Raw genomic sequence first — 144,179 nt, forward strand, 5'->3', positions numbered from 1 at the left:
TTGAGATGATCATATGGTTTTTATCCATCAGTTTGTTAAGATGGTGTATCACATTGACTAATTTGCATATATTGTAGAATCTTTGCATTCCTGGAATAAACCCCACTTGATCATGGTGTAAGATCCTTTAAATGTGCTGTTGGCTTCTGTTTGCTAGTATTTTGTTGAGGATTTTTGCAGTTATGTTCATCAGTGATACTGGCCTGTAGTTTTCTTTTTTTGTGACATCTTTGTCTGGTTTTGGTATCAGGGTGATGGTGGACTCAGAATGAGTTTGGGAGTGTTCCTCCCTCTGCTGTATTTTGAAAGAGTTTGAGAAGGTTAGGTGTTAGCTCTTCTCTGAATGTTTGATAGAATTAGCCTGTGAAGCCATCTGGTCCTGGGCTTTTGTTTGTTGAAAGATTTTTTTTTTTTTTTTTTTTTAAAGAAGATGTTGGGGGTAGGAGTTTATTAATTTATTTATTTTTGCTGTGTTGGGTCTTCGTTTCTGTGCGAGGGCTTTCTCTAGCTGTGGCAAGCGGGGGCCACTCTTCATCGCAGTGCGCGGGCCTCTCACTATCGCGGCCTCTCGCTGCGGAGCACAGGCTCCAGACGCGCAGGCTCAGTAGTTGTGGCTCACAGGCCTAGCCGCTCCGCGGCATGTGGGATCCTCCCAGCCCAGGGCTCGAACCCACGTCCCCCACATTAGCAGGCAGACTCTCAACCACTGCGCCACCAGGGAAGCCCTGTTGAAAGATTTTTAATCACAGTCTCAATTTTACTGCTTGTGATTGGTCTGTTTATATTTTCTATTTCTTCCTGCATGAGTCTTGGAAGGTTGTGCTTTTCTAAGCATTTGTCCATTTCTTCCAGGTTGTCCATTTTACTGGCATATAGTTGCTTGTAGTAATCTCTCATGATCCTCTGTATTTCTGCAGTGTCAGTTGTTACTTCTCCTTTTTCATTCCTAATTCTATTGATTTGAGTCTTCTCCCTTTGTTTCTTGATGAGTCTGGCTAATGGTTTAACAATTTTGTTTATCTTCTGAAAGAACCAGCTTTTAGTTTTATTAATCTTTGCTATTGTTTCCTTCATTTCTTTTTCATTTATTTCTGATCTGATCTTTATGATTTCTTTCCTTCTGCTAACTTTGCTAACTTTGGGGTTTTTTTGTTCTCCTTTCTTTAATTGCTTTAGATGTGAAGGTTGTTTATTTGAGATGTTCCTTGTTTCTTTTTTTAAAAAAATATGTATTTATTTATTTATCTTTGGCTGCATTGGGTCTTCGTTGCTGTGCGCGGGCTTTCTCTATTTGCAGCGAGAGGGAGCTACTCTTCGTTGCAGTGGCTTCTCTTGTTGTGGAGCACGGGCTCTAGGCATGCGGGCTTCAGTAGTTATGGCATGTGGGCTCAGTAATTGTGGCTCTCGCGGCTCTAGAGCGCAGACTCAGTAGTTGTGGCACACGGGCTTAGTTGCTCCGCGGCATGTGGGATCTTCCCAGACCAGGGATCGAACCCATATCCCCTGCATTGGAAGGCAGATTCTTAACCACTGTGCCACCAGGGAAGCCCCTGTTTCTTGTTTCTTTTTTTTTTTTTTTTCTTTTCTTTTTGCGGTATGCGGGCCTCTCACTGTTGTGGCCTCCCCCGTTGCGGAGCACAGGCTCCGGACGCGCAGGCCCAGCGGCCATGGCTCACGGGCCCAGCCGCTCCGCGGCATATGGGATCCTCCCAGACCGGGGCACGAACCCGTATCCCCTGCATCGGCAGGCGGACTCTCAACCACTTGCGCCACCAGGGAGGCCCTTTTGTTTCTTAAGGTAGGCTTGTATAGCTATAAACTTCCCTCTTATAACTGCTTTTTCTATATCCCATAGGTTTGGGTTGCTGTGTTTTCATTGTCATTTGTTTCTAGGTATTTTTTGATTTCCTCTTTGATTTCTTCAGTGATCTTTGGTTATTAAGTAGTGTGTTGTTTAGCCTCCATGTGTTTGTATCTCTTACAGATTTTTTCCTGTAATTGATACCTACTCTCATAGCATTGTGGTTGGAAAAGATACTTGATATGATTTCAGTTTTTAAAAATTTACCAAGGCTTGATTTGTGACCCAAGATATGATCTGAATATTCCATGAGCACTTGAGAAGAATGTGTATACTGTTGTTTTTGGATGGAGTGTCCTATAAATATCAATTAAGTCCATCTTGTTTAATGTATCATTTAAAGCTTGTGTTTCCTTATTTATTTTCATTTTGGATGATCTGTCCATTGGTGAAAGTGGGGTGTTAAAGTCCCCTACTATGATTGTGTTACTGTCGATTTCCCCTTTTATGGCTGTTAGTATTTGCCTTATGTATTGAGGTTCTCCTATGTTGGGTACATAAATATTTATAATTGTTATATCTTCTTCTTGGATCGATCCCTTGATCATTATGTAGTGTCCTTTTTTGTCTCTTGTAATAGTCTTTATTTTAAAGTCTATTTAGTCTGATATGAGAATTGCTACTCCAGCTTACATTTGATTTCCAGCTGACTAGATACAGATAAAGACAGAGGTTTGTTTTGCGTCTATACTGGAAGAAACTACAGTATCCTAACAACATCAGGGGAGAGAGTGATGGAATGTATGAGCAGATACGGGACATAGAGGGTAAAATGTACATAGCCTGTGGGGATGGGCATCGTGGCTAGCCTGGCAGAGCATCAGTTGTCCCAGTTTACTGTTTCCTTTGGCTTTATAACAAAATACCACTGTTTCCTAGGTCTGTTTGTTCATCATTGCATCAACATCACACTGTAACTTTGTAATAAATCTTGTAGTATAGAATCTCCAACTTTGTCCTTCAAATTTGCTTTGACTATTCCAGGTTCTTTCCTTCTCCACATAAATTTAGAACCAGCTTACCGATGTTCACAAAATACCTGCTGGATAGTTGGAATTACATAGACTATATAAATAGATTTGGGAGAACTGACATCTTAACCATTTGAGTCTTCCAGTTCCTCTTTTCTTTAGTCATTCTCCGATATCTTTCAGCAGTGTTTTAAAGTTTTCTTCTTTTCTTTTTTTTTTAACATCTTTATTGGAGTATAAATGCTTTACAATGGTGTGTTAGTTTCTGCTTTATAACAAAGTGAATCAGTTATACATATACATATGTTCCCATATCTCTTCCCTCTTGCATCTCCCTCCCTCCCACCCTCCCTATCCCACCCCTCTAGGTGGTCACAAAACACCGAGCTGATCTCCCTGTGCTATGTGGCTGCTTCCCACTAGCTATCTATTTTACGTTTGGTAGTGTATATATGTCCATGCCTCTCTCTCGCTTTGTCACAGCTTACCCTTCCCCCTCCCCATATCCTCAAGTCCATTCCCTAGAAGGTCTGTATCTTTATTCCTGTCTTATCCCTATGTTCTTCATGACACTTTTTTTCATGTCAGTTCAATAACTTATTCTTATGTATTTGATATTATTTGATGCTATTGTATATGGTATTGATTTTAATTTTATTCTCCAATAGTTTTTTTTATTAGTATGTGGAAATATACTATATCGAGCTTATAACCAGCAACTTTGCTAAATTCTCTTTTTAATTTTGATAGTTTGGGTTCTTTTAGCTTTTCTAGGTATGCAGTCATGCCATCTGTGAATGACAGGCTTACTTCTTTCTCTTTCCATTATACCATTTATATATTTTTTGCCTTATTGCATTGGCTAGGATCTCCTCTATGATGTAATTAGAAGTGGTTGTGGTGAATATCCAGGTATTGTTTCTAATCTCAGGAAGAAAATTTGCAATAATTTTCTACTACATGTGATATTAGCAATAGTTTTTTATAAATAACTTTTTAAAGGATAGTCCCTTCTACACTTCGTTTGCTGAGAATTATTTTTAACCATGATATGTTGTTGATAAAAAATGCATTTTCTGCATATAATTTCTCTTATTCTATCAATTTGGTAGAATTAAAGCTACAAAGGACAATATTGGGACAATTGAGGAAATTTGAATATGGACTATGTATTAGAAAACATAAATCAATCAAATTTGTTCATTTTGGTAATAGAATTATGTTTATATAATTAGTTTTTAGAAGGTATATGCTAAAGTTTTTATATCTAAAACTTATTTTTTAAATTATTCTGTGAAAATAGTATCTATCTCTATATTAAGAACATAAAAACATACACAATTGTACTTATCTATATACAAATATGGTAAAATGCTAACAGTTGGTGAATTTAGGTGAAGGGTATATGGGATATTCTTTTTCTTTTACTATAGGTTTGGAATTTTTCAAATAAAATTTGAAGAAAAATAAGCAGGATTCAAATATCATAATCAATTGATTTAATATTGAACATTTTACCTTTTCCATGTCACTGTAACATTTACAAAACCACTCATATATTAAACCCAGAGGAAACTCAATAAATGTCAAAACTGAATTCAAACAGACATCATTCTCTTTTCATATGAAAGGAACTGTAAGTAAAAACAATCTCAAATGGTTAAGTAAAATCTGATCATTTTTGGATTAAAGTTTAGATGAAAACTTTAATTATTCAGAAATTTAATTATTTGAAATTCATATTATATCTAGATATGAAAGACAGTCGTATAAAATTATACCAATTCTGACAAGCCAGTATTAAGAAAAAAATTCGCATTTGAAATACTTTGTTTTATTGTTAGATAAGAAAGAATAAATAATGAGCTAAGCAAAATGTTCTAGGAAAGTAACAACAAACAACCTTTTTGCTTTTGCTACTTTAAATTGCTGTTTTCCTAACTATTATCATGCTGCATGATATTCTGTAGCAGATCCTCTAACAATGGACTTCTTGTGTTTCACATTTTTACTATTACAAACAATGCAGAGCAAGAATATTGGCTAAAAATTAATTAGAAATAAAAGGTCAAAGTATAGATAAAAATTTTGACACTGTATGTGAAATTTAATGTTAAAGGATATATACATGTAGTAGCACCATCCCTTTTGGCACACCCTAACTACCAATAATGGAAAAGAAAGAAAGCATGACAAAGATAATCATGTTAAATCAAATGTTTAATAAAATGGTCCTGTTGATTAGTTTTTGATCAGATTGTTTTCTGATAGGTTGAGGCAGGGGAGATAGTGTGCTACCAAAACAAAAGCAGATTACAAAACAGTACATATGTCTTCATATTTTATATCACATTTTTTTTTCCCCCTGGTACGCTGGCCTCTCACTGTTGTGGCTTCTCCCGTTGTGGAGCACAGGCTCCAGACGTGCAGGCTCAGCGGCCGTGGCTCACGGGCCCAGCTGCTCCACGGCATGTGGGATCTTCCCGGACTGGGGCACGAGCCCGTGTCCGCTGCATCAGCAGGCGGACTCTCAACCACTGCACCACCAGGGAAGCCCCACATTTTAAGAGTGGCTGTAATTGTCATTTTTAAGAGTTTTAATGAAGTATCATTGACATACCATAAATTGCATATATTAACATAATACAATTTGGTAAGTTTTGACATATTTATATACCCTTGAAACCATCACCACAATTTCTTTGTGCTCCTTTGCAATCTCTCTTTTCTGTCTTTCCCTGCCCTCCCCTCCTTCTCTAGGCAAGCACTAGTCATCTGCTTTTTCTCTTTTTCTCTAGAATTGTATACAAATGGAGTCATACAGTATGTATTCTTTTCATTATTTGCCTTTTTTCATTCAGTACAACCATTTTGAGATTAAGCCATGTTGTTGCTTGCAACAATAGTTCATTAGTTCATTTCTTTTTAGTGCTGAGTAGTGTTCCATTGCCTGGATGTTTACCTGTTCACCAGCTGATGGACATTTGGGTTGTTTCCAGTTTTAACTTATGAATAATACTACTATGAACACTGGGAATACGGTTTCTTCTTTTTCCCCCTCCTTTTTTTTTTGCGGTACGCGGGCCTCTCACAGCTGTGGCCTCTCCCGTTGCGGAGCACAGGCTCCGGACGCGCAGGCTCAGCGGCCTTGGCTCACGGGCCCAGTCACTCCATGGTATGTGGGATCTTCCCGGACCGGGGCACGAACCCGTGTCCCCTGCATCGGCAGGCGGGCTCCCAACCACTGCGCCACCAGGGAAGCCTCTCCCCATCCTTTTTCTTCCTCCTTCTTCCTCCTCCCCCTCCTGCTCCCCTCTCCTCCTTTGTAAATACAGAGGTGTGGAATGGCTATGTCATAAGGTAGGTATATATAACTTTTAAAGAAACCATCAAACTGTATTCAAGTGGTTTACCTTGTTTGCATTCCACCGTCAGAGTATAAGACGTCCAGTTGCTTCACGTCCTCACCAACAATTGGTAGGGTCACAGTGTAGTCATTCTAATAGGTGTGTAATGATGTCTTACTATAGTTTTAACTTGTATTTGCTTACTGACTAATGATGTTGAATACTGGTCATTTGCCTATATACCACCCTCCAACAACAGGAGAGGACAGAACCCCTGGGAGCTGTAGACACAGGAGAATTCATATCCCCTTGCAGGCCTTACTGAGTGATCTTGAGAAAGCCTGGGGCAGGGAGAGATCCTGGAAAAAGCCTCCATCATGGTGCTGGTCCATCTGTGGCTATCAGGGTTTCTGTACACTCCTGCTATCCCACTGTGGGACTGTAGTAACTTGTTAAGAATTTCAGCTGAACACTTCTTACCAGCTTGAATGGTTTCCAGTATACACCCCACATACACAAATGCTCGTGTCCTGTCTTTTATTGGACATATATGCCTTTCTTTGGATTTGGGTGAGTTAGTAGTCTGGTGGTCAGCTTTTTGGTGGGGTTTTAACAGCTGTGATTTTGCAAATTATCTAGCTTTTTTAAAAAGAAGGAGCACAATCTTTCCATCTTTTTACATCCTAATCAGAAGCCAGAAGTCAATAAATATCATTTGGATGAACGTGCGTGTGAAATGAGGAGAGGATGAGAGATGTTTTAAAGTCGTATTTCATTACCAATGTTACTCTCCAAAGTTACAAATATGTTAGAAAAAAATCACTTAAGTGGGAGTCTAAATACTTCACACACCCAAACATTGGAATTTTTATAAAAGACCACTTTATCAAACAATCAGCACTGATTTTATAAAATTCTATGGCAATAATTGAGGCAGGATCTTTCACAGTGGCAGTATTTGGTGATGGAATAATCAACCCACATGAAAGTGACTTTTAGTGATGTTAGATTAATTCAATTAATTAGTCTGACAAAGTGCTGCTTTCTTGCTAGTGATGTGGAGTTTTAAAACTCTGTTAAAATAATTGCATTGTAATTATGTGCACATGGTAATTCTCTCAATTCCTTATGCTCTTCTGTTTTTATTGAAGTATAGTTGATTTACAATGTAAATTGTATAATTTACAATGTAAATTGTAAATGTAATTCACAATGTAATTTCTGCTGTATAGCAAAGTGACTCAGTTATATACATATATATATATTCTTTTTCAGATTCTTTTCCATTATAGATTATTATAAGATATTGAATATAGTTCCCTGTGCTATACAGTAAGTCCTTGTTTATTTATTTTATATAGTGTGTATCTGTTAATCGCAAATTCCTAATTTATCCCTCCACCCCCCACCCCTTTCCCCTTTGGTAACCATAGGTTTGTTTTCTATGCCTGTGACTCTATTTCTGTTTCATAAATAAGCTCATTTGTATAAGTTTTTTTTAGATTTCTCATATTAGTGATATCATATGATATTTGTCTTTCTCTGTCTGACTGACTTCAGTTGGTATGATAATCTCCAGGTCCATCCATGTTGCTGCAAATGGCATTATTTCATTCTTTTTTAAGGTGTATATATATGTATGTATGTATATATATGTGTATATATATATATATATATATATATATATCACCTCTCCTTTATCCATTCATCTGTTGATTAACACTTAGGTTGCTTCCATGTCTTGAGTGTTGTAAATACTGCTGCTACGAACACTGGGGTGCATGTACCTTTTTGAATTAGAGTTTTTGTCTTCTCTGGATATACGCCCAGGAGTGGGATTGCTGGATCATATGGTAACTTTATTTTTAGTTTTTTAAGGAACCTCCATACTGTTCTCCATAGTGGCTGTACCAATTTACATTCCCACCATCAGTGTAGGAGGGTTCCTTTTTCTCCACACCCTCTCCAGCATTTGTTATTTGTAGACATTTTCATGATGACCATTTTGAACTGTGTGAGATGATATCTCATTGTAGTTTTGATTTGCATTTCTCTAATAATTAACAATGTTAAGCATCTTTTCATGTGCCTGTTGGCCATCTGTATGTCTTCTTCAGAGAAATGTCTATTTAGGTCTTCTGCACGTTTTTTTTTTTTTTTTTTTTTTTTTTTTTCTTTTTGCGGTATGCGGGCCTCTCACTGTTGTGGCCTCTCCCGTTGCGGAGCACAGGCTCCGGATGCGCAGGCCCAGCGGCCATGGCTCACGGGCCCAGCCGCTCCGCGGCATATGGGATCCTCCCAGACCGGGGCACGAACCCGTATCCCCTGCATCGGCAGGCGGACTCTTAACCACTGCGCCACCAGGGAGGCCTTCTGCACGTTTTTTGATTGGGTTTTTTTTTTTTGATATTGAGCTGTATAAGTTTGTATATTTTGGAAATTAATCCCTTGTCGCTCACATCATTTGCAAATATTTTCTCCCATTCTGTAGGTTGTCTTTTCATTTTGTTTATGGTTTCCTTTGCTGTGCAAAAGTTTATAAGTTTGATTAGGTCCCATTTGTTTATTTTTGCTTTTGTTTCCATTACTCTAGGAGATGGATCCAAAAAAATATTGCTGTGATTTAAGTCAAAGAGTGTTCTGCCTGTTTTCCCCTAGGAGTTTTATAGTATCTGGTCTTACATTTAGGTCTTTAATCCAGTTTAGTTTAATGAGTTTAGTTTTGTGTATGGTGTTAGATTATGTTCTAATTTCATTCTTTTACATGTAGTTGTCCAGTTTTCTAAGCACCATTTATTGAAGAGACTGTCTTTTCTTTATTGTATATTCTTGCCTCCTTTGTTGTAGATTAATTGACCATATGTGTGTTGGTCTTCTGGTTTTAAGAGACAAACTTTAGGTACAGTTTAATCTAGAACAGTTCAGGTCTCATATTATGAGTAAATAATATTGTGTGTTACAGGGCTCACAAATATATAAATGAAAGTACTACTTAAGTTTTAAAACTCTGTACAAATATAAGAGTTTAGCATAATGATGACTGCCTAAACATAGAGGCTTTTTAGTTAGAAAGTTAACCATTCCTTAGCAAAATAGTAGGAAAACTGACTGAAATCTATTTCAGCTTCCAAATAAAACACCACCACAGGAAGATTTCTCAGATCCTCCAATGACTGTTACATAGCACATAGAGAAATTTTAGGAAGCGCATCTTCCTTCTGAGATTACTTTTCTTTGTTGAATTATGTATACCTCTCTGTTACATGTTGGCACAATTTCTTATCATAGGTAGGTTTGGAGCCCAGCATATAAACATTTTATTTTGGTGGGAGGAATTGCAACTGGCAGAATACGGGTAGGGCTAACAAGATATGTCTTTTTAAAGAAATTAAAATGTCACTGCTGAAACTATAAACTGAATATAGTTTGCCAATCATTGGAATTAATTCCTCTCTCTCATCTGAACTGGCACCTGCTATTAGGTGCAAGGCATGAGAAATGTTACACATTACAACTGACCTTAAGCTAATCCACATTGACTGCTGTGCTAGGCTTAATAGAAAATTTAGCAAATCCATTAAATATTAAGTTTGGGACTAATCCTCATGTTTTGGGTGGCTAAAATCATTGAATTAGCCAAATATGAATATAAAGTTTGTAGTTATTAATAATATTTATGAGACAGCTTTTACACAGTAGCAGAGTTTTAGGGAAGGTCATTCATAGCCTTCCCCAAAAATAAGAAGGAAGGATCCAGGACAAAGCATCCTGTTTGGCTTGCCCTCAACTGTACCCAGTTAAAATTGTCACTGAGTTCAGCACAGAAAGTGAAATAACAAAACGTGAAGACTGAGAGAAACTTGGGTGACATTTGTGAGAGACAAACCTAATCTTTCCTTCAATATATATTCCTTGAGCATCTCCTTTGCAGAGGTAGTGAATCGTAGAATCCTTTCCTCCTTTACCTAGTAAGGTCGCCCCGCCCCTTTCTTCTGTTAAGCCCTTTCCTCCTTGTTGCCATCCTAGGCTTGTGTATCACGGTGCTCCCTCCTCCCAACTTTGTTAACAGAGTTGATTGTATGTAGCAGACTCTTCCTTAAGTTTACTCCAGCCCTCTAAATACAGATATTGATTTAGAGGTAGAAAATGACCCTAAACTTGACCTATGAGAACTCTAAGATTTAAGGGACTTTCACTTGGAGACGATGGAGAGACTCTGAGCCCTGACAACATTATTTCTGACCCTGGATTCATTCATCTCTGGAACCAGATGCACTTCTGGATTTCCCTGTTACTTAGGCCAAACTTTCCCCTTGATTCTAAATCTGGTTTCAATTGGGTTTCTGTCTCTTGCAACAAATAGACTGCTGATAAGTAAACTTCTTATGAGTCAGGCACTGTTCTAGGTAGGTACTGGAGAAACAATGGTGAACAGGACCCAGAGCTTGTATTGATGGAGCTTCCAGTCGTGGTGTGTGTCTCTCTGTGTGTGTGTGTGTATGGAAGATGCTGCAGAGATTGCTAGAAAGAATGGCCAGAGATCATAATCTACCGATGGCACTTTTCATGGTTCTGACTCTTCCCCAATTTACTTGGGCTGCTGAATCTGAATCTGTGAGGTATTTGAACTACATACGTATGTTTCCAATGCTTGTTTGATTAAGGCAAGTTCTCACAGGTTTTTCATAGGTTTGATCACAAGCCTCTGCTGGGAAATTCTTGTTCTCCTGCTGGAAGGATGAGTCCAACAGAGAAAAATATCTGCATCTATATAATAATATAAGACTGTGTGACCAAGAATCTGTGATCAGGAACTATGGTGGGATGATGGAAAATATAATCACCAAATGTAAAATCAGGATGGAGATGGTGAATGGCTATAAAGAAAAATCACCCCTTTTCCTGTGTTTCTGTGGTCTTACTACTCAGAGGGTCCTCTGTACTCCAAATATGTGTGGACTTTCCTACATCAAGCAATGCTGGGACACCCGCTGGGTACCCTGCAATTTAACTCAATTCTGACACTATCTACCTGGTGATAGTGTCAGATTCCAGAGGTTAAGGGCTCAGTTCCACAGTCTGCCCATCCCTCCCCCTCCTCCACTCCAGATGCCAATCTTAAGTGCAGGTGGTCACCTGTGCTCCTGAAAACCACTATAAACTGAAGATTCCCACAACCCCCTCCTCTGTTTTGTCTTTTTTTTCAGGTTGGTGAATGATTTTTTTTTTAATCTGTATTGGGGTATAATTGCTTTACCTCTCCCCTGGTTTGATTAATATGCTAGAGTGGCTCACAGAACTCAGGAAAACATTTTACTCCCTAGAGTACCAGGTTATTGTAAAAGAATGTAACTCAAGAACAGGCAGATGGAAGAGATGCATAAGGCAAGGGATGGGGAAATGGGCATGGAGGTTCCATGCCCTCTCCAGGTCACTGGTTTCTTCACATTTCCACCTGTTCAGCAACCTGGAAGCTCTCTGACCCCATACTTTTGAATTTTCATGGAAGCTTCATTAAACAGCCAGGGTTGATTAAGTCACTGGCCATCAGTGATTAATGAAACCTCCCCAGAGGTAGGATGTGTGTTAGGAGAGGGATGGAGTAGAGATGGGGCTGAAAGTTCCAAACCTCTAATCACAAGGTTGATTTCTTTGGCAAACAGCCTCCATCCTTACGGGCTTTCCAAAAGTTACTGCATTAACATGAACTAAGGTGTGTTTGAAAGGGGTTTATTATGAATAATGAAAGACATCTTTCAGGAAATTTTGAGGGTTTTAGGAGCTCTGTGGCAGAAACAAGGTTGAAGACCAAATGTATACATTTCTTATTATAAATAAAAATATCACAATGGTAAATTGGATGCTAATGGAAAACATTAATAGAATTTAGGAGAAAAGAATGGGAAAAGTTGAAAGAAAAGAGGACAGAGAAAACTCATATTTAGAGATTTCAATCTAAATTATAATCAGAATCCCAGAAGGAAAAATAGAGCAGATGGAAAAATCAGTAGCAATAATCATAGAAATAAGAGAAATTGACCTGAACTTGACCTGAAACACATACTAATCTACTAATGAAAAAGTGGTCACCAAGCGTTCAACAAAATTAATACATATGCACCAACACCTAGAACTGTGTTTCTTCAAGTGTGTTCCACAGAACAATATTTTTATTTGATGCTTGTTGACCTGAAACAAACAGACAGCCAGATACTTCTCCAGCAAAGATGGGTTTATTCGGGGTTGGCAGAGAATTGGAATTCAGGGTCTACAACCAAGGCGAGCCCCACACAGGAAGGGAAGAAGACCCCCCTTTATAGGGAGGAAAAGGAAGTTGGGAGGGCTATAGTAAACAAAGAGTCCATGGCTTTTCACTGGCTGAATCCTTGCCAGGAGAGAAGAGGGGTCTTTCTTGTTCCTGTTGGGCTTGGTCAATGTTGCAGCGTGTGAGGGCTCCCCCTTCTGGTCTCCCAGCTCTCTTTAACTGGGGTTTCTGTTTATTAGTTTTTTACATGTTCATTTGGAAAATGGTTTCATGGCCTGAAAAGTGTGAGATTTGCATCATATAATGGCTTCTGAAAGAGTCACATTGTATATTTGCTAGTTAAATGAAGTAATCAGAAAAAACAAATTTATAAAAATTCAGAAAAAGTCCAATTTATTTTAACCCAGTATGTCTCTAATTTATATGACCACTTTCTGGGGGTAACACTATCAACAAGTATTGTAATAGTGTTGCATAGAACTTATTTTGATGAAACAGTGATGTAGACATTTCCTGGCTACACTGTTAACTTTCCATATATCTATATATCTCTATCATCTTGATCTCTACCATCTCTATTTCTGTCTCCATCTATCTATACCTTTTACACAAGCATCCAGGAAGGGTTTTTAAAAAAATATAGATGAGTTCAAACATATTTATTGAAGCTGAATAAATGAAATGCCAGAGACAGGGACATTTTATCTACAGTTTTTAAAGACAAAAAGTTGACTAAAGAGAGAGTTATTCTTAAAGATGCAAAGGCTTAGCCTGTGTGCTATCCATATAGTCGTTCTGAAAACGACTATGGCATAAGAACTTAGACAACGTTAGAATTGGGTCTAAATTATTATTGCAATTATGGTTATAAAATAATGCAACAATTAAAATGTAACTTTTTAAAAAAAGTTTTATTGGGGTATAATTCCTTTACAATGGTGTGTTAGTTTCTGCTTTATAACAAAGTGAATCAGCTATACATATACATATATCCCCATATCTCCTCCCTCTTGCATCTCCCTCCCACCCTCTCTATCCCACCCCTCTAGGTGGTCACAAAGCACAAAGCTGATCTCCCTGTGCTTTGTGGCTGCTTCCCACTAGCTATCTATTTTACATTTGGTAGTGTATATATGTCCATGCCACTCTCTCACTTCATCCCAGCTTACCCTTCCCCCTCCCCGTGTCCTCAAGTCCATTCTCTATGTCTGCATCTTTATTTCTGTCCTGCCCTTACGTTCTTCAGAACCATTAAAAAGTAACTCTTAACTCTTAAATGATTAGAAATAATTTAAGAATCTCCAGATTTAAATGGAGAGTAGGAAGTTGTGGGAAGGGAAGTGCAAGGGATAAAAATGTGCTAACTTATAATTTTACAAGATGAAAGTCAATAGATAATTTTTCTTGATATGATTTGGGAAAATAAACTAAAGTGTTTAGAATTTCAAAATATAAATATTCATAAAATAAGAAAATGGAATGACTATCTTCTAAACCTATGCATTAAAAAAAAGACAAAACAGGGGACTTCCCTGGCAGTCCAGTGGTTAAGACTCCACACTTCCAATGCAGGGGTCACGGGTTCGATCCCTGGTTGGGGAACTAAGATCCCACATGCCAGGTGGCACAGCTGGAAAAAAAAAAAAAGACAAAAAACACAGAGAAAAGAGTGAAGTGGAGATACCGAGTAGTTATTTCTAGTTATTTCTGAGATTGAGTGATTTTTTTCCCTTTTCTGTCATTAAAACTTGTTGTATTTTCCTTATACTTGACACAAAATTTATATTACTTCAATAATTGCAAAAGAAGTAGATAAGTGTATGTATAATACAAAAATATGTTTGAGCGTTAAAGTCAACGAATTTTGGCAATATATATCAAGTCTTAAAGTTTTTCATACCCTTTAAGCCAGTAATTCCACTCTAAAAATCTATTCTAATGATTACATCTGAAGCATGGACAAAGAATATAGAAGTCAGTTTATTTCATCTTTTTAAATGAAGATATAAGTTATACAAAATGTTTTTAAAATTGCCTATTTATATTTCACCATTTTATTGACTGAATTTGTGGTGGAATTTGGAAGAAAGTATTCTTGCAAATGAAGTTATTTTTTTTAAATGTTTTTCTTCCCATTTTTATGACAATAATACATGTCCATTGAATAAAATTACAAAACATCATAAAAACAGAAAGATGTGTCAATGCAGTTATAGCAAAGGACACTACAGAGTGGTTAGGTACTATGCATATGGCAGGAAATGTTTTTCAAATGAGTGAGTCAGTACATCAGAGAATAGGTTCTGGCTGACTCATAGGTTTAGTGAACTCCTCATGGCTTGGATTTATGATATTTCAATGAAAATGAACATTTAGCAGTTATTATCAATAGTTATCCAATATTTCAATAGTTATCCTCTTACAAGCAGTTTCCGTGCAAACATTGTGATATAAATAGGCCTCCCCATAAAGCATATAAATAGCCTTTAATAAGGAAATGAATATTTTATAGCTCAGAAAATTTTATGTTAGTAGTTTTATAATAGAGTGAAGTTAAAATGGATAATGGGGGGACTAGTACCATTCTGTTCCTACATTTTAAAGAACTGCTCTACAGCTGCTGAACAGCTCAAAGTGTCTCAAGACATTTGTCATTTAGTGTGCTGTGTAAATGAACCCTGGCACAAGCAATAACCGGGAAACTTGAGAATGTCCCGCGGGAGGCAGGACAGGCTTCCTGGTACCAGATGGAAGCCCAGGAAACAGGGGAATAGCAGGAAGCGGCTAGAAACCTGGAACAATCAAAGACATTGGCAGGGGCTCCCGGGGCGTCTGTTGCTATTACTTCAGAAGGATAGGGTGGAGACAGGAGGGTGTCAGTCAAGGTAAATTCCTCTTAGGAATTCAGCTAGAAATTTAGATCAGGGAGAATAGGAACAAGAACAGCCAGCTGATGGAAGCTACTAGAGGGAGTGTGTTAGTCATGAAACGAGAGGATGTAATACCTGAACTTTCCAGGTTTCCAGAGATGTTGGTGGGGCCACTTTAATAAGAAGAGTCCTGGGGTTAAGGTCTCAATGCTAGGTGGTCACTTAAAGCAACATGGATGCTGAGACTTGCTAGGAGCCACAGGATGAAGGAGTGGGGTTTTGGCTGTGAGATCAGGCAGGAAGCCTAGGCATGAAAAAATGAGAGCAGTTATCCTTCCTCCTTACTTCTATACCATAACAAACACGGATGGCCTGAAAGGTTTGTTAAAACAGATGGTTGGGCCTCACCCTGAGCTTCTGATTCTAGGGTGGAGTGGGGACCGAGAATTTGCATTTCTAACAAATTCTCAAGTGATATTGATGATGCCTGTCTGGGACCCACAACTTGAGACCAGCTGCACAGCAGATGCCATGTTATGCAGGAGACTGTGAGGAAAAAGCAAGGATATCAGTCACGAAGTAGATAGAAATGGAGTGAAATGCAAACACATTGGAACCGCCCTGGAGGACACTGAATTCTCATTGGTATCTCTTGTAAAAAAAAAAAAAAAAAAAAAAAGGTGCTGATTTCCGAAGAATTTATGTAGATACTCTACTTCAGGGAGATGGAGCATAACTCCTCCACTTCTTAAGTGTGGGACGTGCATAGCAACTTCCTTCCAAAAGGTACAGAATGGAAAGAGGCTGTCTTAGTCCTTTTGGGCTGCCATAATAGAACACCATAGAGTGGGTGGTGTATAAACAACAGACATTTATTTCTCACAGTCCTGGAAAATGGGAAATCCAAGACCAAGGGCCAGCAGGTTTGGTGTCTGGAGAGGGTTTCCTGGATGTCTTTTCCCTGTAATCTGTAAGTAACAGTAGTAATAATAATAATAAAAATTACGGAAACCTCAGTTAAATAGAGTTGGGAGGCCAGAAGGGGGAGCTCTCATACCAATGAGGATAGCAGAACCAACAGGAAGAAAAAGCTCTCTCCTTGCCTGGCAAGGACTCAGCCAGTGAAAAGCCATGGACTCTTTGCTATAGCCCTCCCAACTTCCCTTTCCCCTCTGTAAAAGCGCTCTCCTTCCCTGTGTGGGCACGTGTGCATACATGGGGTTTCAGACCCGGACTAACAATTTTCTACTGATCCTGAATAAACACATCTTTGTTGGAAAAAATATCTGGCAGTCTATTTGTTTCAGGCCAAGGAGTCTTGCAGGGTAGAAGAGGTGAGGGATCTCTCTGGGGTCTCTTTTATAAGGACACTAATCCCATTCATGAGGCTTCCACCCTCATGACCTAATCACTCCTAAAGGCTCCACTTCCTAATACCTTGGGGGTTAGATTTTTAACATATGAATTTTTCTGAGGGGGGAACATAAATATTCACTCTCTAGCAGAGGGGAAAAAGAGTTACTTTACTGTGGAGAAACTGGATAACTGTTCAGCCAGGTGCTTGTGGTCAATGTCATCAGTGAGAAGTCATGTTGATAGGCACAGACCTTTATGTGGTAGGTTGACGTCCAAAATAGATGCTGAGCACATGAAAGATGAGGATGTGAGGAGAGCAGTGAAATTCCCTTTTAAATTTTTTCAATACCCTTAACATGTGATGACAGCATATTTATTTCTGTGGTCTTCTTTTCCCAAACACATAATCACAGTCTAGGCATGAGAAAAAAAATCACATTGTAAAGATCCCAACTGAGGAACATTCTGCAATATATCTGACACATACTCCTCAAAACTGTCAAAGTCATCAAAAATCAATAAAGTCTGAGAACTTGTCGCAGCCAAGAGGAGTCTTAGGAGACATGATGACTAAAGGTAATGTGGTGTCCTGAATGGGAGCCTGGAAGAGAAAAAGGACGGAGGCAAAAACTGAGGAAATCTGAATGAAGCATGGACTTTAGTTAATAATAATGTATCAATATTGGTTCATTAACTGTAACAAATTTACCATGCTAATCTCAGATGATAATAATAGGGGTAACTGAGTATGAAGTACATTGAAACTTTCTGTACTACCTATGTAACTTTTTTTTTAACATCTTTATTGGCGTATAATTGCTTTACAATGTGTTAGTTTCTGCTGTATAGCAAAGTGAGTCAGCTATATGTGTACATATATCCCCATATCTCCTCCCTCTTGTGTCTCCCTCCCACCCTCCCTATCTCACCCCTCTAAGTGGTCACAAAGCACCAAGCTGATCTCCCTGTGCTATGCGGCTGCTTCCCACTAGCTATCTATTTTACATGTGGTAATGTATGTATGTCAATGCTACTCTCTCACTTCGTCCCAGCTTACACTTCCCCCTCCCCGTGTCCTCAAGTCCATTCTCTATGTCTGTGTCTTTATTCCTGTCCTGCCCCTAGGTTTATTATGTAACTTTTTTGTTCTGAAAAATGTATGTTAAAAATATATATATCCGAAACTTGGAAATGAGGCAATAGAAAGTGGTACACCATATTCCTCCTTGAAAGGGCACAGACCTTCACCTGGCAGGTTGATGTATAAAATAGACTCTGAGCTCATAAGAAGTGATAATAGGAGGAGGGCAGTGAAATTCTCTTTTAAATGTGTTCAGTACATTACATTTCACGATGTGCTATTTATCATCATCCTTGGAGAACTTTCTCTAATCATCTTATGAGGGATGGTTGTGTGTTTCCTGAGTCACTGATTTTATTTTTAAAAAGTTTATGGATAGTATGAATCATGCAACAGATGTGTGATCCACCCCAAGCAAATAAGCAGGGCTTTTCAGCATGCACACTGTACTCCAATAATAATCCTTGTTTTATGATACCCTTTTTCTCACATTTTCTTTGAATTTATGTAAGCCACATTTACTCTGTAAGTCAGTGAGTAAATAAATATTTGGTTTGCCTTTCTATTCTTCTGCTTTTCAAATTTTCCATTTAATAAATACAACTGATAAATATTTCTTTTTTGATCCATTTTGAATTACATTCAAAGGAAACAACTTTTACAAGACCAATTTCTATTTTTTCTCTTCTAAAAGATAGTACTTCCCTCAACACTGCTAGTTCCTTAAATTACTTATTTCTGCCTTTCTACCTCTCCAAAAATTCTCCAGAGGATTATTTTATTCATCACACAACTAGTGTGATCTCCTTTTCACTCATTAAAATACTTTTAATGAAATATTTCAACGACCAAAAAAACCCTCATTAAATGCCTTTGGAGGATGGTAGGAAACCAACTAATTCTTAAGTAAAGGGTAAGAATTAAGCATTTACTTTTCCTTCCCGTGCGAAATGTGCCTAAGGGTAACCAAATAGTTGATGAGAAGTTTTTCTTTAAATAAGAGTTTCAGTTAATAAATGAAAAAGGAGTGATAGCATTATAGAATCACAATTTTATAACCTCTAATTAATTAAAGGATTAGAAAACAATAATCAAGTACTGCTAACATCACAAAAATAGAGAAAAATAGAAATTATGTACTTCTTATGGAAACATACAAAGCCACTGATGGAGTATTCTTGTCAAACATCAAACTGAATCTGATCAGTTCTCTAGATGTAATAACCAATTAGAGCAAATACAGGGGACAGAAGAACAAGTAAAATTGGATGGGATCAGAAAAATTGACTGGGGAACCCTACAGGATAGATGATCACAGTTCCTCAATATAGAAATTGCAAGGGAAAAATAAGTGGAGGGAAACCTATGGATTAAAAGAGATTTAAGATATTTTTGTCTTTCTGACTTACTTCACTCTGTATGATAGACTCTAGGTCCATCCACCTCACTACAAATAACTCAATTTCATTCCTTTTTATGGCTGAGTAATATTCCATTGTATATATGTGCCACATCGTTATCCATTCATCTGTTGATGGACACTTAGGTTGCTTCCATGTCCTGGCTATTGTAAATAGAGCTGCAATGAACATTGTGGTACATGACTCTTTTTGAATTATGGTTTTCTCAGGGTATAGGCCCAGTAGTGGGATTGCTGGGTCATATGGTAGTTCTATGTTTAGTTTTTTAAGGAACCTCCATACTGTTCTCCATAGTGACTGTATCAATTTACATTCCCACCAACAGTGCAAGAGGGTTCCCTTTTCTCCACATCCTCTCCAGCATTTATTGTTTGTAGATTTTTGGATGATGGCTATTCTGACTGGTGTGAGGTGATCCCTCATTGTAGTTTTGATTTGCATTTCTCTAATAATTAGTGATGTTGAGCATCCTTTCATGTGTGTTTTCTTTCTGTTTCTCTCTGCCATTTTGGTTTGGTGGCTTTCTCTGATATTTTGTTTCCTCCTTTTTATGTTTTGTGTCTCTGCTCTAGATTTACATTTTGTGGTTACCATGAGGTTTGTACAAAACGTCTTATAAACAAAATAGTCCTTTTTCTGCTGATAGCGTCTAATCTTCATTTACCTATATGGGTTCCATTCTTTTCCTCTTCCCCTCTTGTTTCCTTGTTGTCTCAAATTATCCCTTTTTATATTGTGAGTTTTTTACTAAATGGAAGTAGCTCTTTTTCTGCTCCCTCCCTTTAACCTTTATGACTTGAGAAAGTGTTTAAAAACCTATCCTGATAAAGAGTTTCAATTTTCAGATTCTGTCTATCTGTTTATCACATTACTCACAGTTTCATGTACTTTTGCCTTTTTGTTTCTGGTAGCGGAGCTCTTTTAAACATCTCTTGTAAGGCAGGTCTAGTGTTGATGAACTCCCTCAGCTTTCGTTTGTCTGGGAAAATCTTTATTTCTCCTTCATATCTGGATGACAACTTTGCTGGATAGAGTATTCTTGGGTGACAGTTTTAATCTTTCAGTATTTTGAGAATGTCATTTCACTCCCTCATGGCCTATAGAATTTCAGCTGAGAAATCTACTGATAGCCTAATGGGGGTTCTTTTGTAGGTCACCATTCTTTTTCCCCTAGTTGGCTTTAAAATTCTTTGTTATTGACTTCTGACATTTAATACAGTGTGTCTTGGAGAAGGTCTTTTTGCATTGAGGTATAGGTGTTCTCTTAGCTTTTAATTCTTTCCCTAAGTCTAGGAATTTCTCAGCTATTCTTTCTTTCTTTTTTTTTTTTAATTGAAGTATAGTTGATGTACAATGTTGTGTTAGTTTCTCCTTAAATGAACTCTCTGCTCCCTTCTCCCTCTCTTCTCCTGCTGGGATGCCCATTACCCTAATGTTGCTCGAAATTTCTGTAAGAGTTGGATAGCTCTTGTCGGATTTACTCAATTTTTTGTACCTTATTTCTCTTTCTTCTTCTACTTGTATCATTTCTAGTTTTCTATCTTCAATCTCACTCTTTTATATGGCCTGCTCCATTTCCAGTGCTTTCTAATGCATTTTTCATCTGGTCTGTTGAGTTTTTCAGCTCCAGAATTTCTGTTTGCTTCTTTTTTAGAGTTCCAATCTCTTTGGTAAAGTATTCTTTCTGTTCATTAATTTTATTCCTGAGCTCATTAAACTGCCTTTCTGAGTGTTCTTGTAGCTTGTTGAGTTTCTTCACGACAGCTCTTTTGAAGTCTCTGTCAGTTAGATTACAATGTTCTGTGACTCAAGTTTGGTTTCTGTAGGATTGTCATTTTCTTTTCATGGTACTGTATTACTGTGGTTCTTCATGGTGCTTGATGTGTTGCTCCTCTGCTGGTCCATTTAAAGTAGCAAACACCGTTCTACTTGATTGTAATGATTCAGTAGGTAAGAAATGAAACACCTTTCTTTTGTTTCCTAGTAAGGGATGCTATAGCCCAGGCCTTTGGTTTCTCTTACCTCAGCTGCCTCTGGTTATATTTGAGACTTAGCACTTTTCACTCTCCATTGCCTCTGTCAGAGGTGTCTCCCCGTGCCCTTGTTATCCCTTATCGTGCTCCATGGGTGCCTGGTTACTGCCAGTGCCGCTGGTGTTGCCTCCTGGGGCACCAGCATGGTGGGCTCTTCTGTCATATCCAGGATCCCTTGAGTTGCAGCCTCTGCTTCTTGCAGGAGGTGGGCAGGTTCGCATGAGTGCTTCTGCTGTGTCCGTTATTGTAAGGTTCATGGGCTCTGCCACTGCAGGTGGTGGGGGACAAGGGGCTGGAGTCATGGGTACCTCAACAGCTGGAGGGATGGAGTCCCAGGCCCCACTGCCACTGCTGCCCAGCTACCTGTGGCTATGGGTACCACTGTGGCCAGGAGGCCAGGGTCACGTGCACCACCTCCCCTGCTACCACCAGGTTCTCTAGGGCTGTGGGCTCAGCTGCCATGGCTGGAAGGCTGGAATTGCAGGCAGCTGTCCTCCGGATTCTGCCTCACTTAGGTGTTCCAATCCACCCAACTTTAGATGTACAAGTGTGTGAAATTCTCCAGCATCTTGCTGTTTTGGGCAATAGCACCTTTGCTGAGTTGTGGATGTTTTACTAGTTGTAGGTTGAAGGGGACAAAGGGAGCAGTTCTTTCCACCACGCTGCTGACGTCACTCCCAGAAGCTTTAATGTTAGTTAAAATTTATCTATCCTTTCTTTTTTTTTTTCTTTTTGGCGGTACACGGGCCTCTCACTGTTGTGGCCTCTCCTGTTGCGGAGCACAGGCTCCGGACGCGCAGGCTCAGCGGCCATGGCTCACAGGCCCAGCCGCTCCGCGGCATGTGGGATCTTCCCAGACTGGGGCACGAACCTGTGTCCCCTGCATCGGCAGGCGGACTCTCAACCACTGCGCCACCAGGGAAGCCCTATCTATCCTTTTTAAATGATTTGTTCTTTTATAGATTTAATGAATTTAAAGAAAATTCTAAAAGGGGATTGAGACAATTTATATTTGTCTTTCCAGACTAGAAAAATCCAAAATAAGTTTTTTTGGTTTTGGTATTTTGCTGTTTTAATTTTGCAATTATAGCGCAAACGCTCTTATTCTTCATCATATGAGAGAATTAATCAAGTAAAGTTTTGGATTTATTTTTGGCTATGAATTTCTCTATCAATAGCAAGTAGTATCAATATATCTAGTATTTGTTCAGCACTGATTATCTCAAAAGAGATAGACTATAGAGATTTGTCTTCAGTGGCTTTCCAATCCAATTGAAGGGGGAGGATAAGATTATTAACACAAAATAACTATGGAACGATGTAAGGATTAATTTGTGTGCTATGATGAGAAAAGCAGATATGCTGTGGATAAGAAAGGAGAGATACATAGAACTGAAGCATTTATGGTATCCTTCATAATATTGCTGGGATTTGATCATATAGATGGATTTGCTATGAATCAACAGAGAAAGGTGAACACATGGTGGGGTAAAAGCCGGTGACAATGATGTACAGGGTCTCTTGGTGTATAAATTGGGACACCAGATACCATGAAGTAGAACATTTGAGACAGAAACCAAGCCTGGATTAATACTATAAACTCGCACCTAGCACAGTGTGGGCACATAGTGACAACTACATACGTACCGTATTAGTTGAATCATTAAAATAATCCATTATGGGGAGAAAGAGCTGACCTTGGATTTTGACTGCCAGGCCAAAAATGTTAGATTTTGTGTTGTATGTGATGGGAAGACTTTTTTTTTCTCCTACACTTACTAGTAGCTAACACATTGGTCATATCCTAGGTTAGAAACATGGGAACAGTTGGGTTTGCATCTTGATTTTTCATATGTAATCAACTTTTATCTTTTCCTACTTTGAAGCAACTTAAAAATTTTTCTTTCTTTTCTGTCTTCTCACTGCCAGTACTCCAAGTAAGACCACTATCCAGTCACAGCTGTAGTACTGTTGAAGGTTCCTGGTGATCCTCCATATCTGTCCTATATACACTTCCTAGGCTAAAATACTGCCGGCATAGCTTCACTATTGCTCGACAATATACAAAAGCTCTATACTGCCTTTAAGGTACATTTCAATCTTCTTGCTTCTAAAGTCTATATTGTCTATTCCTTATTTCTATTAGTTTTCCACATCTCCCTGCAGAACCTCTTCTTTCAGTCATTATGTTTATTCTCAATGTCCCCAGATCATAGGAAAATTTATTCTAGACTAAGTTAATTTAGTCATCATAATATCTCAGTGTAGAATGCTGTTCTCCTTTTCTTCTAGTTAGTTACACTTATCTCACCATTTATTAGTTTTTTCAGCTGGTGCTGCTTCAGTCAAGAAAACAAAAATAATTTCAGAAGGCTTTATCCCATTTCCCTAAACCTAAGTCGTAGGTTTGACATAATTATAGAGTGCTGTTCACAAGATAATTCTTTTTTCAGTTTCATTGTGGCACTTTATCTTCGTCCTTTTTATTCACTATTAAAAATAACATTATTTTTTCCCCTACTGATTACATATGTTCATTGTATGAAAGTTTGAAGTTACAGAAATGCATAATGAAGAAAATAATCACCTATAATTCTGCAACACACTGACTTCCATGGAAATCACTTTTTTGCTTTTCTGTATATTTTAAGTATGTAAGTATGCATCCCTAAATGTGAGTTTAGTTTTTGCCCATTTTGAACTGTATATAAATGGAAAGTCACAATATATAGTCTTTTCTAATTTCTTTCCCTCAATACTGTGAAATTCATCTATGTTGTTGTATATAAGTGTAGTTTATTCTGTTTTCGTTGCTGTTAAATATACCAGTGGATGAATATACCACAATTTTTGTTGATGGATATTTGGGTTGTTTCCAGTACTATTATGAATGTATGGAAATTATGGCTAATATAGCTAATTATGAATAGTATTGGTATGAAATTCTTATACATGTCCCTTGGGTGTAAAGTCCTAGGAGTACAGTTGCTGAGTATCCTAATTCTTAAGTTTAAGAGGAGGGGATGGGGCAATGAAGGAGAAAATGAGAAATAGATCAATTTTGAACTTTTGCTTATTGACAAAATAGATTAAGAGGAATAATACAATTTTATTTCACACGTAAAAAAATTTTTTTGAATACTTTATCCCATTTCCCGAACTCCCTGATCTAATTAATATGCAGATTTAAGATATGTAAGGAATGAGGTTCTTTTCCATGTCTTTGTATCAATCATATACATAAAGAAATAAGTAGTGAGTGGGTGAACAGAGCTGGATTCATCACAGGAGCTTAATATGTTGATTTATGACTGAGCAGAGGGCAGAAAACAAGTCAGCCCCACAGAATTGAGGAAGGGGAGACTTGCACCCACTATTACGCACTGCAGTTAACATTCTATAATAATGACTATTCCACTGCATGAATGGAAAATTCCCATTTAAATATTTATTATATTCTCTAAGAGCAATACCGTAATTGTCTTGCATCTTTCACTCCAGTAATTTTCCCCACTAAGTTTACCATCCCTTTTTCCTTCCTCCTCCCTGATATCTGGAACAGCTTATTGTCATTCTCATTTGATGTCACCTTTCCTTTATTCCTTTCATTGGTTTAAACTCCATAACTTTTATATTACCTATGATAATCTTCTATCTTTGTTTTTTCTTAATATTGAATATCAGTTTAGCCTGGGTGGTAAAATGTTTCCAAGGGATTAAAAAAAAAAGTTTTGCAATTTTCTTTTTTCAAAGTTTTAACTCATTTTCCTTGTTTTGGGAAGGCAAACACTGTAATAACTCAAAGTGAAAAAAATGCCAGCCTGTAATTTACAGACTGTGACTGAGAGTGCTGATGAGTCATGCTGAATAAGGACAATGCTCCTGTCTCAGCTGATACCATTTCCTGTCAGTCCTCACAACTCTCTCAGTAAAGGTTTGCCTAACCCAGCATACTGTAAAATGTCATCCTAGGTGCAGCCTAATCGCAAATTTCCTTTCTGCATAGGAAACAAATGGAGTTTCAACTTAAGCCCTCATCTTATGGGCAGATTCTTGATAACTAAATGTTCACTTATAAATTTGTTTTCAAAACTCACCTGCTCACTCTTGTGGAGGTATCTAACTCAGTAAAGCATTACTCAGTGAATATTTATAAATATGCAGGAATGCTGTTTACCACTCATTTCTTGGCACCTCCCTGGAGAATAATAAAAATGGTCAGCTATTGAGACCATGCAGAGTGCGATGGTAAATACCGTGTGTGGTTGTGAAGCTTTGACACTTAGCTAATAAGCTCTCATATCCTTTTGCAGACATCTTTACTCAACAGGGCAACTCTGGAGCATCTAATATCTGAGGAAAAAAACAAGTATTTTAACATTGTTTTTCTAATTATTCAAAAACACATACATATTTTATTTTATTTTATTTTTTACATCTTTATTGGAGTATAATTGCTTTACAATGCTGTGTTAATTTCTGCTTTATAACAAAGTGAATCAGTTATACATATGTTCTCATATCTCTTCCCTCTTGCGTCTCCCTCCCTCCCACCCTCCCTATCCCACCCCTCTAGGTGGTCACAAAGCACTGAGCTGATCTCCCTGTGCTATGTGGCTGCTTCCCACTAGCTATCTATTTTACATTTGGTAGTGTATATATGTCCATGCCACTCTCTCACTTTGTCACAGCTTACCCTTCCCCCCTCCCCATATCCTCAAGTCCATTCTCTAGTAGGTCTGTGTCTTTATTCCTGTCTTACCCCTAGGTTCTTCATGACATTTTTTACCCTTAAATTCCATGTATATGTGTTAGCATACGGTATTTGTCTTTCTCTTTCTGACTTACTTCACTCTGTATGACAGACTCTGAGTCCATCCACCTCATTACAAATAGCTCAATTTCATTTCTTTTTATGGATGAGTAATATTCCATTGTATATATGTGACGCATCTTCTTTATCCATTCATCTGATGATGGACACTTAGGTTGTTTCCATCTCCTGGCTATTGTAAATAGAGCTGCAATGAACATTTTGGTACATAACTCTTTTTGAATTATGGTTTTCTCAGGGTATATGCCCAGTAGTGGGATTCCTGGGTCGTATGATAGTTCTATTTGTAGTTTTTAAAGGAACCTCCATACTGTTCTCCATAGTGGCTGCACCAATTCACATTCCCACCAGCAGTGCAAGAGTGTTCCCTTTTCTCCACACCCTCTCCAGCGTTTATTGTTTCTAGATTTTTTGATAATGGCCATTCTGAGTGGTGTGAGATGATATCTCATTGTAGTTTTGATTTGCATTTCTCTAATGATTAATCATGTTGAGAACTCTTTCATGTGTTTGTTGGCAATCTGTATATCTTCTTTGGAGAAATGTCTATTTAGGTCTTCTGCCCATTTTTGGATTGGGTTGTTTGTTTTTTTGTTATTGAGCTGCATGAGCTGCTTATAAATTTTGGAGATTAATCCTTTGTCAGTTGTTTCATTTGCAAATATTTTCTCCCATTCTGAGGGTTGTCTTTCGGTCTTGTTTATGGTTTCCTTTGCTGTGCAAAAGCTTTGAATTTTCATTAGGTCCCATTTGTTTATTTTAGTTTTTATTTCCATTTCTCTAGGAGGTGGGTCAAAAAGGATCTTGCTGTGATTTATGTCATAGAGTGTTCTGTCTATATTTTCCTCTAAGAGTTTGATAGTTTCTGGCCTTACATTTAGCTCTTTAATCCATTTTGAGCTTATTTTTGTGTATGGTGTTAGGGAGTGATCTAATCTCATACTTTTACATGTACCTGTCCAGTTTTCCCAGCACCACTTATTGAAGAGGCTGTCCTTTCTCCACTGTACCTTTCTGCCTCCTTTATCAAAGATAAGTTGACCATATGTGCGTGGGTTTATCTCTGGGCTTTCTATCCTGTTCCATTGATCTATCTTTGTTTTTGTGCCAGTACCACACTGTCTTGATTACTGTAGCTTTGTAGTATAGTCTGAAGTCAGGGAGCCTGATTCCTCCAGCTCCGTTTTTCGTTCTCAAGATTGCTTTGGCTATTCGGGGTCTTTTGTGTTTCCATACAAACACACATACATATTTTACAAAAGAAATGATTAAGAAAATGTGCCCTGCTAGCTTCCAGAGCTTCTATTCTTCTTTGCTCTGTGGCTCAGTCTGACTTTTGGCAACTGAGTGCCTGGAAGGAGGCCCTGGATGCCAAGAGATGAGTGGGGAACAATGGATAAAATAGTCCTCATTTACTTACATTAAGAAGTGGGCATACTTATCTTGATCTTTTTTTTTTTTTTCTGATGTATAGGTTATCTTCTCCATCCTTTTAGGACTTTCCTGGTCAAACAAACAGAAATATGCACCCACCCTCCCCAAAGCAAACCAAATTTCAGTAATAATAGTTTTAGTAAAAAAGTGTGTAGCATATTCACATATCTGTCTTCCTCGACTTAATGATGGGTTATAAACCCACAATAAGTTGAAAATGCTGTTAAGTCAAAAATGTATTTAGGGACTTCCCTGGCATTCTAGGGGTTAGGACTCTGCGCTCTCACTGCCCAGGGCCTGGGTTCAATTCCTGGTCGGGGAACTAAGGTCCCACAAGCTGTTCAGTGTGGCCAAAAAAATTAAAAATTAAGATAACCCCCCGCAAAACATTAAAGGCCTTTGAATTAAAAAAAAATGCACTTGATAAACCTAACCTACCAAACACCACAGTTTAGCTTTGCCCACTTTAAACGTGCTCAGAACACTTCCCTAAACCTGCAGTTGGACAAAATCATCTAGTGGAAAACCTATTTCATAATAAAGTGTTGAAGATCTCCTGTAATTTATTGAATACTGTACTGAAAGTGAAAAACAGAATGGTTTTATGGGTACAGAATGGTTGTATGTGTATCGGTTGTTCGCACTTGTGATTTTGTGGCTGACTGGGAGCTGTGGCTGCCTGCCTGCTGCCCAGCATCACAAGAAAGCATTGGACAAGTCTATCACCAGGAAAACATCAGAATTCAAAATTCGAAGTATGATTTCTACATAATGTGTATCACTCTCACACCATTGTTTTTTGTTTTTTTTTTGCGGTACGCGGGCCTCTCACTGTTGTGGCCTCTCCCGTTGCGGAGCACAGGCTCTGGATGCACAAGCTCAGCGGCCATGGCTCACGGGCCCAGCCGCTCCGTGGCATGTGGGATCTTCCTGGACCGGGGCACGAACCCGCGTCCCCTGCATCGGCAGGCGGGCTCTCAACCACTGCACCACCAGGGAAGCCCTCACACCATTGTAAAGTCAAAAAATTGTTAAGTCAGGGAACACCTGTAGTGAAGTCTTTTGCAGCCATTAATAATCACATTTCCCAGGTATATTTAATGATGTTCAAAAATGTTTAACTTGAGTAAAAGAAGCAGTATCTCAATTTTGTAAATATATATGTTAAATCCTACCTTTTGTTCATATGCATGCATAGAAAAAAATTATGAAAGATATCCAATGTTGACAAGAGTTAATTCCATGTGGTGGGATTGATTATAGGGGATTTAAATTTTTTTTCTCATGCATTTCTTTCTTTTCTAAGATAAGTGTGTTTTTGAATAATTGGAAAAACAATGTTAAAATATTTGTTCTTCCTCAGATGTTAGATGCTCCAGAGTTACCCTGTTAAGTAAAGATATCCCCAAAGGACAAGTGAGCTTATTAGCTAAATGGCAGAGCTTTATAGCCATGTGAGGCAGCTACCATCAAAAACAGAGCTCTTGTAAGTCCACATGTGAATCCTTGAATCAGTTTTGGGAACCACTGCGTTACGTGTGTAACTTTATTAAACTTTTGAGAGGGCCAAGTCCCAGATTCATGGAGATGTTCAAAGGGGGGTTTGGAGAAGAAAAAGAAACCCTAATTGCTCCACAGCTTCATCCACGTTGCCTAGTTTGTTGAGAAATTGGTATAAGACAATGTAACTATCCAACTGGGGGCTACTCCGAGACTAGAAAACATTTTTTTTCCATGAAAGCAATACACAGTTCTACACAATCTTGCTACACACACTTACTACCTTAAAGATGGTGACAATTCATATGAGTCTGTTGTGTCCCAGCTGAAGCTTAGAGCTTCACTGATTGCTCAGTCTCAGAAACTACCCTTAATGAAAATTTTTGGGTAACATTATCTTTACCTTTTCATCAGTGGCTTTTGTTTGTTTTTCTAAATTATTTTAATGCTTCTCTTTTATAGTTGTCTTCTACTGTCAGCTTCTTCTAACTCTTTTTGGAAGTTAAGAGAGATACAAGCAACAAATATACAAGCATATGCTCAGTATTACTTGTTTTGTTTCTTGTATATAGGATGTATTTTTATATAATGATAGCCTATTCCATAAGAATGAAATAAGTATAAAATATAATATTTTAATTTTTCCAATTTGGCTTTGGGTATTCAATTTTTGCATTAAAATGTTATCACCATTTTAAGTTCTTTTGATCCTTTAATTCACTGCTGTTTTATAATTTAAGGTGTACATAAATTAGTTTCTCTAGTTTGCCAAGAACATTTGGAGCATTAATTTGCATTTTTATTGGTTAAATAAAAGCAGAAATTAAATTCTGCTAATGAGTTCTTGATTTATAGAAATGAGCTGTGCTATAAGAAACACAGATTTGTGTTTGGAGCTTAATGTAGAGAAGGTAAAAATATAAAGAAAAATTTATAGCTTTTATATTATTGAAATATACATATTATTGTATGTTTTTATGCACTCTATTTGCTGAAATTTGTGACATCCTAAAGTATAATTAAAGAGTTGTTAATTTAGATATTTAGGTATGTCTTAGTCATCTCAGGCTACCATAACAAAATACCATAGACTGGGTGGTTTAAACAGTAAACATTTATTTCTCACAGTCTGGAGGCTGGGAAGGTTAAGATCAAGGTGCTGGCAGATTCAGTTCCTGGTAAAGGCACTCTTCTTGGCTTGCAGATGGCTGTGTTCTTGGTGTGTCCTAACATGGTGGGTGGAGGTGGGGAGTGGAGAGACAGAAAGAGAACTTGGTCTCTTTACTTCTTCTTATAGGGACACTAATACCATCATGGGGGATCCATTCTCATGACCTCACCTAATTACCTCCTAAAGCCCCACCTGCTGGTACCATCACATTGAGCGGGTGGATAGAGCTTCAACTGAAGAAGTCTGGGAGGACCCCAACATTCAGTCTGTAACAAGGTACTTATGCTCTAGCGTGGGGACTCTAGTCTTTTTGACAAGTCTACATAGCACATATCTAAGTGAAAGAATCATTGTGTTTGTGGGAGTTAGAGTGATGAGAGTTGTTTTTTTGACATAGTGTGGACAAAACCCTTTTTCTTTCAGAAATACCCTTGAAGAGAGAAGGGTCAGTAGATTTTAAGGGGCAATTGACCATAATGAGCTTCAAGATCAAGGTGAGAGAGAGAAATCCCCTTGACACTATCACTGAGCAACTGAATTAGCCATTGAACAACTTAATATTGCCCAATTGAAACTCTCTCCACATGGATGAGATAAGAAATGGTCTTATCTAATCCTCTATGAATTTGTTATTCTGTTGTGTGTAGCCCAAAACATCTTAAATATTACACAACCACACAGTCTGTCTTTCTCTCATTTAATAAATTAATTTTTTCTAAAACCAAAATCCTAACAAACATAGTATTTCAGGTTTTGTCAACCCAACAGTGGATCATGGACAGATTTCTGCATGAATAAGTTTATTCCTACCCATTATTTAAACGGTTATATAATATTCTATCGACTTAATGTGTGTATAATCAATCCCCTAACTTTGTGTATATAGGTCACATTATATTTTTCACTAATATAAACAGCATGTAAAACGTGATTCAAGTGGCTACCTGCTGGCATGAATACATGCTTATTTACTTTGCATCTATTTCAATAAGTAGAAATGCTAAGGCATATAATTGTGATGTTAAAGTAATGATTCTTGAAAGGATTATCTATATTCACTGTTTTCTCTTTAAAAAGAGAAAACATCCTTTTTATTTCCTGGACCACTGAATTTTGATTTCCGTCTGAAATTTTTCCACTGAAGCTCTTCTTTCTAAGGCTAACTTGATGACGTCCCAGTTTTTATCTTACTGGGACTCATTGTGGCATTTGAAATTGTTGACTACTTCTTGAAGTTATTTCTTTTGCTTTCTGTAAACCACTTTTCCTTGTTCACTTTCTGTACTTTGGATTGTTCTTTCTAAGACTTCTTCCTTGGCTTTTATGCTACTCTCCATATTTTACAATGTAGAGAGCACCAAATTTTCATCTTTGGACTTCCATTCTTTTTACTCTTTTCATGCTGTACCTTAGGATGGACAGGTGTGGGGCTTATGTGGCATGTCAGCCTTCAAATCTCCTTCTTGCCTGGGGAAGTCCCCATTTGTATGAGTGATGAGGTAAGATCTGGATAAAGAGGATAATCCCTCTTCTACACACTGATAGACAGGGCATGGATGAGTGACCTCGACTTAGCAAACTTGGTGTTTAATTCTGGGTCTTTGAGTAAGTGGTGTAAAGGTGGAGGAATGGTGATAATCTATCCACGATGCTAGAAGTGGTATTCAGGGGCAAGGGCGGTGTCTTGTTTTGACATTAGGATCTGGCAGGATTGGAGGTGGTAAAAGATCATTGCTTTTATTTCCTCTTTCTTGGGCCTCTGTAGTCCCCTTGGTTCCCGCCCATTTTTCGATTTTGGTTTTCCAAACTCCAGTGAAAATTGCGAGTCCTTGATAGAGGTTCAGCAAGGTCCTTTTCTTATTAAGTTAACTAGAAATTCTTTTGCTTATATTCAAGAACTCTTACTGGAGGAATTCCCTGGCAGTCCAGCGGTTAGGACTTGGTGCTTGCACTGCTGGGGCCTGGGTTCGATCCCTGGTTGGGGAACTAGGATCCTGCAAGCTGTGTGGTGTAGCCACAACAAAAAAAAACAAACCTCCTACTGGAATAACACAGACTTTTATTGGTGACTTTATCTATACCCATGGCTTAAACTACTACTTGTTGATGACTTCCAACTCATAACTCCGTAAATCTACTGAGTTCCAGGTCACTGCATCCAAATGCATACTGTATATTTGTATCTAGATACCTGTGGACACCACAACTTGTTAAAAAATGAACTATTTATTTCTCTTCCAAATCTTCTCTGCTCTTCTATTCTCAGTCTCAGAAAGACAAGGGAAAAGAAGTATAATAGAGAAGAATAAATGAAATATTGTCATAAGATAAGCGCTATGAAAAATAAATCAGGGAAAGGATAATTGAGAATTTTGAGGAAGGGGGTAATTAACATTTAAAAAGAGTAGTGAATGTAGGTCTTACTGGGGAGTTAACACTTAAGTAAAGACCTGGAGGAGGGAAGGGAGTTAGTCAAGCAGACGTTTGAGGAAGGAACATCCCAGGCAATGAGACCAGTCAGTGCCAAACCCCAAGGCATGCTTGCAGCGTGTTAGGAATAGCAAGAAGGCCAGTGTGGCTGGTGCAGAGTGAGTGCAAGGGACAATATTAGGAGATGGAGTCAGTACTTGAGGAACAATAGCAAAAGGTGCTGAACAGAGAAAGTGACAAGATCTAGCTTGAAGTTTAAATAGGTTCTCTTTGGCTGTCACCCAGGTGGAATTCTGGAAATTACTTTTGACTCTTCCTTTTCCCTTAACTCATGTTTCCAAACTACCACACTAGCCATTCCAGTTCTTTCTTCTTAACATCTCTTGGTTTGGCCGTACTCTGCATCTCCCACTCCCACTGCCTTATTCACCTAGCCCCTCTTTCCTAGAGTAGTGCAATTGACGGACAGTGTGATGTACTCTTGCTATTGCTGTAGTCAGGCCTTTGGAGTGAATGAACGCGTTTTATGATATGTTTCCGTTTCAATAGTACTTTTTAATGTATGACATTGGAATTATCTTGTATTTTCCAAAACATGAAAAGAAAGAAGGTTATTAACTGCCACACTTTGTGTGTCATCCTTGTCAGAGTGATGAGGTGATCCGCTAACACTTAGAACATACTGGGGAAAAAAATTACTCAGATTTCTGATCTTCTTGCCTATTAAAATAGACAAATGAACAAACAAAGATGGTCTACTTTCCAGAGGAAAACTCATCTCTGTGTGCCATGTGGTTTTCAAACTATATAGTCACTAACACTACAGAGTTCCGGTTTATCTCATAGCACTTCTAAGGGAGGTATTCTAATATAATATCTTAATTTATGGGGTTTTCAAAAGGAAACAGAGTAGCAGAATCTCAGATTTAAAATTGTGGCATTGGGGGCTTCCCTGGTGGCGCAGTGGTTGAGAGTCCGCCTGCCGATGCAGGGGACACGGGTTCGTGCCCCGGTCTGGGAGGATCCCACATGCTGCGGAGCGGCTGGGCCCGTGAGCCATGGCCGCTGGGCCTGCGCGTCCGGAGCCTGTGCTCCGCAGGGGGGGAGGCCACAGCAGTGAGAGGCCCGCCTACCGCAAAAAAAAAAAAAAAAAAAAAAAAAAAAATTGTGGCATTGGTACTCATAGCATATTGTAAGAATACATTATAAATGTCATTAATTTGCCTTCCTTATTTAATTAGAAGTCTTAGCCTGTATTTCTTCCCTATCTCCTCAAATTTATATTTTCTCTTCTTTGCAGCTGAACTAGTCTAGTTAAAAGTTTTTAGCAAAATTGTTCAGTATTGTCTCAACAAACCTTAAGGACAACCTCTTGTGTTTGAATCTTCTAATCTTATATACAACATAATATTAATGGGAATAAGGACAGTCTGGGGTCGATAATCCATCAATCAAGAGCCATTCATCCAGGGATTCCATGAGTTAGTGCTTTGAAAACATATATTCATGTTCTCTCCTTCTCTACCTCCCCCTGTGTTACTCCGTCTCTCAGTCTCTCTCCTTCTCAGTTTCTCTCTTTCTGTCTCTCTCTTCCCTCCCTACCTTGAGTCCACTCCCTTTTGCATTTGTCTTTCATCTTCCACGCAGCTCCAGGTGGTTTTCCTTGTATGTGGCATTCTCTTTTCCCAGAATGTCCTTGTTTTTCAAGACCAAACTATTTATCCTTTAAGAATACAGATCTTCCTCAATTTATGATGAGGTTACATCCCAATAAACCCATTGTAAGCACAAAAATATCATAAGCTGAAAATGCATTGAATACACCTAACCTACTGCACATCATAGCTTAGCCTTGCCTACCTTAAACATGCTCAGAACACTTCCATTAGCCTACAGTAGGGCAAGAGCCTATTTTACAATAAAGTATTGAATATCTCATGTAGCTTCTTAAATTTTGTACTGAAAGTAAAGACCAGAGGGCTGTATGAGTATAGAATGGCTGTGAGTGTATCAGTTGTTGACCCTCGTGATCGCGTGGCTGACTGAGAGCATCATGAGAGAGGGCAGGAAAAGATCAAAATTCAGAATTTGAAGTATGACTTCTACTGGATGAACGTTGCTTTTGCACCATTGTAAAGTCGAAAAATCCTAAGCTGAAACATCATAAATCCCAGACCATCTGTAAGGTCAGACTAAAACAATTATTCCTCTTCCATGAAGACTTCCCAGCCCTAGCTGCCCACTGCCGCTCTTTTGCCACATCTGGGGCATCTTTCTCTATAAATACTTGGTCATGCCAAATTCAGATCTGCTTCAGGAGAATCTGTCTTATTCATTTCTGAAAGCTCACTCTGTATCGTGGCTCAGTGTATGTTGGTCAAATAAATGAAGTGTTAGTGGAGAAATTTCGTGAATGGTTGATTATCCAAATTTTAGTATTGTCAACAACTATGGCAAATTTTGATTTCTAAAATGGCTTTTCTCTGCCATTTAACTTGATTTTAGATATCTTATCAATTTCTGTGGTGTCTGTCATGGAACACAGTAATTTTGAATACAGAAATTTAATATGCTTTAATAGAAGCATACTAAAGGTAAAATTAAAGGAAAAAATGATGTTCTTGCTTCTAAATTACTGACTCATCAGTCTTCTGCATATACTCTCACATCTGTGGTCTGGCTTTATTCTCAGTAAATGGCAGGTCTGGGATTCCCAATCTAATATCCTAGATGAGGACCAAGCTGATTTTGGGCACAGATATTTTGCTATTATAGTTTTTAATTTCTCTTTCACTTAATTAAGTCCAGTTTAAGATTAATTTTAGAATTTATTGATTGTTGACCCCTTAGGCTTATTATTAAAATAAATTTAGAATTTATTATCTTTAATTCCTTGGAATTTATTGTTTTTTTATTACTTAGATAAAAGCCTACGTGCCAGTCTTGATGACACTGATTTATATTCTAGAGTGCATGTGCTCCAAAGAAACTTTTATTGTGATATTCCCACACAACCAAGGTGCAAGGAATAGAGCCTTGAAGATAAAATTCCAGAACTAAGTGTTATAAACAGGGCTGCATCTTAGATCTCCTTATTTAAAATTTTTGTTTTCAAAACTCAGGCCAGTTTTTAGAAGAATTGAATATATGTTCGTCGCCATATTACAGCAAATGTTTATTTCTTTAAAGTACATATTTTGAGTATTGGAAAAGATTCAAACCAGCATGTTACATGTTCTCCAGCAGTCCATCTTTTAAAAAAATTAATATTTATTGGAATATAGTCGCTTTACAATGTTGTGTTAGTTTCTGCTGTACAGCAAAGTGAATCAGCTATACGTATACATATATCCCCTTTTTTTGGCTTTCCTTCCCATTTAGGTCACCACAGAGCATTGAGTAGAGTTCCCTGTGCTATACAGCTGGTTCTCATTAGTTATCTATTTTTTATATAGTAGTGTCTATATGTCAATCCCAATCTCCCAGTTCATCCCACACCCCCAATTCCCCCCCTTGGTGTCCATACGTTTGTTTTCTATGTCTGTGTCTCTATTTCTCCAGCAGTCCATCTTAATTCACAGATGAAATGGCCTTTCATGTATGTAGGACAACAAATCAAATTATTTGGTTTTATAGCTATATATGATCTGTGCCAGTTAGATATCTGGTAGCTAACATAATGTATATGGATTTATTCCTAATCAGTAGCCCTGAAAGGTGAAAGAGCAAACTTTAAACTTGGTTTCAGGTTCCTTTTTTGCAAAGTAAACGTATCTACTGGCCTAGCAGCTTAAAACAACCACCATTTAATAATTTCTCAAGACTCTGCATGTGGGCTGGGCTCCACCAGGTGGTGGTTCTTCTCTACATGATGTTGCCTGGCACTGGAGTCCTATCAGGGCTCTCCTGGGCTGGAATCTCAAGGTGGATCACTAACATTACTAGCTGGTCCTGGTTGTTGAGTGGATCACCTTGCTTCTCCTCCCTGTGGCTTCTCTTTGTGGCTTGGTTTTGTCAGAACATGGTAGCTACATTCCAAGAGGATGTAAGTGGGAAGGTGCCCATTTTCTTAAGGCCAGGACTAAGAAGGTCTCTTCCATTGCATTCCATTGGTCACAGCACCCAGGTACAGGAGAGGCCTCTTTACAGGGGAGGTGAAATCAACTCTACCTCTCAGTGTGGAAGTTGATTTACAACGTTGTGTTAATTTCTGCTGTACAGCAAAGTCATTCACACACACACACACACACACACACACACACATATATATGTATATATAATATATTTGTTTTCATATTCTTTTCCATTATGGTTTATCTCAGGATATTGAAGAGTTCCCTGTGCTATACAGTAGGACCTTGTTGTTTTTCCATTCTATATATAATAGTTTGCATCTGCTAACCCCAAACTTCCAAACCGTCCCTCCCGCAACCCCTCCCCCTTGGCAACCACAAGTCTGTTCTCGATGTCTATGAGTCTGTTTCTGTTTCCTAGATAAGTTCATTTGTGTCATATTTTAGATTCCATATATAAGTGATATCATATGGTATTTGCCTTTCTCTTTCTGACTTATTTCACTTAGTATGATGATCTCCAGGTCCATCCACGTTGCTGCAAATGGCACTATTTCATTCTTTTTTATGGCTGAGTGGTATTCCATTGTATATATGTACCACATCTTCTTTTTCCATCTGTTGATGAGATATTTAGGTTGTTTCTGTGTGTTGTCTATTGTGACTAGTGCTGCTATGAACATAGAGGTGCATGTTTTTGAATTATAGTTTTGTCTGGATATATGCCCAGGAGTGAGACTGCTGGATCATATGGCATTCGTTGTGTTATTCTGGATGGATTATTTAACTTCACTAAGCCTCAGTTTCTTAAATTTATGAAATGAGCATAATAATATTTGTTTTTCATAGGGTGCTGTGAGGCTTAAACAAAATGATACATGTAAAGCTCTTAGCACAGGGCACGGCACAGAGTAAGGATCCAATAAATACTTAATTATTGTTATCAGTATCATTCTAAGTAGGTCAGTGAGTACCAAAAGGAGTAAACCCATGACCTTGGATTCTCTGAGCTCAAACTCACTATTAAATTAGATCACCAGAAATCTACAGTCTTGGATTAAATTACTGAAGTCTCTGATTGAAGTACTCTAACTATGATAGAATAGAATGCTTTCAGGTTGAAATCAGGTGTTTATATAAGAAATGGGCAGGAAGGAAGTTTCATATACATATGTTCCAACTTAACTTTTGGAAGCAGTGTTCACTGTGGGTCCAGGCTAAGGTGGCAACATATGTTGGAGCTGTGTCTCTTGTCTGTTGCTTTCCCACTTGCCCATAAAAATTGCTTCCCTCCTGGGTGGCCTTTTTGCTTGTCTGCCTGATCCTCTGTTCCTTGTTCTTTCTTGTCTCCTTGTTTCTCCATTCACTGGGTCTTTCTTCTCTGATTCTTACCTACTTGAATACTCAGGCCATGATACTGAAACTTACCTGGATGTGTGCTTTAGGACCGCTAACCCCGCCCAGGCCAGTGTATCTGTCAATTAGGGAAGCAGAACCACTATGAAGGTTATGGAATAAGGGACTTTTAGGAATAGATTTACTGGAAAAAAGTGGGGAAATAAGTATCCAAAGGGGGAGTTAGAGGGTTAAAAAAAAGTTTCTAACCAGTTCTTCTGAAACATTGGGAGGACAAGTTGGAACTCACAAAGGACTCTGGGAAGCCAGGCAGGGCCAACTGCTGGGATGGGACCTTGGAGGGGGTCTGGTGCGGTCAATAGAAGGCTGTTACCTCTGTGTCTGGTGGTGGTTCTTGGGTGGATGTTGATAAGCAGGCTGGCAGGTGGGAAGAAGAGATGAACTTGGATTGGAGGAGAATGGGGGAGAAGCTGGAACCCACCAGCACCTCTGCTTTGTCTCTCCCCACATCTATCTACACTGACCTTTGGGGAGTCTGGGTGCTAGTTCACTTCCAGCATCCAAATCTCAATTTTTCTTTGGACCAAATATAAGAAATCCTATAGGGAAGGGGTTCTGGGCGATTTGGCTCCAGTTTAGCCAAGTGCTAAGTACCATCCTACTTAACTTTTATTTTTTCTCATCTGTATATTTTCATGTACTCAGAACCCATCCCCAGGCTTTGCCCTGTGGGGTCCATACTTTCCTAGTGAGGAAATAGGACAATATGCTTCTGGTTACAACTAATGCTAGTTATGTAGCTCATCTTGTGTTTCTTCATGCTTTGACTTCCAGGGAATTCAAGTAAAATTTTGTGCCAGGAAACAGTAACTTTTTTTTTTTTTTAGTACTTTTCATCTCTATGATTTGTTCTCATAATATGGCTTTATGTTAAAATTTTTACTTTGTATATTTGTTATTACATATTTAAATATATAAAGATAGTTATATTTTAAAATTCTTTACTTTTAAACATAGGTAATTACATAATTCAAATATCCAAAATTATAAAATGAATATACAGTGAGACATCTCCCTCTCATCCTTGCCTCTATGTATTGAATTTCCATTCCCCCATTTCTTATTGCTCTTGCCAGAGTCTTTTAATGCCTATAGAAGAATACAGATTTATTTTAAATGTGTATATATTTTATAAATACATACATACAAAATAAATACCTACAAATGTATTTTATTTCCACCTATTTTTTACTCACATAGTAGATTGTCAAGTATATATTTGGAGACCATAGGAGATCTTTCCATATATATATATATATATATATATATATGTGTGTATATATATATATATATATATATATGCACATACATAAGAGCTTTCTCTTCCTTTGGAAGTAGGCTGAATGTAAACCATAAACTGATACATGATGAGTCAACTATGAGACATATTCCAAAGTTCAATCAAATAATTTTTGTTTCATTTGTAGTGTTGAATGGTATATACCATCATTTTCCTTTTCCTCATCACAATGTAATTAGCTATATATTTTCCTCTGGAATCAATGGTCATTCATTTATTGCTTCTGGCTCAGTCACTATCCCTCTGCCCCAGTTCTCAAGTCAATCCTGAAATATGTAAGATCCATCTTCAAAAGTAAATGGTCTCCAATGACTAAATCTCCTACAGGCACAGTTGTCAGTGTGACTGGGGTAAATCCTCAGAACCAAGGAAGGCTAGCCTTTCTTTCTTTTTTTTTTTTTTTTTAAATTGGAGTATCGTTGCTACACAATATTATATAAATTACAGGTGTACAATATAGTGATTCACCATTTTTAAAGGTTTTACTCCATTTATAGTTAGCATAAAATATTGGCTATATTCCCTGTGTTGTACAATATATATATACATATATTTTTAACATCTTTATTGGAGTATAATTGCTTTACAATGGTGTTAGTTTCTGCTTTATAACAAAGTGAATCAGTTATACATATGTTCCCATATCTCTTCCCTCTTGTATAGCTTACTTTGTACATAATAGTTTGTACATCTCAATCCCTTCCTCATATCTTGCCCCCCCTTCCCTCTCCCCACTGGTAACCACTAGTTTGTTCTCTGTATCTGTGAATCTTCTTCTATTTTTGCTATATTCACTAGTTTGCTGTATTTTTAGATTCCACATATAAGTGATATCATACAGTATTTGTCTTTGTCTGACCTATTTCACTTAGCATAATGCCCTCCAAATCCATCCATGTTGCTGTAAATGGCATTATTTCATTCTTTTTTACGGCTGAGTAATATTCCATTATATCTATCTATCTATCTATAAATGTCAATGGAAATTTAGGTTGCTCCCATGTCTTGGCTATTGTAAATAGTGCTGCTATGAATAGTGGGGTGTGTGTACCTTTTCAAATTAGAGCTTTTCTCCAAATATATGCCCAGGAATAAGATTGGTGGATCATATGGCAATTCTTTAGTTTTTTAAGGGACCTCCATGCTGTTCTCCATAGAGGTTGTATCAATTTACATTCCCACTGACAGTGTAGGAGGGCTCCCTTTTCTCCACACCCTGTCCAGCATTTGTTATTTGTAGACTTTTTGATGATGGCCATTCTGACTGGTAAAGGTGGTACCACATTGTAGTTTTGATTCGTATTTCTCTAATAATTAGCGATGTAGAGCATCTTTTCACGTGTCTTTTGCCCATCTGTATGCCTTCTTTGGAGAAGTGTCTACTTATGTTTTCTATCCATTTTTGATTGGGTTTTTTTCTTATTATTGAGTTGTATGAGCTGTTTGTGTATTTAGGAAATTAAGCCCTTGTTGATTGCATCGTTTGCAAACAAACATTTCCCCTCAGTCTGTAGCTTGTCTTTTCATTTTGTTTATGGTTTCCATTGCTGTGCAAAAGCTTATGTGTGATTAGGTCCCATTTGTTTATTTTTGCTTTTATTTCTATTGCCTTGGAAGACTGACCTAACAAAACATTAGTACGATTGATGTCAGAGAATGTTTTGCCTATGTTCTCCTCTAGGCGTTTTATGGTGTCATGTCTTATATATAAGTCTTTAAGCCATTTTGAGTTTATTTTTGTGTATGGTATGAGGGTGTGTTCTAACTTCATTGACTTACATGCTGCTGTCCAGCTTTCCTAGGGGGCTTCTGTTCATTGTACAAGAACAACCCTAATTGGTAATACAGGTAGGATAGTCATAGATGATACTAAATGGAGATCTATTCCACATGTAATTTGAACAAACAGAACCTCAAATCAAGGACAGTATGAGCTGAGGATTTCAGTTGAAATAAAAACAGATGACTTCATGCTCATATTCCAAAATATTCTCTATTAATTGTGTATGTACTTGGAAGATGATGTGTACATTTTATAGCCAAATTTGCCCTTTTTATGATTTCCCCTCAATGTTTACTTAATTATAAGCAATAGTTTTTTTTATATGCTATCTATAGCAAACTGTTCCCTTTAATTATTCAAAATATTATTTCCCTCTTTATGCCCATTCAATAGAAAGATGAAAGTGATGTTTCCTTATAGAAGGCACAGAATTTGTAAAGACATATCTTTCTTACTCAGTGCTCTGAAAGGAAGCAATTTTTTAACTCATGGCATACAATTAGAATTCAATGAGGAAAATCAGATACAGTGATTCCAAAGTAAAAGAAGTACCTTGATTTTCCAAATCCTCAGCTTTTTGTTAGCACTCTTATAATTGCTGTTAAAAAAAAAAAAAGGAATTTAGTTCTTACAAGCGCTGTGAGCTAATGCCCTTGTTAGCTGAAAGGCCTGGGCCTGGAGTCAGATAGTGACTGTAAATTAGTTTAGGCAGGTCTCCACTAGCAATCCAGGCTGTATTCAAGACTCAGTGAATCTCAGCTGGCCTGTTCATTCACAGGGAAGTCTGGTTTCCAGACTTCCTGGAAGGCTAGGAAGATATACCTGAAGTGCTCAGGGCTTTCCCTCCTGCATGCTAATTGAGTGCAAAATCACAGGCTGGGCTTGGACCACAAAGATGCTGGTTCTCACAGCAACCCTTTGCATTTTCTGGGTCCAGCTTCTGTATAAAACCTCGAGGTGTGTGATTAAAATCCTCCTTGGGGAAAAAAATGTCAGACAAAAGTTACATGCAGAGAGCAGATTTGAAGGGTAGCGGTGGGTCAAAGATGGATACAAGGGAGAGGCAGCTTGGATTTCCTCCAAGTGCAGGGGTGAGGACTCTACAGATCGGGCTCCAGGTCACCTGCTCTTCTCCTCGTGCGGTGGCTGTGTCACCCTCTCTCCGGTCAAATCAAAAATTGTTTTCTTCAATAAGGATTTTATGTGCAACAGATTTCCCCTAAACACCCAGCACTGTGATGACGGCTGTCATGGGGTAGCAAAGAAATCTTAGGTGCAACGATTAATCCTCAAGTACATTGCAGGCTTGTTGAAGAGATAAGACAACTAAAAAATCTGATGAGACAGGTTGTAATAAAATATTTAAATGATGTAGGCTGGATGGAATGTATTACAGGAATTTAGACATACTGTTAGATGAGTTGTAGGTGATGGGGTTATAGACTAGACTTTATGGGATTTTTGTGTGGAGAGAGGATGAATAAATAGGGTGGTTGGGTCCCTGTTCCCTACATCCCTAACGTCCAGCCCACTGATCTTGCCTCCTGTGAACACAGCCCTGGCCCAGTTTCTGAGCCACCCTGAGAGGAGCATTTCTGAGGTTTTATCAGCTGCAAGGTTTTCAGATCTCCTTTGCTGCTGAACAGGTCCAGAATATGATGTCCTGGTGATATCTAGAACACTCCCTTATTTCAAGGTTTGCATATTTTGTGTGTTAAATTGTGTCCCCTGTCCCCATCTGTCCAAATATGTTGAAGTCCCAACCCCTGGTACCTGTGAATGTGACCTTTTTGGAAATAGGGTCTTTGCTGATATAATCAAGTTACCATGCGATCATAATGGATTAGACTAGACATTAAATCCAATGACTGCTTTCCTTATATGAAGGAAATTTGGACACCGAGACACATAGAAAAATAAAAAATGCCACGTAAAGAGACAGAATGACACAGGGGAACACCTTGTGAAGACAGAGGCAGGGATTAGAGTGATGAAGCTGCAAGCCGAGGACTGCTGGCCACCGCCAGAAGTGAGGAGAGAGGCAAGGATCCTTCCCTTGAGCCACTGGAGAGAGCATGGCCTTGCCAGTACCTTGGCCTCAGACATCTAGTCTCCAGAACTGAGAGAATAAACTTCTGTTGTTTTAAGCCACGCAGTTTGTGGTAATTTGTTATGGCAGCCCTAGGAAAGTAATACATATGAATTTTGAGAACAGTCAAGAGTTTGCTGCAAGTTTTTTCTAGCACCAACCTATTTTTATTACCAAGATTTCTTTTTGGTGGCTCTTTGCAATGATCACTTTATATACCATTGATGAGGTCAGGAACAATCAAAACAGTAGACTAGTTAAAGGAATGATAGTTTCTCTCTACAGTGTTTGCTACATAATCATTAAAATAGGTAGAGAGATATATTTCAAGTTATGGAAATGATATATCTTTGAGTGGGAAAGGTAAGCTATTAAACAGTATTTATTATAATATTTCTTATTTTAAAATATACATGTATATAAAGATACTTTTATAAGTGTGGAAAGGAATATGTCAAAAGGCAAATAGTGGTTACCTCTGGGTCATAGGATTATAGGTAATTTCCATATTCTTATTTACTAATATTAATTTTCTATTTTTCCCAAAGAACAGTTATTGTATGATCCAAAGTTATTTTAAACATTGTTTCACAGCAATGTAATGCAGTTTATACTCAGCTGCATCTTTCATGTGCTAAGCTTTTCTCTTTGGCTTTGTTTTAAGCACAAAACTATGCCTTAAATTGGATTATCTTTTACTTCCTCAAGCCAAAAAATCAGGATATCCACTCTACTTGTAAAACAAGATTGTTTCAGTGACCAAATGAGAAATATCTGATGGAAATATAAGCATGCATGTCATTTGCTGTTGCTATTTAAACTCGGAACATTTGAAACAATTAAACAAAATTATGCTTAGAGCCTTCCCTGTTAAATTGGATTATGTCGGCAATCATCTTCTCTCCTTTTCTTAGAAACCACTACACAATGAATTGTTCCTGAGCACAGATCTCATGGAATGAACTTCCTCAAAACCTGAATCATTTCCCAAGTCCTTGATCTGGAATTTGGGTTTTGCTAAGACATGGGCTCAATCTACTTCCAGTTATTTCTCTGCAGGAGGGAACCCCCCCCCGACCCTGGCAGGATGTGGGCTCACTGTTCAATAACCCACCTTTTGCTTTTGTTTCTTTATCTTGCCACAGCTAGAAGTCTCCCTTCCAAGCCTCCTTTCTCACCACAGTTATTTTTTTCCTCTTTTTTAAAATTGAAGTATAGTTCATTTACAATTTTGTGTTAGTTTCAAGTGTACAGCAAAGTGATTCTGTTATACATCTATCTATCTATTTTTTCAGATTCTTTTCCATTATAGGCTATTACAAGATATTGAGTATATCTCCCTGTGCTATATAGTAGGTCCTTATTGTTTACTTATTTTATATATAGTAGTGTGTATATGCTAATCACAAACTCCTAATTTATCTCTCCCCTCCACATTTCCCTCACCCCTGCTATTCCCTTTCCACCACAGTGGTTCTTAACCTCTTCTGAGTCATGGAGAGTTGAGAATCTGCTAAAGACCATGGACTCTTTCCTAGACAAATGTTCAGATGCATGAAATATTCACGTACAATTTCAGGGCCTTTCCATGCTCCTTGAAGTTTGCTTTGTTCCCATGGCCACTGGGTTAAGACCCTCTAAAACTGACTCCCATCCATTGTAGCACTCAAGTCACATGTAAGTTCCCCTGCTGCCCTGAGATCTGTCTGTCTCGGTCAGTCCAGACCACATGAATCCTTTCTCATACATTTTTGCCACTTATGTTTGGTAGGACTTATTACTCATATTGCCTTATCCCATTTGTAATAAACCCTGTGTTTGCCTTGATTCTCTCCTTGAAGATGAGGACTCTCTATTATAACTCTTTATATTCCCTACAGTGTCTGGAGAAAATGTCCTTACCTGTGACAGCTTCTTTTCAAATATTTGCTAATGCAAAATTCCCTTCATATCTAATTTTTCTACTCTAAGTTTGTAATTTTATTTTTGAGGTTTTAGATATGATTTTACGATGAAGCCCAAAGATTTGATAAATGTATAATTTAGATATTCATGTAGTAGGGTGATATAAACATCTAGTTTGGATGCAAATGGACCAGGGTTTAAATACTAGCCTTGCCAGTTACTAGCTTTATGAGCTAAAAATCTTCTTAATTTCTCTTAATTTCCTTTCTATGTGTAGAGAGAGTAATATGCACACAGTTTACACGGTAAAGATTAAATGACTATTTAAAGAAACTTGCACAGTACCTCATATGAAGTAGGCTCTGAAAAAACAATAGCTATTATGATTCTTTACAAAACACACAGTTTCATTTTGCATTATGCAGTTGCTCTTTCTGACCGGTAAGGGAGGAACGAAGCTCATTTTTTTGTTGTATTCCCAAGATCACGTCCAAGAATAATGTTTATTTCCAAAAGCTAAATACATTTTCCTAGGCTGTCTCTAGTCATTTAGTTATTAAAAAATCTTCAGACAATACCTGGGTATTCATATTTCTTCATTGAAAGGAAATTATTTTCTTCCCATCATCTGGCAAGAAGTGAAAGTCATATTCCCTTTATTATTTTTTTAAAATTTATTTACTTATTTATTTTTGGCTGCATTGGGTCTTTGTTGCTGCACATGGGCTTTCTCTAGTTGCAGAGAGCGGGGGCTACTCTTCATTGCGCTGTGCTGGCTTCTTATTGTGGTGGCTTCTCTTTGTTGCAGAGCAAGGGCTCTAGGCACACGGGCTTCAGTAGTTGTGGCTCGCGGGCTCTAGAGAGCAGGCTCAGTAGTTGTGGCGCACGGGCTTAGTTGTTCGGTGGCATGTGGGATCTTCCCGGACCAGGGCTCGAACCCGTGTCCCCTGCATTGGCAAGCGGATTCTTAACCACTGCACCACCAGGGAAGTCCCTTATATTCCCTTCTTTAATACGACAGACAGTACAACACAAGAAAATGAGATGAAAGCAAAAGCTGACTAAAACGTACACTTTATTGGCTTAACTCCTCTAAATATTTCTGTAACATACTTTTTAGTTCCACAAGTCATTAAAAAAAAGGGAAGATTTACAATGAAGTGAATATGGTACATGGAAGTTAAAATACCAATAAAGCTCATGGGGCCTTGACTACTGTACTTTGTCATTGTTGTTTATGTATCTGAATACATTTTATTTTTTGGTAACAGTTCAGTCCCATTACAGAAACTAAACTTAGAAGAACACGCATAGAAATAAGTTTTGGTTTTTTTTTTGAATTGAGCCCCACAGATGCTGCTCAGTGTGCATGACTTTTGCTTTGCACACAGGGATTTCCTTGTCAAGGACGCCAGTGTAAGCTGGTGGACAAGACTTGATGTGAAGAACTCGCTTCTCTGGGCATTGAACACAGGGATTTCCTTGTCAAGGACGCCAGAGTAAGCTGGTGGACAGGACTTGATGTGAAGAACTCGCTTCTCTGGGCATGAAGTCATTGCACCAGCCCAAGTCCAAGGACGTTCTTCGGTGCTTCCGTGGGATTCAGATAAGGAACAGTGAGTTCCCCCATCAGTCTACTGGTATCCTTTGTTGTCACTACCAAATCTAACCTTTGAAACTCCCGTTGTTTTTAGTGTTAAAATTAGGAAAGGAACTGTATGAAAATTGACGAGCTACAACTTCACTCGTGTTTGTTCTGTTTCTTATAACAAGAAACATCAAGCTTTCTGTAAAGCTAATAGGGCCCAATTTTGATTCTCCAGATAGGGCCTGTGGAGTCAAATCAGGGTCACTGTGTCAACTCCCCTTTAAGTCCTTGTGATTTTTTTTGAAAATTACATTATTTTTATTAAAAAATTTTATTAGTGTATACTTGGTTTACAATATTGCATTAGTTTCTGCTGTACAGCAAAGTGAATCAGTTATACATATACATATATCCACTCTTGTTTAGATTCTTTTCCCATATAGGTCATTACAGAGTACTGAGAAGAATTCCCTGTGCTATACAGCAGGTTCTTATGAGTTATCTATTTTATATCTGGTAGTGTGTATATGTCAATCCCAATCTCCCAATTTATCCCTCCCCCAGCCTCTGCTTTCCCTCCTGCTAACCATAAGTTTGTTTTCTACATCTGTGTCTGTATTTCTGTTTTGTAAATAAGTTCATTTGTACCATTTTTTAAGATTCCACATATAAGTGATTTCATGTGATATTTGTCTTTTTCTGACTTACTTCACTCAGTATGACCATCTCTAGGTCCATCTATGTTGCTGCAAATGGCATTACGTCATTCATTTTTTTGATGGCTGAGTAATATTCCATTGTATATAGATACACATATATCTGTCAGTGGACATTTAGGTTGCTTCCATGTCCTAGCTATTGTAAATAGTGCTGCAATGAACATTGAGGTGCATGTATCATTTTGAATTATGGTTTTCTCTGGATATATGCCCAGGAGTGGGATTGAAGGGTCATATAGTAATTCTATGTTTAGTTTTTTAAGGAACCTCCATACTGTTCTCCATAGTGGCTGTATCAATTTACATTCCCACCAACAGTGCAAGAGGGTTCCCTTTTCTCCACACTCTCCAGCATGTACTGTTTGTAGACTTCTTCTAACCCGTATGAGGTGATACCTCATTGTAGTTTTGATTTGCATTTCTCTAATAATTAGTGATGTTGAGTATCTTTTCATATGTTTTTTGGCCATTTGTATGTCTTCTTTGGAGAAATGTCTATTTAGGTCTTCTGCCCATTTTTGGATTGGGTTGTTTTTTCATATTGAGCTGCATCAGCTGTTTGTATATTTTGGAGATTAATCTCTTGTCAGTTCTTTCGTTTGCAAATATTTTCTCCCATTCTGAGGGTTCTCTTTTAATTTTGTCTATGGTTTCCTTTGCTGTGCAAAAGCTTTTAAGTTTCATTAGGTCCTATTTGTTTATTTTTGTTTTTATTTTCATTACTCTATGAGGTGGATCACAAAACAACTTGCTACAATTTATGTCAGAGAGTGTTCTGTCTATGTTTTCCTCTAAGAGTTTTATAGTATCTGGCCTTACATTTAGGTCTTTAATCATTTTGAGTTTATTTTTATGTATGGTGTTAGGAAGTGTTCTAATTTCATTCTTTTACATGTAGCTGTCCAGTTTTCTCAGCATCACTTATTGAAGAGACTGTCTTTTCTCCATTGTATATTCTTGCCTCCTTTGTCATAGTTAGGTGACCATAGGTGCTTGGGTTTATCTCTGGGCTTTCTATCTTGTTTCATTGATCTATATTTCTGTTTTTGTGCCAGTATCATACTATTTTGCTTACTGTAGCTTTGTAGTACAGACTGACATCAGGGAGCCCGATTCCTCCAGCTCTGTTTATCTTAAGATTGCTTTGGCTATTCGGGGTCTTTTGTGTTTCCATACAAATTGTAAAATTTTTTGTTCTAATTCTGTGAAAAATGCCATTGATAATTTGATAGGGATTGCATTGAATCTGTAGATTGCTTTGGGTAGTATAGTCATTTTCACAATATTGATTCTTCCAATCCAAGAACATGGTATCCATCTGTTTGTGTCATCTTTGATTTCTTTCATCAGTGTCTTATACTTTTCTGAGTACAGGTCTTTTGCCTCCTTGGGTAGGTTTATTCCTAGGTATTTTATTCTTTTTGATGCAATGGTAAATCGGATTGTTTCCTCAATTTCTTTCTGATCTTTCATTGTTAGTATATAGGAATGCAAAAGATTTCTGTGTATTAATTTTGTATCCTGCAACTTTACCAAATTCATTGATGAGCTCTAGTAGTTTTCTGGTAGCATCTTTAGGATTTTCTATGTATATAGTTATCATGTCATCTGCAGATAGTGATGGTTTAACTTCTTTTCCAATTTGGATTTCTTTTATTTCTTTTTCTTTTCTGATTGCTGGTGGCTAGGACTTCCAAAACTATGTTGAATAATAGTGGTGAGAGTGGACATCCTTGTCTTTTTCCTGATCGTAGAGGAAATGATTTCAGCTTTCACCATTGAGAATAATGTTTGCTGTGTGTTTGTCATATATGGCCTTTATTATGTTGAGATAAATTTCCTCTATGTCCAGTTTCTGGAGATTTTTTATCATAAATAGGTGTTGAATTTTGTCAAAAGATTTTCTGCCTCTATTGAAATGATCATATGGTTTTTGTTCTTCAGTTTGTTAATGTGGTATATCACATTATTGATTGGCATATCTTGAAGAAACCTTGCATCCCTGGGATAAATCTGACTTGATCATGATGTAAAATCTGACTTGATCATGGTATATGATTCTCTTAATGTGTTGTTGGATTTGGTTTGTTAGTATTTTGTTGAGGATTTTTGTGTCTATGTTCATTAGTGATATTGGCCTGTAATTTTCTTTTTTTGGTAATAGTTTTGGTTTTTAGTATCAGGGTGATGGTGGCCTTGTGGAACGAGCTTAGGAGTGTTCTGTCTTCTGCAATTTTTTGGAAGAGTTGCAGCAGGATATGTGTTAACTCTTCTCCAAATGTTTGATTGAATTCGCCTGTGAAGCCATCTGGTCCTGGACTTTTGTTTATTGGAAGTTTTTAAATCACAGTTTCAATTTCAATACTTGTGATTGATCTGTTCATATTTTCTGTTTCTTCCTGGTTCAGTCTTAGAAGGTTGTACCTTTCTAAGAATTTGTTCATTTCTTCTCGGTTGTCCATTTTATTGGAGTATAGTTGCTTGTAGTAGTTGCTTGATCCTTTGTATTTCTGTGGTGCCCATTGTAACTTCTTTTTCATTTCTAATTTTGAGTCTTCTCCCTTGTGATTAATTTAAAAAATTTCATAATCATTTTTTATTGAAGTATAGTCGATTTACAATGTGTTAATTTCTGTTGCACAGCAAATCGATTCAGTTATACACATATATACATTTTTAATATTCTTTTCTATTATGGTTTATCACAGGATAATGAATATAGTTCCCTCTGCTATACAGTAGGACCTTGCTATTTATCCATTCTTTATACAATAGTTTGCATATCCTAACCCCAAACTCCCACTTCCCTCCCACTTGGCAACCACAAGTCTGTTCTCTATGAGTCTGTTTCTTTCGTAGATAAGTTCATTTGTGTCATATTTTAGATTCCACATATAAATGATATCATCTGGTATTTGTCTTTCTCTTTCTGACTTACTTCACTTAGTATGATAATCTCTAGGTCCATCCATGTTGTTGCAAATGGCATTTCATTCTTTTCATGGCTGAGTAGTAATCCATTGTATAGATGTATCCCATCTTTTTTATCCATTCATCTGTTGATGGCCATTTAGGTTGTTTCTGTGTCTTGACTATTGTGAATAGTGCTGCTATGAACATAGGGATGCATACTGATGATGGTTAATTTCATGTGTCAGCTATGACTGCCTCATGGGGTACGTAGACATTTAATCAAATACTATCCTGGGTGTGTTTATGAGGGTGTTTCTGGATGAAATTAGCATTTGAATGGGTAGATTGAATAATATTCAGGTTTCAGCTCTTCCACAAACAGGGAATATGTTCTATCACTGGTGAGAAGCCAGGAGGAGACTCATTTCCAAGCCTCCTTCCTATGGAGAGTTTCCGGCACCTGTTGACTAGATTTTTTGAAGAAGTTAATAATACATTATCGTAGACCACCCAGATTTCAAACTCAGTGTATCATTCTAAACTTGAGACCTCTTGGGAATTCCCTGGTGGTCCAGTGGTTAGGACTCCACCCTTTCACTGCTGAGGTCGGGGGTTCGATCCCTGGTTAGGGAACTAAGATCCTGAAAGCCAGGTGGCATGGTCAAACAAACAACTTGAGACCTCTTGATTCTTCTTTCCTTTTCTTTGGACTTGATGCTCCCTTGATCTGTTTTACAGTGGCAACAACAGACTTTTAGCCTTGCTTTTATGAGAGGCAGTATTGCATGGTGGTTATGAATGCAGACTTGGATTGCCTGTGTTCAAATTCCAGCTTTATCATTTACTAGCTGTATGATTTGAGCAATTTACTTGACTCCTCACTGATTCCATTTCCTTATTATTACTTTCTATCAGTACAAATAAGAGGGATATATCTTACAAGGTCCATACTTGTAAAGAACTTAAAACAATGTCTGGCACACTCCATAAAGATGAGCTAGTATCACTCTTCTGGAAAAGGTCTCCTATTTTCTAGACCCATAATATCTTTCAGACATCTCTTACCTAGCTGGAGTTTTGATACTTCCTCTCCACCCCCATCATCTCTGCCACTTTGCTGCTGCTGCCCTCGGGTGACATTTATTCTATTATGGCCTAATCTTGATGGGTCAATCAAAAAGGTAATATATTTACTATCACACTAAAATCTTATTTAGACATGGTCTTTCTGTTTTCCAGCAATGGGAAAAAAAGGGTCAGGGATCAGTTTTACCACATGCCTTTAATGAAGAAAATAGTAGAATCCACATTTCACAATCCTCAGGCTGGCACTTTAAATTATTCTGCCTCTCAGAATCTTTATTAGTATTTGTTCCTTAGGGGCAGACGCTGTGTACTGCTTTTATATTTCCAGATAGGGGTGAGAAACATAACATCGCTGCATTGTTCTTACTGAGCATTTGTACAGATGAACAAAACAGTTCTGATAAGAAATCAGAGAAGAGAGTAAAGCTAAATGAAAGAAAGAAACTAAATTCTTTCTGAAGTAAATGTCAGTGGCTCTGATCTTATTTCAAACCTTCAATTACTGTTCTGCTGTTTCATTTATGGGGGAATGTCTGACAGAACTACCCGTGGATAATACAATGGTAGGTTTTTCTATTTTGAGTGTCAACTCAGGCACACTCTTTTAACCATGGAACGTGTGCAGTTGACATCCTCAGTAATTGTATATGTTTTTCATTCTTCTGTGATAGTATTCCTCTTCAAATTTCCATGATTCTCAGAAATACTTCTCAACTATCTTGATCATTTACCCTTCCTAGATACTTGTTATGGGCTGAATTGTCTCCTCCTCCCCAAATGCATGTGTTGAAGCCCTAACCACCAGTACCACAGAATATGATTATATTTAGAGATAAGACCTTTAAAGAGGTGATTAAGTTGAGATGAGGCCATTAGGATGGACCCAAATCCATTCTGACTGGTATCCTTGTAAGTAGAGGAAATTCAGACACACAGACACCAGCGGCTGGTGTGCATAGAAGGAAGACCATGTGAAGAGGCAGCAAGAGGTTGGCTCTCTGGGAGGCAAGGAGAGATACCTCAGAGGAAAACAGCCCCGCCAATACCTTAATCTCTAACTTCTACTCTCCTTGATCACCTTCTTCGATTTGTGATGAAATATATTTCTATTGTTTCAGCCACCCAGGCTCTGGTATTTTGTTATGGCAGCCCTGAGACACTAATACAGTGCCCTATTCATGAAATTGCTAACTCTTGCACAGATTCAACTGGTCAGCCAAGCTCTGTCTCAGTTCATACTCAGCCTTGATGACTTACCTGGGCAGAGCTTCCAAGTCCAGATAATCCCACAGCAAGATACCAATGGCTACATTTTGCTAGATCACGTCAACTTTCTGGAGTCCACCTCCCACAGTCAACAAATCTTGAAGAACAGGCGAAGACCCTGATTTATTTAACTTTCTGATTTTGGGGGGTAGCAGTCTAAAATGACCATATTAATTTAAGCAGATTTTGATTATGTTTCCCTTGATCTCAAACACCACCTTCCCAATGCTGTTTTTACCTAACTCTCAAATGTCTAGAGATATTTGCAATGGATCAAAGAGCATCTGTTCTGAATTGTTTGAAGAAGCCAATGGCATATGTGGTAGTGTTTTAGGGCTGCTGTAACAGAGTACCACAAACTGGGTGGCTTAAAACAACAGTAATCTGTTCTCTTACACTTCACAAGGCTGGAAGTCTGAAGTCAAGGTAGCAGCAGGGCTATGCTCTTTCTGAAAGCTCTAGGGGAGAATCTGTTTATGCCTCTCTCCTAGCTTCCAGCACTGCTGGCAACCTTTGATGTTCCTTCACTTGTAGACACATAACTCATCTCTGCCTCTGTCACCATGTAGCTGTACGTCTCTCTCTCTGTGTCTCTTCTCTTCTTCCAAGGACACCAGTCACATTGGACTAAGCGTTCCCCCTACTCGAGTATGAGCTTACCTAGTTATGTCTGCAACAGCTATTGCCAAATAGTCTGAGACTTCAGTAAGAATGAGAAACCAGGATAGCATTTAAAAAGAGCAGATACCCATCCCAGATATTGACAGATGATTGACAAGATCTGAGATACTTTTTCTTTGCAGTATTTGAACAACTGTGAGTCTTGTTTCTCTAACTCTAGGTTTGGAAAGATCACAAAAAGCTAAACAACAAAGACTGGACAGAGAATGAGGCAGCATTTACAGTTAAGAAAACAGAAAAGAACTTGTTCAGGAAATAACTGTAGAAAGTTTTCTGCAATCTCCTTATTTAAAAAAATTCTTTACGCATGAATTATAAAAGTTAGCCCTCGCTGAATTGTTCAGGCTAATTATTAAGGTCAATTTGGTAGCATTTACCTGCTAAGTCTTACGTAAGTGGCAGTGCAAATCTCCACTGACCTGTGGGTGACATTTTTTCCCCAGCGTCAGAGGCCTGGAGCAACTCATTGAAATTTTCTGAGCCCTAGGACTCTCCCTGAGACGTGCTAACCCATCCTTCGCTAACTGAGTTAAATTCAGCAGATGCTACTGGAAAGTTTATTTTTCTTTGAAAAATGTTAAACTAGTTCTAAATAGTACATCTTAATCCTTATCAAAATCATTCATCTTGGACAGTTATTATACTTGAATGTCTTCTAACTTAGAAACAGCCTTCCTCTGAGCCAACATCTACCTTAAGCAAACAGAGTTCAGGGATCATAGAAATACTTTAAGCATGCATATAGAAGTTTTTCAGTGGCCCCTTAAAATAACATGCATTTGCTAGCAAACTGTTCACTAGAACTTTCCTCATCACACATACAAATAACTGTCTTCAGTTTCTGTTACAGAAAAGCCTTCCCCAGTCCAACTCATGGAATGGTTCTTGTAGCAGGGAAGAGACAAATCTGACTACATGCTGGATTTGTTTCTTTTACTTTAATCTTTGCTTCTCATTGCTTTTGTTCACTAAAAGGATACTGTCTATACATAAAGGCCTGCTTCGGGGAACCCTGCCCCTCTGCCTGAATGTTAAACCAAAGTGCCTTTGTTCAGGGAAACATCTGGACCCTGTCCAGTGGTGGATGGCTGCAAGAAAGAAGAAATGAACACATCCCCTCCCTGAGGCTGGCCATTCCAGAGGATATTTGCAAAACTTATGGCCTTTTTACTTTACTTCCTCATCTCGTCTCCCTCTCTGTGCTATAAAAGAAACTGGCATCCAAACCCTGATAAGATGGTTATTTAGAGACTTTGGTGTGCTGGCTTTCTGATTAAAGTCATCTTCCTTACCTCAGCACCTTGTCTCCGATTTACTGGCCTGTCGTGCAGCAAGCAGAGAGAGCTTGGACTCGGTAACATTTTCATTGCTTGGTTTCCTACTTTTTTAGTAGCCAGCCCCCTTCCATTCTATTAATATTTTTCCAGCCATTCTCTAATCCATTCTTTTGGACAATGTCTATGCTTAGCAATTACTCTTTTTAATGGGTACTAACTCAGGCAGAACTGAACTAATGTACCAATATGCTTTCACCAGAGGGAACCTGGTACCACTATATTCCCTCTTGTATCACCATGTCACATAAACTGTCCTTACAATATCTACTTCCTCATTCCTCACTGAAATCCGACATCTAATCCAAGTGGGCAACTGAAACTACCCTCCCTCTGTGTCACTTAATGCTGTTGAAGGTTTGCTTCATTCACGTCTCCACACCATATTCTTTTGGTTCTCCTGAGCTCTTAGTTTTCTCCTCAGCTATCTACTCTCTATTTCTTATGCTCTTAAATAATGGCTCAAGGTATCCATTAGTTCAACATGTATTTATTAAGCACCTACAATGTATCCTGTATTTTACCGGATACTGGCAACAAAGCAGAATAAGACATACACTGTCCCAATTCTTGTGGAAGTGAGAACTTCTAAGACTCGGCACACTTCCTAAGTGATTTCCCATAGCTTTAGTAACTTCCTATGAATTAATAATTCCTAGATTAACATATCAAGTCTTGCACAAACCACTATTGAGAGCTAGACCCATACTTATATGTGCTTGGAAAATCCTCTCATTCACTTGTCTCAAAATTAACATATTTTTAGTATCTACCCTAATAACACCTATAGTTAATGGCACTATTAACAAAGGAAGCAGTCCCCTAAATTCTACACTCACTCTCATCTGCACATATCTGTGGCTGTCAATTCCACCTCCAAAATAATACTCCAGCTTGCTTCCTCCCATTAAGAGATTAAACTCTACTGCAACTGTTTACTTTCAAGCCTTCATAATCTGTATTTTTGCAATTGCTTTTAAACTGGTCTCTCATCTCTGGGTTCAATTTCTTCTGATGACTCCGTATCTAGAATCAGAATAAAGTCTAAATTGTAAAAAGGACCTTGAAATATAAAACCAACCTACATCACCCATTACAAAGCAAAAACAGTCAAACAAATCAAAAAAATAAATAAAACACCACCATATTGAAGGTGGGAAACAAATGAACTATAACCTGTGAGAAAATTTTTGTGACACATAAAATGGGCAAAAGATTAGTATTCAGAAAACATAAAGAACTGCATATCCACAGGAAAAAAGTAGCTTCATATGAAATAGTAAAAAGAATTGGCCAGCAATTTCAGAGAGGACCACCAATGACCAAAATCATATGAAAAGACATTCATTCTCATGGGTAGTCAGGGAGACAAACCACAGTGATTCCATTTCACCTTTCCCATATTAGCAAACAATTTAGGCTAATTAATGCCAAGTACATTTGCATAAGAAACAACATAAATCCTCACCTCCGCTGGTGGGAGCATAAATTGATTTAACTACTTAGAAAAAACAATTTCCTAGGAAAACTGACCTTGTGCATAACCTCCTTCCCTTCAGCCACTCCAGTGTATACTTTAAACTCTTGTACATATGTAAGAAGATCATGAATTTTTCATAGAAATTGAAATAACCCAAATGCACATCAACTGTAAAATTATGAAACTAATAAAACTATATCCTTACAAGAGAATTCTACTCCTTAGAGTATATCCTTACAAGGTAATTTCAAAAACATATTATTTATCAATTAAAGCAAGTCACAAAAGACTCCACATAATTCCATTTATGGAACTTCAAAAGCAGGCAAAAGCAACACAAATTTAGGGTTATGCACTTGGGAGATGAACACCATATTTAAGCATTCTGGTTAACTCTGGGATAGAGGAAGGAAAATGCAATCGGGGGAGCAGATAGGGTATTTCTAGGGTGTGGTAGTGTCCATTCTGATTTAAACTCTATGCAGGTGATTCCATTTAATTTGCTATAATGCCAAATTTTTCAGTGGAAAAAAGTAGATCACCAGCTTCTGTTCTCTGTATTTCCTGTCACCCTAAGATCCACAGCCATGAGCTATATGCCAGTTCCACAACAAACACAGACACACACACACACACACCATGGTTTACTCCCTTTTATGACACAATTTTTCATTATCCAAAAAATTATTTACTTTCAATCTGCTCTGATTTTGCACCTGCTACTCCTTTTTCTTAGAATGTCTCTTTCTCCCCATTTTCTCACTATTGGGGAAGTTAGTTTAAATGGCATTGTCTCTGTGACACTTTTCCCAATCCCAGCAGGCAGGGTGACACATTCCCTCTTTTGACCTCCATTGCACTGTTCATTTTGCTTTTACTGCTTTCCCTAAATCATGTTAAAGTTATTCATGTGGCTTCTTCATATCACGAGTACAGAGATATTAACTGTTGTTTCTCTTTATAAAATTCTCATTTCTACTCTGGCATTTGTGCATGCAAAAATTATTTTATATGAATGAAGAGAAATGAAAATTATTGCAACATCTGAAACATAATATCATCAAGTTCTTTGCTGCATAGTGATACAAAATTCACTATTATTTACAGGGGAAACTTGTAAAATACACAAGCAGTGTATTTAGAATAACAGAAATAAGATTACAGAAACATAATGTCAGGGACCAGAGTGCTTGGCAAAAAAAAGAAAAAAGAGTTAGGAGATACATGATCACAATCTTACTCAGAAGACGGAGGGAAACTTGAAAAGGTCAGAGATTTGGTACTCTCAAGTACACAATTACTGCTTTAAAATAATGGCTCAAGACATACTCAAAGATGACAAACTCTAGAACATTTTCCATAAAGACTGGGATTGAATTTTTGATTGCTTAAAAACTAAAACAAAAAGAAAAGAAAAAGGCATAAAAGAGTGTATTCTTGAGGAAGGCAGTGAGTAGTGTTGAGATAGTATCGTGTTTACAGGGGATGTGAGTCCCCATCAGCAGTAGAAATTACAATTTGCCCAAGACCAAGAGAGCAAGTGTTTCCAACTCTAATTCTAAAGGAATACTAAAGAGAAGGAATTCTAAAGGACATTCTACACACCTTCAGTGGAATGGCTGATGCTTACCTCATCACAAAAAATCAAAGCGTCAATTTTATGATGTAGAAAATTGAATAACTTTTACATAATGCAACACAAAAGTAGGACACTGGCTTAATGGTTGCCTTCCACTGTACGACAGTATTCCAGCTCCTAGAATTTACACTATTTGATTTTCCAATATTGTGTCTATTTAATTCAAAAGACTTTGTTTCAGGTGACTTAACAACCCACCTTCAAAACCTGAAGATTTGCTACAGAGGAGGATGTTTATTTTAATTTACATTTATTATAAAAGCAATTCGGAACTAGAAAGTTCCCAAGTATTTCTGTAATGGCAGCATTTTTAAGCACTCTCTTTTCATAGGAAACAATACTAATTTGATACATTTGTTTAAAAGCAGAGTTGCTGCTAAAAGAGTACATCTTAAAAGTTCTCATCACAAGAAAAAAAAATTGTAACTTATTGTGTGGTGATTGATGTAAATGAAACTTATGGTAATCATTTTGCAATATATATTTATATCAAATCATTAAGTTGTACACCTAAAAGGAATACAATGTTATGTCAATTATATCTCAAATAAAAAATAAAACTTAAAAAAGGAGACCAAAAAAGCAATCTGTTTCATGAAATCATGTGATATTTTTAACATCTCTGTTGGAGTGTAATTGATTTACAATGGTATGTCAGTTTCTGCTGTATAACAAAGTGAATCAGCTATACATATACATATATCCCCATATCTCCTCCCTCTTGCATCTCCCTCCCACCCTCCCTATCCCACCCCTCAAGGTGGCCACAAAGCATATGATTTTAAACAGAGGTAATTTACCAGTGATAAAATATGAGACCTATAAATGTCTTTTAATTCATTCCCTTTACCAATCTACTTGTCCTCAACATGAGCAATATGCTTCAGTATACTGAGTAGTAATGAAAAGAAAAACCATAAGTATGAGTATATTATGCTCAGCTGACTTCCTCAATGCATTTTCCAGTGGTATCTTGCTTTTGGTAGCATAGATTAGCAATGAATCCACACCAGGCAAAGGATCTTCTTATTCATAACATAAAGTGTGCATTTGGTGTGGGGACACACAGCATCAGTGAAAGCCTCATAAAATAAGGGCTTGCTATTCTTTAGGATTTCAGTCAGTGCACATTAAAAAAGTATCTGTAGTTGCTAGCACTTTTATAGCCTCTCAGTGGAAGTTAACAGTGGCCAGAAGGGACTAACTTTATTTTGCTTTTAAAAGAAGGCATGAGGGCTTCCCTGGTGGTGCAGTGGTTGAGAATCTGCCTGCCAATGCAGGGGACATGGGTTCGAGCCCTGGTGTGGGAAGATCCCACATGCCGCGGAGCAGCTAGCCCCATGAGCCTCAATTACTGAGCCTGTGCGTCTGGAGCCTGTGCTCCGCAACAAGAGAGGCCGCGATAATGAGAGGCCCACGCACCACGATGAGGAGTGGCCCCCACTTGCCGCAACTAGAGAAAGCCCTCGCACAGAAACGAAGACCCAACACAGCCATAAATAAATAAATAAAATTAAAAAAAAAAGAAGGCATGAAAACACGTCCACCAAAACTCATGGACCACATCTATAGAGCTAATAAGGGACTAGTTTAAAAAAAAAATTCAACACCTTATTGACAAGGCTCTCAGGGAATTTAACCAGGAAGTTATTCTCTTTTCCTTTCTTAGTTCTTTTTCTTTTACATTCTGAGACTTATAATCAACAGTTCAGTTTGATCCACTGAATTTTAGCCACAGGATTAATTTCTAACATTCTCACTGGAGTGCCCAAGAGACCTGTGGCCAAGAGCAATTTGGTGTAACTACTCATATCATCAAAACCTCCCAAAGGCACACTTGCTTGACTGCTCAAGACCTGATAAATAAAACAATCTGCCTTAGTTTTATACAGTGATGTTTTGACACTCCATCCAAATGGGAGGTTGGATCATTCAGCACTCTAACTCAAAATATTATTCCATAGCTACAGACAGCTTCCCAAACCCCTACATGCCACAGACACATTAAAAGGATGACCAAAAGGCTAAGTAGAATAGATATGACAAATGCTTACCTGGTATTGTACAACTTCCAATAGAGTTGTAGGTAATTTGTGGCTGCTTGATAAATATTTAGTAACTACTGGTGCATATATTTGAACTTAAGATTTAAAGAGAATACTATTGATGTGAAATATGCAGAAAACTTGTCATGCCCTGTCTTCATTGTAGTTTATATGCTGTGTTGGGTTCACTGATTCATTCTTATAGAAATTTTGTCTTAGTTTGTTCTCGGGCTACTGGTGGAAGGGCAAAAGGGTCCATCTGGTTAAAGAAATGTAGGCACCTAAATTTAAGTTCACTGTTAATGTAACTGAGTCAACCCACTGATATGTAGACTATCTCCAAGGTATACTTTATATCCAGCTGGGATATAAAACATTAAAAGTATAAGATGTGATGATAAAATAATAAAAATCATTCTTCTTAAGATAGTGTCAGCTTGCTACACGAGAAATTTGAAAGCTGTTTTCTTACCTCTCTCATATAATGGACAGGTTGGAAGAACAAGAGTTTTACTAAATTTATTTGAGCAATTTGGTCTAATTTTTCTGGAAATGTGCACAGCCTCAAAGATTCAGAAGTGTTTCACATTAGTTAGAATTCTGGGTTGCCTGACTTCTACTTTTAAAAGATGGAGTAGAAGTGCCTTTCCCTATTCTTCCCACTAAGAACAACTAAAAACTCTGGACATCTTATATATATAACAAGAATAAGAAGACTTTGAGAGGTGGAGAGAAGTCAGACCAGCTAGTGATCTTGGGTCCCAAGAAATGACATAGTGGTGAGTTTCCTGGGATTTTGGTCTCACGTATCCTAGATTTGGAGCTGAGGAAGCAACTCAGAAACATGGATGAAATTAGATGTTTATAAAGCCCCAACAAGGGACTTCCCTGGTGGTCCAGTGGTTAAGACTCCACGCTTCCACTGTAGGGGACATGGGTTCGATCCCTGGTCGGGGAACTAAGATCCTGCATGCAGCACAGCTGGCCAAGAAAAAAAAAGTTTCTCTCAAGCCAATGTACCAGGAAAGCGGCTGCCTAGCGAGAAGGAAAACTTTTAGACAATCACTCGTCCCACCTCCACAGCACCAGCTATAATGAGTAATAAAGAACCCTCCTCCCTGCTGCTGGATGTTGTCAAGAAAGCCTAATGGAGAGCCAAGACTTCCACCACCGTCCAACACTAACAAGGCCAGTCCCTCTCCAACCCCCTCCCCCTCCCCCCCTAGTAAAAAAAAAAAAAAAGGTACCTGCCCACTTCCAGCTGGGGTGGTATCAGCTGAGGCCCACTGAGGAGCCAGAATTCCCAGCCCTGTCCAGCAGTAATGAAGACATCCTCTTCCCATCCCACTCCAAAGCCCTCATGCAATGGAGGCCAAGTGGAGAATCTGGACCTCTACCCTCACGGGCAGTAAGCCCTTGCTGCACCGCGCCCCCCATTCCCTGCTGGAGGGCTGTCAAAGGAAGCCACATAAGACAGAAGATGTAAATGAGATCCAGAGTTCCATGCCATAATACCCTTACAGAGAACCACGAAAATCACAACTTAAACGAGCAAGAGACAGTCAACAAATGCCAACACCAAGATGAGGGAGATGCCAGAATTTCCTGACAAAAATTGCAAAGCAATTATTATATTGAATAAAAGTGCTTCAAAAAGCAATTACCAACACACTTGAAACAAGGGAAAAAATAGTCTCAGCAAAGAAATAGGGAACATAAAGAAGAACTAAATGGGACATTTGAAAAGTGAAAAATATAACAACTGAGATTTTAAAAACACATTGGATGGGCTCAAGAGTAGAATGGAGAGGATGAAAGAATTAGTGAACATGAAGGACAGAAGGATATATCCAATCTGAACAACAGAGAGAAAACATACTGAGAAAAAATTAATGAACAGAGCTTCAGGGACTTGATGGACTCTAAGAAAACATTTAACATTCATGTCATTGGAAATACAGAAAGTGGGGAAAAAGAAGATTTGGCTGAAAGATATTCAAAGAAATAACGTCTGAAAACTTCCTCAGTTTGGTTCTTTAAACACTTTTCTTTTCCCTTATATGACAAATAACTGATTTAATTAGATTATTCTAATTTCATTTGTTCCTTTTGAAGTTAACCTCACCCTGTCTCAGACATAATATTTTCATGGTGTTCTTTCTCCTGCCTAAGCCTCATTGATTCAAGATGAGCTATGCTTATGGAATAGATACAAATAAGAAAGTAATGTTTATGGAATACATGCAAATTAGAATGTAGAAGTCTACTGATAGACAATAATATATTATAGAAACTTAAATGGATTTGGAAGTACAAGAAAAAAACCTAAAACAAACAGAAAAGCCAAGGCAGAAGTAATGATGTAGAAATAGCATACCTATGGCTCGGAAAAAGTTGAAAATTTAGAATTGCAATAAAACAAATATGAGATTGTTATTTCTACAATATCAAATAAACGTCTTTACATATTTTTCACAATTTTGACCAGCTGATTGGATGTTATATATAGTAACTCACTGAAAAAACTTGTTAAGGAGAAAATAACAAGCACAAATCAATAATAATAATAATAATAAGTATTTATTGAGCTTTTCCTATTACCAGGTACTCTTTTAAGTACTTTTATTTACCTAGTCCTTGCAACAACGCTATGACATACTATATCCTATTTTATGGATGAATAAGATGAGGCAGAGAAAGCTTAGGAATCCCTGCCATGATTACAAAGCTAGTAAGTGCCAGAGCTGGTAATCCAGGCAGTCTCACTCCAGAGACTGCAAATATAACAGTAAGATATAACGCATCTTGAAAGAATCAAGGGATATGGAACACCAAAGAGCATTTTTAAGAAATCTTCTCACTAGTAAAGATACAAAAAAGTTTAAAAAAAATATATCTGCTTTAAAGAATAACTAAAATATTATCATGTGTTCATACCCAAGTAATTGAGAAACACATTACTGGATCTAGTAGCCTAGAAATATCAGCTATAAAACTGTAAAGTGTCAAAGGGGTAAACAATGCTTTCTTTTGCCACTCAAACTCTTACTTTTGAAAGCAGGTATGTTGCTATTCATTTCTTCAGGTCAAACATGCCATGAATATAGATAACAAAGAGACTAATACCGCATGTAGCAGCTCCTAGGATAATTGATGATCATTTCCAAAGTGACTAGGGAAATTGACAGAGGAACTCTTTTCATAAAAGGTATTATTATAAGGTTCATCTTATGACAGTTGCAACATTCTGTTATATGAAGAAACATTCTATGCAAATTTACTCTTGAGACTTTTAGTATTCAGGGATGCTGCCAGTTGAAGAGAGAGAGCACCGTTATAACTTATTACCCTATAGAGATGTTCTCAACATCATATGACAGAGTTTGTCTTCAAGAAAATGGCCTGTATCCAACCACAGAAGAATTTAGGATTTTCATGTGTTCAAAACCCTCCATGAAACTTATTTTTTTCCTCTCTAGTTCATACTAAAGTGTGCATGACTAATAGAATTCAAATGTGTTACTTCTCTCAGATATATCTTCCTTTTTGCTAGACCAAATTTTGAAAAAAAAAAAAAACCTCTAGTTAAAATAATGAATATACCAATGTGAAATGTAAGACACCAACCAGCAGATAAAAGAGAAATTGGGGGAATATCTCCAGGAGCCCTCAAGTCACAATTTCAGAGCATTCATGATTTTCTGTGTAAGGTCGATATACATACCATATAATTGAGCTAGAGGAGTATTTTCCAAGAAAGATGAGGCAAGAATAAGAGTAAATCCTCAGAAAAAAAAAGAGCTATATTAAAGTTTACTGAATTAGAAGAGAAGACAGAATAATTTTTGAGTTCTTTGTTGTAATTTGGTATTGACACATCTTGTGATTATGCAAATCATTGTTTTCTTCATGCATTATCTGAGAAATAAAATAATGGTGGTAATGTCGATTTAGGAACAGTGGATAATACGGATAAGTCATCCACTTGTTCAGCAAAGACTTACTGGACACTTTCCTATGCTAAGAAGCTCATGAGCTGTATATATGTATGTATATATAACTGAATCACTTTGCTGTATACCTGAAACTAACACAACATTGTAAATAACTATACTCCAATAAAATTTTAAAAATCCAACAAATCACCCTTAAAAAAATAAAAGGCAAATTTAAGATTAAAAAAAAGAGAAAAGAAACAATCAAAAAGAAGCAGCTCATGACCAAGACGAGTAAAGATAAGTAATTGTTTAAAATAGAAACTTTAACAATGTGATAATCTCTATGGAGAAAAAGATGTATATGAAGTGCAATGGGAATACAAATAAAAGAGAGATGAATTCTGCTGAGTTGCAGATTCAGAGAAAACAGTAATGAAGATATGACATCTGATGTGTGTTCTACAATGTCTGCTGATTAGACAAATTATGGAGAAGAGTTTTTCTGACAGAATAACGTGGGGAAGGGCATAAAGGCGTTAAAATCCTTGAAGCAGTTTTAGAATCATAAATGACAACGTAGTGTGACGGAAACACAGGGAGTGTCCGAGTCAGGGCAAAAGGTTGGAGATGAGAATAGAAATATAGGTTGTAGGCACTTATTTAATGAAGAGACTAGTGTTCTCTGATGAGCAATTCGATCTTGATTCTGCAGTTGTTGGAAAGATCATTCATGACAGTACAAAACAGATAGAAAACCACAGTCTGCAGGTCCAATCTGGCCCACCACCTGTTTCTCTGCAACCTGTGAGCTAAGAATAGTTTATATGACTTTAAAGGGATTTTTAAAATGGAAAGAAGAATATTTTGTCACATGAAATTTAACTTCAATGCTTGTAATGAAAGGCTTAGTGGGACACAGCCATGCCCATTTCTTCACACATTGTCTATTTCTGCTCTCATGGTACAATGGCAGGGTTGAGTAGTTATGACAGAGACTATAGGGCCACAAAGCCTAAGGTGTTTACCATCTGGCCCCATATAAAGGATGATGTGAAGCAGAGAAGAAACTGAAATCAGGAAAAACGTTGTAAGAAAGCTATTGCGATATTTATGGGAGTTGGAGCCTGTACCAGGGCAAGTGGCGGGGTGGGCTGGAGGAAGCACGCACTTGAGAAACTTGTAAGTACCACAGTCATCACGACTTCTTGATGGATTGGTCAAAAAATGAGGGAAAGAGCTGAATCAATGATGACAAAGGATGCCTAAATAGATATTGCATGGACCACAAATGTATAGATAGCAATGACATATCCAAACGAAAGACAGAAAGAAGAAGGGCTGATTAAGGAAAAGAAAAGGAAGAAAATGAATTTAATTCTGTATATGTTAAGTATGGCGTATTTATGGAGGCATCTTTCTTTACCTTTTATTCTTTGCATATCAGGTGAATCAGGAATTGTTAACCAAATTTGTCTATTCTTGTTTGTCCCTCTCTCAGTTATAAAATCTTGTCACCGGCTGACAAGGTCTGGGCTCTACCAGACCTATACAGTGTCTCAACCAAGATACCCAGGGCTTGTCCATTTATAAAGGGGTTCTTTCCTACCTGGAGCCTGTCTATGCCCTAAATTGAGGTGGCCAGCTGCACAGAAGGCCAGAGCTTCCATGCTGATCTCTCTCCGCTGTAGGCTGGCTTCAAGTAACTGGTTTTCAGTCCCTGCTCCATGAAGCTGAAGGGGGTCTGGCTATGAATGAACATTATGGATGTGGATTCTGACCAAACCCGACTTTGCACCTTATTCATATCAGGCGCTTCCTCTGGGTTGTGCCACACCTGGGGTTCTGCATTTCCCTGGAACCCCAATTTTTCTGCCAAATGACATAAAACACCAAGATACTCTATATAATTATTACCTCAATTGCCAACTTTAAATCTACATTGAAAGATGACTGTTTATTCAATTTCAGCATTTTTTTCCTGTTTTGCTCAATTACTCATTACTGAATAAGTACTTTCCCACTGATTATTATAGGTAACTAACTACATTTCAGGTTTCATTGGACTATATAACTCAGGAGTCCAAGAAAACTTTCTGACCCCAGCCTTATCTCCCTGGGCTTGGTTAAAAGCCCCCCCTCTGTGCTCTCATAGTTCGCTCTGTACACGAGCAGAAGGCTTCTTCACCCTTAACGCATTTCTCTATACCTGTCTGTCTCTCCCACTAGACTGTGCACAGCTTTAGGCCAAAGATGAACCCTTTTCTGTCCTCAACACCCAACAGGTCCTGACAGGTAGACACTTTCCTTTTTTTCCCCTTTAATTAATAACAACAACCATCATAACGTTCTCTTAGGGCTGACTATCCATAGTCAGGGCTGACTATCCATATCCAGCTCTGTGCTAAGCATTTTTCATGCATCCACTCATTCAGTTCTGAACAAGAACCTTATGATATAGGTACATTCATTATTTTCATTTTATATATGGGGAAACTGGTGTTCCAATGCTTGCATCCTGAAGCAACATGCCAGAATGCCTCTCTTGTTATTGCCATTTTAATTAAGAAGTGGATGGATGGACAGAAGGATGGACAAACAGGTCTACCTGGGAACATAATATATGAAACATATATTATAGAATATATGGAAAGTTATAGAATATGGATGAAATCTACAGTAATGAAAACATGTTTACTCTTTTCAATGCACTTGAGGAGAGAACATGAAATGGACACAAATAATCATAATACAAGTTAGAAAGTGATAAAATAAATTAGAAAGTGATAAATATAAAACGTTAATGTTAGAGTGAAGCTACTTCCAACAAGGACAATTAGGAAACGCTTGATGAACACCACGTATTGCTTATTCACTCAATTATTCATCAACAAACATGTACCCAGTGTATAGTATCAGCTGAGTATATGCTGGAGATAAAATCTAGCAAATTTTTCTGAGCCCTTGATTATTAAAAAAACAAGACAAAATTACTTTTTCTGAATGGCTAAAAAGCAATTTATTTCCTGTGACTTCTCAGGTCAGAAAAGCCCATTTCCTCTTTGCTCTCAGGAACCACTCTAGCAAGCACTTGTAGTTTTGCAACCATGAGTCCCCTTTTTCTGCAGTTTTAAGGCAGCCCTAGACACTGGTAAAAGAATCCAGAGCTTCAGATAGATATGCTAACTATTCTGTAGTTTCTCTTCGGTGCGTCCATTAGTGGGGATACAGATGGCAGCAGATTTCTGAGACGTTATGTCAACTGGTTTTTGTCTTGTTTGTTTATTTGTTTATCAATGTGCCTGAAAAAGGATGAATGGGGATTGGGCTTGGGCTTCAAGAACCAAGGGCAGGACTGATGGGGATTCCCAACAGGAAAAGAAAAGTGGGTCACAGAGACGCAAAAGAAATAGAAGATAGACGTGAAGAGGTTGCAGTGAACACCCCGTGACAGGCATAGCAAGTGGCCTCTAGGAACACGTTATCTGACACCCAATTTAAATATTCCTTTTCTGCAGTGTTATGGTCACTAACATTTGCTCAGTCTCTATGGCCTCTTGTTGGGTAACTGGTGGTGCTGGGCCAGTGTTTAGGGGAAACTTACACAGCGACCTGGAGTGGCAGACCAGAGAACAAGCAGCGACCTGGACCAAAGGCGCTTCCCCGGGATGCTCTGAGTAACAGAGATGAGGCTGGACCTCACGGTCTTGCTGGGGGTGGGGGTGGGGGGGAGTCTTGCTTTTATATTTGCACATTAAAGGAAAGGATGGCTCCAATGAACTGGAAAGCTGGGGACACTTCAGTTCCCATAAATGAATAAGGTATATTCTCTGCTCTCAAAGGACTCACAGTTTGGGGTTTTGATGAATGAGTTGAATTCAAACTTGTTCTAGGCAGGCAGGAAATTATGAGCAAAGGCAAGAAGGTGGAACATCCCCAAGAATGTAGTGTTTTTTCCTTTTAATTGGAAGAAGAAAAGGGTTTTCTCTGTTCCAAAAATCTTACTTAAAATGTACTTTTGGAACCTAATCTGTTTATAAGCTGGGGACTTCCTGAATAGGTTAGAAGAAAAAAGTACACTAAGTCTTCACAGATGCATGGCCAGAAAGAGGTATTTCTACTTGAGAAATTAAAGCATGAACAATTATTTTCAGTTCCTAATTTGCAATCAGTAATGAGCTAGCGTATTTTAACCCCATAAAAATCCATCATTATCAAGCACCATTTATAGAATATTTTACTACCAATATCCTGTTTGATTCATCTGATTGCAGCAAATCTTGTCTTTTTATTAATCTGCAAAATTTTAAAGACTCTTCTAATGCTAACATTTGCCTAAAAGTAATGAAAACATAAGTATGATAACATATTTGCACAAATATTACTTTTAACAATTTTTCAAGCATTTGTATATATGGTTCTAATAATGTTCAAAGGTCTCCCTCGTTATATTCTCTCAAAATCTTTACAAGATACATTGGGCAAGAGACATCTCCATTTTTCAAAAGAGGAAACTAAGTAATAGGGATTAAAAGATTGGCTCAAGACTACAAAACCACTTACTGGTTTTTATCTCCCAACTCCTAATCCAGATCTCTGGCTACTATCTCAAAATGCCTCTCTTGTGTCTATAATAATCCCAGGTTTATAGGGTCCCCTGCATAAAAGATCCCTAATAACTAATCAGATCGCTCATATTATGAGTTGAATTAATTATACTTTTTAAGAAATCAAGCCTGTCTGATAATGCTCACCTGTCACTTCAAGCAATGTAATAATTCTGGGAGATAAGCAGAGATTGGGGACAGACATACAATCTGGAAGAATTAATCTGTTGGTATCTAATAAATACTTTTTATATTCCAAACTCAGTAGTGTTTGACATGCTTTATTAGTTACACATAGAAGAAGAAACCACACATTTAAAACATTGCCTCTAGCCAAAACAAGAATGTTAGCCGCAATTTTTTCAGTTATATTGTATCACAGGTGAAATCAATATCTCCAGAGGCTGATGATATAGAAGGGAAAATGTAAACTGAAATTGATTTAACAGAGGAAATGAATGTAATTATGATGATATGATAAACCCCAAACTGGGAAGAAACTTGTCAGATAAATTTTCTCATCAGCACACCAGCTTCATGCTCTAAGCAACATGACCTACACCAATTGGGGCCACTGTTCCACAGCAAAGGAATACTGCTATATTTTTTAAAAAGAGGAAATTGTGTCGGATATAGGAAGTGGATATAAAAGAAAAAGTCGTAGTTGCAGAGGCCACATGTAAATACACAGAGGATATTGCATATTTAGAAATAGTCACTTTTAAATTGAGAATATTCTCTACTAGGAAGTGATGCTCTTGAGAAAGAGAATTAAGTTTAACACATGCTTTTGCTAAATGCAAGAGTCTGTTTGACAGGCACACAAGAACACCCGTCTCCAACACAGAGGGGAGATAAGAAGTAAAATACAGTAAACTTTCTCATTTACAGACTTCTCACCCCTCACAGGCAGGGGCCGTGTCCCCACAGTTCTGTATCACAATGTCTTACCTAAGAGTTTGTCATTTAGTAGACACCTGGTAAATAATTTTGAATGCATGCATAAAGTGTTCTGGTGGACTGAATTTCCTGACTCATTAAGATTTATATTACAAACCCTATGTGGATTGCCAGTTTTCAAGGAATTAGGCTCCGCTGAAATGGCATTTAGCCCCTAAGCGTTTCTTGACCATTTTCTTTTATCATTTGAAATACTCATAAAAATCTTCAGAATCACTCAGTGCCTCAGGGCTGCTTTTAGGGACAGCATGATTGTACAGTGCTGAAAATTTTTTTTTTAATGTTTGGGTTATCTATGAGTTAATAAGTTCTTTGGCTAGATCATTAAGTTATCTACAAGTTATAGGTTCTCTATAAGCCACCTTAGATTTGAATAAATTGTTGGCTAAAGCATCATTTCTGAGCGAGGAGTGTTTATATTTGGTATCTGAGTTTACTCACTTTCTTCTCAGTAACTTGACTCTCTTGATTTCATTTCCTTACATAAGAAGAAACTAGCAGGAGTGGTTTGTTCACTTAATGGCTATATTCTTGCTGAGCCCACTTTATGTGCCAGAGGTACAGCAGTGAACAGAAATACCCCCTGACTTCACTGGGTTTACTTTCTACTTTAAAAAGATAAACAGTAAATAAGTAAATTGTTAAAATATGTAGTTTGCCAGAGAGTGACAGAGGCTATAAGGAAAGTAAAGTGAAGTAGGAGGATAGGATGTGTATGATGGAAGGGGGTGCAATCTTAAATAAGACAGTTAGAGAAGGCTTTGCTGAGGTACTGTGTGATCTCAGACCCCCAAGGAGGTGAGGCAGCTGACCATGCAAACAGCTGAGAGGAAGAATGTTCCAGGAAGATGGATCAGAGAATGCAGAGGCTCTAAGTTACAAGCATGCCTGGTGTGTGTTTAAGAAACAGGAAGCAGGCAGCAAAGCTGGACAGAGAGGGTGAGCAGGAAAATGGTTGTGGAAATAGGCTTAGGAGGTGAAGTCACAGAGGCAATAGTTGTGCAGCCCGTGCAGTGCTGAGAGGCCGTGGTATGGACTTTGGCTTTTACTCTATGCGAGGTCTGTAGCCATCAGAGTGTGGAGCAGGGTAGTGACTTGACCTGACGTCTGTTAGAAGAATTGCTCATGATATTGTGTTGAGAGCACGCAGTGGAGATAAGAAGGGAAGTAGCAATAGCCCAGACAGGAGATGATTAACCAGTTGGGATTAACCAAGGCAGTCAGGAATATGGAGGTCAAACTATCAGCATTGTTGTTGGTTAAAACTCAGCTGGAGACAGTGAGGACAACAGTGAGTTTCCTGGTACCGAATCCCATGTCTACCCGTCCAGTCACAGGGAACACTGGTCAACCACAGTGTTCTAAACTAAGCCTGCAGGGTAGGCAAGGGCAGACCAAAACACATGCTCTCCTCTAGCAGACAGATGGTAAGGGGAAGGCAGAAAAGGGCTAAGCCAGATTCCTTGTCCCAATGATAGAATTTACTCCTTTTCCTCTGGAGAGGAGTACAAGAGGGGTTGAGAAAAGCCAGAAAGGTGCTGTGGCAGTGACCCCTCCACTTGGAATCAAGAGAAGGGAAGAATATATTCCTCCCCACCCCACCTGGCTTTTGGTTCACTTAATGCGTTGAGTTTAACCATTAAACCTACGATTAAGCAACAACATGGGTCATCTTACTGGACGAGAAGGTCAGGAGCCTATCAGAGCAGTCCCGTTCCCACCTGCCTGAGGCTACGCTCCCCAGACCAACCCCTGCTCCAATGCTCTGAAGTATCTATCAGTTAAATCAGTTCAGGAGGTTCCTTCCCAAGTCTGTTCTATTTATTATTCTAAATTATATTTATAGCCACACTGCCCAATACTCATTAGAATTACTGCAATGAGATAAAATGCTAATATAAAGATATCTCATATAATAAAGGATAGCAAACTCAAGATGTTCCAAATATGGCTATAAAGCCCATTCTATCAAATTCCCATGGAAAAAATAAGATCTGAAGGTTAAATCTGTTTGCAAGTTAAAGTCCAAAGATATATAAATCCCCAAAATATAAAGCCTGAGCTTAAATTATCTTGCCTTTGTGAGTAAAAAATCTAAAGAAATGAGTATCTTCCTTAACTTCTTACCCTGTTCAATCTCAACAGAGGGGATTTTTGCAGCCCATATGTATGGGGAGGGGGGCGGTTCTATGAGCAGTTATGTCCTAAATTGTCCCTCCATGAAGTGGGTTTCTTCAGGTCTTAGTGGTACTAGTTCAATATTAAGTCTCTCATAAACCTCACTTTTAAGGAGTTCAAAGTGTCCATAGCCCACTGAAGACTACCACAGCTTGATCCCACCCCCTTGACATTCCAGGCAAATCCAGTTCCTGGAAGCCTGTACTTAATGTTGCCAAAGGCCACAACAAACATTCAGTGGTAGCAGAGGGAAGGTGAGAGGACAGAGTCAGTCTTCTTGGTTTCCAACTTTCCAGGCTGCCAACCAGTTTATGTTCATTGTAAAGGGTCCACAGCAGAAGTAAAAATACACAAACGGGACGACAGCAAACTACAAAGCTCTGCACAGCAAAGGAACAGTCAACAGAATGAAAAGGCAACCTACGGAATGAAACAAAATGTTTACAAACTATATATCTGATAAAAGCTTATTATCCAAAATATATAAGGAACTCCTAAACTCAATAGCCAAAAAAAGTTTAAAATGGGCAAAGGACTTGAATAGACATTTCTCCAGAGAAGACATACAAATCACCAACAGGTAAATGAAAACATGCTCAACATCACTAATTATCAGGGAAACACAAAACTGCAATGAGATATTATCTCACACTTGTTAGGATGGTCATTATCAAAAAAAAAAAAAACCCAAAGATAATAAACGTTGTCAGGATATGGAGAAACTGGAGAACTTTTACGCTGTTAGTGAGAATGTAAAATGTACATCTACTATGGAGACAGTACAGAGGGTCCTCAAAAAATTAGAAATAGAACTACCATATAATCCAGCAATCCCATTTCTGGGTATTTATTCATATGCATTACCCCATATCCATTTCTGGGCATTTATCCAAGGAATTGAAATCAGGATCTCAAAGAGATAATCTGCACGCCCATGTTCACTGCAACATTATTCACAATAGCCAAGATATGGAAACAACCTAAGTGTCCATTGATAGACGAATGGATAGAGAAAATGTGGTAAATACGTACATGGAATATGATCCAGCTTTCAAAAAGAAGGGATTCTGACATATGTAACACCATGGATGAACCTGGAGAGCATTATGCTAAGTGAAATAAGCCAGCCACAGAACAAATACTGCATGATTCCACTTATATGAAGTATCGAAAATAATCAAACTCATAGAAACAAAGAATAGAATGGTAGTTGCCAGGGACTGGGGCGGGGGGAGGAAATGCAGAGTTGTTCAATGGGTGCGCAGTTTCAGTTATGCAAGATGAATAATTTCTAAAGATCTGCTGTACAATACAGTACCTGTAGCCAACAATAGTGCACTGTGCACTTAAAGATGTATTAGGAGGGTAGATGTCATGCTAAGTGTTGTTACGGCACACACACACACGAAACATGACACAAGGATACTTTTGGAGGTGACAGAAATGTTTATCACCTTGACTGTGATCGTTTCATGGGTGTACACACAGGCCCAAACTCATCAAATTGTAGACCTTTGAACATGAAGCTTTCTGTTCAAAATACGTGAAGCTTTCTGTATATAATAAAGCTGCTTAAAAATATTCAAGGGTATTATTTGCACAATTAAACTCACATAATGTAGTAGAAGGGAATGAGAGGGTGAACGCAGGTGTAAGTAGGTATGTATGTTTGATATGGAGAATAAAGGGGTTTCTATTTGATGCCTTCTATTTTCTCTGAAACGTAGAGTTAGATGAAACTGCTAAGAATATGGAGTAGGATGGATTATGGAGTTTGGAATGTTCAAGAGAGTAAAGGAAGTTTGAAATAGTCATCTTGGAAATTGGAGGATACATTAAATAGTAATTTAGTTGGATTGTCAAGAGAGTGAAAAGCCTATTAGAAATCACTGGAACCTGAATATATTGGAACTTTCTCCAGAAGCACTCAGAAAATGACAACTGTGCTCAGGCACAGAAGTAAATGAAGAGCTAAGTTCATCCAGGATTGGGGGAGAAAAAAGACAGAAGGACTAGGCATTTAGGGTTTCTAATTAGATCAGGAGAGAAATGAAGAAAGTAGGTGGCAGAGGAATTGGGAGGAATTAGGTCAGTGGCTGATGGCTCAAAGAGAGCGGAGGATGATTAGAGTGGGGCTGTTTGGGCAAGCAAGATGGAGAGAGAGAGAGAGGCTGTGGTCAAGAGACAAGCTGATTGAATTACTGATTTTGAAAGTGGAGCAATTCCTCATGATGACAAGATCCAAGGTATGACTATGGGAATGGAAGTTCAAGTGAAGGATAAGATGATTGGAGAAAAGATGAGAGAACAGAGGAAAAGTAAACTTTCTCCTGTCCCCATGGTTTTACAGCTAGGAGCGTGGCAAGATTACATTTCAAAATAATTGTTCCCAGGTCCTTGAGAAAAACATTCCCTGGCAAGAAATTTTTAAGATTTATTCATTTCAAATGGAGCAGAGAAAGAATTTATGACTACATCTTTCCTAAATAAATGCTCTAGGGAGTTCCCTGGTGGTCTAGTGGTTAGGATTCGGCACTTTCACTGCTGTGGCTGGGTTTAAACCCTGGTCAGGGAATTGAGATCCTGCAAGCTGTGCAGTGCAGCCAAAAAAATAAATGCTCTAAGAAAAGAGAGGGCGGGTGCCTATAGTCAAGAAGAAACTTGTCTAAAATTTTGTCAAATGAAGGGAGCATTAAGGCCATCTTGATCAGCTGATAGCAAAGGACAATTTAAAAAATACATCTTAGTCAAGGTGTACATATTTATTTAAAAATAAAACTTCAGTGTTTGTTAAAATTTCCTCCATGAACCTTATTGAAAAAAAATCTAATTCTAAAATAATATTTACAAAGATCGCCTTTTAAAGAAACTTGATAATTAACTACAGGTCTTGCTTGTAAAGGAAGAAAATGTAAGAGCAACCAAGGAGAAGTAATATTTAGTTTTTGTTCCAGTTTTCTAAGTGATGCCTAATATTATAAGTAAAAATGACTCACTAGAAATATCCATCTAAGGGTCCACATAAGTCAACAAAAAAATTATGTTTTTTGGAGAAAGCATGGACTTTTATCTGAAAGATACAAGATATACGTAGGCCACGAAAGGGTTCTGTTTCAAGCGAGTTAAAACAATATCGCCACCCTTAGTCTAACTCCTCACCTAGGTCTCTCCTCACTGCAGAAGCATGCGAACTTATGGTGCCTAGGCTTTGTTCAAGTACTTATCAATATTCCAAAGAGGGAAAGGGAGGATGGAGAGAGTAAGGAAAAGCAGAGGACTCACAGGGATCACAGATGACAACGAAACACATCATCCTGATCATGGACTAACGTCTTTCCCTACACTCTCCAAAAAAGAAGCTACCTCCTGAATCCCTAGTGGCTATCACGCCATGTAAGGCATACTCTACTGACTCACAAAGAAAGCCCTGCTAAAGAGGATTCAAATGAAAACCCACATAGCCAGAAATTATTTCTTGTTTACAAAGAGGAAGGACTTTGGTGACATGCTTGTTATTAACCATTCCTACTTGAAAATTTTCTAATTCAAGTCCATTTCAAGAAGAGTTATTTAGGACTTCCCTGGTGGCGCAGTGGTTAAGAATCCACCTGCCAATGCAGGGGACAAGGGTTTGAGCCCTGGTCGGGGAAGATTCCCACATGCCGCAAAGCAATTAAGTCCATGCGCCACAACTACTGAGCCTGCGCTCTAGATCCCGCGAGCCACAACTACTGAGCCCACATGCCACAGCTACTGAAGCCCGCGCGCCTAGAGCCTGTGCTCCGCAGCAAGAGAAGCCACCGCAATGAGAAGCCCACGCACCGCAAAGAAGAGTTGCCCCCGCTCACCGCAACTAGAGAAAGCCCGCGCGCCGCAACAGAGATTCAATGCAGCCAAAACTAACTAAATAAAACCTGTGCATTAAAACCAAAAAGAAAAACAAACCCACAACTTTAAAAAAAAAAAAGAGAGTTTTTCGTTGTTTTTTTTTTTTTTGCGGTACACGGGCCTCTCACTGTTGTGGCCTCTCCTGTTGCGGAGCACAGGCTCCGGACGTGCAGGCTCAGCGCCCATGGCTCACGGGTCCAGCCGCTCTGCGGCACGTGGGATCCTCCCGGACCGGGGCACGAACCCGCATACCCCGCATCGGCAGGCGGACTCCCAACCACTGTGCCACCAGGGAAGCCCCCCCAAAAAGAGTTTTTAACAAAACACTTCCCCATTCATATCACCTTAAATAAATTTCCCTTAGGCACAGTCGGCATATTTCTTCAGTTGGAAGAAACTGATTCTGACTCACTAGTGAGCAATGGGCTTTTAGTGGAAAGATACGGATGGCGTTCACAGAGTAGCTGAAAAATTAACCCAGGTCAAGGGCAGAAATCTGAGAGGCTCAGACCTCTCAGGAGAACAACAGGATGGACTTTTTTGCTCAGCCTCCCGACAAAACAAGTCACATCCAACTGCTTGTTCTTTCAATGTAACTCGAAGAACATTTTCAAATTCCTAGGAATGGGATCTGCTTGTTCTACCATGGGTTGTAACAAGTGTCTCTATCATTACATACACCATTCATGACTAGCTTAGTTTGCTGGGGCTGCCATAAAAAACTGCAACAGACTGGGAAGCTTAAACAGCAGAAATTTATTCCTCACAGTTCTGGAGTCTAGAAGTCCAAGATCAAGGTGTCAACAGGATTGGTTCCTTCTGAGGTCTCTCTCCTTGGCTTGCAGATGGCTGCCTTCTCATTGTGTTCTGGCACTGTCTTTCCTCTGTGGGTTTCCACCTCTGGTGTCTCTCCGTGTGTCCAAATTTTCTCTTCTTATAAGGATACCAATCAGCTGGATTAGGGCCTAATGGCCTAATTTTGGCCACCTCTTTAAAGACCCTATCTCCAAATGCAGTCACATTCTGAGGTGCTCAGGGAGAATTCAACATATGAACAATTCAATCTGTAACAATGGCCAAGGGACAAGACATGTAGCATGGATTCAGAGGCTAAGGGAATCCTTGTGATCTGGGCAGCCAACCCAGTTTTTGTCTAGGAGACAGTAATGTGGTATCTTTAACACTGGCAACCTTCTAACAAACTCAGCCATCCAGGAAATTGTTCTAGTACAATAAGTGAAAAGAAATATGGACATTAAAAAAATAGCTATCATCACAAAAGTCACATTTTCCTCTAGGAAAATTTTAAGTCCAGCTTTAGACAGACCTAGATTTATATGCTGAATATTCCAATTGCTAGCTATGTGATCTTGGCTAAATTACTTAATTTTTTTGAGTTTGTTTCAGCAGTAAAAATTCTTGATAAAAATATTTACTCCCAAGAGTCCTTTTAAAGTTGCACATATTTACTAAAATTACTTAAGTACTCACTACATTTTATCAAGCACATTTTCCTTTGCTTTCTTTTGAATTGTGTATAAAATTAAGACTAATGACATAAAACTTATTTTTAGCCTAGCTCCAAGGAATTTTGAAGAGAAGGAATAAGGTCAGAGGCTTGCTCCTACCATGAAAAAGAATATTATAAAGCTGATATAATGTTGTATTATACTTGAACAAAGAGACCAATTGTACAGAAGAGAAAGCCTAGAAACAGGCCCAGATCTCTTTGAAGACTTGATGAAGACAGCAGCAAAGATTAGTGATAAAAAGGTGGATTATTCAATAAATGACACTAGGCTAACTGGGTAACCATATGGAAAAAAAAAATTAAAGCTTGAGCCCTACCTCACACAATACACAAAAATCCATTCCCATTGGATTAAGATCTAAATACAAGAAGCAATTTTTTATTCTTAGAAAAAACACAAGAAACAAAAGCAAAAATAAACAAATGGGACCTAATTAAACTTAAAAGCTTTGCACAACAAAGGAAACCATAAACAAAGCAAAAAGACTGGGAGAAAATATTTTTGTTCCATTTAGACCCGCGATATATTGGATGATGCCCACTCACATTGGGGAGGGCCATCTGCTTTATTGAGTTCACCAGATCAAGTGCTAATCTCTTCCACACACACACTCACAGGCACACCCAGAAATAATGTTTACCAGTTATCTGGGCATCCCTTAGCCTAGTCAAGTTGACATAAAATTAGCCCTCACAAAGAGTAATTTGGGAAAAAAAAAATGCTGTTCACAGAAGAGAAATTGCAAATGACTGATAAAAAAAGTAAAAATATTTTGAAGTCATTAGTAGTCTAAGAAATGCAAATGAAGCCACTAGATAATGCTACTACACACACAAGTCATATAAAATCATGCATTGGACAGGATGTGGAGTAAAGGGAATTCTTATACTTTGCTGGCCAGTGTAAATTGATATAATCATATTGGTGAGCAGTTGTGCAATGTCTCATGGAAGTTGAAGATATGTATACTCCATGCTCCAGAAATTCCACTTGTATGTATATAGACAAACACAATTCATACCTGTGTGTTCAAGGCAGTAACTTCTGTGATTGAAGAAGTGAATCTGAAAAGAACCTAGTTATCCATCAACTGAATAATGACAAACTTATAATGCCAGTGAAAATAAGTGAACTAGAGATACAAGTATCAGCATAGATGGATCTCACTAAACTAATATTGAGTGGGAAAAAAGTAGCATAAGAGGAAAAATATATCGTATTATTTATATAAAGTTTAAAAACATGCAAATCTAAGCTGGATGTATCACTTAGGAATGCAAACCTATATAGTAAAAATCTACTTAAGAAAGAACATATGGCATGATAAACTATTGATTCTGGATTATGAAAAGGGAGAGGAGAATGTTGAAGAGGATGAATGGAACTTCAAGTCATTAGTAATGTTTTGTTTCTTGAACTGTAGAGTACAAAGAGATTCACAGCAGCATATTTAAAACTTTTTCTGTATGTATTGAACTTGTCATAGTATTATTAAAAAGATTCCTACCTGCACTCATAATTACAGAAATGCAAATATTACAGGAGGTTTAATTTCCTAGAAAATGTATTCATGTGGAAGCCTTTATCCTTTCAGGCGTTTATTTTTCCAGCCCAAAGAAGTAAAGCAACACGTGCACTTCACAAAGCTTCTGACACACAGAATCTTAATTTGCAAAGATCCATCAGCATAAATGAAAAAAGAACAATTAGTTCTGTTCACAAAGGTCATTATTCAAATACAGTGGTCTTTCCTATCCTGTGATGAGCACACAGCATGGACCTGCATAATTTTTTCAGGAAACTTACAAATGTAAATTAATGTGATAATGATACAATCAACTGATTCAGTAACACACAATTTAAAATATATACTATATAAAGTGTAGTCAAATTTTCACAGATCAATGTTTCAGCACCTATATTGTATAGCCCAGGTGTCCGAGTTCAAAATAACCAGATAGCAGTGATCATATACTCTTTTTTTTTTACGGTACGCAGGCCGCCCCTCACTGTTGTGGCCTCTCCCGTTGCGGAGCACAGGCTCTGGACGCGCAGGCTCAGCGGCCATGGCTCACGGGCCCAGCCGCTCTGCGGCATGTGGGATCTTCCCGGACCAGGGTACGAACCCGTGTCCCCTGCATCGGCAGGCGGACTCTCAACCACTGCGCCACCAGGGAAGCCCACATATACTCTTTTAAAAGATAATTCTAATGAGATATTAAAAAACTTAGGCTAAACAAAGAGAACAAAGTAGTTTTATTCATATGAGTAAATCATCTAACATTTAAGGGATGGTAAAATGAAGGTAAACCAACATTGCTGGATACAGAGTAGGCATAAGAAATAGGTCTTATTTTTCCCACCTTACAAACAGACAAAAAAAAACCCCTGAGAATTAGGTCAGATAATTTATGTAATGCCAAATAGCCAGAAAGGAGCCAAACTAGGGTATGAATTCCATTCTTCTTCATTCCAAATCCCATACCATCCTTCCTGGGAGACAGCTAGCTAATAAGCAGAAAACAATGCCGATAAATAGTTTCTCTTACCCACATTTATGGCATTTTTCAGACAAGACATCAGAGACGACTGTGTGTGTGTATACTTAAGACTATACAATTTAAAACTGATTTTTAAAAATAGAGGTGATAATATCCTTCTTAAAAGGGTTATTGGTGGAGCAGTAAACAAACTTAGAATTTAAGAAAATGGGCAACTTCAAGCACACATTCGGAAAAGTATTGGCTTAGGTTGTAGAAGACACATTCATTCTGGACTCTGCCACCACTTGGGTGGCTGAGATCGAGCCACATAATCCTGTCTGAGGAGGACAACAGAAACCACTCAGAATACTTATGAAAACATGAAAAAATAGAAATAGAAAAAAATATTCATTTATATTGAATTACTCTGTAGTAATCACTATCTATAAATAAAATTATGATACTTTATATAGTATTTTAGAGTTTACAAAAAATTCTACTATTGTCAAGGTAATAGACTACTTTCTTTTGAAACTAGGTATCAGATATTTGGGGGTTGCTTGTTTGTTTTAGGACTACAAGTAGATGCTGAAGTCAAAATGCTTATATTCAAAAGTAATTTATTATTTCTGAATTTCAGTTCCTCTTTTTGTGACTGCTATTCTTACCCATTATTTTACAATGAGGTTGGAAATGAAGGCTGTATATAAGACATATTAAAGGAGAACCTTTAGGATCTTATGCACTGAACAGATGAAGGAAGCAGGAATGGAAAGGGTCACACCTAGCATGACTTCCAGGATTATTGCTTGGCTGACTGATTGAATGGTGCTGCCATTAACCACGGTAGAAAGTGGAGGGGTAGAATCAGATTTTATGAAGAGATGACAAGTTAAATTTTGGATATGTTGAATTGGAGGAGCCTATGGACAAACTAATGTCCCTTGGATGTCCATTTCTCTGGACCTCAGTAGGAGGTTGTAGGCTGGGCACCAAAGAGCCTCCATTATTTGTGAACAAATATCTACTTTATCTGTCAGGCACAGAGCTAGAGTCTGGCGACTCCAAGTTGAATAAAACAGAGCCCCTACTATCATAGGCTAGTATACAAGAGATGTTGTAAAGACAAATAATAATATATACGTGCCGTGGTATGGGTACATTAAAGGCATGCGGATGCTAAAGAGAAGCCTGAATCTTCCTGGAGGCATCAAGGGTATTTCACAAAAATAATGGTTGATCTCTGTCTTGAAATGGGTGTTAAAGTTTCAAACCACAGATTTCAAAGTTTTCTTCTTGGACTTGTAATATTATTTAGAGGATTGTTGGGTTTAGCAAATAAAAACATCGGACTCCCAGTGTGATTTTATATTCAGATAAACACTGAATCATTTTATACTATAAATATGATTACTTTTGTTAATCTGAAATTAAATTGAATGGACATCTGTATTTTTTCTAGCCACCCTAATTATTTATCAGTATCATTTAAAGAGTAGTGTGGAGAGAGACAAAATTAGTTAAATATCAAATGATATACTTACCATTAGAAACTAGACAATTAAAAATTTCTTTTAAGAATAGACCATGCATATCATAAACATTATCTTTTCCAAATGTTTCTTATAACAGAATATATGACAATTTATTGATGCTTTTAAAAAATATCTCTAGGGCTTCCCTGGTGGCGCAGTGTTTGAGAGTCCGCCTGCTGATGCAGGGGACACGGGTTCGTATCCCGGTCTGGGAGGATCCCACATGCCGCGGAGCGGCTGGGCCCGTGAGCCATGGCCGCTGCGCCTGCGCGTCCGGAGGCTGTGCTCCACAACGGGAGAGGCCACAATAGTGAAAGGCCCGCGTACCGCAAAAAAAAAAAAAAAAAAAAAAATCTCTAAAATCGTTGGAGGAAAAATCACAAACATAAATTAGGCTTTTGACATTTGCATTACTGACACTAGTAAGGATAAGAATCTCCTTGACCTTAATAACATTCCGAAGACTACTACTTTTCTACTCTCACATAACTTCAGCAACTTATCAACTATGACATCTGGTTCTCCAACATCATGACAGCTGTGCTTCTTTGCTAGAAAATGTTACTGCCAATTTCATGGGAGTCATATTGGTGAATCTGTTTTTGAAACTATATACAGCCCAACAGTATTGGTAATAATGAGCAAAAGAGGCTACAGAAATCTTGACATCCACCATGGTATGTTTAAAAGTTACATTTTAACCAGTAATTTTAACATCTCTCACCTTCAGACATTTCCAAAGTGGCAAACAAGAGAATTAATCACCCTGGAATTTTATTACCCTAGCAATGAAATGTGATGGTTGAAATAAATCATCGCTAAATGCTGAAAATCTGTACTTCTACAAATCTGTTTTTAAAATGTAAGCTTGAAGTCATTTAGCAACAAAAATACAGTACCCAAAACAAGAATGAAAGTCAAATTATTTCTATAAAATCTTCTTAGTACACTTAGTAATTTTTATTACTAAGAGACACATCAAACACACGACTAGAGGTCTAGTCAGTAGTTTGTTTTGATATTATTGCTATCATCTCATTATTGAAATATTATTAAAAATGCTCCCCAAATCTGGAAAGTTTGGGTCTAATTTTATCAGTGTAAAGTAGATTCCATAGAATCAAATAAAGCAAGTGTATCTGACTTTAACAAATACTCATATAGTAGTCAGTATGTACCAAGAACTATTCTTAACATTCTGTTCTTAACACTAACTCACACTTTATTTAAAATACTGATGGGAGAACAGTGGCCCAGAGAGATTCACCACAATAAAATAAGCTAGAGCAGGCACAATGGCTCCAGAATAGGGCTCTTGACCATAATTGCAGGCTGGCTCTCCCATAGCAAAATGTTCATAGTATTAATTTACAATTGTATTCAAATGAATCTAGGCAACTATTAAGTGCTGACCATGTACCAGACACTGTACCTAAATGATCTCAAATCTTTGGCACGCCACTGGGAGGGAGTTTTTATCATCTTCAGGTCACTGGCAAAGCTCAGAGGTTGAGACTTGAAACCTGCTAGATTGGAGGTTTCAATGAAGGTCTCAATGGCTTTAAAGTCCAAGTACTTTCTGTTCTCCAAGACTGCTTCCTTATGGTGCCTTGGAGTTGTTACTGGGGGCTCTTAAATTCTCAGAAATCTTTTCCCCTAGGATATATTGCATTGAAAAAAATGCTACAAGAATACTCATAATTAAATAAGACAGATCACCTACAGTTTAATCTGTAGGAATAGGTTCTTCAGCTACGAAAGAGTTCCTTGGGAGGAGGAACTACAGCCGATTTATCCTGTGTTCTCAGAGTTGGAGACAGTGGTTGGATAAAGTTGGTGCTCAGTAAAATTCTGGATGAAATAATGACTGAAGGCATACCCACACTCCTTTAATGTAGGAATTTTTATTTGAGATAAATTTCAGGAAACACACAAGTGGAATTTACTACATAGCTGTTTCCAGGATGAGGGAACCACTGATAACTTGGTTACTAAATTCAGGTTCTGGTAAAAACTACAACTCCTACCACCACCTTCTCACAACCCCCAAATCAAAGCTATATCCCTTCAAACCTATCAGTTAATAAATCCAACTTTGAACAACAGCAAACTAAGTTATCATTAGGACAGTCTTCTATCTACATTTCACTTATACTTACTCTGAGCTAAACATCCTCTTATCACTTTAGAAGTTTATTCCCTTCATGTTCCTTGTAAAAAATTAATAAACAGAAACCTCAATTAAATAGAGTCAGGAGACCAGAAGGGGGAACTCTCACATCCTGGGACTTAGGCAGAGCCCAACAGGAAGGAGAACCACACTTCTCTTTCCTGGCAAGGACTCAGCCAATGAAAATCCATGGACTCTTTGCTTAGAGTCTATAGCCCTCCCAACTTCCTTTTCCCCTCTATAAAAGTATTCTCCTTTCTTTGCCATGCTGGAACTTGCATGGCATGTGGCTCGCCATGGTTACAGACCCCCAATTCCAATTCTCTGCTGATCCTGAATAAACCTATCTTTGCTGAAGATACATCTGGCAGTCTATTTATTACAGGTCAACATATTGCAGATGAAAGAATAAATGTATTTCTTAAAGGAACTCAAGGAAATTAAGAATATGAGTGGTAAAGTAAAAAATCAAAATAACATTTTAATTCAAGTGGAACTAATTACAAAGCACCAACTAAATGTCTTACTTCATATCTTTGTCAACATGAACCATATGAACATAGATATTTCAGAAATAATACATTTTTATTTATAAAATTTATATATACACACACACTTGTATTTATACAAAATGCAGATTGACCATATTGTGTCATACCATGGGTGTGTGTGTGTACATGTGTGCATATAGCTAAGGAGGCCCTCAACTTAAAAATGGTCTGTTCTAGGATAGAAAGCGCAGAGATAAACCCACGCACATATGGTCACCTTATCTTTGATAAAGGAGACAGGAATGTACAGTGGAGAAAGGACAGCCTCTTCAATAAGTGGTGCTGGGAAAACTGGACAGGTACATGTAAAAGTATGAGATTAGAACCTTCCCTAACACCATACACAAAAATAAACTCAAAATGGATTAAAGACCTAAATGTAAGGCCAGAAACTATCAAACTCTTAGAGGAAAACATAGGCAGAACACTCTATGACATAAATCACAGCAAGATCCTTTTTGACCCACCTCCTAGAGAAATGGAATAAAAACTAAAATAAACAAATGGGACCTAATGAAACTTCAAAGCTTTTGCACAGCAAAGGAAACCATAAACAAGACCAAAAGACAACCCTCAGAATGGGAGAAAATATTTGCAAATGAAGCAACTGACAAAGGATTAATCTCCAAAATTTATAAGTAGCTCATGCAGCTCAATAGCAAAAAAACAAACAACCCAATCCAAAATTGGGCAGAAGACCCAAATAGACATTTCTCCAAAGAAGATATACAGACTGTCAACAAACACATGAAAGAATGCTCAACATCATTAATCATTAGAGAAATGCAAATCAAAACTACAATGAGATATCATCTCACACCGGTCAGAATGGCTATCATCAAAAAATCTAGAAACAATAAATGCTGGAGAGGGTGTGGAGAAAAGGGAACACTCTTGCACTGTTGGTGGGAATGTGAATTGGTACAGCCACTATGGAGAACGGTATGGAGGTTCCTTAAAAAACTACAAATAGAACTACCATATGACCCAGCAATCCCACTACTGGGCATATACCCTGAGAAAACCATAATTCAAAAAGAGTCATGTACCAAAATGTTCATTGCAGCTCTATTTACAATAGCCAGGAGATGGAAACAACCTAAGTGTCCATCATCAGATGAATGGATAAAGAAGATGTGGCACATATATACAATGGAATATTACTCAGCCATAAAAAGAAACGAAATTGAGCTATTTGTAATGAGGTGGATGGACCTAGAGTCTGTCATACAGAGTGAAGTAAGTCAGAAAGAGAAAGACAAATACAGTATGCTAACACATTATATGGAATATAAGAAAAAATGTCATGAAGAACCTAGGGGTAAAACAGGAATAAAGACACAGACTTACTTGAGAATGGACTTGAGGATATAGGGAGGGGGAAGGGTAAGCTGTGACAAAGCGAGAGAGAGGCACGGACATATATACACTACCAAACGTAAGGTAGATAGCTAGTGGGAAGCAGCTGCATAACACAGGTAGATCAGCTTGGTGCTTTGTGACCGACTGGACGGGTGGGATGGGGAGGGTGGGAGGGAGGGAGACGCAAGAGGCAAGGGATATGGGAACAGATGTATATGTATAACTGATTCACTTTGTTATAAAGCAGAAACTAATACACCATTGTGAAGCAATTATACTCCAATAAAGTTGTAAAAAAATGATATTATATACATATTTGAGCCTGGGAATGTAGATTTACTTTTTAATAAGTTAAAAAATCTAAATCTTAACCTACTTGTATGTTCAGAGAGTATTCTTGTACTAAATTGATTATATAAAAATAAAGAATAAGAAGAACAACAACAACAAAAGTCTGCTTTAGAAGTCTGTTTTTAGACCAGCTTTTGGTGTTTAGATCATACATTTCTTTGAAATCAACTTGATAAATTGGTACTGTGGGAATGGAAATATATGAGGCACAGATTCTGTACTACAGGGAGACAATGATATATTATCATACAGTAGAAAGGACAAATATACATAAATAGTATTAGGAGAAATACAGAATGGGAAAAGGAAGAAAGCTTCCTTATGTATACTGGGCATGAAGCACACAGCACTCAACTTAAAATTGATTACTGGCCTTATAGTTCAATGGATCAATTTAAAGCCTCATTGCAGCACTGTGATCAATCACAGAGTCCTCTGAGAGACTGAAAAGAAGAGAGGTCACACAGAGGGGTTCCCAAACCCAGCTCAGGGGATGCATTAAGATAAGCTCATCAAGCATTGAATTTGCAATGAAGAGCATTGCAGAAAAACACCCTAGTGCTTCATTCATGGAAATGATTGTTATGACAGTTAAATCTTCAGTGGTTTCTCCCATCATTTTAACTTTCACTATTTGAGATGTTCCCCTCCACCCTCAAAAAAAAAACAAAAACAAAAGCCAGAACTGAAATAAAGTAATCCGTAACCTTTACAAAAGTAAATAATGAAACACTTGAAATCACATCTTACTAAGCACAGCACTGAGTATCAAAAGGAACAGAACAGAAAGTCCAGAAATAAACCCATGTACTTTTGCCAATTAATCTGTGACAAAGGAGGAAAGAATATACAGTGGATAAAAGACAGTCTCCTCAATAAGTGGTGCTAGGGAAACTGGACAGCTACAGGAAAAAAATGAAATTAGAACATTCTCTAACACCATATACAAAAATAAACTCAAAATGGATTAAAGACCTAAATGTAAGGCTGGATACTATAAAACTCCTAGAGGAAAACATAGGCAGAACACTGTTTGACATAAATTATAGCAATATGTTTTTGGATCGATCTCCTAAAACAAAGGAAATAAAAGCAAAAAATAAACAAATAGGACCTAGCTAAACTTAAAGCTTTTGCACAGCAAAGGAAACCATTGACAAAATGAAAAGAGAACCTACTGAATGGGAGAAAATATTTGTAAATGATATGACTGATAAGGGGTTAATAGCCAACATATATAAACAGCTCATACAACTCAACATCAAAAAAGCACCACACAATACAATTTAAAAATTGGCAGAGAAACTGAATAGACTTTTTTCCAAAGAGGAAATGCAGACAGCCAATAGGCACATGAAAACATGCTCAACATCACTGATCATCGGGGAGGTGCAAATCAGAACCACAATGAGGTATCTGTCAGAATGGCTATTGTCAAAAAGAACACAAATAACAAACGTTGGTGAGGATGTGGAGAAAAGAGAATCCTTATACACTGTTGGTGGGAATGTAAATTGGTGCAGCCACTTTGGAAAACAGTGTGGAGAGTTCTCAAAAAACTAAAAATAGAATTACCATATGTCCCAGAAATTCCACTCCTGGGTGTATTTCCAAAAAAACCCAGAACACTAATTTGAAAAGATACATACACCCCAATGTTCATAGCAGCATTATTTGTAATAGCCAAGATATGGAAGCAACTTAAGTGTCCATCAACAGAAGAATGGATAAATAAGATGTGGTGCATATTTCTGTATCTATATCTCTATCTATCTATCTATCTATCTAATACTACATAGTCATAAAAAGAATGAAATAATGCCATTTGCAGTGACATGAAAGGACCTAGAGATTATTATACTAAGTGAAGGTAAGTCAGAAAGAGAAAGACAAATACCATAAGATATCACTTATATGTGGAATTTAAAATATACAACAAACTAGTGAGTATAACAAGAAAGAAGCAGACCCTCAGATATAGAGAACAAACTAGTGGTTACCAGTGGGGAGAGGGAAGGTGGGAGGGGCAGTATAGAGGTAGGGGATTAAGACATACAAATTATTATGTATAAAATAAGCTACAAGGATATATTGTATAACATGGAGAATATAGACAATATTTTAAAATAACTATAAGTGGAGTATAACCTTTAAAATTGTGAATCACTGTATTGTACACCTGTAACATAGAATATTATACATCAACTATACTTCAATAAAAAATGAAAAAAAAGAATGACTATAGAACTGAAGCATGATTCTAAACACCTTCTATTTTCCTTTTAGCTATTCTGTTTTTTTAAAGGAAATAAATATTTAAGAAAATTCAAAATAAATAAAATAAACAAGGTAGATTTGTGATACATGGTTGAGTAGTTTTCAGTTCAAGCTGAACTTCCCAAAAGCTGCATTGTGCCACCAATTTGAAAGAAGCACGATAAAAAAATTTTTGTGTGTTTGTGTGAGTGGATGTATGTGTGAGTGCAAAGCAAGAATGTGATCTTTACGAAGAAGCAAAGCTGATTCAAAGCTCTATTTCATAGAGATGATTCATTTTCTGTACCTTTTCATCCAACTTGCTTACCCACAGTAACTGGCAGCAAGAAACAAATTCATGCTGTTTTAAGTCTAGTCTTAAAGGATTTCCATTTGCATGAAGTATTTAATCTATGTTTCAGCAATCTATATTCAAAATCTCTTTTGTCCATTTGGATTTCTGCCATGATAATAGGTACTGCTGTTAATATTAGGACAGCTAGTCATCAATATCATTAACAGAACCAAAGTGTGTTAAACTCTCTTCACACCTGTGGTGTTCTTTTCAAGGCTGTGCAGAAGTGGAAAAACATTACTTCTGTGAGCAATCCAAAATAGGTAATATTGTCATTACAATTGCCTATGATGAATAAAAGTGATAGAATAGAAATTAATAAATTTATATTTTAATATCACCCCCATAACTAAGTTGCTGTGAAACCATGGAAAGTGCTCCTTTTTCTCTGCCTCTGTTTCTCTGTTTGAGGAAGTTAAGACTGAGCTGTGGGATCGTTATAATCTCTTCTATAGCTAACATTCTATGACTTTCAATGGACATCATATATCATTACATGGGAAAAACCATCCACGTACTTCTGTACCAAAAGCATTCATCGTTTGGCTCAGTGAATCAGAGATCCTGCAGACATCAGTGCAAACACTTAATGTAACTGATTGGCAGGAGAGCCATTTTAGAAATCAGCACATCTAATCCATCCTTCTTTTATGCACTTGGATTACAACTGTCAGCTGCAGAATGTGCAGCAAATTGCATCACTTCATAAAGAGACTTTTCACTGCCAAACTCTTAACACTCTAACCATCCTTTGAAAGGAGTTATTCAGCTTCAGATGACATCATAATTCCCTTTATTATCTCGGTCTCCTGACCTACTTTCAGTGCTCCATGCTGTTCCCTGTACCTTGAAAGCTCTTGACTTTTCCCTTTGTTTAGTTAATTCCTTCTCATCCTTCAGATCTCTGCTCCAGCATCACTTTCTCAGGAAAACTTTGCTGGGACCATCGGTCTTTGTCCAATACCCACAGCATAGGCACTAATATTGACACGAACCTCTTGGTTACAGGTGTCATAAGAACCATGTGAAACTTAATGCTTCTTCTCCCACAAGGCCATCAACACTATGAGAGCAGAGATCAAGCCTGGTTTTGATTATCATCACCTAGTACAGTGGCTGTTAAAGAATGGACCCTGAGAGGTCCATAAGTATTTTTAAATGGAAGAATTATTGTCCTTAATAATACTATTAAAAAACAAAATATAATAACTTTTATATTATAATCTTACTGTCATTAATATTTTTTTTATTTTTCCCACAAGCTCTTCCTAAAACTTAGTAATGAACTAAAACAGAGCCTTAAAATTCTACTTTTAGAAACGGTATAAATCCATGAATCACTAAGGCTACAATTTTTACAGATACACTCAATTTTCAATTGTATGACTCTAACCATCATCATCTCTGGAGTGTTATTGCCCTGCATTCCTATAGTTAAGATGAAAGAAAAATATCACTGAAACCTGCCAGTTTATACAGGTGATCAATTTAAAACTATTTAGCTTAAAGTTGAGTCCGTTTCAAAAATACTGTTGAAAAATAAAATGTCAGGTTAAAGTGAGAAATTTTTGTAGAGTGATTTTGACAGAGGTGATAAGAAGACATAAAATTAAATACTTCTTATAGGTTACCGAATCCAATCTATAGTTTTATTACCTGTTTGTAATGTTTTATACCACTGCAGAGTAACCTTAAATTTCATTCAGGCCTCCTCCACCCCATTCAACACATACCTCAGTGATCTGGCTGAAGTGCATGCATGTTTTGGAATTTCAGCCAGCAATGCAGGGCAGAGGTGAATGTCACGTTAATGATAAAATTTTTCTATATTCCTGTTCTTTCTATTAGGAAGAATAGTTTTGTTCTCCTTTGTATAAAGCTGATTTCTTTTCCCCCGAGGCCTCTTCCCTTGGCTTGCAGATGGCCACTGTCTAGCTGTGTCCTCACATGGTTTTCCTCAGTGCACCTGCATCCCTGATGTATCTTTGTGTGTCCTATTTTCTTCCTCTTATAAGGACACCAATAAGCTGGATTAAGGCCCACCCTAACGGCCTCTTTTAACTTAGTCACTTCTTTAAAGAGACTATCTTTAAATACAGTTGCATTCTGAAAACAGGGTTAGGGCTTCAACATTTGAATTCAAAGGGTAGTTCAGCCTATAACAGCCCTCTTCAGTGGAGGACTCAGCCGGGAGTCTCTCCTGCCCAGGTCTATAGGCAACACTCATTTCATTTTAAAAGCTTTTGATTATCCCCATTTTACAGATAAGAATATTGAGGCACAGAGTTGTTAAGTAACCTTGCCAAGATCACAGAGGTAGTAAGCAGGAAGTCCACCTCCAGAGCCTGTGCTTTTAGCCACAACCCTCTAAGATACCTCTGTAAAGGAGGATCGCATGACCCCAGGCAAACCAATGAGACTCTCTTCCTAGGAGTCTTTGACTCTGACCTGGGGAAAGACTGTCCTTTCCTTTCTGATCCCAGAGTTGAAAGCTAATGAGCGTGCTCCTGGACATTTCCACCACCAGTTGGAAAACTTGCTTAAAAGAATCCTCATAGGAGGACGCACAGAAAGGAGACGTGGCAAATCACGATGGTGCTGCAGACACTGGTCCTGGTTGGCCTTGCCCCTTTTGACCTGGGACCAATTCTCCCTTTGAATATAGTGCTAACCAGCATCCTTCTGGGAAATTTTTTTGTTTATGCTTTTTTAGCCAGAGTCAATATTTGTTGCCTAGAACCAAAATAACCTTGACTGACACCCAGGCAATACAGGGAGCCATGATATCAAATTAAATTTGTTTTGGTGATGACCTCTCTTCATTCTTCAGATCTGATGGACATACTTAATAAATCAACCTAACAAGTTGCTTCATTTAAATTAGTCTTTTATTCTAAAAACCCTGTTTTTCTGATCTCTGTGTTAGGGAGTCAATTAAAGAACAGGAAGCCTATTCCAATGACTAGCGTGGAACTGTTTTGGGAACCAGTTCTGTTCTCTCCAACCCTCAAATGTTCACTCTTACTATTATTCTCTTTTATCATTATAGTGTGGCACGCTGAGACTTTAAGAAGGAATCATTAAGCTGTAATAATATGTCATTTGGAAAGAAAGAGTGAAAACTACTCTGAAATTCCTCAGTACTGCAAATGACTTGTAAGATATAATGAGCAATGTAAAAAGCAAACTGCAGGTAGTTGATTTTTAAAATCCCCAATACCTGTTGTGGAAAGAGACATGGTAGCAGCAAAAAGCGATAAGTAGTTGGTATATAAGTCTTGGTGAGACATCATTCAAATTCTAGAAAATAATACTAAGTTAAAATGCTACCCACTGTGGCTACACATTTTTAACTGGGATCAGTCAATTTAGGCAAAAGTTATCGACCTGGCTGGAGTGAGAACACAGCTTAAATTAAAAGTGCTTCCATGTGGCTGAAAATTCACTTTCATAGTCATGCTGAATAAATGATTGGAAATTTTAGAAATTTAGATTTAAAAATTTAGATTTAGAAATTTTAGAAAACCGATGGATCAGTTTTAGAAAACTGATGGATCAGTTTATCTTTGCTCTAGTTAGAATGAATAGATTTATGAATGTTCTTTGTATCCTTAACACCATGCTCTCCATTACCAGGGAATATAAATCAGTAGAAGATACCATTCTTGCAGTGAAAGAGGGAAGAAAACCATATGGGTAAAAGACAGGTGGAGGACAATTTTTGCAGCATCAAGCAAAACAGGAAATCCTTTAGCCTCCTGAGCATTTAGCCTTACTATAAATACATATTATGTTCTCAAAAAACAAATATCGATCGATAAATAGACATGTGTGAGAATATATGTTATAAAGTTTACTAAAGTAATTTGACTGAGATACATGGTAAAAATTTCAATATGCTGATCCAAAAGGAGTTTATGAGAGTAGACAGGGGAAAAAGCTTAATTTTAAAAAAGCAAATATTAATTCATAGGTCAACATACATAACACTGACAAGTATTATCAATATAGGAATATATCATCTCTAAGGTTATACAGTCAACACAGCCTCTGCATCGATTCTCAACATCAAACCTAACACCTTTCATTTGTCCTCGACATGTTTATCTCCCAAACCACGTGCTGAGACTTGGGACTGGGGGATGGGGAAGCCATGCCATTTCTTAAAGGCAGATGGATAATCATGGCGGCCCAACAGCAATCAAGACAAACTAATTTTATTTATTTATTTACTTTCATCATTTTATTTTCACATCTTTATTGGAGTACAATTGCTTCACAATGTTGTGTTAGTTTCTGCTCTACAACAAAGTGAACCAGCTACATGTATACATACATCCCCATATCCCCTCCCTCTTGAGCCTCCCTCCCACCCTCCCTATCCCACCCCCGTAGGTCATCACAAAGCACAGAGCTGATCTCCCTGTGCTATGCAGCTGCTTCCCACTAGCTATCTGTTTTACATTTGGTAGTCTATATATGTCAGTGCTACTCTCTCACTTCGTCCCAGCTTCCCCTTCTCCCACCCATGTCCTGAAGTCTGTTCTCTATGTCTGCATCTTTATTCCTGCCCTGCCACTAGGTTCATCAGTAACATTTTTTTAGATTCCATATATATGTGTTAGCATATGGTATTTGTTTTTATCTTACTTCACTCTGCATGACAGTCTCTAGGTCCATGTGCCTCACTACAAAGAACTCAATTTCGTTCCTTTTTATGGCTGAGTAATATTCCATTGTATATATGTGCCACATCTGCTTTATCCATTCATCTGTGGATGGACACTTAGGTTGCTTCCATGTCCTGGCTATTGTAAATAGTGCTGCAATGAACATTTTGGTACATGTCTCTTTTTGAATTATGGTTTTCTCAGGGTATATGTCCAGTAGTGGGATTGCTGGGTCATATGGTAGTTCTATTTTTGTTTTTTTAAGGAACCTCCATAGTGTTCTCCATAGTGGCTGTATCAACTTACATTCCTACCAACAGTGCAAGAGGGTTCCTTTTTCTCCACACCCTCTCCAGTATTTACTGTTTGTAGATTTTTTGATGTTGGCCATTCTGACTTGTGTGAGGTGATCCCTCATTGTAGTTTTGATTTTCATTTCTCTAATGATTAGTGATGTTGAACATCTTTTCATGTGTTTATTGGCAATCTGTCTATCTTCTTTGGAGAAATGTCTATTTAGGTCTTCTGCCCATTTTTGGATTGGGTTGTTTTTTTTTGATATTGAGCTTCATGAGATGATTGTATATTTTGGAGATTAATCCTTTGTCAGTTGCTTCATTGGCAAATATTTTCTCCCATTCTGAGAGTTGTCTTTTGGTCTTGTTTATGGTTTCATTTGCTATGCAAAAGCTTTGAAGTTTTGTTAGGTCCCATTTGTTTATTTTTGTTTTTATTCCATTACTCTAGGAGGTGGGTCAAAAAGGATCTTGCTGTGATTTATGTCACAGAGTGTTCTGCCTATGCTTTCCTCTAAGAGTTTTATAGTGTCTGGCTTTACATTTAGGTCTTTAATCCATTTTGAGTTTATCTTTGCACATGGTGTTAGGAAGTATTCTAATTTCATTCTTTTACATGTAGCTGTGCAGTTTTCCCAGCACCACTTATTGGACAAACTAATTTTTAAAATACATTTTAGAAGAAAATATGTTTAGAGTCATGATTTTTTCCCTAGCCACCCCCTTTAAGCCACTTCTTAGAAACATAATGGCACACAGCATGAGCTCTCAAGAGATTCAGTCATTCCTGGCTCTGCCACATAATAGGTCTATGAGCTTGGACAAGTGAGATAATATCACTAGACTGAAATAGCTTCAGATAGTGAAAATAATGGTGATGGTGATAATGACAATACTGGTTCCTATTTCATAGGGTTCTTTAAAGGGTTTAGATGAAATAATCTATATTATTAGTGTTAGAACAATGCTTGACATATGATAAGAGCTCAACAAATACTACACCTTTTGACAGTGGTGAAGTAAACAGTAAGGACCAAAATATAAATCAAAGAGTGGAGTCATGATCATCAGATGGAAAGGGAGCTTAAGCTAAGGCTTGAAGGAAGTGGATCAGTCCTACCATGTGACCTCAGCTTCTTTTTAAACTATACCCAATGTGCCTGGCATACAGTAAACATTTAATAAATGTGGAATTAAGGAATAATCCTTATTGACTGAATCTGGGGTATTAAAATTGCTTCAACAGAAAATTGGCAAATTTTTGAGATTCCAGGCCAGGAGGCAGATTTCCTAGCAGCAGCTGACCAATGCTGTCTCTTAATATCTAGCAGTGACAAAAAGATGGGAGTACCCAGAAAGTCCCGATTGCCCTCTGTTGTGAAGTGATAGACCCAGGGTCCCCAACCCCTGGCCTGTTAGGAACCGCACAGCAAGAGGTGAGCGGCAGGTGAGCGAGGGAAGCTTCATCTGTATTTACAGCCGCTCCCCATCACTCACATTACCGCCTGAGCTCCGCCTCCTGTGAGCATTCTGGTGACTTGTATAATTATTCCCTTATATATTACAATGTAATAATAATAGGAATAAAGTGCACAATAAAAGTAATGCGCTTGAATCATCCCCAAACCATCACCCCCAGCCCCCGGTCTGTGGAAAAATTGTCTTCCACAAAACTGGTCCTTGGTACCAAAAATGTTGGGGACCGCTGTGATAGACTGGATCCCTGATTTCTCCCTCTTTACATTATTTGCTTCTGATCTCTCCATAGCAAATCCAAAAGCAGCCTATTTGGCCCTCTACCTTCACAATTCCCTGCCACCCAGTGTGTCCTGGCAAGAAAGACAGGAAGATGCAAAGCTACGTTCACCTTTCTGAAAGCCGTTCCTTTAAGCAGAACAATGCTACTTTTTCTGTTATCTTATTTTTAGTTTACTTGAAGCATTCGGGAAAGATTTCTGTCCTTATTTCTGATGAAGTTGGCCAATTTCTATTGTTCTAAAGCATCAAGCCTCTTTCTGAAACAGAGGCAGGAAGAAACCATCCAGGGTTCCTGACCAGTCTGCAAGTTTCTAATAGTCAGGATAGCCCAGGCAGAAAGGCTAATACCATGAGATTTGCTTTATAGAGGCCACAAGTTCCTGTAACACATGCCTTCTTTATGCCACTCCAATGGAAAATGAGAGATTCATAGATTAAAACCTGCTTCAGAAAAGGATTGAATAACTTCATTCACTCTAAGATAGAAACTGCCATCAAAGCCCATTTTGCCATCAGGCCCATGGAGTGGCATATGCCTGACAGATGTCAAGGAAGGGGGGTGTATGAGTGGTATGTATGTGAAGGGGCAAGACAGTGGGGGGATTGTCCTCATGGTAATTATAAACATGATAAGTGATACCTGCACAAATTAACCTTAGGGTAAGAGATGCTAATATTAATCCTAATATTCAAATAATCTCTAAGTCTAAGGATCATGTAGACAATTCCTTCCCAGACCATGCCAGGTCATGAAATCTAGCTGCTCATGATCAGACTTTTCCCTACAGCCTGGTCTCTAATTCTTCACTTTCCTGTGCTGCCGCTATGAATTTCTTCCCATGTTCCCTGTCCTTCAACACCTCCTCCTTCTTTCATTAGTAATAAATACCCAGCCTGACCTCATTACAAATTATAAAAGGATAGTCCTGCTGCAACATAATTTTGTATTACTTTGGCAACCAAATCAAAACAAATTAAACATCTAATATTACAAAATGTACATCACAGGCCTTGGCAAATAAAATGACGCATAATTTTAGGGTCTCTGCGAGAAAACTCAATTCAAATCAGGGGAGCAGGCTGTGGTGGAAAAGCAATAAATACGATACAAAACGTACAGCTAATTCTTCAGATAGCCAGAATGCAAAATCAAAACATATCGATAGAGTGATGGTTAGAAACACGAGCGAACAGGCAAAAAGACTCTAGGATTCCATTCTTTCCAAAAGTCAGAGCTCAAATAAATGAGGAGGGATGACTCTTCTCAGTTATGCTTACAAACTTTCTTAAAAACAGTAGGTATGTTTGGTGGACTCATGCATTATGAACAATCATCAAATTTTACCTCCTGCAAAAAGTGATTGTACTCCCGAGGCTACATTAATAGTAGTACAAGGGCCAAATCAAAGGACATAACAGAATCCCTTTATGCTGAACCAAAACACTTGCAGTATTTTGGGTTGTTGTTTCATGGTTATTGCATATATATTTCATATTTTAGAAAAAAATTAGCAAAGTAAACCCTAGGATCCTAGAAGGAATTCAGCACTATGTTGAAAATTCTCTGTCTTGTTTATTACAACTGAAGATCTGTGAATGTTTGACCTTAAAAAGATTAGGAGCCATTATGGGAGCCATCGCACCTGACTCTATTTGTCCTTGGAGTATTACAAGATGGGCTTCTGGTTACATGTGTTTATAGGATATATTATTTCAATTATTTAAACTCAAATAATCTTCACAATATGGGCACAAAGTTTAAAAATATGCCTATGAAGAAACCATAGGTGACCGATAAAGATTTATAATAAAAGTACATGAGAAGAACAAGAAAATGTCAGAAATGACCCTTTTCCTACTACTAAAACAAGCTCTTCTTCATCCATTTGAGGGTTAATATAATGATAATCTAATGAGATCAGGCAAGAGCCCCAAACTGATATCAACAACAAGACTAATTTAAAGTATGAATTTGCATCCTGTATAATGATGTCTCACACTAAATACATATTCTGCTAAATACATATTCAACTAATAGTCTATGGTAGCATGAGGTTGTCACAATGAGCAAGACATTTAAAAGTAAACCTCTAGAACAGCATTAATAAGATTTTAGTGGGAGAAAATGATTCTATACCATAAATTAATAAAAAAGAAGTTAAATATTAGGTTTAAAAATTTTTCTCTTATACTTTTAAAATGTCAATATTTGCATATGCTTTAAAAACTGTATTAGTATAAAACATGTATATAATTTGTAGATATACATATAATATATACATGCATATTATATATAGATGCTAAAGACAGATATATATAGTTATGTTGGGGTTCAGGACATCAGTTGATAAGGAATATAAATGTCACATAGATATGTATAAAAATATATTTGTGTGTGCCTGTGTGTGTGTAATAACCATTTTATTTAGAAACTTGTGGTTTACCTATAAAATGTTCAGTCATTTCAGGACTCTGAAAGACTAGTTAGCCCTTGGGGCACTTAGACTTACTTTTCAAAGGATACCTTTTTGTACAATGTTTATATTCACAGATATTTGACAAATAAACCAGATAATTTGTATTCTAAACTCTTAATGATTATGTTTCTATCAGTCAAGTCTCTCAAGTCTGAGACCTTAATTTTATGCTGATGCAGTTCCAATGGCTATTTCCATCAGAAGAATACCTCTGGGCCAAAGAAACAATCTCGTCTGTATTCATTATTGTCCTAAATTACAGATATTAAAGATACATAAACCATGAAGCCACGTGGTGATATTTCCATGTAATACTTCCCAACTGACTCAGATAGGTTGTGTTTATACATCTGATTAAAGAATTGAAAAAATAAACCAGCACCTGATACCAATAAAAGATAACTACTGTATTTTGGCATATCATGATTTATTCATACTTCATTTTGTGGTAGTTATAACTAGGTCAAAGTTGAAAATAGCAGTTATCGGTGTCTTTGGCAGTGGTAATCAATGAAACCATTTTTACTTTTGTTAATTCCTGCACAGCTTAATTTAAAGCATTTTCAAAATAATTAGATAGCAAACTGAAGTCCTTCTATGTTAGTTGGGTTTTATGTTTTTGTTTTGAGTATTGTATTTGATTGTTTTAGTATATCACATTCTATACCTATACTAATTACTTTCTTTTTTAATAGACTTCAGTTTTTAGAGCAGTTTTGGGTCCACAACAAAACTGAGCAAAAGGTACAGAGATTTCCCATATACTCCTTACCTCCAGAGATGCATAGTCTCCCCCATTATCAACATCCCTCACCAGAGTGGTACATTCACTACAACTGATGAAACTATGTTGACAAATTATAATCACCCAAAGTCCATAGTTTACATTATGGTTCACTCTTCGTGTTGTATATTTTACAGGTTTGGACAAATTTATAATGACATGTATCCAACACTACAGTATCATACAGAGTGTTTCACTGCCCTAAATATCCTCTGCACTTTGCCTTTTCATCCCTCCCTTCCCCCTAACCACTGGCATCTACTGCCCTTCCTACTGTCTTCATAATTTTGCCTTTTCCAGAATATCATATAGTTGGAATCATATAGTATGTAGGCTTTCAGACTGGCTTCTTTCACCTAGTAATGTGCATTTAAGGTTCTGTCATGCTTTCATAGCTTGATAGCTCATTGAGTTTTGGCACTGAATAATATCCCAATGTCTGGAGGTACCACAGTTTATTTCTCCATTCACCTATTGAAGGACATCTTGGTTGCTTCCAAGTTTTATCAATTATGAATAAAGCTGCTGTAAACATTCATGTGCAGGTTTCTGTGTGGACATGCATCTTCAGCTCCTTTGGGTAAATATCAAGGAGCACAATTACTGGATTTGTGGTTAATGGTACATGTAGTTTTGCAAGAAACCGCCACACTGTCTTCCAAACTGGCTGTACCCTTTTGCATTCCCAACAGCAATAAATGAGAGTTCCTGTTGCTCCATGTTCTCTCCAGCATTTGGTGTTGTCAGTGTTCCAGATTTTGGCCATTCTAATAGGTGTGTCATGGTATCTCCTTGTTTTAATTTGCATGTCCTTGATGACATAAGATGTGGAGCATCTTATATGTTTATATGCCATCTGTATATCTTCTTTGGTGAGGTTTTATTTTTTAAAGAACACTCGAATAATTTTGGGTTAAAATTGTTAAAATGAAGTGATTAAGATCTACAGAGAAACAACAGAAGTATGCATCAGGGAGCTTTCTGCCCCTAAGCTGCACAGAAAATCCCATTATAAAATTTATTAGCAGGTTTTCTAATCAGCTCAGCCTTAATATTCAAACTTTAGTGAACACTCATCCAAATTCAGAAGCAGCCTCTCCCCTCATATCATTATCAATTTGTTTTCCCATCTTTCCCTGCTTCTCCTTAAGTATACTTTCTTTTATCCTAATACTAATTACAATGGCTCAATAACAAAGAGCTCGATATAAAGAGTACATAATCAGTTTAATTAAATTCTGATGATATTGAAGATTTGCCCTTGAAATGGTCTATCTAGTTTCCAGAAGAATCAAATTAATTAACACTTTTAAAATAAAGGCATAAATGCCCTTGTACAATCAAGTATTTAGTCTAAATTTAGGTGCTCACTGAAGTGTTGCTCAGAGTAAAATATCAAGTAAAAAGATATTTTGAAAATCCACACTTGAAAGAAAATATGTGCCCAATTTCACACCCTAGTAACCAAATGAGCACTTATTTTTTTCAGAGAAAAAAAAATCACGTATTTTAAAAAGGAGAGAGACAGAGAAATCTGTTTACAGATTCTGACTTTCCCATTCACTAGCTGTATATGTGGTGGGTTGTCTAATCAAGGTCCCTTCATGCATAAGTTGAGGTAGCAGCACAGACTTATGCTGCTGAACGTAAGTAGCAATCCTGCTGAAGATGACTTCCGACGTCTGAAAAAATTGTACAAATATAATTTTGTACTAAAAATATTTTTCTTCTCATCATTCCCTCTGGCCAACATGTAATGAACAAAACTCATTGTTTTTGTTCAATTCATTTTTAAAAGTATATTTGCTATGGCTCATTTTTCTCAGGGTGTTTTCTCCAGTTTCTGGTCACCATCAACCAGTTTTTTCCTTCTCAATAAATCTTCTCACACTAAGGCCTTTGAACTTTAGGAACACTAACAGATTTCCTAAATATCTTAAAAGAAATACTTCAGGAAATAGAACACAAGACAACTCACTACCAATCAGCAGCCAGTAAAACATATTAAATATACCAAGCTAAGATGACAAGTGGTGGAATCAAACATCACATACATCAACCAAACACATGCTCTCTGCAAGCTCATCTTCAGAATCCTTGTCTTTCAGCTGCCTTTGAAATATTTCAAATAAAGGAATGCCCACTGCTTCTAAGAAAGCCTAGGCTACTTCCCAATTGCTTTTTGTCCTTTCTTTAAAAATATTGAGCCTAAATTCTCTCTCTGTAACTATTGGTTCCAACTCAGCTTTGTAAAGCAATTCATAAGAATTTGGTGCCCCCATCACATGTGGCCTTTCAGAAACAATCTTGCTCCATAATAAAATCTTGCTCCAGACTTTTCTCTTTTCAAGGTTGGTCGTATTCAGGTACTCTCCTTAAGACATGTTTTTAAACCTTTCTCCTGAAAATACACAGATGGAATAACATGGCTACCCACATGAAACTAACTCTAAGAAAACTAATAAAATGTACTTAAAAAAGCCAAAACTGCAAACTACAAAGCTGATAATAATAGACAGTGAGAATGATAAAGAAGGCTTTTATCATAGGACTAGATGGCTTTCTTAAAGCACATGAGACCATTTTTAGGAAGCTCGGTATCACAGTACAATTTCCAATAATAGTAAATATTGCAGCTTCCTCCTCTATCACTTAAAAATAAGCAACATTAATTGGCCAGATAGGGCTGTCCTACACATAGTTGGGTGGATAGTTGTTGATGTAGAGCCTTCCAACCAGTGTGGCTACTGGTGAGCTTAGGTGTTAATCTTCTCCTTTGCCCACCATGCATCTGAGGAAAGTTACATGGCCAGAGCCCCAGGCTGGTTGCTTCTATCCATGGGCAGTTTTCATCTGATTATACCACTGTGATAGGCAAATAACATCCTTTCCTGTTGGTGCCATGACATAAACATGTTTGGGGGAAAGTGGTTTATTTCATATAATATTAAAATAATTAGAAGTTCACTTCCTATGAAAAGAACAAAAACCGCTACCCAACATCTACTCATCCCACTAGATATTCCCACCACTAGACACTCTCTTGGGTTAGGCACTGTAGGCTTTTTTGAAGTTACATGTTATATCTGTAAGAGCTTACACTTTGAGCAGTTATAACAGTTTCTTGGGTATATCAAACGAACTTCTATAAAGTTTTTGGGAAATTAGAAAATAAAACGACGACTAAAAGATAAGACCAGAAGTCCATGATGCTACTAATGACATAAAGTGAACAAGAAGGGTGATCTGGCAGGTCAAAGTGCAGCAGGAGCAGAGCTTTTGGAATTTAGGAGGAAAAGGAAAGAATAGAACAGAGGCTGGGAAGAATACTCCCAAAAGGAAGAAAGAGACAGCCACCAGGAGGTCATGATAGGTCTTCTACCCTGAGCTGAAGCGGTCTATGGGCTCTACTTCAAGCGCCCTAGGAAAGGAGTGCTCTCAGTATAACACACCTGGTGAATAGCCTGCTACAACCTCTCCCAGCCACTTTTATGTAAGTAATAGATTTATAACACAGGTCACCTTGTGAAGCCCAATGCTCTGCCCAAAAATTGCCAGAGAAATCTTACGTACAAGATCAGGCTAGAATCTCCATGAAAATAACAACTTTTGAAAACAACTGGGGTAAAGATAAAGGTGTAAGTTTCTTGGAAGTGTTGTCAGTTATTTTAGGGCATTAGTGGCAAGTAAGAGAAGAGCCGTAAGCATTTGATTTTCTAATAGCTCCAGTACCGGACATCCAAGGAATTTTGAGGAGAGGTTGTCAATCCCTGTCCTCTGCCAGCGTATCATTGGCAAGAGGGGAAGAGGTGGGTTAGGATTAGAAATGTCAATCCATACCCCACAGGTCTGATTGCTAGTGTAGGTCAGGTCCTGAGGTCACAGTGGAGAAGGGAGTCTTGTCCATCCCCCATGGATCTCTGCTTGGGATTTGGCTCAGCCCATCATAGGTACTGAAGTTGAGTTCAGTGTCTACTGTCTGCCCAGCACCGTGCTGAGAAGGACATAGTATCCACCTTCATAGACAAAGTCTGGTAAGGATGAACTTGTCAACAAATAAAACTGCACTGTGTCATGCACAAGAGAGCAAATTCTATATAAGGACATAAGAGGTACCACGGAGAAAGCAATTAACAGAGTCTGGAGGGCTGGGAGCACTTCATGTAAAAGTTAATGCCTGCACAGTGTTTTAATGAGTGGCAGGGATTTTCCAGGCAGATAGGAGGGAGATGTGCACTCTAGGAAGAGGGAAGAACATGTGCCTGGTGTGTGGTCAGAGTTAAAAAGAGTTTGCGAGGGATCAAACATCGGTATGAAAGAGAGAGAAGAGGCTCTAGGGCGGGCCCAGATTATGAAGAGCTTTGAATAGCACATAAAAGAGCTTTGGCTCCATCTTTTTGACACAAGGGAGCCATAGAAAGATTGTGAGCAGTGCACCATACACAAAAATAAACTCAATTGCTTAAAGACTTAAATAGAAGATACGACACCTCAAAACTTCTAGAAGAGAACACAGGCAAAACATTTTCTGACATAAATCGTACAAATGTCTTCTTAGGTCAGTCTCCCAAGGCAATAGAATTAAAAGCAAAAATAAACAAATGGGACCTAATCAAACTTATAAGCTTTTGCACAGCAAAGGAAACCATAAACAAAACAAAAAGCCTGGGAGAAAATATTTGCAAATGATGTGACCGACAAAGGACTAATTTCCAAAATATACAAACAGCACATACAACTCAATAACAAAAAAACAAGCAACCCAATCAAAAAATGGGCAGATGACCTGAATAGACATTTCTCCAAAGAAGGCATACAGATGGCCAATAGGTATATGAAGAGATCCTGTATGTTGCTAATTATTAGAGAAATGCAAATCAACCCTACAGTGAGGTACTGCCTCACACCAGTCAGAATGGCCATCATTAAAAAGTTTACAAAAAACAAATGTCAGAGAGGGTGTGGAGAAAAGGAACCCTCCTACACTGTTGGTGGGAATGTAAATTAGTGCAGCCACTATGGAGAACAGTATGGAATTTCCTCAAAAAAATAAAAATAGAGTCTCTATATGATCCAGCAATCCCACTCCTGGGCATATATCCAGACAAAACTATAATTCAAAAAGATATATGCACTCCTATGTTCATAGCAGCACTATTCACAATAGCCAAGACATGGAAACCACCTAAATGTCCATCGACAGATGAATGGATAAAGATGTGGTATATATATACAATGGAATACTACTCAGTCACAAAAAAGAATGAAATAATGCCATTTGCAGCAACATGGATGGACTTAGAGATTATCACACTAAATGAAGTAAGTCAGGGAAAGAAAAGTACATGATATCACTTATATGTGGAATCTAAAATATGACAAAAATGAACTTATTTACAAAACAGAAACAGACTCACACTGAAAACAAACTTATGGCTACCAAAGGGGAAAGGAGGTGGGGGAGGGATGGATTGGGAGTTTGGGATTTGCAAATTCAAACTATTATATATACATATAACTCAATCACTTTGTTGTACACCAGAAACTAACACAACACTGTAAATCAACTATACTTCGATAAGATAAATGAAAAAAGACCCATCTAAACTGAAAAAAAATATTGTGAGTGGGAGATTATGTTTTGAAATTTTAACTTTAGAGAAATTACTCCAGTCAGAATGTAAAACATAGTTTTGAAGGAATAAGACTTGATGTTATGAAACGAATGAGGTGGTTATTGAAATAAAAGGGAAGAAGAAAGGAAGCTGGGGTTAAGCACGAGAGACCCTAACCAGCAGAATGCAAAATTGGAAGGCAGAAGCAAACGGGCAATCGAGAGGTAAACCATGGCAGACCAAGAGGGTAACAAAGAGCATGTCGGTAAAAAACTGATTTGAGGTTAACTTATATGTAGTAAGGACCCCCTTGTCATTTTGCTGATGTACGATTAGGTGATTCTGTTTACTTTGGGGTCATTTCTTAAAGGATAACACTGCCCTGGGATCTAGTGACTGTGGCTCTGGCAGCCACCAGTCTCCACGGGAGGGCCCAGAGCAGCAGCAGTGACAATGGCAACACCATTCAGGAAGGTCAGAGGTCAATGAAATAAAGAAACCCAAAGGAAAGTTAAACACCAAGCACTGTGCTTACCTAGAAATTCTCTTTCTCATACTAAATATCAGAGGCTATAGATTTTGTGATTTTCATACTCTAGTCAAAACTTAGCAGACTCAGTGTGTTAAAAGAGAAACTGTGAGGCTCTTTCCTAGTCTAGCACAGATGTAAAGAGACCAGTGGGGCATGACAGGGTCAGTGCTCAGGTAACAGGATGTATACACATGACCCTTGCCTGGCACCACTCAGCTTGGCCCTATAGCACCTGCAAACTAGTCTGACCATGACAGTCATAAGAATCACCTGGAAGTTCTGATTCAGTAGGAATATTCCCCAAATATCTGTATTTTTAAGAAATGTCAATTGATATTGACAACCGGGTATGTACTGGAAATATTGGTCTAGTTCTAGGATTGTAGATCAATAAAGTTAAGTATGGAATATCTAAATAAAGTACATAACACACTCAAGATTAGAAATTTTTCACTTTACAAATGAGTCAGCAGGATTGAAGACCTGTAAAACTTCAAACCTACACAACAAAGTCAAAATGTTTTGATTTTGAACATCACGGCAGAGTGCAGTACAAATCTGTACGAGCTTGGCAAGCTATTAAACCTACCTTCGCTGTGGGTACCATTTTTGTAATGTGGGGATATTCACATATGGTGGTTGTGAAGATGAAATAAAACAACTTATTTGAAGTGACTAGCAAACACCCAAGATAAAGCAAAACTCACTAAATTTGATTCTCGCCTACCTCCCTTAAAAGCAAAATGTGAAATAAAATACACGGAGAGAGCTTCACATCATTGAAAAATACATAAAGATGTACTTAGTAACAGATGTTATGAATTCATAAAAGGAATGGAAAAGAGTAGGTAAGAGACAAAAGCATGAATATTTCAAGCCATGGAACCAAATATTAACTACAGTCTGGAATCATGCACGTCCTCCGTACTTAGCCATCACACTTGTTATTTCATCGCAGCTATTCCTCTGGCTCAGCATCAGGACCGTCATAACATTTTATCTTCTCTCTCTCATGTCTATGGCTCAGGGATCTTATATTCCTTAATCAGGCAAGCCTTATATCAATAGTATCTATGTCATGATTGTATTTATTTATTTGTGCTTGCTTTCCCTTCATTCTTAATTTGAATAGAACCATCTGTTTGATGTACTAAAAGATGCTTCCTTTTGTTTTAGTATCAATTCAGTTTCATGAGGCTGGACATGTGAAGGAATAGAAAAAACTGAAACCAGAAGAGGAACATTAGAAGTGTTAAAAAATCACAAATCTCGCTCTGCACTTTTTACGTATAGAGAAAAAAATCTTTTGGCAGGATAAGTTGTTGACTTATTGATCTGTTGAAACATTAATACTAAAATGGTAATTCATTTAATGTTAATGAATGAATTATTTTTCCCTTGCATCCCCACCCATTTCAAGGTAGCTTGGCTTTTTAATTTCTTGTGTCCAGGCTTTTGGAATGCACAGATATTTTTTTTGTTTTTAAAGTGTAAGTCCTTTGTAAAGTTCTTTTAAAAATCTCAATTCTTTGGAGAGAAGTGGGAGGGCACCTCTGAAGCATTACGTGAAGTCAAGAGAGGCTCCAGGGGCTCCAAAGGAATCCAAGTCTGAGGCTCCACAGGGAGCGGAGGTCTGTGAGTTTGGGGAGTAGCGTGAGCCTGTGCTGTCTCCCACTGCACACCCCATGTGGTCAAACCTCAGTGCTGTGGCTTCGTGGGGCACCCATTTGAGAATCAGCATTGAGCACCTAGGTTCCTAGACATGCCAAAGATGATCACAAAACTCAAAGAGAACCAACAGGCAGGAAAATGAGGTGTCTTATCAATGATCAGTAGGGCCCCAAGACCCCTCCTTGAAGTTGTGGCCCTTCCCAAGCCCCAGAACCTTAGGGTGGCCCTACCAATATGAACATATGCCCGTGGGGACCCAGAGTCAGAATTAGGACCATTTAAAGAACATTTTAACATGTGCTTTTCCAACTGAGCTTGTGGATTGAGATTTGTACTCACTGCAACTCTATTATTATGGCTTCTGAATAGCTTTTCTGTAGTTTAATTCTTATAGTGATGAGTACATTTAAAAAAATATACTCCCAGCTAAAAGAATTTAGATGCTGAAGCAGAACTTTAAGATTCAAAATATAAGAGTAATGATGTGTATATATAAACTTGCTAGGAGAGAGCCAAAGACTGCCTTTTACATATGATTTCTATCCCCTTTCTTTATTGACTCACTGATTTTTATGTTAATAACATTTAGCTTTGATGGATGGTTTAGTTATTTGAAATGATGATGGGTTAAGAAATTTAAACCCTGTCGCTTGGCACAAGACATAAACTGTGAAATGTTCCATCTCAGTTAAGGTTGCCATGAACTAAAATAATAATAAACAGTCTGTGGCTACTATATGCACAGTGCCTAGAAAAAGAATTTATTGCCCAGAATTATTTATTATTAAAAAATTATTATAACTACTCAAAGAAGAAGTTAATGTTGGGTCATTCCCCACAATACGGAGATAATAAACGCTTGCTAATCATATAACATGAAAAGAGTATTACATCAATAAACATTAGATCTGTGCAATCCCTCACCAATATCCACAATTATACCATTCCTAGATGTCAGATTAATGGAGTTAACACCATTTAAAAGAAAAACAAATGGACAACCCCCCCCCCAAACCCAGCACCTGCCATATGAGAATTTATTTTTAATGAACATTTTATCTTAAGACAGTCTATATTACCAAGGAGCTAGATATTAAAGGGAGGGCAAAAAATGTTACATTATTTGATCACAGTAGCAAAATTGTTTTAAAAGGAAAAGCAATGAACTGAATAGCACCTTGCTGAGTCTATCCTCATCGTTGTCTTGCAGATGCTTATGCATTTCATCTTTTCCTTTACTTGTCTTTTTATCATTTTATTTCTCCCCCAGTTTTTAAATTGGGGTGCCAAGCCCATTTTCTAATTGACATGTTGCTATGCAAAAGCACAGACAGTTTTGGCTTGGCTTTTCCTCCTGCCCTTGGCAATAGTGAAGTCAGTAAATTGCCTCTGCAGCTTGTTACAGCCCTGCTGTTCCTTGTTCTTCTCCTTACTAATTAGCCCCTTAGGAAGACACTGATATTTGGACTTAGAAATGATAGTAGAAAACTACTCAGACTTTTAGACATAAATTGAGAAAGATTTCTAGATGAAGTATCATATTCATTGATTCATTTAAAAATTAATTCTTTCACATGTAGGGGTATGGCTTTATGAACCACTGGTAGATCTTTGGGAGCTGAAAGAAAGCTAGGAGAGTGACATCCAGTGAAAATTTATGTTTGCTATTAAATTGGTTCAAGCAAATTTACTTCTTATTTCAATAATACTCTTAAACATATGAACACAAACTGGATAAAATCCAGTATCAATAAACACTCTGAATATGAATATGTATTTAACCAGCTAACTAAATGTGAGTATAGGTATACCTCTGTACATGCAAGTTTAGTCACTTGCCCAGACAAATCTCTGTCAGGCTGAAACAGGAATGATGGTTCAGATCAATCGTGTACAAACTAATGCTGATCCTTGACAGCCTATTAAACTATGCAATCACCTCCCAAAATAATAAGAGGAAGAGAGCAAGGGAGAGGTAACATCAAATTGAATGGTTTTATTTTTTTTTCTTTTTTTTTTTTTGCGGTATGCGGGCCTCTCACTGTTGTGGCCTCCCCCGTTGCGGAGCACAGGCTCCGGATGCGCAGGCCCAGCGGCCATGGCTCACGGGCCCAGCCGCTCCGCGGCATATGGGATCCTCCCAGACCGGGGCACGAACCCGTATCCCCTGCATCGGCAGGCGGACTCTCAACCACTGCGCCACCAGGGAGGCCCAAATTGAATGGTTTTATTGCAATAATTCTAACATCGGGTACTGAGAACTTACACAAGGATGATGACAGAGCCTCAGGGGACAGATGCGGTGTCATATTTATACGTGTATCCTTGTACCTGGCTGGTTTATAGTGAGTAAATCCAGAAGCATGTGGGAAAAAACAAGAGCAAGAGAATTTAATGGGTTATTTAACAAAGAATCTTAAATCAAGAATTTTCAAATTTTTGAAGTGTAAAAATTGGAAAGTTAAAGTTGGTTCCTGGGGATAATTTGTTAGTATCTGTAATGGTCAGTTTTATGTGTCAACTTGGCTGGTTTATAGTATGTATTGATTCAATCAGACCTTAATCTAGGTGTTGCTGTGAAGGTATTTTGTAGATGTGGTTAACATCTGTAATCAGTTGACTGGTAAAGTAGATCATTCTCAGTAATGTGGGGGGGCCTCATCTGCTCAGTCAGAAGGCCTTAAAAGCCAAGCTAAGGTTTCCCTGAGAAGAAGAACATTCTGCCTCAAGGATGTAGCCTCAACTCCTGTCACAATTTCCAGCCTACCAGCCTACCATACAGATTTTGGATTTGTCAGCTCCCACAATCACATATCACATAAGTCAATTCCCTGAAATAAATAGGAGATATGAGTGAGAGAGTGAGAGAGAGAGAGAGAGAGAGAGAGAGAGAGAGAGAGGCACTTAGGCATAAATAACCCCAATGTCCTTTAAAATGATAACATGGCTACTTTTAATTTTCAAACATAGCCTTGACACCTAGACTAAACGGTGTCACCTTGACATGTAGACTAAAAGCACTACATTATAAACCAGTTGCAACAGTCAGCTTTATATTTAAGGCATTCAAACTTCCATGAATTTAGGAAAGAGTCCAAAGACCAAAGAGAGATCATCTCACTATAAAGTGGTATTTGCTTGACAATGTCAACTCCCAAAAGGACATTGTCACAGAAATTCTTACTAAGACACGATATCAGGGTTCTCCAGAACATCCTTAATTCAACTGGTTTGGGGCATGCCAATTTTGGACATCATCTGTATGGAGATTGCTGTAGGCCGTGAAAGCTCCAGCACTAAGCTGAGAGTGACACTTCAGGGCTGATATCTGGGAATAGGTCTGGGAATTATTAACAGGGATGATGATATTTGAAACAAAGAAGGAATCTCTCAAAGGATGCTAATATCTCAATCATGAGTGCTTACTACATGTCAGGCCTTGTGCCCAGCATTCCTTATAAAGGATCTGATTTAAGCATTACAACTACTTTCTACTGTAAATATTACTGTATCCTTTTCACAGATGAGAAAACTAAGACTGGAGAGGTCAAATAACTTGCCCAAGGTCAAAGATCCAGGATTCCAACACTGGTCATTCTGACACTGGATCTGGTGGTTTTCACCACAAAGCTACTGCATGACCTGCCGTATATTATAAACGAAGACATTGAATTCACAGCCACAGTTAAGGGATGGGGAGAAAAATAAAAATAAGAAAATTTGCCAAAGAAAGAATAACCCCAGAGTTAGGAAAAGATTTTGGATAATGTTTTAAGTTTCCAAAAGAAGTGGACAAAAAAATTAACCCTTAAAGAAGTGAGAAGGAAGTGAGAAATACTGTACATCAAATAAGTGTAAAGAATAAGATAAGGGAGATGGTCTTTTGTCTAAAGTCACTGAAGGCAGGAATGGCGAGAAAAATAAAGGCAGTGGTTAAGAAATTCAGAGATTTAAAAGATACAAAAAAATCTTAGCTAAAAGGCAAATAAAAGTTAAACAGTTGTAAAAATAAATAAATAAATAAATAAACAAACAGAAACCTCAATTAAATAGAGTTGGGAGACCGGCAGGGGAAGCTCTCTTGCCCTGCAAGGATAGCAGAGCCCAATGGAAGAAGATAAACTCTTCTTTCCTGGCAAGAGCTCAGCCAATGAAAAGGCAGGGACTCTTTGTTTATGGTCACCCTCCCAGCTTCCTTTTTCCCTTTGCAAAAACGTTCTCCTTCCCTTGCCCTGCAGGGATTTGCACGTGTCTCATCATAATCACAGACCCCACATGGCAATTCTCTGCTGATCTCAAATAAACCCATCTTTGCTGGAGAAATATCTGGCCGTCTACTTGTTTCAGGTCAACACAGTCACACAGTCTTTTGTCAGGTGGTTCAAAGAAGACACATGGAAACAATTTGCCTCAGGAAGTAGGGAAGAATACCTAGAAAGAAAGAGAGAGCTCCAGGATGATACGTGATAGATGATGTTAGCTAGGTAGCAATATGAGGGGGAGGGGACGGGGTGGGGGAGAGAGAAGAAGGGAAAGAGAAAAATGAAAATTCTCATCCTTCAGATGTCAGTATTTAGTTGGTGTCTTAAGTTTTCCAGGAGGTCAGCTGTTAGGAACATGATTCACAATTTCCTACAGAAATGACGGTCTATGTATTGGAGGTGGGTTTGTGACTATCTCACAAAGATCGATGTAACTCATAAAGAAAAAATAGCTGTGATCCTTGCCTACTGTGATACTTCTCAAATGAACACAAACATGACCTTTAAAAGAAAATGAGCAGGTTCTTGCTATGGTGCAATACCCAATATAAACCTTAACAGAACCATGCAATTGAATGAGTTTCTTTTTTTTTTTTTTTTTTTTTTCTTTTTGCTGTATGCGGGCCTTTCACTGCTGTGGCCTCTCCCGTTGCGGAGCACAGGCTCCGGATGCGCAGGCCCAGCGGCCATGGCTCACGGGCCCAGCCGCTCCGCGGCATATGGGATCCTCCCAGACCGGGGCACGAACCCGTATCCCCTGCATCGGCAGGCGGACTCTCAACCACTGCGCCACCAGGGAGGCCCATGAATGAGTTTCTTTTTAAATTTAAATGCTACCCAGTTTAGTTAGAGGAGACAGAGCTGATAGAGATTAAGGAAGCACTAAGTAGGTACTTAATCTAGTCAGCTGGGGCACTCTTGAAAAGATAAAGATAGCTGAGCCACCACCGGCTTGGAGGAGGGGGAAGGGGGAGGAGGGAGAGAGAGAGATGCAGGAGTGATGGGTGAATCCCAGAGTCTACTTTTTAAATTTTTTTTTTAACAACCTGCTCATTTCCAAAAAATCAATTTTAAGTAGTTCCCCCTATGACTGCTTAGTTGGCTAGCCTGCTTACCTTCTGAAAAAACTGGCTAGAAATAAAGCAGACAAGAGGAATGAAAATGCCTCAGTGACAAATTAGTGATGACCCATTTATAATAACAAGGAAGAGAAAGGGAGTGAACATTTATCATACAAGATTCAATATTTACTGTGCATTAAAACTATATCTTCTGGGCTTCCCTGGTGGTGCAGTGGTTGAGAATCTGCCTACTAATGCAGGGGACACGGGTTCGAGCCCTGGTCTGGGAGGATCCCACATGCCGCGGAGCAACTAGGCCCGTGAGCCACAACTACTGAGCCTGCGCGTCTGGAGCCTGTGCTCAGCAACAAGAGAGGCCGTGATAGTGAGAGGCCCACGCACCGCGATGAAGAGTGGCCCCCACTTGCCACAACTAGAGAAAGCCCTCGCACAGAAATGAAGACCCAACACAGTAAAAATAAATAAATTAATTAATAAACTCCTACCCCCAACATCTTCTTAAAAAAAACCAACCAAACAAAAACCTATCTTCTAATTGCTATGCCATGGGTTCTGTTTGTATATATCAAAAAAAAAATTACTACATACCACCTGTGTGGCCACTACTCAATGTTCAGACAGCATCTTGTCCTCTGTACTCCATTCCATTCTCATTTCATTGTGTTTATTCTGCCTGTCAACCACTAACTAGATTGTATGAGTATAGGAGTGAGCATTTGCCTCTCCACAAGACTGTGAGCGCCTTGAGGTTGGGACAATGTAAAAAGTAACTTTTAAGATCTCCAGCACTGAGTAAAGGGTCCAGAATTTGGTGGATTGTTCAACATTAAGATATTAAATTGAAGTATACTGAAATTTAACTTTTGGAGATTAACGATGCAGAACAGCCAGAATGGAGAAATTTCAGGTAGTGTGGTGTGGTTGGAAGAGCATATCAAAATGTCAATGACTAGGGGGGTATCCATGTTCTTTTCCATAAATCCATAGCCTTAGAATATCAAACCAATTCTTCAAGTCTCCGAATAATATGAGAGTACTAATACCTTAATGACTGGAAGCAAGAAGCTGGACCAGCTGACAACCTGAGATTCTATACAGCTCTAAGAGGCATGTTTCCATGAAAACAGTGTAGTCACATACAAGACACTGAAAAATAGACAAAGATATCAATGTATGGGTATTCATAGCCTTCTTTCCTCCCCATCTTTAAAAAGGAAGGAGCATTTGTTGCTTTGGAGACTACTGGGCTTGGTATTGTGGGTATATTTGTCTGGAAAACCAATAGCCAGGAGAACTGGAAAAAGTCCAGAAAGGCTAGATTTATCTACATGAGTAAAGGGAGAAAAGCTCAGGAAAAGAAAATGGGATTCTGAAAGGGAAAGTGTGGAATGATCAAGCCAGCGGGGAAACAGTCTCGGGTGAGTTTGATGAGGCAGAGGCAGAGGACTTTCTGGAAGCAGCTTCCATGCTTTTTGAGCTACTAAGAGAGAAAGAGAGAGAATAAGAAAGAATTTTAAGTTTGTCTATAGTACTTTGAAAGGAATCTCCCATTCTTGTGTCACACAAAGGCTTCAATATTTTTTCAGTGTAAGACTAATAATTCTTTTCATTGCAATGCTCTGCTGAAATAGGTCATAGAATGAGCCAACTATGTTCAAGTAACATTGTTTTCAAATTTTGGTTAGTTTTGCAAGACATGTGATTTTCACAAAGCTACCTCAATCCCAGATGCTGAAATTCTACTCATCAATAAAGCTCTAACTCAAATGCCATCTCCACCATGAAGCCCTCCCTAGCCTTTCTATTAAGATACGATTCTCCTTTCTTTTTATTTTATTTTATTTATTTATTTTTTGCTGGGTTGGGTCTTCGTTGCTGCACGCGGGCTTTCTCTAGTTGCAGCAAGCGGGGGCTACTCTTCGCTGCGGTGTGCGGGCTTCTCATTGCGATGGCTTCTCTTGTTGCAGAGCACGGGCTCTAGGCACGTGGGCTTCAGTAGTTGTGGCGCATGGACTTAGTTGCTCCGCGGCATGTGGGATCTTCCCAGACCAGGGCTCGAACCCATGTCCCCTGCATTGGCAGGCGGATTCTTAACCACTGCGCCACCAGGGAAGCCCCTCCTTTCTTTATTGTAGTCATTAGAGATGTTCACAAACATTCTGGTTCTCCACCTTCCAGGCCCCTGGTATAATTGCACTTGCTCATCCCTTTGAAGTCAGGCTGGCCATGTAACTTGTTTGACCCAGTGGAATGTGGGCAAAAGACTATAAAAGCCAGCACATGATTTTCATGTTTTCCCACCCTCACCATTTACCCTGGAATACCAATAACATTCCAGATGCTGGAACATCCCTCAGGCTGGGTCCAAGAGTGAGAAGACATGGAACAGAGCTTCTAGTAGGACCATGACGAGCACATAATGTGCATGAAAAGTAAACATTTGTCATTATAGGCCATTAAGATTTAGGGGCTGTTTGTTAACTTAGCATAATCTAGCATTCTCTGACATACGCATAATCTCTGTGAAGCTCTATAACTCAATTTATCACTCTCTTTTTCATAATTAAACTTATTGGCAAGCATTTCTTATCTCATATTCAAGACTAAGCACTTTGAAGGCAGTAGTAGTATCTTAAAAATGTGTTACGGGGCCTCCCTGGTGGCGCAGTGGTTGAGAGTCCGCCTGCCGATGCAGGGGATACGGGTTCGTGCCCCGGTCTGGGAGGATCCCATATGCCGCGGAGCGGCTGGGCCCGTGAGCCATGGCCGCTGGGCCTGCGCATCCGGAGCCTGTGCTCCGCAACGGGAGAGGCCACAACAGTGAGAGGCCCGCATACCGCAAAAAGAAAAAAAAAAAAAATGTGTTATTATTTCTCATTGTGGTGAGCACATCATATTGGTAAAAATTAGTGAGTGGATAAATATGTAGTAAAGATATTATTATAGCTATTACTTATAGCTATCTATGATTACTCTGACAACAAAATTACGGTTAATTAAAACTCTACATAAAGTGTTTTCTTAATTTCTTGAGTCTTTCTAACTAATGCTCTATAACTATGAACCACCATGATTTTCATTAAAAAATAGTTGCTGAAGTCACCCATTGAACTGATCCTTACTGAGACAACCTTGCAGAGATGATTATGCTACTGTCCTAGCATACATAACAGCAATCAAGGAAAAGCCATTTTTAAATAACTCCTAATGAACAGAAGAAATGCTCACTGAAGGAAAAATCTGTAAGAACCTCCAAAGTGTGCACCAAAAATAAGAGCTTTGAAAGAAAACACGAATGTAATAAAATTCACCAATGTTTCAGTGGTTTTTGAGAGTATGATTCAAACATCAGATTTACAAATTAACACAGAGTTTTTGGTAAATAACATAAAATTGCTAAATTGAACCTAACTTGATTATTTTATTACAAAAATAAAATTTTAGTGATGAATGTCATGCATCAGCTAAATAAGTTTTTTCCTTTTCTTGCTGAATAACTCAATTAAAACCAAACCAGTAGAAAATCACAGAATAGCTTAAGGTCAAAAAGTAAAATTTTTCCTTTACTTAGTCTGTTTCATCAACAGCCCTCAAAAAAGACAGAAGTTCCTCATATTAAAGGTAAAACCTGGAGACTAGACAAAACAATATGAGAAACAATCATTTATTATCTACAGTTTAATAACCCTAGAGTCACTTTTTACTTTTCTGAAAGAGACATATTGGGTTGGCTAAAAAGTCGTTCGGGTTTTTCCATAAGATCTTATACCAAAACACAAATGAACTTTTTGGCCAGTCCAATAAATAGATTAATATTCTGATAATCATTACTTTGAATGGATTTTTTCTTAAATTATTAAAGTCAAGTTTTTAGTTATTCTATAACTTGCAATAAATAGGAGAAAGTTTCAAGTGTTACTGAAATTAAAAAAAAAGATGACTAGACATCATCCTCCAAAAACATATATTATTATAAATGAGATTCCTCTCCTCATGTTCCCATGAGTTAGTTGGTCATCCCAAAGAATCTGAAGTCAATTTGGGAGTATTAGATCTCACTTCATCTAGTAGCCAGTTTTTGTACCTGGCAGATGACATGGTAAAAAATGATCTCCGTCTTCAACCAACTGTCTGGTGGCATGTATTCAGCCTCATCTGGAAGCTGCTGGAGTGATAGAAAGTCTGAGGGGAGAGTATGAAAGCACTTATTAAAGCCAGCCTCATAGAAATCAGGCCTCGCTGTCAAGACCCTAGCCAACTCCACAAGCTGAGTATCTATACAGTGGAACCTCTCTAGAAGCAGGCTCTGCCTCTACTGCCAGTATAGTTTGTATTCAGCAGAAAAACAAAAATGCAAATTTGGAAGGAAAAAAAAGAGTCAGGGAATGACACGGGCCTGGACTTTTTAGCCACACATGTCATCCAGGGTGTTCAGTAGAGCTGGCTCTGTTTAAGTGGTTGATGTTAGGTGCTCAATGATTGAATGCTTGATTACCCAAAACTGCATAGGATGAAAAAAAATGAGATGTTGTCCAGATACAGGAGGGGTTTGTAGACTCAAAACAAAAATAGAGCTAGCTAAAGAGTTTCAATATTTCCTAATTTCAAAAGGTTGCTCTTGACTAATTTTTAAGCCTTGAGTAATTCATCAAACTGGGGAAGAATCAGCAGTAGCTGCAAAATAAACAAATGGCAGGATTTCAGAAGAAATGGGATTGTAACAATAAGATGCCAATTGTGCTAAGTTAAGATTTTAAAACTTATTAATTTTTTACAGTAATGGAAAAATATACATGTATGGCTATTCCCTATCCACTGTAGTCCCGCTAGTATAAAATAACCCAGTGCTATTGAGAGTGATACCTATGGACCATTTTTCCTGGCAAGTTCAAGGTTCAAGTACACACATACACACACACATTTCTTTACCAAAGTGTGAGTGTGATTTTTATGCTGTTAGTTAGCTGACTATTTTAAGATAACATTAAATGGATATCATCTCAAGCCAAGGTTAAAAAAAAAAAAAGCCAAGATTTAAAAAGTATTATTTTTTTAGTTTCTGTTTTTAGTTTTCTTATGAGTCATGGGCAACCTATTGCTTTGTGCCAGAACTTTTCCTGTATTTCTTCTATTACTTTTTATCAATTACAAATGGCCCCCTCAGAACAACAAATAAAATGCATTTAAAAAATATTCTTCCTTAAAGAGCCAAACAAAAGATGTTTGAAGAAAAATTGTTATTCTTAGTAGAATGAATTGAGGCTAATTAGAATCTTTTCTATGTATTCATCTTTTCCTGTAACGGCCAAATCATGATCGCTCTTGGTAGTCTCCTTACACCATAAATCAGAGAGTGGAAATTTACATCTGAGTCTGCTGTGTCATTGCTATTCCTTCCTTGTCCAAGAAGGGCTCTGGTCATCAGTTTTTCTTATGTCCTATAATAAAGTTTAAAACATACGGCTTTTTTTTTTTTTTTTTTTTTGCGGTATGTGGGCCTCTCACTGCTGTGTCCTCTCCTGTTGCGGAGCACAGGCTCCGGATGCGCAGGCTCAGCGGCCATGGCTCACGGGCCCACCCGCTCTGAGGCATGTGGGTTCCCCCCGGACTGGGGCACGAACCCGTGTCCCCTGCATCGGCAGGCGGACTCTCAACCACTGCTCCACCAGGGAAGTCCCCAACATATATGGCTAGTTTGACTTCATAAGCAACAAACAAATCTCTAAAGACATCTACTTACTGGGAAGGAAAAACTAAAAAATATAAATTTGGTAGCACAAGTTTCTTTTTATTTCCTTAAAATCAAATCTCTAAATATTCTATAGATGCTTTTCATCCTCATTACTTGCACTCTGAGAAATTTTTCTTTAAATCCCAAAGTCAAGTGGCTGTTTGAAACAGAGAGGTTAAATCAAAACTATTTCTCTTCATTTTTAATTGGAAATTTTTTCATAAAAGAAATATTAGTAAAAAAGAATAAGTATATTTTCCTAGATAAATATTGTTAAATGACCCCTTTTCTTTCTCCTGCAAAAAAAAAAAAAAAAAAAGATTTAAAACAAAAATCTAAGTGACAAATCTGGAACAGCTATGAATCTAAATTCTTTTTTTTTTTAAACACAGAAGACAGTTACTACCATCAAAATATATTTCAGGGGCTTCCCTGGTGGCGCAGTGGTTGAGAGTCCACCTGCTGATGCAGGGGACACGGGTTCATGCCCCTGTCTGGGAAGATCCCACATGCCACAGAGTGGCTGGGCCCGTGAGCCATGGCCGCTAAGCCTGCATGTCCAGAGCCTGTGCTCCGCAACGGGAGAGGCCACAACAGTGAGAGGCCCACATACCACACACACACACACAAATTATATATATATATATATATATATATATATATATATATATATATATATATTTCAAATCAATTCATTCCATTTTTTAAATTCAATCTTAAACTATAGAAAACTCAAGTCTGTTGACTTGAAAGATATACTAGAAGATTTCACAAGATTCAGAAACTGCGTTTTGAAAAATATAAACAATGGATATGTATATAATAAATGAGCACATACCATTGAAAAGAAGGGAAAGCTGTTTCTAAATGTTTATTTCTGCATCATATTTATAATAAAAAATTAAGGTATTTTCATTTTTAAACTATTTAGATGTTTAGATGAGACTTTCTTTTGTGTTCTCCATAACTAGGCCAGAATTTCTATACAATTACCATCTGAATAAAATTCATTCAGTGAGTGAAAGAACAACCGAATAAACAAATGACCTTATAAATAAAAATCATGGTACTATGGTAACTAAGGCCAGCAAACCAAGCTCTCCAATCAATTTAGTGAAGTGGGTTTTAAATGTGTTTAGGGACTTCCCTGGTGGCGCAGTGGTTAAGAATCCGCCTGCCAATGCAGGGGACACGGGTTTGAGCCCTGGTCCAGGAAGATCCCACATGCTGCGGAGCAACTAGGCCCATGCACCACAACTACCGAGCCTGCGCTCTGGAGCTCGCGAGCCACAACTACTGAGCCCGCATGCCATGACTACTGAAGCCCACGCGCCTAGAGGCTGTGCTCCGCAACAAGAGAAGCCACCGCAATGAGAAGCCTGAGCACCACAATGAAGAGTGGCCCCTGCTTGCCACAACTAGAGAGGGCCCGTGCGCAGCAACAGGGATGCGACGCAGCCAAAAATAAATAAATAAAATAAATACATTTAAAAATGTGTTTAAATATGAGAATCCATTAAAAACAATTTAATTTGAATTAGTGAGTTTTGTTTACTTCATTAAAAAGTCTGACTTAAAAAAAAAGTGAACCTGGTGCTTCTGGCCTTGAAAGAGTAACAACATATTTCCCATTCTAAACCACTAGAAAACTGGACAGAATATATTAAGCAACGGTTTTCTAAAATTAGACAACAGACAACATGGGGCGATTGTCCCTGGGATAATGTAAATAAATAAGATGAATCCTAAGATAGTCTTGGCTTTTTGCATTGAGATAACTTCTAGATCATGAAGGAGAAGCCCAAGCAGAGCTCAGCAAGGTCTTGCTGAGTTGAACAGACAACTCAAAACAACTCAGACAACTCCAGAACAAGGAGTTCAGGGAAGACTAGATAACCAGAATTTGTGGAATAGAGTTCTAGAGAGGAAACAATTATGACATGCAAGAGTCCCAAAAATCTATTCAGGAGTCCCCATGAGTCTTTGGCTAAATACCAATCTGAGTATGTGTAGAGTAAAACCTCACAAGGCTGGGGAAGTGCAAATTCTAAGAAAAGAGCAATTACTGGAGAACTGTAGGCAGAAACAGGCTGCAAATAGACTGAGTTTTCAAGCGCCAGAGTGGAGAGACCTCCTTGAATACACAACACGTTTAACAGAGAGTTTGAAAGGCTCATACCTCAGTAGCAGGGCTAAACTAGCCCTAAGGTGTCCTTTATACCTGCCCTATAAAAAGCTTCAAGTCCTAATATAAGCACAAAAGAACCAACCCTACAAGTTAACTGCCTGTAAAACCAAAATCCAACATTCTTTAAAGGAATGCAACAAAACACAGAAATTAAAGCATCAATTCATACCGAGAATCCAATTAAAATTTATTACCTATGTAAAGGAGGACAATTATCAGAAAAAGAATCAACAAATAAAACGAATCCAGAAATGACAGATAAATTTGTAATTATCTTGCAAGTTTGTTCAAACAGCTGTTATAAATGTGTTCAACATGCATAAGGTTTTAATTATATGAAAAGAGAATTACAGATTTAAAAAATTCATGAAATGGAATCTCTAGAGATGGAAGAATGTAATTATCTGAATTCAAAACATCAGTTGATTAAGGGCAGATTAGATATGGCACAAGAAAAGATCAGTAAACTTGAAGACATAACAATATAAATGATCCAAAATGAAACTCAAAGAGAAAATTGACAGAAATAAATGAAGAGAATGTAAGTGATACTGACATCATGTAACTGGAGTTTCAGAAGGCAGGAAAAATATTTGCAGAAAAATGGCCCCTAAATTGATAAATCTGCTGAAAACTATAAATCCACAGATCTGAGAAACTCAATGGACCCCAAACAGAATGAACCTAATGAAAACCATGCCAAAGTAAATCAAATGGCTGAAAACTACTGACAAAGAGGAAGTCTTCTAAGATGGAGCCTGAGAAAAGAGATTACATTATCTAGAGGAACAAAGCTAAGAATTATTAGAAACATTTTCAGAAACTATTCAAGCTAGGAGACAATGGAACAACATCTGAAAGAAAAAGAATGTTAACAAGAATTCCATACTGAGAGAGAAAATAAATTTCCAAATTAAAGGTAAAATAAAGCACTTTCAGACAAAAAAGTTCTGAGAGCATTTGTTGCCAGTTGTCTCCACAAACAACAAATGTTAAAAGTTCTTGAGGTAGAAAGAGATCCAAATAAAGCCTGGAGTTTAGTTGACGGTAATGTGCCAACGTTGGTTTTCTAGTTTGACAAATGTATCATGATAATATAAGATGTTAACAGGAGGGAAAACTGGGTGAGGGGTATACAGGAACTCTCTGCATAAATCTTTGCAACTTTTCTGTAAATCTGAATCTATTCTAAGATAGAAAATCTATTGGAAAAAATGAAAACATCTGCCCTTTAAATGATACTATTAAGGGAATAAAAATACAAGTCACAGAATGGAATAAAATATTTGCAAAACATATATATAATAAAGGGCTTGTATCTAAAATTTAAAAAACTCACAAGTCAATAATAGGAAAAAACAACTCAATAAAAATGGACAAGGGAATTTCCCAGCGGTTCAGTGGTTAGGACTCTGTGCTTTTACTGCCGAGGGCCCTGGTTCAATCCCTGGTCAGGGAACTAAGATCCCACAAGCTGCTCAGTGCAGCCAAAAAAAACAAAAAAAACGACAAGATATTTTAACAAAGAAGAGACACAGATGACATAACACTAAAAACCAGTGCTCAAATCAGTAGTTATTGGGAAAATGCAAATTAAAACCACAATGAGATGGCACCACACACCTAGTAGAATGGCTAAAATTTTGAAATCTGACAAGCAAAGATCTGGAACAACTGGAACTTTCACTTACCTTGACAGTGTAAGGTAAAAGCCATTGAAAGTGTATTACTTTGAAGGAAGTGGTTAAATTATCAAGAATTGTGCCAGGGTAAGAAGGTCTTTTTAAGTTTGAAGTGAGAGGCAAAAACAATAAAAGTAGAAACTGAGAAATATGAATATCAACACTTAAAACTGGCTGTCAAAATTATGAAAAATAAAATGAGAAGTTAAATGAGAAACTGAGAAAAATGTTAGCAAACTATGAAATTGACCAAGAGTTAACATATTAAGGACTTCCATAAAATTATAAAACAGAATAACCTAGTACAAATGGAAGCAAGGATTATGCACTGACAGCTCAGAAAAGAATAAATCAAATGTTCAAATGACAATAAAAAAGTTTTCATCTTGATTAGTAATAAAAAGAATGAAAATTTTATCTATCAATTTGGCCACAATTTTTAAACAAAAATCATCCTAATGGTACAAGAACATAGACTGAAACATTTTTGGTTGAAATGCAAATACTCTGGAAAACAATTTGGCAATATGTATCAAAATCTTTAAAATGTACATTTTGTTTAACAAAGACAATCCATGGAATGGGAGAAAATTTTTGCAAATGATGTGACTGACAAGGGATGAATTTTCAAAATATCCAAATGGCTTATACAGCTCAATATCAAAAAAAAACACAGACAACCCAATCAAAAAATAGGCAGAAGACCTAAATAGGCATATTTCCAAAGAAGACATACAGATGGCCAACAGGTGCTCAACATTGCTAATGATTAGAGAAATGAAAATCAAAACCACAATGAGGTATCACTTCACACCAGTCAGAATGGCCTTCATCAAAAAGTCTACAAATAATAAATACTGGAAAGGGTGTGGAGGAAAAGGAACCCTCCTACACTTTTAGTGGGAATGTAAATTGGTGCAGCCACTAAGGACAAGAGTACAAAGGTTCCTTCAAAAACTAAAAATAAAGTTGCCAAATGATCCAGCAATACCACTCCTGGGCATATATCCAGAAAAGATGAAAAATTCGAAAGATACATGCACCCCCATGTTCATCACAGCACTATTTACAATAGCCAATTCATGGAAGCAACCTACATGTCCACTGACAGATGAATGAATAAAGAAGATGTGGTATATATATATACAATGAAATATTACTCAGCCATAAAAAAGAATGAAATAATGCCATTTGCAGCAACATGGATAGACCGAGAGACGATCATACTAAGGGAAGTAAGTCAGACAGAGAAAGGCAGATACCATATGATATCACTTATATGTGGAATCTAAAAAAATGATACAAATGAACTCATTTACAAAGCAGACTCACAGACATAGAAAACAAACTTACAGTTACCAAAGGGGAAAGGGGGGAGGGACAAATTATTAATTTGACATTAACAGATACACACTACTATATATAAGACATAAACAACAAAGACCTACTGTATTCCATAGGGAACTATATTCAATATCTTGTAATAACTTATAATGGAAAAGAATCTGAAAAAGAATATATATATGTTTAATTGAACCACTTTGCTGTATACCCGAAACATTGTAAATCAAATATACTTCAATTTTTTAAAAAGTACATTTTGTTTGTCTCAGCAATAAGTACTGATATATGCAAATATTTAGCTACGTGGATGTTCATCTTGGTGATAATCCTGAGTTGGAAATTACCAATGGCAATATTTAAACAAATTAGGTCATACAATGAGATGACTATGCAAATATTAAAATAATGCTGTATAAAAATATATTATGAGATATTTAATAAGAAATGTGGAATATTACAGAGTAAACAAAAAGATTTGATTTCATTCATTAATTTATTTAAAAATGAGGAGCTGAAAATATACAGGGTAAGATAATTCTGGAACATTTTATCATCAAGAAGCCAAGAAGCTATTAAAGACTACTAAGGTCTTTGTAGGACTTTGGAACAATATGGAAATGACACTTCCACTGGCAAAATATGGAAAAATTTGAACATAAATAAGTATAATATCTTCAAAGGATTTAAAGATACCAAATATGTTTAAATCTATGAGTCTGCAATGATACTCCAAATAGAAAAAAGAAAATCTCATCGGATACCTTTACATGAGATTAGGAAACCAACTTATTATTTTCTGAGCTGGCAAATAAGGTGGAAAAATCAAGAATTTATTCTCTTTCCTATGTAGAATATAATTCAGTGTATCAAAAGATTGCTAAACAGAAATAGAGACACAGACATAGAGAACAAATGTATGGATACCAAGGGGGAAAAGGGTGGGTTGGGAGGAACTGGGAGACTGGGACTGACACATATACATTATTGATACTATGTATAAAATAGACAACTGATGGGAACATACTGTATAGCACAGGGAACTCTGCCTAATGCACTGTGGTAACCTAAATGGGAGGGGAGTCCAAAAGGGAGGGGACTGATTCATTTTGTTGTGCAGTGGAGGCTAACACCACATTGTAAAGCAACCATACTCCAATAAAAATTAATTAAAATATCTAAATAAAAGATTGCTATGAAATACTTCTATACATATATGCACTTAGAGTACTTATAGTATGTAAATACTTATACATATAAGTACTTCTTTGTAGAAGTACTCCATCTAATGAACGAAGAACGATAGAATTAGAATATCATTATTTTGCAATATCTAATGATTCATTAATGGATCTAGGCAATGATCACCAATGACTGCTAACATCATTTATATGTGAAGTCTAAAAAATCCAACCAACTAGTGAATATAACAAGAAAGAAGCAGACTCAGATACAGAGAACAAACTAGCGGCTACCAGTGGGGAGAGGGAAAGGGGGGAGGGGCAGAATAGGGGTAGGGGATTAAGAGGTATAAACTATGAGGTATAAAATAAGCTACAAGGATATATTGTACAACACACAGAATATAGCAAATATTATAACTTTTAAAAATTGTGAATCACCATATTGTACACCTATAACTTAGATAATATTATACATCAACTCTACATATACACACACACACACATATATATATATATATACACACAATCAAATATCATGTACTAATTTAAGAAAACACAAAGGAGAGAGAACTACGTTGAGTAACATTGTGGGGATACTATCAAAAAACCCAGAATATAAGAAATGTACATCAATAACATTTTCAACAAAGAAATTGAGAGGAAAGAAAGGAAATGGCAGCAGATCTTATAGATTAAAAGACAATTAAGATATAGCCACCAAAGAGCAAACCTAATCTGGATTCTAATTTGAATAAACAAGAAAAAGAAGAAAAAAGTAAAGGAAAAAAAAACGTCATGAAATTCAGTGATATTTGAACACTGACTAGATATTTTGTGCTATTAAAGTATTACTGTTAACTTTGGAATGTGACAATGGCATGATGATTATGGGTTTGTGATGTCCCTATCTTTTGGAAATACTTATATATTTACGAATGAAATTGTCTGATGCCTGGAATTTGCTCCAGAACAATTGGTGGGAGGAGGGATGGTGGTACTTGAGTGGGGATAAAGATAAACTCATGTCAGAATTAAGAATTATTGAAAATAGGTGATGGAGAAGGTTTATCATACCATTTTCTCCATTTTCCTGTGTAGTTGAAACTTTTACTATGTCTTGTTCTTTATTATAAATGACAGATTGTTTCAATTTCCTTCTAGTCAATGTAAAAGTGCTCCTTTACTGTCAAGTTGTCTTGCCACACAGCCTATTTTTACCCATTTGTGGCAGAGACCACTGGTCATCCCTCAATTTTCATTTTCTCTTCTTTCTTAGTAATAAAACTTTCAGCTTAGAATTCTCCTAGCTTCCCTTGCAGCTGGCCACACGACAAATTTTGCTAATAAAGTGTAAGCAAAAGTGATCTGTGCAACTTCTGGGTTGCACCCAGCCCTTCCCATCCCCCTTCCTGAGGGATGGAACTCAGAAGTTGTGGTCAACCTATAGGGACCACACAGACAAAGGCAATACCCCAGGAGGAGCATCTTTTCCTGCTGAAACCACTCTTCATTACTAGGAGTATTTTCCTGGTGTTTGAAACAGCAACTTCTTCAGTTGCTTCCCCTCTGTACTTCTGACAGTTTTTAAGTTGAAATACACATCACTGAGGTCTCCTGTCTATATCGGGTATATGGGAGGCTTACCTCCTTGCATATGACTCAGTGGCTTTCTCCTTTTTGGAAAAATAATGTGAATTCTCCCTCACATATCATGGTAGAAGGAGCAGAAGAAGATGTATAGTATCGGCTCTTTGTTTCTTTTCCAAATTGTTCTTCAGGGATAACACAAGTATGATGTGACCAGAATATGGATTTGATATAGCTTTGTAAACTTAAATATATTTTATTAACTCGATTATAGATATTTTAGATAATTTAGTAGATTGGGCATCTAAATAGGGCCACAAATTGTTACCCAGATCATAAGCAAAGTCAGGTGGCCATGAATTGTTGATAACATTAAGAGAGATGATGGTGGTTAGTAGTAAAGAAAAATCTCTGAAAGTCATTGAGGAAGAAAAGCCAGGACTCAAATAGAAAAATTGGCCTCTGATAGAACAAGCTCACACTTGAAGACTGCCATAAAAATATAAAACATTAATAAAATATATCCTGAAGAACAATAAAGGAAAAGTCAACTACAAAAAAAAATTCTGTAGACTCTGAAGCTCAACTGCCTGCATTTAAATCCCAGCTGTTACTTTCTCTCTGTGTAAGATTGGGCAAATAACTGAACCTCTCTCTGCCTCAGTTTTCTTATATAATTATTGGAAATAGCAATACTACCTGCCTTGTAGGGTTAGGTTGGCTACTGTTATGAATTTTGTCCCCCCCCCAAATTGATATGTTGAAGTCTTAACCCCTAGAACCTCAGAATGTACCTTATTTGGAAACAGGTTTGCTGCAGATGCAATTAATTCAGATGACCTGCCCCACACCAGTATGATTGGTGTTATTATAAAAGGAGAAATTTGAAGACAGATACAGAGAGAGAGAACATCATGTAAAGATGAAGGCAGAGATTAGGATGATGCTTCTACAAGCCAAGGAATGCCAAAGATTGCCAGCAAACCACCAGAAGCTAGGGGAGAGGCATGCAACAAATTCTTCCTCAAAGCCCTCAGAAGGAGCCCACCCTGCGACACCTTGATCTCAGACTTTCAGCCTCCAGAACTGAGACAATAAACTTCTGTTGTTTAAGCCACCCAGATTGTGATGCTTTGTTATAGGGTAGTCCTAGCAAAGTAATATTTACAAGTATTAAGAGTCATGACACGTAAAGCATTTAGAACAGTATCTTGCACGTGCCAAGTGTTCAGTAAAACTTAACTATTGTTATTTAAAATTATAAACTTTTAATATATGTTTTTATTTACATAACTCTGTACAGCACCAATAACTAAAGTAAATGGGAAGAATTAAACTACAATTAGGAAGTTGGCACACTTTACAAAGACTAAATGATTTCTACATTTAAGGAACTGCCATGGAATTATGGCAATGTGTATAGAACATTAAATTAGCATTTAGTTATAAATTATGCCATTTTCTTGCATATATTTTTAAATGAAAGCATGATAAACTAGGTTGCATTAAGTTACAAGATGATTAATATGAAAAGCAACAGGGGCTTCTCTGGTGGCGCAGTGGTTAAGAATCCACCTGCCAATGCAGGGGACACGGGTTCGAGCCCTGGTCCGGGAAGATCCCACATGCCACAGAGCAATGAAGCCCCTGTGCCACAACTACTGAGCCTGTGCTCTAGAGCCCGCTAGCCACAACTACTGAGCCTGCAAGCCACAACTACTGAGCCTGCAAGCCACAACTACTGAAGCCTGTGCGCCTAGAGCCTGTGCTCCACAAGAGGAGCCACCACAATGAGAAGCCCGCGCACAGCAACGAAGAGTAGCCCCTGCTCACCACAACTAGAGAAAGCCCACATGCAGCAACGAAGACCCAATGCAGCCAAAAATAAATAAATTAAATATAAAAAGAAAAAAAGAAAATCAACAAAAGAACCCCAAGATAACTCTTAAGATCTCATTTATGGTAGTCAATTTATGCCCTGAAGAATTGTAAATTCTTGTATACTAATTTATATCACTTTATTATATTTATCTCTGGCATTCTGTTATTTATTTTTTACAAATATAATTCTGATTTTTTTTCTATACATGCAAATAAAGCCACAGTGTGTTAAGAGTTTTATGAGGAACTGAAGTTATCCTTGACTTTGATCATTATTTCTTTAGAGAAAAATGGCTTAGGGGTTTTTTTTTTGGTCACTTTTCCATTTCACAGGTTTTTGGCTATTAGCTAAAAATTTAAACATCAAAATTAAATACTTGGATCAAAGTAAAAGTATTAGTATTCTAGGCAATCATGCCATTTATAATGAAACTTAACAAAAATTTTAAAAATGAATATTTGTTTAGTACAGAATAATGTTTACTTCAAGGGGGTGAAAGCTTTGGAAAATGTGTTTGAATCTGATGAATTTTGAAAAGGTTTCTAACATTGTTTTAAAAAGCTGGCTAGAAAAGTTAAAATTTCTTTTTGTTCTTTTCTTTCTCTTTTTTGTTGTTGCTGTTTTGTTTTTGTTATCTTGTTTCAGTTTCTCCAAGTATGTAAGACGACTAGGGCTACGCAATGCCAAAACCCCATCATTTAAAATAAAAGTCAGTTGGTTAGTGAGTACCATTGAAACAAGAGAATTTGTAAACTGAGTGCTTATTTTGACTTCATATAGACAGAGACTGAATCTCAAACCACAATCACATAATCATTACACAGAGAATATATCAATATGAGTTGGAAGAAACAGCTGTCATAATTTTACATAATTTAATCCAAGAACAAAAGGCACCCAAAATGTCAGATAACATTACAGGGATAGTGCAATGATACTCATCTTTGACAGTTCAGAGGCAAAAGTTACATCTGAAATCAATTCAAATAAGTGGAGATTTAAACAAATATTTAGATACAGTGTCGCCCTTCCCTCTTTTTTTTTTTTTTTAGTGAAGCAGACCAATAAAATCAGGTATGTAACAATCTGTAAAAATATGTATTAAATGTTTTTCAAGTTCAGAAAAGTGTTATATAATAGATACTATTACTGTAAAAGCCTCTTAATTGCTCAGATGTGCATTGAAATCTCTGGAGGGATTTCCAAGAATCTGAGGAAGAGAACTGAGTCACTGATAGCCAGTGCAAGGAGGAAGAACATCGTCTTGAACTTTTGTATTTTCACAGTGTGCCCTGTTAACTAATCAAAGGTTAAATGAAGTAAGATAGTTTTTAAATTGTATTCAGGGATACAAGGTCATCTTGATAATTCAAACAACATGGGAAATAGCCTCATTCTCCCAGCCATTAATCTACAAATGATTTGGAAAATTTCCTTACACAGATCTAGGAAAACTCTTCTAAACAAACATAACCAACTTCCCTCCCACTACATAGCTTCTGAAATTCTTCTCATGAAATTCACAAGAAAATGCAGTGGATTACCAAAGGGGAGAGGGAATGGGGGAGAGGGAAGGAGGGAGAGACAAATGAAAGTTTGTATCTGTTAACAGGTACAAACAAAATTAACACAAACTACTATATATAAAATAGATAAGCAACAAGGATATACTGTACAGCACAGGGAATTATACCCATTATCTTATAATAACCTAAATATAATGGAGTGTAACCTGCAAAAATACTGAATCACTATGCTGTATACGTAAAACTAACATAATATTGAAAATCAACTATACTTCAATTAAAAAAAAGTAGCTGTAAAAATAAATGCAGTGGAGATCCTATTTATAATTCAGCAAGATGGTATTTTTACAAAGTGGAACATCATATTTGAACCTCCTGGGTTCAATTATAAGAGGATTTAATTCCTTCTTCATATAAAGGTCAATGTATCCCTGATCCCTTTTTATTTGCTTAAAGTCTGAACTAACCAAAAAATCAAATAAGCAGAAATTGGGTGAAATTTATGTGCAAATTTTGCACAAAATGAGATCAGAGATTTTTTTAAAGGGGCAACTCAAACTTCAGACTTCTAACTGCCCTTTTTAATAGACTTTATTACTTAGAACAGTTCTTCCATTTCTTTTATCATTTATTTATTTTGTTTATTTTTATTCACATAACATAAAATTCACCACTTTAACCATCTTAAAGTGCTAAATTGTGGGGAATTTACTACATTTACAATTTTGTGCAACTATCACCACTATCTAGTTCCAGAACATTTTTATCACCCCAAAAGGAAACTCATTAAGCAATCGCTCCCCATTTCCTCTTTCCCCCAACCCCAGCCCCTGACAGCAAGCAATCTGTATTTTATCTCTATGTATCTGCCTATTCTGGATATTTCATATATCATTTTAAAGTATTTATATATAATTCAGTGGTTTTTAGTACATTTCAAAATGTTATGCGCCATCACCACTACTTTCCAGAACATTTTCATCACCTCAAAAACAAATCTTATGCCCAGTAGCAGTCACCAACAATACCCCCTCCTCCCAACCCTTGTTATCTACCAATATGCTTTATGTATCTATGGATTTACCTTTCATGGGTATTTCACATAAACAGATTCATACAGTATGTGGTCTTTTGTGCCTGGCTTCTTTCGCTTAGCATAATGTTTTTAAGGTTCATACATGTTGTAAAATGTACCAGTATTTCACTTCTTTTATGGCTGAATAATATTCCATTGCTGCTATAAAGATTCATGTACAATTTTTTGTTTGAACACCTGTTTTCATTCCTTTTGGGTATATACCTAGTGGTGGAATTGTTTAGCTTTTTGAAGAACCACCAAACTGTTCTCCACAGTGGCTCCACCATTTTATATTCCCACCATTAATGCACAGAGATTTCAATTTCTCCACATCCTTGCCAACACTTATTTTTCCTCTTTTGGTTACAACCACCCTACTGGATATGAAGTGGTTGCTCACTGTGGTTTTAATTTGCCTAATGACTAATGATGTTGAGTGTCTCTCCATGTGCTTGTTGGCCATTTGAATATGTTCTTTGGAGAAATGTCTATTCAAGGTCTTAGTCCATTTTTGAATTAGGTTGTCTTTTTGTTGTTGAGCTGAAGGGGTTCTTTACATAGTCTTGATACCAGACCTTTATCAGATATATGACTGGGAAATATTTCCCCCCATTCTGTAGATTATTTTCCCTTTCTTGATAGTGTCCTTTGACACACAAAAGTTTTAACTTTTGATGGAGTCTGTTTTTTGTTGCTGTTTCTTGTGCTTTTGAACCATTGCCAAACCCGAGGTTGTAAAGATTTACTCCTATATGTTTTCTTCTAAGAGTTTTATATAGTTTTAGCTCTAATATTTAGGTCTTCAATCCATTTTGAGTTAATTTTTATATATGGTATGAGGTAAGGGTGCAATTCATTATTTTGAACGTAGATACCCAGCCACTTGAAATTTGTACTAATAAAGGTAAAAATCAACATTGTGAAAATGACTCTACTACCCAAAGCAATCTACAGATTCAATGCAATCCCTATCAAACTACCATTGGCATTTTTCACAGAACTAGAACAAAAAATTTCACAATTTGTATGGAAACACAAAAGACCCCGAAGAGCCAAAGCAATCTGGAAATGAAAAATGGAGCTGGAGGAATCAGGCTCCCTGACTTCAGACTATACTACAAAGCTACAGTAATCAAGACAGTGTGGTACTGGCACAAAAACAGAAAGATAGATCAATGGAACAGGATAGAAAGCCCAGAGATAAACCCACGCACATATGGTCACCTTATCTTTGATAAAGGAGACAGGAATGTACAGTGGAGAAAGGACAGCCTCTTCAATAAGTGGTGCTGGGAAAACTGGACAGGTACATGTAAAAGTATGAAATTAGAACCTTCCCTAACACCATACACAAAGATAAACTCCAAATGGATTAAAGAACCTAAATGTAAGGCCAGACACTATCAAACTCTTAGAGGAAAACACAGGCAGAACACTCTATGACATAAATCACAGCAAGATCCTTTCTGACCCACCTCCTAGAGAAATGGAAATAAAAACAAAAATATACAAATGAGACCTAATGAAACTTAAAAGCTTTTGCACAGCAAAGGAAACCATAAACAAGACCAAAAGACAACCCTCAGAATCGGAGAAAATATTTGCAAATGAAGCAACTGACAAAGGATTAATCTCCAAGATTTACAAGCAGCTCATGCAGCTCAATAACAAAAAAACAACCCAATCCAAAATTGGGCAGAAGACCTAAATAGACATTTCTCCAAAGAAGATATAGAGACTGCCAACAAACACATGAAAGAATGCTCAACATCATTAATCATTAGAGAAATGCAAATCAAAACTACAATGAGATATCATCTCACACCAGTCAGAATGGCCATCATAAAAAAATCTAGAAACAATAAATGCTGGAGAGGGTGTGGAGAAAAGGGAACCCTCTTGCACTGTTGGTGGGAATGTAAATTGATACAGCCACTATGGAGAACAGTATGGAGGTTCCTTTAAAAACTACAAATAGAACTACCATACTACCCAGCAATCCCACTACTGGGCATATACCCTGAGAAAACCATAATTCAAAAGGAGTTATGTACCAAAATGTTCATTGCAGCTCTATTTACAATAGCCAGGACATGGAAGCAACCTAGGTGTCCATCATTGGATGAATGGATAAAGAAGATGTGGCACATATATACAATGGAATATTACTCAGTCATAAAAAGAAATGAAACTGTGTTATTTGTAGTGAGGTGGATGGACCTAGAGTCTGTCATACAGAGTGAAGTAAGTCAGAAAGAGAAAAACAAATACTGTATGCTAACACATATATATGGAATCTAAGAAAAAAAAAAGGTCATGAAGAACCTAGGGGTAAGATGGGAATAAAGACACAGACCTACTAGAGAATGGACTTGAGGATATGGGGAGGGGGAAGGGTAAGCTGTGACAAAGTGAGAGAGTGGCATGGACATATATACACTACCAAACGTAAAATAGCTTGTGGCAAGCAGCTGCATAGCACAGGGAGATCAGCTAGGTGGTTTGTGACCATCTAGAGGAGTGGGATAGGGAGGGTGGGAAGGAGGGAGACGCAAGAGGGAACAGATATGGGAACATATGTATATGTATAACTGATTCACTTTGTTATAAAGCAGAAACTAACACACCATTGTAAAGCAATTATACTCCAATAAAGATGTTTTAAAAAAAAAGGTAGCACGTATCAACTTGTACTGTATTTTATGAGTACTATATTTGATGTTGTAAGGTATCTCTTAGTAGTTAATTTGGAGTATGAGACAAGTTGGAATAACCAGGGAATGAAATATATAAATTAATTCCACAATGGCCCTCCTTAATTTTCATAATATTAGTAAGTGCAAGGAAAATTTATAAGCAAATATGTGATTATTACTTCCATTTGCCACATTGAAATTCACATAGGACCGTCACATTGAAATTGTACATAGTATGTAACTTAAAAGACAATTCATTGGTATATTAGTTTATTGGAATAATGCTAAATTTTAGCAGTGAAATGTTTCTGTGCAAAAGAAGTCACAGTGACTTTGTTTATCTGCTCTGTGTAAAAAATTTTTTTAACATAAACTAGATTTAAAAAATGGGGATAACAGATTTCTTTGGTGAAGATATTCATTTTATTTCTTTTTTTTTTTTTTTTTTTTTGCAGTCCGTGGGCCTCTCACTGTTGTGGCCTCTCCCATTGTGGAGCACAGGCTCTGGACGTGCAGGGTCAGCATCCATGGCTCACGGGCCCAGCCGCTCCACGGCATGTCGGATCTTCCCGGACCGGGACACGAACCTGTGTCCCCTGCATCGGCAGGCGGACTCTCAACCACTGCGCCACCAGGGAAGCCCTCATTTTATTTCTTTTTAAAGTTCATACCATACTGGTGATTCAGTCGTCTATCTCAAAGCTAACTACCTGCTATACACCCTGTTGAACAAAAGCAATATGAGATGTAGAATTTTAAGCAGATCATTCACTATTATTTAAGACTTTCTTTCTGGTTACCATGACAATGTGATCATAGAGCTAAATGGGCTTGGAGATATTCTAAAAATCTTTCTAGCAGGGAAGATATTATTATCATTGTTTTCTAGTCACATATTTTACTAGTCAAATAACCAGCAAGTGGTGGTGGAAACACTAGAACCAGATCACCAATCTGATATATTTTTCTTATCATTACAATATATTTTAAATGACACTAGTACAGCTTTTTGTGGGATACCTAGCCTCATATTTGGAAGTTTTATGTCTACTCGGAGCCCTGATTAGAAGGTACATTGGGGACTTCCCTGGTGGCGCAGTGGTTGAGAGTCCGCCTGCCGATGCAGGGCACACAGGTTCGTGCCCCAGTCCGGGAAGATCCCACGTGCCGCGGAGCGGCTGGGCCCGTGAGTCATGGACGCTGACCCTGCACGTCCAGAGCCTGTGCTCCACAATGGGAGAGGCCACAACAGTGAGAGGCCCGTGTACCACAAAAAAAAAAAAAAAAAAAAAAAAAAGAAAGAGTTTGTCACTAAGTCTCCTCTCTGCCTTCCAGAGGTTTATTCAGGCACTACCAACTCTATTCATTTGGAGCAAGTGACCATCTTGACATCTAATCAGAAAAGGACAACGTGTGCACACTGGAGACAACTGAGGAGCTTTAAAACATATCAATGTCCCAGTCCCAGCTCAGAGATTCTTAGATCACTATTTTTAAATGTTCCTCAAGGGATTCTAACAAATAGCCAAGGTTGAGAACCACTGAACTTGGGTTGCTCCCTACTTTTCCTTGATTTCAGCTCAGCTGCCATGGAGGAGAGGAGCCCTGTAATAAAGTAAAACTTAGTCCCCGAACCAGTAGCATGAGCATTACCTGGGAACTTGTTAGATGCTAATTCTCAGGCCTCACCTCAATACATCAGAAACTCGGGAGTAGGACCCAAAATGTGCCTCTTAAAATGCCCTCCATTTGCAATTAGCAGATACAAACTACTATATATAAAGCAGATAAACAACAGGTCCTACTGTATAACACAGGGAACTATATTCAATATCTTGTAATATACCATAATGGAAAATAATAAGAATACACACACACACAGATATATATCTGAATAACTTTGCTGTATACCAGAAACTACCACAACATTTAAATCAACTACGCTTCAATAAAAAAATAAATAAAATTTAAAAATGCCCTCCAGGTGATTCAGATGCATGCAGAGGTTTAAGATATCAATGATAATAAGGATTTTTCAGACGTTTAAAGTCCCACAGCAGAGAGACACACAGAGCATCAAAGCTATGCCACATCCTTTCTGGGACTGGAGATTCAGGAAACAGGCCGATGCTGTTTCTTAGTTCCCTGTTTTCTGTATTGTTGTCCATAAAAACACCTATCTGAACCCCATATCTGCTCGATCCTTTATAGAAGTTTTTGGTGCCCTTGTGAGATTCTTTCCCCCCATTTAGGTATTTTAACGGACAACACGGTAAGACGTTAAGTAAAGGGGTTTGGACCCTCCAACTCAGGTACCTTCATTCTCCAGAATTGTTAAGGTGGATTCTTTATGTGAAATTAAACAAGTACAAATGGCTCAATGTGGAACAGTTCTTTCTTTGAAAGTCTGAAACTTAGGTTGGCAGCTCAGACATGACTTGGCAGTTGGAAACCATAATAAAATAGCATTAGGGCAGGCTAACTGTGAATCAACCATTCTTGTGTTTAAAAAAAAGGAAGAAAAAGAAGCTGACAGAAAGCTTTTAAATCCATGCTTGATCTGTTTCTTTATTTTTTTCTCATCCTTCCTTGGACTCCCTCCCTCAAGGGGATTACATGATGACAGAAAGGCCTTTTAAAAGGGTCAGTGGGAGAGATGGGTGGTTGATGGATGGCCTCAGTTTCTTTCAAGTGGCAATTACTCAAAACCAAATAGGTCTAAAAAATGACTTCTTGAAACATTTTGGAATCAAGAGGAAAAGTTAGTAGATGCTGTGGCTGAGTTGTATCTTCTCCCCCACATTCATATATTGAAGGCCTAACCCCCAAGGTGACTGTTTTTGGAGACTGAGTCTGTAGGAGGTAATTAAGGTTAAGTGAGATCATAAGGTGGGAGCTTAGTTCGTAAGACTGTAGCCTTATCAGAAGAGGAAGACTCTCTCTCTCCCACTCTCTCTTTCTTATTCCCTTCTCTTTTTCCTTCCCTGCCTCCACCAGGTAAGGACACAGCAAAAAGGCAGATGTCTGCAAGCCAGGAAGAGAGCTTTCACCAGAAACTGACCCTGCTGGACATTAAAAAGGGACTTTCAGCCTCCAGAACTGTGAGAAAATAAGTTTCTGTTATGTAAGCCACCCAGTCTGTGGTAGTTTGTTACAGCAGTATGAGTTGGCTAATACATTAGAAAATTATAAAAGAATAACCACAGTGCACATTTACACAGTAGTGGGCCTCATTTAACAAAAAAAAAAAAACAAACAAAAAAGGATTTGAAAGGATCCAGTTTTATGGTTGCTTCTTTTACCCAATAATTTTATACTGAATGTACACACTGCCTTCCTTAAAACAATCTCAACATACAAAATATCCTGGGCAAGCATGTGGGTAGTGAGATAAGGCATAAAAAAGATTCAAAAGAGCAACAAAGAAAAGAGGACAATAGCAGCTGTTTATGTTAAAATTTGAATTCAAAATGATATTCCTAAAAGGAAGCCAGTAAAAATTCACTCCAAGTAAACCTTATTAACACCTGTGTCTACATTCTGCACGTCAGCTGCTTTCTGATCTATTATCAATGGAGAATCTTCCTATAATTCTAATTTGCATTATCAAAATTGGGAGCTGGTGGGTTGACGAATATCTCATCCCTTCTAGGTGAAGCCACACATTATGGTCCACTCTCAGGTCATGAGGCTACATCAAGTCCACTCAGTAAGCCATTCCTGGGCAAAGAACAGCCTGGGAACTGCTTCTCTGAGCAGGGAACACAGCTGGGGAAATTTACACCAGGAAGAAAAGTGGGGAAGACAGGTAAATTCATAGACATGATCCACAGAATATCATTGCTGACATCTAGAAAAGCCATATCTAGAACTCAGGCCACCTTAAACCAAGAAATTTTCCAAAATTACTTCCAAGGGGCTTCCCTGGTGGCGCAGTGGTTGAGAGTCCGCCTGCCAGTGTAGGGGACACGGGTTCGTGCCCCGGTCTGGGAAGATCCCACATGCAGCAGAGCGGCTGGGCCGTGAGCCATGGCCGCTGAGCCTGCGCGTCCGGAGCCTGTGCTCCGCAATGGGAGAGGCCACAACACTGAGAGGCCCGCGTACCGCGAAAAAAAAAAAAAAAAAAAAAGAGTGAAGCAAGCTGGAGCTACCTGGGGTGCAGTCACGGCAGAAGTAAGTCAGTATGAAAAAGCACTGCAGCGGCCATTCCCTTGAGCCACAAGTCGGCTCGGGTGGAAAACAGTGAAGTATCATGGTGCCTTAGGGGAAGACAACACTGATGAGAAGGGGGAGGCAGCCTGAATACAAATGTAAGAAAGTTAAAAATTCGAATTCTTAAAAAGAAATGGAGCCTGCTGAGGAACTGCAAAAGCATATGATATTGGTTAATAAGATGATATTAGAGAGAAAAACAAATGCAGGTCCTTGTGGAACAGGGTACTCAGGCAAGACCTCAGATCTAGAAGGGAAATGTGAAAAAATTCTACCTTGAAAGTGGAACATAGTTGTTTTCAGAGAAACAACTAAATTCACCTCTGAGATAGATGGTCCTTAATTTTGAGAATATAACCCAAGTAGACTCTTTAGGTGAACAAAGTAAGTATTCACCATTCTAGGGGGAAACTGTGAAGTCATCTTTAACCTAAAAGCAGATGATTTAGACTGAATGTGTACCATGTGACTCATTTAATTGTTCTTCCTCATTATGCTGTAAGCCCCGCATTGGTGAGAGCCAAAGTGTCTGTCTGGCTCACCATGCTCCCTTCAGCTCATACAGCACAGGGACCAGCACACAGTAGGCCCTCACATATGGTGGATGGATAAATATAAGAATAAAGCATAAACCACTGGTGCTACGATCATAACTTCTAAAGTGGGAGGGCAGAACTAATCAATCAACAGTGCTTGTTGTGGAGTTCTTAGTTCCAATTAGAGACGTATTCACTATGAAGGATTTTCATATATGATAAAATATGAAACAGATGTTTAAAATATATCTAGTATAGCATTTATCTAAGAGATTAAACTTTAAGTTATCTTTGTTTCTCTCTTATATTAAGTTCAAGAATAATCACTCATACTTCTATTGTACAGTAACATCTATTAAATGCTACTGTACAATAGAAGTATGTTGTACTTCAGTTGTTGCCTCACAATAAACCCTTTTATTCCCTTTTCTTAGACTCAGAAAACTCTATGAGCTGGCTGAAAAGTGAAAGGGCACTTTGTAATTAAATTTGGACACGTACAAGGTTTAATAAATCAGGGCAGATGACAACAGAATAAATATAAGTGAATACAAATAAATATCTTCTCTTACCATCTTTCCCATGATTTCTAAGAATATCTTTCATCAGAAGTCATTTTTATGATCACCTGGATGATTTTATTTTTCAAAATAAAAATTTCAGAGGTTGAAATTGAGCTATTTTCTTAGGCAAATTCCTCTGAGTTCTAGTGTACCAGGAGAGTGGATCAGATTCCAGCTTGGCTATTTTCTAACCTGGGACATGCCATTTAACCATTAAGCCTCAGTTTTCTCATCTGTCAAATGCAAGCTAAAAAAAAAATCTACTTTTTTTTTTGCGGTACACTGGCCTTTTACTGTTGTGGCCTCTCCCGTTGTGGAGCACAGGCTCCGGACGCGCAGGCTCAGCGGCCATGGCTCACGGGCCCAGCCGCTCCGCGGCATGTGGGATCTTCCCGGACCGGGGCACGAACCCGTGTCCCCTGCATTGGCAGGCAGACTCTCAACCACTGCGCCACCAGGGAAACCCAAAATCTACTTTTTAAAGAGGTATTTGGGGATTAAATGATATGATGCTTATAAAATAAGTACAGAGTGCGAGCATCTTGAATGTGTTCAATGAGCATTAGGTGTTCCTGATAATGATGACCACCTTCCCACTCCTTAGATCCAGGCATTTACATAGTGCCAGGTACAGTTCTAAACAACTGACAAATTTGACTCATTGAATCCTCACGTCACTCCTTTCAAGTAAATACTAGTATTATCTCCCATCTACGTAAGAGGAAACTCGGGCACAGAGAGATTGAATAACTTCCCCAGACTCACACAGCTAGTAAATTGCAGACTTGGAATTTGGATCCAGGCAGTCAAGCTCAAGATTGTATGCTCTTTATAATTTCACACTAGCCATTCATGTGGCCTAGTTAAAACCAGATCACTCTTCCATATACAGAAGAAATATACCTGCTCTATTAGCTTAAATCAATATGTATGGTAAGATCCTAACGAAATTATAGCTGTTACCTATATAAGAGAGAGAAAAGAAATGGCTTGATTTTCGAAAAGGTCTCTGCATCTGCCTTTTTGCTTGTGAATAGCCATCCATTCATTTTTTATTCTGTCATATTCAACTCGCCTATTTCCATGTAATTATTTAAACGCAGTGGACTTATAATCTTCTTTAAATCTATATCTGCCATTCGATTGTTTACGCAGGATGTTCTCTGAGTGTCATTCAGGTTATTTTCATTTAAGCATCTAGCTCAGCTTGACAGTGACTGTTAGGGAAATTTGTTAGTGCAATTTTCCTGATAGCTTATGATTTAAACCATGGAGTTGCCTTCACAGGGTAAAATGTGTAATCAATGATTGCATTATCAAGAGAGGGACTACTGGAGACATGTTTATACGGAAAATGCTTAAAAAGGTAAAGCCATCGAAGGTCTCATGGTAACTTGCTAAGAGTTTGGATTTTTATACTGAAGATTATGTGATGCCATGTAAGAATGTTAAAGATGGGAAACCTCTTAATTGGATATAAATTTCAATAAAATTAGTTTGTCTTTGGGCTACAGCAGGGAAGAATGTGGGTTAGAAGGGAGGATGTTGGCAGTTTGAAGTGCTGTTAAGAGGGTCTGCAATGAATGATCAAGGCAAAACATCAGGAATGTCTGAACTTGGGCAGTGTCGGAGAAATGGACAGAAGGAGGCGGATGACAGAAATATCTAGGAGGCACAATCAGGACTGGGAATGGATTATATGCAAAAGATGAAAAAGAAGACTTACACAACCGGGTAGATTTGAGGATATAGGAATAAAGGAAATGAAGCAAGCATGGGGTAGGTTAGTGCAAAGAGGAGAGAAGGTTCATTTCCATTCGGAATATCTGAGTTCGAAGAATCCATGAGACAACCAATAAAAATGCTTAGCCAGTAATAATTGGATACATGGATCTGGAGCTCAGTAGAGAAATGCAAACTAGAGAGCAAGATTTGGAAGCCATCGATTGATTTAGGCTATAATTGCAGACAAGACAGCACACGAGATTGCATAGTGAAGATGAGTAGCATGAGAAGTATGTCAAGAACCCAATGAATCCCACAGGACACTAATATTGAAAGGACAGACAGGAAAGAATAGGCTGAGAAATTTTAATGAAGAAACAGCACAAGAAATCAGAAGGAAACCCAATGCACATGCTGCCAAGAAGCTCTCCCCACTTGGCTTCATGAAAGAAAGGGGTAATTAATCAACACTGGCAAGTCCTACAGCATTTTAAGAGATCCAAAGGATTAAATTTTCTTCTCTAAGATTACTGAACACACATGCATGGTCTTGCTTTTCCTATATAGGGTGGCCCCCCAAAAGTGTTCTTCTTTCCTCCAGATGGTGGACACGGATTGTAGCCCAGGTCTCGCTGGGCAACATGACACAATGAGGAAGATTCTTGCACCAGCGAGAGATGCAGGCTCGCCTGAGAGCCAGACAAGGTTGGCGTCCCCTCCTACAGTTGTCCTTCCCATCCTTCTTCCACACAGGAAGGGCCAGAATCCAGAGAAAGGTGAAAATACCTGTCCTCCTTTCCCCAGCTTTTCCTCAGCTAGGGATAGAATATGTTCCAATGATGGCCAATAAACATACAGGAAAGTGATGAGAGAGGCCTTTGACAAGAGATTTTCCCCTGTGAAGAGAAGAAGGCACACGTGTGAGCCTCTCCCTGATGCAACTTCCCACTCTGATCCTTTGAATCCTGTCCTTTTGCCTGACTTGGAAGACAATTTTATAAGGACGTGATGCTGGGAGCGGCTGCAGTCACCTCGTGTCCATCTATGCCGATATCACTGACATATTGAGGATGGCAGAGCTCACAGACTGAAGGAAACTGGGGCCTGGATAACATTATTGAATGCCTAAAACAGACTAAAACTCACTCACCTCTGGACTTCTTGTTATGTGAGAAAATAATCAACCCACATAGTTTAAGTCAATTTAGTCAGATATTCTGTGACTTACAGCCAAGAGCATTCTAACTGATATACCCTATATACTCAAGTGCCTAGATAGTGTTATTTAGACATAAATGGAATAAATCTACTTTCTCTGAACAGGAATGATATAAGATTACTTCTGAAAAAAAATTAGACTGCAAAAGTGTCTAAACAATATGATCATTTAATATATTTTCCTACTATAATGGAAATGCCTATTTAGACAAAGGTAGCTGAAGCATACAACCTGCAGTACCCATCATGCTCATAAGACGTTTAAGATGAATGTTTCCGGGAAAATCTGGGAAAGAGTTGAGATGCAAGTCAAAAAATGAATCAGCTATGCACATATCTGAACAGAATGGTATGTCAGGAGGGCAGATTAGGATATGCAAACAAAATCCCCCCTGCCTCTTGTGCCTCAACTTGAGCTTTGAGACCAGGTTTTTGTTTGTGTTTTTTAAAATGTCCAGACACGGTGCCTTGCATTGATTAGCCGTATGCATTTCTATACTAATGCCCTTGTGGATCGCAGCAAATGAAACCATCAGGTCAGGATTAAAACGAATGTAGAAAGAACTCAAGCAGAGGCACATTATTAGAGCCAAAGCCTGTCTCTGGCAGGTATCCTCCAGGTAAACACTGCATGAAACAGGCAGGATCACTTTCATCTTTGCCACATGGTTAGACTCTCTCGGAGCAGTGGGAGGACTCTGCAGTTGTCATCGGTGCCTAGGGACGTTGCTTTTCATTCCTAAAAATTCCCTTTATTCCTCTGACCTATAAGATTAACAAGGAGTGACCCATGGGTGCAGAAAGAGTTGACAAATATTACTGGTACTGACCTATTATCTCGGATTCAGCAAACAAGAAAGTTCTCATCAAAGAGGTTAACCTGAACTTTTATCCATATCAAAGATACAGACTTAACCCGAATATATTCCTGTGATGACTGCTGTGAATTTTGTAAAGCAACTAGGATGGTCCCCTACAGATGTGGTGTAAAACAGAATCCCTTGAGTGTGTTCTAAATCACAGAAAGCCTTCCCTTGCTCTCCTTTGGCCCCAACATAATCCAGCTCTCAAAGCCACTAGGTAAATATTGTCTGCCTAAAATCTTCCCAGTGACTTTAGCCAAGTCATCAAGGCTCTTCCTGAATGTCTGAGGTAACACTTCGATTACACTGGAGTTTTCCTTTCGTTCAAGAATTATCTGTTTCCACGGGGTTCCTGAGATTCACAAAATGCAACAATAACTGTAGGGCTTCTGGGACAACGACAAGGGTACACAGGAGACGACAGTGTGCTTACGACCAGTGGGAACACGGCTGCACACAAATAGACCTTCTGGATGCTAGCAAATAACAGCTGTCATGTTCTTCTTCCAAATAAGATGCTCCTTGTTGGCTTTGATTGTAAGAAATATGTGGTGTGTGTCTCGAATCACCTGCTAGGCAAATTGCGAATTGAACAAAAAGAAAGATTCCCCAATGGTGAATGTGTTTCTGGATTCTGAGGGAAAAGGGAGCCCTTTTGAAAAGTGTGGGGATTCAAAATTATAAGTTTAATACAATACTCTTCCAAAGGCAAAATGACAATTCTGCATCAACCCACAGGCAGAGCTGAAAGCCAATAATTATTAATTTTTAACAAAGCCTAATCAGAGAATTAGCAGTGTTTGGGCTCAGGGCAGGCTGCCCCCAAATATGCCAAAGTAGCATATTGCTTATTTTGAATTAAAGTTACTGAAGTAACAGTCAATGCAAGAAGGACACTCTGTCTTTTGCCTCCCTGAAAGCAGGAAATCCCCTGTGCAAAAGATGCCCTCCCTGTACCAGGAGGGTAGAGGCATCCTTATCACTAGAGATACAGAACCTAGTGCCAAGAAGGCTGTATAAACAAATCTTGTTATTTCTTCACCAATTTACTACCCCAAGCTCAAACTTCTTTGGCTTGTCAGTTCTTCACAAATGTATTGGATTTTTTTTTTTTTTTTTTTGTCTAAAAGGTATAAAAGCTGTCTGCTTTGGTCACTTCTCTGAGCCTTATAACTTTGGGTTTCCCAAACACACAAAATTAAAATTTGATTTTCTCCTGTTAATCTGGCTCATGTCAATTTAATTATTAGACCAGCCAGAAGAACCTAGAAGGATAGAGAATATTATTTCTCCCCAACAGTGGGGTTAGCATTGTATCAAGGAAACCAGAACACTATCATTTCAAAGACAATCTCTACAAGTCAGTAGCTAGAAGAACAAAAGTTCAAATCATCCTTTGACGCTGGGCACCAGAAAATTCCCCAAGATTCTCCATTTTAATGAATACTTTAGTGAAAAACAATCCTTATTCTGATGGTAGCAACTTTTCAAGCTCCTTAATCCAGGTCACTGGGTCAAGAAAAGACTTCTCTCATGTGGCTTTGAAACTTTATATTTATGTTTAATCCTTTAATTCAACTATCTTGACAACATCTTTGACTGGTTATTTCTTGAGAGTACATTGGAATCACCAAGGTGCTGTCCACTTTTCAGTAAGGTCTGATTGACTGGAGAGACTCTGTTTGTAATTTTTCTTTTTAACATGGGCATACTGACTTGCTGGAAGTCTACAGCTGTTGCTATGCCCAGGCAAAGCAAGGCTCTAACAAAATGATATAGATGGTGTGGTACTGAAAATCTTTAACTTACGTGTGGCTAGTTACCCCCAAAATGCACTAATCGTGGGGCCCTAATATGATAGGAATGATCCTTATGAGAAGAAGAAAAGATCACAGAGTTCTCTCTTTCTCTCTCTCTCTCCCCCTCCCCCTGGAAGGGGAGATGTGAGGAAAAGCCATGTGAGAACACAGGGAGAAGGTGGCCATCTGCAAGCCAGGAAGAGGTCTCACTAGAAACCAACCCTGTAGTACCTTGATCCTGGATTGGCAGCATCCAGAACTGCAAGAAAATAAATGTCTGTTGTATGAGCCACTCAGCCTGTGGTATCTTGTTATGGCAGCTCAAGTAGACTAATCCTATGGGAAATCCTGAGAACCCAGAAAACACAAGCATGTCCCGAGCTTCAGAGAATAGGAAACGGAAAGACAGAGAAAGGCCAAGAAATGAGGTGAACAATCAAGAAAAAGGCAAAATTTCCCAATGTTATACCTTGGCTTTAGTGACAGATGAATCAGTAGTCCTACTCTTGGGTTGAAATATGCACTATAAGTAAATCATAGATATTTAGAACATTCCAAATTTCAGATCAATATGCTATTTCAAAATGAATTTAATAGTATCTCCATAATAAGAAAAAATCCCAAATGTATGTTTAGTCCAAATATTTGGACAAAATTCGAAAGGTAAGGGCACCAAATCTTAGATAAAATTAATTACCAATGACACTTAAAACTAATTGCACCTAACAGGGAGGATACAAAAATTGTTTCTATTCTGTAGAGACATTAATTCACAGCTTATCAGAGCTCGAGACAAACTATGAGATTGGCTTAACCCTCTCATTTAATGTTTATACACTTGTTAGACTTTAACTTACTGAAAATAATTTTTTAAGATCATCGTGAGGAGACTGGTTCAAGATGGTGGAGTAGAAGGACGTGAGCTCACTCCCTCTTGTGAGAGCACTGGAATTACAACTAACTGCTGAACAATCATTGAGAAGAAGACAATGGAACTCACCAAAAAAGATACCCCACATCCAAAGACAAAGGAGAAGATGCAGTGAGACCGTACGAGGGCCACAATCAAAATAAAATCAAGTCCCATAACCACTGGGTTGGTGACTCACAAACTGGAGAACAATTATACCACAGAAATTCACTCACTGGAGTGAAGGTTCTGAGTCC

The sequence above is a fragment of the Mesoplodon mirus genome (assembly GCF_964341445.2).
Source record: "Mesoplodon mirus genome assembly, chromosome: 13".
NCBI lineage: Eukaryota > Metazoa > Chordata > Mammalia > Artiodactyla > Ziphiidae > Mesoplodon > Mesoplodon mirus.